The 144,179-nt window shown below is 39.4% G+C and overlaps 1 protein-coding gene across 4 annotated transcripts; it reads left to right on the plus strand.

The window, feature by feature from the left end:
* Positions 1-5,298: 5,298 nt before the first annotated feature.
* bcor (BCL6 corepressor) lies at positions 5,299-65,248 on the plus strand. Of its 4 annotated transcripts, none has more exons than XM_051926102.1 (14): positions 5,299-6,220; positions 24,132-24,263; positions 30,250-30,328; positions 30,931-33,816; positions 35,282-35,456; positions 36,367-36,645; positions 37,769-38,146; positions 41,015-41,283; positions 42,373-42,642; positions 54,080-54,246; positions 55,522-55,667; positions 60,903-60,980; positions 62,125-62,275; positions 62,897-63,938. In XM_051926102.1, exons 2-14 carry the CDS (start codon positions 24,178-24,180, stop codon positions 62,952-62,954), a joined length of 5,022 nt encoding a protein of 1,673 aa, XP_051782062.1. In that variant the 5' UTR covers positions 5,299-6,220; positions 24,132-24,177; the 3' UTR covers positions 62,955-63,938. The 4 variants fall into 4 exon arrangements, with proteins under 4 accessions (XP_051782062.1, XP_051782060.1, XP_051782061.1 ...); XM_051926100.1 differs by lacking the exon at positions 62,897-63,938 and adding an exon at positions 64,037-65,248 and having other exon boundaries at positions 5,300-6,220; XM_051926101.1 differs by lacking the exon at positions 62,897-63,938 and adding an exon at positions 64,037-65,248 and having other exon boundaries at positions 5,300-6,220; positions 35,318-35,456.
* The last annotated feature ends 78,931 nt before the right edge of the window (positions 65,249-144,179 follow it).

Below are 144,179 nucleotides of genomic sequence, written 5' to 3' on the forward strand. Positions count from 1 at the left end.
AATTCATTAGTCCTACTTCATATCTTCCAGTAACTTCTGCAGTATACTTTTTCAAACACAAGTAATGCAATTTTATCTCTGATAAAGCATACTTCAAAAAGAAGTAGACAACATCTCAGCAACCTTTTTTTCATTTACTTGATTGTATCAGTGGTCACTATGCTATTAAAGGCATAGAAGCTCTTGATGCTGTACAGAGATGAGTAACCTGGTGCATCTCAGGACTTGAGGACATATCGTGCTCTGTCAGACTCAGAGAATTAAATCTGTTTAGTCTCAAGAAGAGGATACTGTGTGGGGACTTAATCCAGGTCTTCAAAACCCTCAAAGGCATTTTTAAAGTAGATCCAACAGAATTCTTTCATTTTAAGAGTGAATCATGTACTCGAAGACAACAGTGGAAATTAGGGGGGAGTGTATTTAAGATTGAAGCTAGAAAGCACTTCTCTACAGAGTTGAGGGAAGCTGGAACAAACTACCGAGACATGTACTTGAAGCAAAAACACTTGATAATCTTTAAAAAAAAAATCCATGTGAGATATTGGGAGAGCTCAACTATTAACTTAAACAAGAGTTTGATAAACTGAATGGTCACCTTTTGTTTGTCAGATTTTTTTTTATGTTTTTATGGTCTAATACCTTTTTTCCATTGTATGCCAGTATAGACTGGAGACCCTGCTGCATGGTGTAATTGCACTGTCTTTCCTTTATTGTCCATCCATCCATCCATCAAACCCACATTATCCTGATCAGGTTCATGGGGAGGTTGGAGCCTAGCCAGCAAGAATGGAGCACAAGGCAGAAACAATCCCTAGACAAGGTGCCAATCTAGCATCACCAACCACCTAACCTGCATGTCTTTGGACTGTGATAGTACAATGGAGCACAAGGAGGAAACCCATGCAGACATGAGCCCTGGGCTTCCTTGTTGTGAGGCAGTCGCACTACCACTGTGCCACCATGCCATCCCCTTTATTGTTTGACCTATTCATTCAATTATGCATTATTTTGAAAGCTCCTTCTATAAATTATCAGCTGCACTTCTAATTTATTTCTGGTGTCAGCCATGTGTTTGAATTTTAATAGCTGCTGCTTTGTTTTTACCTTATTAATGAGTATTTATATTTATATAATCCTGTTTCCCACATAGCAACTTTTGTTGTGTTGCTATATCATGGTATTATAATACAGTATTTTCTTTTGATTTTTTTAATTCAGGGTGTCCCCTAATAAGACTAATTAATTGATGGATTCAAAGTTCTATAAAGAACATGTGCGATGGTGTTATATTTTATGACTTTCACTGTGTACTCAAATAACATTTAACAATTTTATGTTCGGTAAAAAGCTAGGAGAGACCAGAATATGTTAAAATTTTACTAAAAATAAAAAGATATTTTATAGTTTCACTACTTGTTATAGCTTTTTTTTTTTTAACACAGGTAGCCTTTCACTATCAATTATTTTGATAAGATTTGCTTTTTGTCTAACATAAGTTCTTACCAGTGTGTGTTCTTTATGGGAAGAGGCATAAATTGAGAACATAACTGATGGAACATGTAATAAATGTAAAAGTTAACCATTTAATTTTTATTTTTTTTAATGTAGAACACAAAAGCACCAGCTACATGCATTCAACTTTTAGAACAAAAAAAAGGGCCTGGCTCCCTGGTGCATTTATCACTGAGATGACAGCTGCAGTCTCTTTACGCTGCTCGGCATCTTCTGCTCATTTCGCAGACTTCCGTTTGCGGTATTAATAGAGCTGGATTGGCACTCACGTGTAGATGAGAACGGCACAGACCTACTGCTATGATCAGGAGGCCAATGGGAATTTGAGTGCAATCTTCTTAGATGTTTATTGCCTTCATCCTTCTTGCACTCTTCAGGAAGTAAGACTTAAAAAGGTTTAGTTTTACCCATCAGTGTTTTGACCTGCTTAATTCAATGCAGAATTGCAGGAGCCAGAGACTATCCCAAGAACATTGGCCTCAAGGCAGGAACTAAACCTAGATTGGACAGGAGTATGTCTAAGGACACATTCACTCATAAACAAGCCAATTTAGAGTGACCAATTAACCTAATAAGCATGTCTTTGAAATGTGGAAGCAAAATCGAAGTTCACAGAGAAAACCACATGTAAATACAAGGAGAATGTGTCAATATCACACATACAGTATGTAAAATGTGTGACCAAGCATTGCGAGTCTATTCAGCCACCTTTCTTCACCATAATTCAGAATTTGCTTGATGTAAAAAGCAATGGAGAATTATACAGAATTAAGGCTTAATGGTGTGCATTCCACAAGATACTACTTTGATTCGTGCATAACTTCAAGTGTGTTTCAAACCTCCATTATTGAACCTCAATAATTTAGTTTAGGGTTATTGGAGTGAGACTACATTCTAGCAGCACTGAGCACAAAGCAGGAACCAACCCTGAACATGACATCAGTCTGTCGCAAGGGACACTCATGCACACAGTCCTACCAGAGCATATGAGAGTTGCCAAATGATCTAACCCACAAACCTTTGGGATGTAGGAATAAAAAAAGGATGACATGGAGAAGAACTCACACAAACACTGGTAGAACCTTCAAACTATACAGTATATGACAAATTTGCTAGACTAAAGTTTACACGTAATTTTACCTCTAAAGCAAATGTTCAGGGAATTATACATAACAATTGTATTAGATATTTCACAAATAAAATTTTGATACTTAGGCAGTTGCACATTGGCACTGGGGTTTAGCAATGCTGCCTCACAGATCTGCTTAGTAATTGTCAGAGGAGATTAGGAATTCTAACATTGTTGATGTGGAGTATTCCAGTGTCCTTCCAATATCCAGATGACGAGCATGTTACATCAAGATGAATCTAAGCTGGCAACATGTAAGCTTAAATGTGGGTTTTAGTTTTTGTTTTCAGCAATTTTAAAGATTTAATGTATAAATACGCCAATAGGTATTATTAAATACATGTGTGCAAAGTAAACGTTGCGATATATATACATATTTGTCAGGTTTTTGTGGGACTTAGTTTTGTAATATTGCAGTATTCACCTTTCTTATATTTGATGTACTGCATTTTCTCAGTTTAAAGAAAAGATTACACATCTATGAAAACTGGAACATCCCAATAAGTAAAAATTAATTCAACAATTTGGCCGATACAACCCATTATTATTTGTTACTATCAATGTCTTTTAAAGTCTGCGGATACAAATTTTGAGTTTTGAAATTCAAGATCTTGTTTTCATTGCATGTATTTACAAGATACTGTTCGCTGTGTTCAGCATCTTGCGTTATCTATCCGTTCTCAAAGAAGGGTAAACAAAAAAAGTGAAGAAGGCCGATCGCTGGTGTTTCGCTTGTATTTACGAGACGCTCATTCTGTCTCTCGCTTCTCGCTCGCTCGCTAGCTCGTTCTGTCTCTCTCTCTCTCGCTCTCTCTGTGAAAGCTCTTCCCGCGCTGAGCACTGTGCACAGCGGTCTGACCTTCAGGTCACGTCCCGGAGGGGCTGCAGGAAGGAGGGAGGGGGAGGAGGCAGGCAAGCAGGCAGGGAGGGAGGGCTGCTTGTCAGACTATACTGGCAATCCTATTACAGCAGGAGCGTGCGTGATTATTTCGCTTCCTGCTGATCCGGCCAGCACACACTGTGGCCCTTTCTGTTCGTTTTCTTTATTGTACGTTGTAGGAGCTTGTTACAAAAACAAGAAGAGTCCACAAAAAAGTGTCTGAATGTTTGTTTAAAAGGTATAACAGACAAATATTTAGGACCGTATTGTATATTAAAATTGATGACATTGACACGTACGCTGATTCAAGGTAGGAAAAGATTAAGCCGCGAAGAAAATGGTATAACGACATAATCTAAGCGAAATGCGAAGAGGTCCTTATAGATACAAACATATGTACTATTATTTAATCTCCTGAATTCGAACGTCCCGAGTTATGTTATTTCGTCCATACCTTTACTGCGAAGCAATAGACGGCATCCTGTTGTGCCCACTTATAGCGCTGCATGTATTGAGGAATGACCAAACACTAGAGGCGCAGTTCCGTCTTCTGGTGACAGGCCGGCGAACTCGCAAATAGCTTGGAAAGCCGAGCACGCGAAGGTCTAAGTGTTTCACGCAGTAGGGCACATATCTCATACCCCAATCTGACACAGTCAGCTCGATCACAGCTCCACCCTTTTCCGCCTCTACAAGGCAAGCCTAAAGACCGTGGTCCGCTTCTGGAGATGCAGTCAGAAAAGTAGCTGGCAAAATTAATTACGATAGGGAGTAATAGCATTGTAGTTCCGAGGTCCGAACCAAGGGCCCCATGTTACTGGATACCTGGCAGTTCTTTGTCGCACACAGTAGGATGCAGAAGAAGGTCCGGACTTCTCACGCTCTGTTTGTATACACATATTTAATAACTACTATGTCCACTTTTACACCCATCATTAAACTCGTTTAACCCTGACCATAATCGCGGAGGACGCAGCCCTCTCTGGAATCACTAGGGGAAGGCAGGAACCAATCCTGGGCGTTGTGTCAGTATTGCGATATTCTTGACTTACAGTATATAAATCTCAGAAAATTTCTATTTCTGAGTTGTAGAGATGTGTTGTGTAACGTATTCAAGTAATTGGTTATTGAAATTTTAAGTTTAAATTAATACCACCCTTTACAGACGGCATTGTTCGCAATACTTAGTAAAAACAAAAAAAGTAATATCGGATTTGTCTGTTACAATTTAAATTGTTAAAAATATAAAAATTTAATAACCATATAATTAGGAAAATGGAGGAATAATTCAGGTAAACTAAAGAAACATGTGGACCCTTTAACAGACAAAAGTATATTGCTTAAATAGTTATTGGAGAAATTGTGTTTTAGTAAATCATTTGGGCTACGTTAAATAACTGTATATGCTTTCATGGGGATGCAAGTTTTTGGGGTATCCCACGACAGCTCCTAGAATCAGATCGGCTGCTACAAAGCTTAAAATTAAAACAATCGTTTTAATACTTGTCTAATAAAACCTGTAAATGTGATCGGTTATTTAGTGTACACACCTACAAATGCGACTTTAATTTATAGTATTCATTAGAACCTAATGAATTAATGGTTAAAAAATTAAATATATTAAGGACGGATCAGAAATACACGTCGTTTTCTTATTATTATTGTTATTAACAGCCGTCTTTAAAACGTCTCCGAAGTGAATTAAGTTCGCCGGAGGTTTATGGTAATTGCGGTTTCCCGACTGGCCTTCTGGGTAGTCTGTATGTGAGTGGGAGCGAGTTACTCTCATCTCCCAGTCTCCGCTTCAGACACGGAGATAGCAGCAGCTGTATTTGTTGTCTGGCGCTGCCGAAGCTTGCGAGATAGTAAAGCGCAGCAAAGAAATACACAGAGTGAGAAAAGAGAGAAGAAGCTTATTGCTTTACTTTTGTATCAGAAGTGAAGAAAACGAGCGTCAGGGGGAAAAACCAAAAACTACAGGATGTTTATAACCCTGGAAAGAAGAGCGCTGTTGTTTAAAAGGCGTGGGTGAGTGCGCTTAGTCGGCTTGTTAAAGCTCTCGCACGGCGGCAGCGATAAGCCAACATGGCGCTGCGAGGCATTACGGGACTGCAGTAATCGCAGGAGTCTGCGACCCACTGCCACCTGTACTCAAGAATCGTATTCAGGAGAAATTAATTGTATACGAACAAGAAGGTTGATTGTTATACCAGGAATACCTCGATTGGGATCTTGTACAAACTTGGTTATCCATCTGCGAGGATGTGTGGAGTTTTTAACGTTTTTATCGCACCTTTTCCTCCCCATTGGAAATGTATTGTGACTCTTGGGATCGTTACTGAAAAAGTACCTATGCTTCGACTTCGTTAATTTGTATATTTGTTTCACAGAAAGCACAAGTACATAATTAAAGTGTCGATATTCTGGATTCTTGAAAACATTTTCCAAAACTCAAAAGAGTTGCTGTGGATAAGGCAAATCTTACGGTCCCTAACGTAAACGAAACTTTCCTTGATATTGGTATCAAACCGTCTCGGTGGCAATTTTGGATTTTGTCTGTCCGTTGATTTCATCTATTCAGAGAAAGGACCTGTTTTACATTCGCTGCTGGTTTTAATGCACAGACTTTAAAACCAACGAGGAAAGTTGACAAGGAACCGGAGACACTAACATATATCCAGGACTTGACATCGTTGCAGGTAAGGTATTGGTTTAATTTATTACATAAGTGTCTCGAAGTACACCTCTGATGTGTTGTGTTAAAGTAACGATTGTGGTTTATTGAACAGTGGGCAGTTTGTTGATCGAGTTGCCGCCGATGACAACGAACTAAGTCTGTTTAAGGTGCCACTTGCAGGTGCCCTTCTTTGTAATTGTTGGACTGGACGTTTGATACCGAGAATTGAATTCAGCTATACTGGTACTTAAATAAAAAATAGTAGACGATCTTACAGCAAGTTAGTCTGACCATGGTCCGGGGAGTTGAACCTAGGCGCATGACGCCAGAGATGTTTAACATCAAAATATTAATAGAGAAAAGGACTGAAGCGAATGAGTTTGGCTGAAACATTTCTCTAAGGCTCATATAAGCAATTGCAACGTACACAGAATCGGTTTAAGATATTTTGCACTGGAAAATGCGCAAACATTTTTCAATAATGACTCAGTGCCTTGTCTGATCGGGGCTTCCCGCGAGGGGAACGACTTCGAGCTAGTGGCTCCGATTAGACTGAACTTTTTTCTCATTTTTTTTTAAAAGCGAATTGTAAGCTGGACAGAACACGAACTGCCAGCACGTATGAGGAAGCTACCTTGGTTAGGTTCCGTGTGGACCTTGGTACTGATTCGAAACCCTACTAGTTTTCGGGCGTACGATTGATCACTTACTGTTTATGCCCTTCGTATGCACCCCCACAATGCCTATGAAAGCGTATGTGATAGCGGAAGGGATGGCTTTGGGCAAACTTAGTTGGATTTATGTATGCACGTAGAATGAAAAATGCGACAGTGGAGACACGAACCAAAACTCTTAGTGCAAGACCCCTTTTTTATAGGTCTGTCCACATAAACGGCTTATATAGGAGTTCGAGTACAGAATTGAATCGAGGCACTTAATCTGACTGCAGCTTTTAACGGCTAACGAAACGCCGTGGCGATCGGTATTTCGCCATGCAGTAAAATGAATCGAACTTGTCTCGTAACATTTTTAAGTTTTTGGTAAAATAACGATCGTTTGCTTCGTGTAGTACGAATTATAAAAAAAGCCCGATTGTGTTCATTCGCGGGAGTTTTTGCACTGTCCCAGGCAGCGCATTAATTAAGGAGTATTCTTCGGATCAATGCAATTTACAGCTCATTAGTTATCCAGCACCTTTTAGCAGAATCGAGGTCTGTTTACCTTTACACAAGTCAGACAGTTCACGGACGAAGGAAAAAGAAAAGATTAGCAGTATCTAAATATCTCGGCGAGCTACCAGTTTATCTTAAGTTAAACTAATGTACCTCTAAAGTAACACAAATGGAGCTCTGTTTTAGAATGATTTGCAGACGGGGCGTATCGGGGTAATTGTAAACTTTTGTAGCTGATATATGAGGTTTAAGGTTTGTTTTTGTATCCGTTTGGTTTTTATGCCAAGCGACCAAGGGCGTAGAGATGAGAGGAATTTGTGGTCTGCTCGATTGGTAGTTGACGAGAGTCCTGGATTCTCTGTGAGGTTCGCGTCTTAGAGGGCATTAGCAAAGCGTCGGGGAGGGTCTGGTGCGTTAATTCGACACTTTCAGCGAAGTGTGTGTGTGTGTGTGTGTGTGTGCACGCGCGCACCAGGGGAGGTGTGTGTGTGTGGGTGCGCGTGCTCGTGCGCTCGCGCTCGTGAGTCCTGTCAGAGCTGCCACAGATAGTTCAAAGTATACGCATTGCTTCGCGTCGGTAGCGACTGAAGACGCATTTTAACCCATTTAAGGCAAATGGGTTGAAAGTCATTAAACTGTGTTTATACTTTTAGAAAGAGATGTCCACTGCGAGAACAGATGTACTGTATTTAAAAAGAAATAGTTCCTGTAATCGGGGGTATTTGTTTTTAAGCATTATATGAATATATTAGGAATCAACGATCTTCATGTAGTTTTCTTAAGATTTCTTCTTAAATGCATTTGTATTTATTTCTGTTTAGCAGTGCGTACGTGGGTAACGTATCTCAGTGTTCATGATTAAACAGACGCGGCTCGAGTCTAATCCCTAGTGTTTCGCGGAGTCTTTGTCTCTGGAGCCTCAAGTGTGCGCGCCACGAAAGTGACACTGGCAGATATGCTTGAACAGAAGTGCTGGAGCCGTGTCAATTAATACGTTTAGTGCTGTCTGTCTCTTGTCTCAAGAGATACTTTCAGGCAGGGTGCAATGCTCTGTCGAAAACCTGCAGCTACACCGAACGCTGATTTATTTGAAGGCGGGCAAAGAAGTTGAGGTTGTGGGACTTTTCGTCTACGTACATGAAGGAATGGCACTCTTGCTCCCTGGGGTTTGGTGTAGCCAAATTAACTTTTTTTTCCAGACCACCTAGTGCACAAGCAGCTTAACGGCTGGTTAATTTTTAGAACAGTTGCTCAATTTTTGTCACTTGCTCAGTAAATCGAACGTTTCAGCGGTTAAAGTGCAGCATTTCATTTCAAAAGGGCGAGATTTTTTCTGGGAGATAAGCTTGCTCTTGTAACTAGTCAGAGCTGACCATTTTGCCGTCGGGCTTTTCAAATTTTGCATATTTTCTTAATGAATGTACAACTTTTTATTCTATATACCAATGAAATGTTTTGTTTATCTGAAAGCGATATGAAATGCAAATTATTTAATTGGTCAGTGTTTATAATTCTTATTTAATGCTGTAATAACCTGAGAACCCAGGTTGGAAATTACCTGAAATAACAAAGTGACGGTAACTCGGGGGCTAGTGGGAAAGGGGGTATTACTGTAGACTGTTATCCATTTTTAACCCTTCGGGGCACTATCTATTATGTGAATCCTTTTTCCTCCAGCACAATGACGAGAGTAGTTGTGTGTAACCGGTAAATTAGGCAGTATCGAGACAAGCTGTCCCGCACGTACATATCCAGACAATTTAAAGAGTGCTCTCAGCCGAAGTGCAAGCTTAAAATTGTTCAGAACCCTATGAGGCGATCTTTTAGCGAATACGTTAGGTTAACAAGAGCAGGGAAATCGATTAGGATTTAGTGGAACTGAAGTCGTCCTTCTTTTCTACCAGGCGGTACTATTAACCTGTTCAGTAATAGCAATGTTTGAATCTAGCCGCTTTCTTTTATTTCATTTTACATAAACATTTGTAACCCTTTAAGATACACGAAGTCAAAGTTTTCGATGCATGTTAACTCCAGTTCCCCAAACCGAATTAACGTTCAAAAAGATGCTGCTTGCACTGAAAATAAAAATCTCGATAGTGGGTGTGTGCTTTGAAAGTTTCTCAGCAGAAGTTAATAGGACTGCTGGCAGTTCGTTTTCATTATTGAACAGTGGGGTATTAAGAATTCATCACCTACCTGGCATTGACTTTACTGCTGTGTTTAAAATATGCATGTAGTTTATACTGTTTTGGACCTTTCATATTACCCGCTACAAAGCACGAACCTATCAGGCATGACTGTGGTTACACAGAGTATGCCTTGAGGTACTGTATTAAGAACGTTTTCAGAGGACTTCTGTTCACATAGAGTGCAATCTCATGACCATAATGCAGAGTAAATTTTGTAAAGTGAGTTGCGCTACTTATTCACTAACGGGTGTCACCTATCCTTGGCAATGGATATTTGTTAGTTTTTTCATAATTATTAATGTATTCAGTATTAAGGAAATGTGATTTTATTACTTAAATATATGTGCCATTATCTCTGTACTTTAAATCTACATCATATAGTGCCTTTCACCAGTTAGGCAAAGCCAGTAAGAATACTTAGGACGATGTATGCGGATACACGCTCCGAACGCTGTCTGTGAAGATTCTTCCCTAAAACCCCATGTATTAATATATGAAAAACTTTTAAAGTGACAGTTGCCTTACACTGATTAGCCTGGACTGGCAGTGCTTACAGTCCGCACAAAGGAGTGGCGCCGGCTACATTATCAAAATAAGTGTTGTATCGAAAATCATCACGTTAACGTTAATATAACCATATGATCATGTATAACAAAAACGAAGTTTATATATAAGTACATGAGTTCAGAGTCATATAAAATGACTGCACGTGGCATTTGTTGCACTTTTAATCTCTAGTAAAGGAAGGTGCATTAGCCCCTGCGTGGATGGATGGATGGATGAATGGATGAATGGATGGAGTGCCACATTTGTTGTCAAATCCTGTCGCACTCTTGACGTTTAAAGTATGTTCACAGCAAATGATCTTAAGATTTGAAGAGTTATACATCTAATACGGGTCTCAATTCGTCTTGCTGTCGTGTTGTTGTGTCCATTATAAATAAAAAGGTGATAAAAATGAAAAACTGAAACACAGAGGAAGTACTAGTACATGTGCACGTTTCTGTGCTGTGAGTTTTAAGTGGTTTTATTTGTTTGTTTGTTTGCCAATAGTTCTGTGATTTTGTTTTTTTCGTGAAAGAACGGTTTTCGGAGAGCATTTGCAGATCCTTAAGCAGAAGGTGCACTGTTTAGTTACCTCAGTTTTCACGAGACGGTTGAATGCATGGAACTTTTGTTCATGAGCACATTAGGTACACTACCTTTTGAGTGTGCTGCTGTCGGATTATTTGCATCTTAGGTTTCAAGGTTTTCAGATCATGGTCCTCAAGACCCCTTATCAAGGTCACCTTAGAGCAGTTAAATAGAAGCAAGTAATTCGTCATGGCTAGGTTATCCAATGCTTGCGTTACAGATTCATTCAATTAAAGGGCTTTTTTTTCTTTCTACTTGAGTGTATTTAACATCATTAAATTATAAATAGTGTAACTGCAGACAAGAGGGATCTCTAGTGTAAGCCTGGCTGTTTGTTTTTAATTGCTTTCTGATAACTTTAATTTTCGAATAACTTTTCATGAGTCACTTCCTTTTATTTGTTTTTTAGTGATTCTGTTAAAGTAAACAAATTATTTTGTTTGTGAGGTACTGGGACTACCGTCAAATATGTAGTACAGTATATTCAAAGAGATTAAGTGATTAGGACTTGGCAAAAAACTCGAACCGATGGCTCTTTGAGACTGTAAAATTTAAAGTTGAAAAGGTTTTGGTTTAACATAACATATACCACGGAACTAATTGTCCCCAACTTTACAAACATGAGGGCATGTGTTTACATTTAAGGATAATTGTTCATTTAATCGAAGAGCCCGCTTATTTCGTGTGAGAAAATAATAAGGTTGCGCATAAGTGTTTTTACCTATTCTGTGCCTCTGTCACTGGATTTGGGTGGGCAGAATTATGGTACAAGGCAGGACTCTAATCCATCACCGAGAACACTTGCTCATACACCCCTTCGCCATTACAGGGCCACATAAGGACAGCCAATCAATCTAATATGTACTGTTTTGGGGATGTGGAAGGAAAGATATTTTTGGTGGATAACATATGTGAGTAGAAGCTTCAAAATGCACAAACTGCAAGAATCTACCCAAACTTACTCTGTAGCTGAGAGGATTTTTTTAAATTGACTACATATTGACATCTGGTCTTTAACAGAGTGGAGTCTGAATCCTTTTTTCATTTGTCTTTTTTTTTCTTTTCACTTCTGAGAAGTCGAGGTTTCCTTCCATGTACCAAAGCTGACCATGTTAGGGTAATGAACAATTCTAAATTGGCCCAATTACGGACTTGCACCTAATATAAGATTGATTGACATAGAGGGTAGTGCTGCAGTCTCCTGACTCCAGAGCTTCATTAATACATATCTCTGTTTACCTTTGATATATTTCAACGTTGCCAGAGCCATTCACTCTGCCTTCCTAAAATAAATGTAAAAACCAGGGACTCGACTTTTTATGCCAAAATATGATATTCTTTTGTAAACAGATACTACTATGAACTAATTAAAGTTGGCAGAATGGGAAGGATAAATGTCTAAAATGAGAAATATAAGGACGCTTTGTGTGTATGGACAGTATGTGCTTGCATTTTCGTTAAGATCAAAACAAGGTTGTCGGTTGCAGATTAGGTGTTAAACCTATAGATGTGTAGTTGAAGTACAGATTTCTTAGCCCGTATCCCAAAACTAAATGTATGGCGGTTAGCTGGCCAGATCGTATTTCACAGTTGGCTCCCATAAGTGAAGTCATGGCTTGATTGAAGTTGCACTCTGTCTCAGCCCCCAGGGAATGGATTGCTGCCCCTGAAACAGGAGAGCTCTTTTCATGCCCTGTTTTTGGTTGCAGAATCTTTTGTGCAGCCGGTTTTCGGAAAGGGCACGGATCGCTGCTCTCCTACAACAATCTGAGATTATGCTTCCACTGTTTCTTTAGCAGAGGGTGATGCCACATATTTATTTGTTTATATCTCGAGTACACTTCGGTTACAGGCATGTTCCTGTCCCAAACAGGCCACATTGTTTTCTCTTCACGTCATATTTGCACAACTCTACATGGCAGTGGCAGCTTTATTGAAAGTTTAGCATTTTTAAATAACCGACTCATAACTAGATGGCATTAGTGAAAACTAAAGCAACATTGTTACAATGATTTAACAGGCAGTATACATGAATATGTGTATTTCAATCCTAGAATTATGATTTAAGGCTAAAATTCCTAGATTTTAGCATTTTGTATTCCAAAGATTTCAATTTAGCATAATTTAGCAATTCACTCCGTTATCAAATTCTGTTATGTGATTGCTTTTACCATTTACTGCTTGTGACGAGTCGCTTGTTGTTTTTTTTTTTAAATACTGTACTTCTATTGAGGTGAAATGTAGGACAGGTGCACTTCTATCCAAAAGGATTCTGGGTTAGGCCCTACTTGAAGACGTGGCTTCAATCATATGAGTATATTCTGTGCTTCATAGAGAATGAAAAAATATTTAGGAAAACGTAAGGGCAAACTTTGAAAGTTAATGTAGCCGATCTCAGTAATTGATGCTCATTTTAACGGCTACCAGACGGATGTGTTGTTAAGTTCTAGTACTTTTGTAAAGTTGGCTACGGTACATAAACGCTTTAAAGAAACAGTCAACGATATTTTAAAGTGTAAATGTGTGCTATATTAATAGTCGAGTAAGCACCTTACAGGCAGTGGAGTACTTTTGAAAGAAATTAATATTTGCAAAATAAATAACAGGCACTTGTCGATATAACAGATCTTTATTCCGGATACCTAAACGCTAATTACGCTATGAAAAAGGTGATAATCTGGGATTTTGTCAGATGTAAAGTTGTATTCAAAATGTCTGTCAATAAGCATTTTTTTTCCTTTAGGTGTTCTTTATTATAAGTTCGAGTTAAATCTATGGGATGTAAAATAGTCCGCCTTTCATTTGGAGTCTGGATCTGGCCAAGATTGTCATAACATACTAGTTTTGGCCTTTTCAAAAGGAAAGTAGGGAAAAGTTTTACTCCTCTAACGTGTCTATACAAGGGTATTGCATGTATGCTCTGTGGGAACTTTTGGTTCTTTGGCTGTGTGTGTCCAGATAATGTCTATTTGCAGGCGCCTCTAATCGTAGGTGGTGCTCTTAATTTTTCGAAGTTGGTTTGTTTTCATTCATGTGGCAAACAACTGGAGAAATAGCAGGAATCGGAATTAATGTGATGTGTGTACAAAATAAACACTTAATTTAAATCACTGAACTTTTGTGGATATTTTCCCTTGTTCACAAAAGTATCGTAAAACGTTGAAAGATTTAACCTTAACCTTTTAACCTGGCCTTTTCCTAGTTCCGATTAGGTGCACAAATAGATGGAATTAACACGAAATAGCAAGAGGCTATAAAAGTGTGGCCGTTTAAACTACTGGGAACACGTGCCTTGTACATGGATTGGCTTCATATTGGATACCTCTTTAGTTGTAAAGAACTTTAATTTTGCGTAAGAGCTGGCCCCTCTTTTTGAGGGACAGCTTTTATTTTGTTGCGCGTCTTTGCAGATTTGGAACTCCTCCCGCGAGCCCAGCTGCATTAGTAGATCTGTCTCACAATACTACTGTTGTTGGTCATGGGTTTTCGTCCTTCAAGATTGTGCGCCCATCTCCGCTGCGTTGGGTGGTGATAGGAGAATGTGAGGCCTGTTTACAGGCAGCGCAAATAATGCGACAGCTGTTGGGGAGAAGGGCTGTCTGCGGCGCCCTCGTTCCCCTCCCTCTCGCTGGCTGCACAAAGCTCTCATTATAGGGCTGCCTCTTCACCTATAGGGCACGAGGCACAGACAGCACTCCCAGTGTTAATTTGAATTGATTTTCTTCCTTTTCATTTTTAGACGCAGCATGCTCCAGTCGCTGCGCAGCTAGTCGATCTTTCTAGTGAAAAACTTGAATCGGGTATTTTTTGGCGATGCGACAGTTTATCTGTTTTCACAAGATGGGGACTCTTTCTCACATCTCTACCATAGTTGAATGCGAAACTACTAACAAGTTTTTTTTTCGGAGATAAAACGGGACATTACCGTTTTAAAATGCGCTTTTAATTAGACAATCTAAATACTTGTTTTTTGTGACAGTAGGATGTAGGTCTTTTTATATCAGGTAATATAGTCTCACTAATAGTTGGACTCCCCTTTATAAAACCCTAGACAGCAAATTTAAAGATCGCAGAAAAGCATTAGTATACCATTAAGCGGACAGCAACTTCTATAGTTTGACCTCCTTATTTTTTTTTATCCCAGGTTTATTTCAAAGCGAAAGCATGTTTTTCCTTTCCGCCTACTATACATTTCTTCACGCCTTCCCCAGTCGTTCCTTCCATAGTTCTGTAGAGTACGCATTCATTCAGCGGTGAAAGTGTATTCATTTGTTCTTAGTGAAGTATCGGCACATATCAATCCTCCCATCCATCTAGTGCTTTTGTGTTCTCTATAACTGCAACATTAGGTCGCAAAACAAAACCAGCACAGGACGTGACTCCAGAGACATACAACAAGTATTTTTGTTAAGTTTCCATCAATATTCCAAAGTTGAATGGCAGCGGAGAATCCACTCCCCGGCAGTGCCTGGCCCAGAACTCAAACCTACCGTCGTCGAGTTGCGAGCCAGACGATCTCGTCCCCCACTAGAGTTCGGTTTCATCTAAGTTCTTTTTCCTATGGAATTATAATTTTTGATGCATAAAACGATTGCTTCAGTGGGAAATAACCATAAAAACAGAACATGTAAAAAGATAGATGGTTACTTGGTTTTTAAATGTGTGCTATCTGTTGCATATGCACGTGTCCTCTTTTCAGTAAGCTTATTGTATTTTGCCTTAGGCAAAGGCGGTAACCTTGACAGGACGCCGTCTTTGCTTCGTTTAATTTGCGGCAAAAAGGAACGTCTGCTATACACCGAGCCCTTTTTTCCAAAAAATAGAAAAACGCTGTGGATGTCGCATGTGCTCGTCTTTTTAATAATCATACTGTACATCAGTCGCACATATGTGGTCTAAATCCTAAGCAGGGTCTTTAATAAAATAGCGCAGTCATCTGCCTTTGTGGTCACGGAAGGATTTTCAAGCCACGAGTGTAGGCGACACATGCCAAATTTTATTTATTTTTGTTTTCCAGCTGCCCAACTGTTCATATCTCTTTAGTGGATCCGAGTGCCTTTGCAAAATTGCATCGTGCTTCACCCCAGATCTTCAGAACGGAATATCAAGCGATTAAATTTACTCAGAATTAAGTTACTTTCATTGCGTTGCACCGTAGTTCATATAAATCCCAGGGGTGTTTTTTTTTTTTTTTTTTTTTTAAGACGCTAACATTGCAAGAGCTAGGGAAGCACAGAGATTGATGTTTTTATCTACTGTTCAGGAATACCGAAGAATTATCCCCAGTAATTTAATATGGCCAACATAAAGCAAACATGCGGGATTTGAGATGGTATGCGCAGGCTGGATGCATAACGGAGTCTGATTCTTGGTTAATTCTCAAGATTTCAAAAACCTCCATAATACCCCGTTACCCCGCCTTTTACATTCTTTTTGTATTTGAAAACGCATTACGATTAGGATCGTTCACACTTCTATACCCTATAGGAAATAACAATGCTTACTACGGCAAAGCCCAGGACGCTGCCTTGTTGTGTGTGTGGTAGAGAGAGGGAGAGAGAGAGAGAGAGAGAGTGTGTGTGTGTGTGTGTGTCAGGGGTGGGGGTGTTGCTGGGTTAGAAGCACCGTTGCAGTGCGTCCATTTGCTTTCTAATGAGCGCTGCTGTGGTCTCCCCGGGGGTCGCTTCCATTCAGGTACTGTACGAAGTGAAATTGAAAGGAGAGGGGGAGGGCTCAGCGCTGCCAGCAAATCGATCAACCCCCTCAAAGCTGTTGCGCCGTCAATGTGGGAAACACAGTCCCTGTCAGCCACAATTATGCAAAGTCAACTCTTCTGCGATCGATATCTACTAACGTCCTTTCTGAATAGTCCCGTCTCTCTCCGCTTTAGATGACAATTGTTTGCTGGCATTTGCCTCTCCTCCTTTGCTTATAAGTCGACCACCTTATCACAGTTAGACTCTTGCGTTTTAATGAGCTGTGCGCTGGGAAAACGTAAGGGTACACATGCAGTCTCTTGATGGCTATCAAATGCAACTTTTAAAAAAACATTAAGAGAATGTATTCAGCAGTCCAAGAGTAAAATGCATATAAACAAATGAACTAACTTGAATATGTCTTTAAAACAGGCAGGAGATGTGAAAATCTGGAACTTTTCTTGTTAACCGCACGTTAACGTGTGGAGGCGCTACGTTTGAGATAAGCTTCGCGGACCCTGGCAGTCCCCCCAGTGTCCGGGATGTTTTCCAGATGGTATTTACTTTATTTACGGGGAAGGGGGTGGATAGTGAAGTCTGATGCTTCTATTCGTTCATTTTAGCTTTGTATTTTGACAGGGCATAAAGCTACATCATCTACCATTTTTAACCGATGTTGATAATGAGCTCGGGACTCCTCCTGGTTTATAAGAAAATAGGCAACTTCACAACGCACCATTCATATGCAGTTTAATTCGTTGCCTTGCCGTCTTGTATCGAATGACTGAGAAATTTCTCGACCAATGTGTCCGAAGTGGAGAATATTGTTGTAAAAGATGAAAACGGGCGAAGAGTTTCTCAAATACAGCAGAAAGAACCACGCTGAAAGCAATACTTTCAGATTCGTCCTCCTTCCTTTAATAGGCGACTCGCAAAATGTACACGCTGTAAGCTTCACAGCGAAAGGGTAACTCCGAGTCTTCTGTCACCGTTGTGACGTCCTTTCAGTAGAAAGCATTTTTAGCTGTAATCGCTCTTTGCTTCAGGAATGCTTCGAAATGTGTCCTATTTTAGCGAATATGTAAATGGCGAAATAGGCAAAAGCCGAGATGAGACGAGTTCGGCAAGCAACTGCCTCCTTGCGGAAGTGCTACGAGCCAGAATTGCAGAGTGCAAGACCCGCTTTAAAGCTTAATCGACGTGCTCACGAAAGTGTGCAAGATGATTCAAGGGGAATTCCTGACCATCATTTTACCCATCTGGTGTCATTAACCCTAGAATTCGTCTGAAGTAAATTGGTTTTTAATTTTGATTTATTGCAATCATTAAGACTAGGCATGAATCAATGGAGTAACGAGGTGCGCGATCCTTGCGGTGGTTTGCAGAATAGAACCCGGTAATGAAAACACACTTAAAGGAAACAAGGTGCAGTTAAAAAACACTCATAGAATATTCCTTTCGCCCATACCATCCTACTTTTAGTCTATCCTGCAGTTCATGAAGTTGATTTTAATATATATTTTAAAGATCATAATGGCGTACTTTTCACACTCCACCCTCCGCAGCATTTTAAGCGATTAATGTATATCCCTAGAGAATTGTGTGCTGCCGAGTCATACGCAACTAGATGTTAAACGTGCGTTTTTTTTCTCTGAGGAATTATGTATTGATATTACTGATGGGGATCTCGTAACGTCTTTCGATTACTGGATAAATCGAAGAAAACTTATATATTGCATTGCCCGAGCATCTTGTACGCCTGTGTCTTTTCTACTTTCTTCAAAAGTCAATCGAGTATCCTAGCCACAATGGATCAGAGTTACAGCCTCTCTTTTGACCAGTGTTGCCGTAATTGGCTCCTGCATGGTCTCTATTGAGCGGGTTCAAAAATGGAAGGATATAGCAAAACTTATTAAAAGAAAATAGCATTCACTTTTAAGGTGGGTAAAATATGACCTTTATCATCTATTTGTGATTAGTTTACTTTCACCCTTTTTAAATCAACATATGCCAAGACAAAGACTGGATATGTCATAAACAGGACGGTGTGGTGATAACACTCCCGAGTACTTCTAGCTGGTACGCGGCCAGTGTACAGCCACTAATTAGAATATCGTGCACATATTTGGGATTGAGAGTAAACCCCACCAGATGCACTCCACGAAGAAACGGCTTGAACCCAGCAGTCGGATGACTGAGCAAGGCAACGCACAGTCAAGTCCGTGATGTTTTGAATAATTTGGTTAAAGCGAAGAAATATCGGAACAACTAACTATATACGTTCGAATATCGTCAAGGTTTTAAAAACCTTCCTAATTCGACGCATCAAGTTTGAAAATCGATCATTATAACAGAAAGCGTAGATTTAAAGGACGAATCGCTTTTTAACATCAAGTGTAATAAAATAACTATATAAGAAACGGAGCTGCCATTGTATCAACTGCTTTCACTTAACCCTTTGGATACCGCTACACAACAGTATACCCAAACTGCAGATAATAATCCCTTTAGAGAAGAATGGGCCTATTATTTGTATTTTCTTGCACATGACCTTAACTGCTAATGTAACTGTAAATACAGGTCACGGTTTCGACACCTAAACATATCAGGGATTAAATGTGGCCTAGTAGATGGGATAATGGACTGAGAACACCATAGTTGCTAGCTTAGTCATCTCTTTTTTGCCTTTAATTATATATCTATCTATCTTGTATTCTGTTTATCCATATCAGCTTGCCACGACGAACTAGATATAGAGTATACAATTATAGCTCTGTATACATAAAGTAGTGCGTATGTAGATTTTTAAGACACTGGATTGAGCTTTCTTGTGGAAAGGCGCTATAAATCTTACTTTTCGAGCACTTTATGTTGTTGTGGTGACTTTCAAATTGGATTAAAAGTGTCAATAGAATAACACACTAAAAGTACACCAAACCTTCTCTTTAAAAGCTCAATCCGGACATTTTCTAACCGAAGCGTTGCCATTATTACCCTGGATACATAGTTGAATTAATGTGAGCACAGAGGAATAGCGACGGGGGATTCTTAGTTTAGGCTTTGTTGTTGCATTGGTTTAAGAACAGAAAGAACTGTAATAATCAACCAGGTAGGAATGGATTTTGTAGGTGCCCTGCACCTTTAAAAGATCCCGCGGTAGATAGCGCTGGCCAGAGGCCAAACGCTGAAAGCGAGAGGGCGCCAAAGCTGAGCTCCTGCGCTGATACCGCTGATTTATCTCTCTCTCTCTTTCTCTCTCTGCCCTTTTCGCTCTCTTCGTAGATCCAACATTATAAGGTCTCGTTGCCAAGTCCCACACCTTCGGAGAGCAGCGCTGATTACCGTTGTTTACAAGCTTGTCATTTTACTTCTGGACTCCAAGACAACAGTCCATGTATAATGAATTTAAATGATAAAAATGGGTTGCGCTATTACCGCATCGCCCCCAGGTCCTTAAATCTCCCTCGTGGTGCATTGACCTTGCCTACGAAGCAGCTGCAACCAAGTGTAATGTTAACTCTTTAAGAAGGCGAGCGAGTGATAGAAGGAATACGTTATTCGAGATAATCAATGTATCACCCGGCTACTAATGCGTTGTTATGAATTGAATCTGACTTGGAGATATGTATATTCAGTGCTAACTCTAGCGGACATAATAAACGTTTAAGAGCATACCCCTCTCCTCTACCCCCATCTTATTTTGTTTGTAATTCATTGGTCGTGGTGTTGATTTGTTTTTATTGACTTAATTTCCATGCATGACGCTTACGGTAACAATGACTTCGTCTATGTATTCTTTATAAGTCTCTTTCAAAAATATGTTCAGTGGTACATAAAGACATACTTAAACAACCGAGGAATATGTTAACGCATAGGATGATACATCCATTGGTAACGAAAGAATCCGTCGAATTTGAGGGTCCTTGTCCAAAGCCTTAATGACCCTCCTTTGTGGCTTGCGGTTTACACCTTGACGCTTGCTCGTTACAAACACTTTTCCCGGTTGTATAAATGAGTGGGATAAAGGAATGTACACACTCCGTGATTCCTCCTTTACTCTTAATACCATTCGCTGACCTTTTTTTTATAGAAACTGAGCTGGTTGACCATATTCGTACAGTACTTTGCTGTAATTAAACCAACCAACAGTTTCATTACTGTTTTAAGTAGAAATACAAATTTAAACATTTTTGAAGGAATGGCTGCAGTCGATCCAACAAATACGTTTACAGGTATTAAACGAGTACGAGTATGTTTAGCCCACCACTTCCTGTTGACATGAACGTTTTCATAAATAATACCTTGCATAGTATGTTTCAAAACATGAACGGGTTAAGCCCTAGACTTATGTGAATTGCGAACTGTGTCATTTACTAGGATTCTGATCCACCCCCTGCCCTGCCCTGTTCAAGTTGTCTCTTGGTCCAGTCCTCCCCAGAGACAACAGCGAAAGCTATGCGAGGAGGCTCTTAGTCTGCCTGCCTGCCTGCCTCCCTCCGCGGAGTCAGGTTTCCTGTTCTGCGTCTTTACATGCATGCCTGGCGCTTTTTATTCACCGCCGTGTGTTTTTGTTCATTAAGAACCCAATTAATGAATTAATAAACCCACGCTCATGCATTTGTTTTCTTCGACTTGTCCTTCTACAAAGACTTTTAACAATCTTCGTCGCTGCCGACCACAAAGAAAGATAGATACATAGAGGTCAGCGAGTTAACGTCGGCTGCTTGTTACAGGGAAATTATCGCTGGCGCCGCTGTTTGTACTGCAGACCTCTGCTTTGAAACAGTTCAGATGAAGTTCATCTGGGCGATAAAGAGCCGACCAAGTTAGCGATCTGGATGTAGAATTGGGTTTCAGCGAGCGAGCTGTGAGGTCCAGATACCTAAGTGTTCCCGAAAGGGGATAAGTTGTGCTGGAACTTACAAGTAAATGTGCATTCTTGCACGTTACTCAAAAAACAATGCAAATTTAAACGTATAAATGAATCGTCATTTAGATAATTAAATTACTGACAACAGTTAATACTGTAATGAGACTTCATATATAGCCACGTGCAATGTAATACTTAATGTTTTTCTCAAACTAGAACAGAAACGCCTTCGTTAAAGCAAAAAATGCACGTGCAGTCTTAACTTTTGTAAATATCGCGTTTACACGAATGATTAACAACTGGCACTGCCTGAACTGGTCGCACTTTTTCACAATAACTGGGACATTGTTGTGTAAGTTATTTGCTCCGAGACGTCTATTGAGGTAGTGTTGGAGATGAAACCAGAAAACATGCAGTCCAAAACGTCTTTCTCACTATAGGTCACAACTATCTGGCAGTGCACAGTCCGATACGTGTTCGTAAACGAAAAACCTTTCGCAGTTCTAAAACCAGACTACGCTGTTTAGTTGAATGTAGATAATTATAGGCTGCAGTTCCATTTCACCCAAACAATGTGGCGTGTCAAACTAGGCGCTAGCATCGCTACCTACTTACTGCACAAGCTGTGCCAAAACTTGCGTGATGGAGAACCATTTATTTTGTTTGTTGTGCAAAGTGGTTTTAACAGGCTGGGCGTAGAGTTCTTTAACTCCTTACCCCAATCCGTCAGCTGCGTACGCTCTTCTTAGGAGGAAATCATTTGACAAATTTCTTGCTGGCAACTGCTGGAGAAAACTGGTTGCTTGGTTGCGTTTGTAGTTCGAGTCCCATCTGTTCCGAGGTCTCCGTTCTTGAACGGGTGTGCCCACAGTGGGGCCATCTTAAAGTTTGAGTAGGCCCATGAGCAGAAATGAGGGTTTTGAAAATGTTGTGAAGCCACTGCAAAAAAATGTTCAAGGATTTGAAGTCGGGTAAAACTGGGGCAATATACGCCCCCTTCCCAAATTGTGCGTTTGGGCAAAACATATAGATGTATTTATTCAGTATTTTATTGCCAGATCTGCACTGTACTATAAAGGAAAAAAGTTGAATCACCAGAATTAATGTAAAGATGCCTTTTAAAAGTACGTGGGTGTGCAACGGTTTAATCGTATGCTGGCAACACATAGGTTTTTGCCCTGGGCAATATGAGCTTCACGATCCATATGTGAAACAGTTGGCTCGGAATGTGGATTAGAAACTCCGTTCGTTTTGTCGCAACTTGGTACGGCTATTGAGGTTTGACGCTATGCATGTCTTGGTTATTGCATGTATTTTATGAAGCGCACTTATATGCCATCCATTCAACGTTCCGTTTATGTTATTGTTTTATTGATGGTGGTCTACATTTTTTCTTTTCCATGGCATCTTCTTTGAAAATCGTCGAGCTAACATGTATAAACGTGTAATGAAAGTGAGATACACGAAACCAAAGTCAGGTGTGACTTGCCGTAGTATGCAGCTGAATTTTCATGCAAGTGAAATTAATCGAAGTGTGTTCTTCTTTGAAAACTGGCTATCATACAAACTAGAAAGATTTTCAGTTTAATCGCATATGAGCAGGTGACGCTGATTATGTTCAGTTTAAAGTCCCCCGCCCGCTGGTAGTCAGGGCAGGATAATGGGAAATCTCCACCCTCAGTTCAAGAATGGCTGTTGATCCCCGGCAGCAGGGAGGTAATATCGCCATGGGAAGGGAATTGGCCGCTGCGTCTTGTAGGTGAGCGATCTGCCTGTCAGGAGGATTGATGTGCCGGAGGTGCCGCTCTGTCGCTGAGGCGCTCGATGCGGGCGTCCGCGTCTTTCTGCTCTGATAAACCAAAGACGTCTGCGGAGTGGCAGGCAGATTGCATTTCGCTGTCCAATTTGCCCTGTAGATAGCTTCACCTCAGCGACTCCACATCTATTGCTGCCTTCGACCGTGTTAATCATTCAAAAGCTCCCACAGCTATTAGTGAATACGGCGCTGGGAACCAGAATGTGCTTGACTTCGACCGCGACAAAAGGCTGCACGTTTAAATTAAAATCACATTCAGGCAGCTATGCCCTGCCCAGCTCCAGCATTCCCTCTTCCTCAACTCTTTCAAAAACTTGTCTGCTTATCTTGTTTATGTGCTGCATTTAATTGACAATAATTTGTTATAGGCTATCAAGATTTAACTGTCAGTGATGCCTTTCTTTTCTTTTTCCATCGTATCTGTTTGTTTAGAAGGTTATTTAAAGACCTTCACTTAGTGGATTTTTTTTATCCTTGGTGTCAAATAAAGAACGTTCGTTTACACTTAACGTTACGAAGCCGATGTTGTCTTAAGTAGTATTTCTGTTTCCAGTTTGTAGTTTCTTTGTTGAATTCGTGGATTCCAGGTTGAATTTTTAACTGTTTTGCACAACGCATCAGAGCTTCGCGAAAGGCTTCGCTTGCAAGTGATTATGCTAATCAGAGTCACAGCGACTTTCTCGCGCTCGGTTCCTCTCAGGATTTTAATTCAAAGAAGAAATGCACGATCAGGCAGATTATGTTTCGCACACGTTTTACCAACCAGGTGACCACTTGATCTATGGCAAAATAAACTTAATTGTGCTAGCTTGCCCCAAGGGTGAGGGGGCGGGGGCTTGATTAGATCGGCTCACGTGGCCTGTAAATGATTTAATTCACTGCCGTTCGACTCAAGCGTTTACACATAAGCAGAATGAGACGCTTCTGCTGTTCCAAACGACTGTTCTTACAATTGACTTTCAAGTGGTCACATGCCTACTGTGATCACACTTAGAATAAATGATGCTATTGTAAATATTTCAACAATTTGTTTTTTTTTTTCTGGTTGTTGTTCAGGAGTTGCCAGCGTACCGAAGATTTTGCTTCAGAAGAAATCGCAGTCATGCTCTCCGCAACACCGCTGTACGGCACGGTTCACAGCTGGATGAACAATGAGCGTGTGCGCATGTGTGGGATTACCGACGATAGGTAAGGCCTGCTTTTATCAAGTTTTTGCTATTATGTCATGGTGGTACATTTTTACTTATAAAACTTTTTTGGGTTCATCACTCTCCATTTATTTACAGTATTACGAGCTCTTTTGTATCTGAGCCAAGGAAAGGTCTACCTAAGATACTCTAGTAATGAAATGTGGTGATGGTATCTTATTTTACACTTTCGCCCCTCCAGATGTGAAGATGGACGTATTACTTTGTTGTGTTATAGAGAATTGAGATATTCAGCTTTGAATCCATGCTATATGTGCTTTATTAAAACTAATAGTATGACGCCTAGTTTAATATGTTTCCTTTGATGGAGTTGAGCATTGACAGATTTACCTTTTATCTGACTTTCCAGCATAAGTGGCTCAAAAAAGCATATGATGCAAGTAGTTCAATTTTCAGGTGAAGTGTTAAAGAGTATTTAGCAGAATATAAATTAACCTTTTGCAAATTAACTCTTATTTTTGCAATTAAGAATTTAGTTGTGTTAATGTGTGGTTTCTGGAGTTGTCACAAGCTTTTTTATGACCCTCTTGCTGAATTCAAAAACTTTTAATTTGTCTAGTATGACATATATAAGAGAACTGGGGAGGTCCAAAGAAGGACTTCTTTCAGGAAAGCTGTATTCCTCAGCAGTGTTTTTTTTTTAAAAAAGGGAACCTGCCTGGAATTTAACTTGATTTTATTCTTATGAGTGCTGTTAATTGACAAATCATGGCAGTATCGTTTTTACACTTTCCTGAACTTTGAAATAAGAGGGCAAGTGTAGAAATATATATATTAGTTCAAAATATTGTCTCTTATTTTAAATCCATATAACAGAGACTTTATTATCCCCAGCTACATGTACACGTATACTTCCAATACAATTAAGAATACTAGTGGCTTATCAGACAGAGAGCCAAAAACATACATTTGTCTCTGGTAGTAGTGTTTGTTTGTTTGTTTTTTGTTTTTTTTTGCTATGCTTGCAAATGTAGGTAACGGGAAACCTTTCTAAATTTCACACTTTGATTATTAATATACTGTATAGGCAATATTTAGTCCCTATAAGGTTTAGTGCTGTGTACATTTTAAGGCTATACTTCCTTTCACTCCAAATTTGCTCAAGAAATGTCTGAACCATGGCTGGCTGCCTGATATGAAGTGGAGGAAATGCCTGGATTCACAAAGTACATTTCTGCACTGTGCTGGCAGCCAAAGCTGGCGCCCAGCAGGGCATCCAGTCGGCAACAGCTGCCTCTTCTTTGTGCCTCCTGGGTCAACAACATGTGGCACTGACTTAACCATTTAACAGTCTTATCAAAGATTGTCCATTCAGCACAGTACTTGTGTTGCTGTAAATCTGTGCTCGTTGTGCTGTGTCAGACTTTGATGAAAGGCATTTCCACCATAAGTTAACTGTGCAGTAAGATATTAAAATATGCAATTATGTGCTTTATAATGGTTTACTAGAAAAAGTCTGGTCAAGCTAAATCGCCAACACCTTAATTTGTAATTGTGAATTTGGTCGAGTCTACTCTTGTATGAGTTTTCTATAACACTAATTTAAAAGTAAAGTTTTATGTTTCACGTTATAATAGATTAGTGCCTAGAAGAGAGAAATACTGGAACAGTGGTATTTCTCTCGGTATTTCATTCTTTATTAACAGTTTATTTTAGCAAGATATGTTAGAGCAAATATGTGTCCACAATTATTTCTTACAACACTTACTCTTTACAATCAACATTTTTCCCAAGTGATACAGTTTACTTCAGTTCAAAGTGGCTGCTGATCACGGTGTCTGAGAGTGTTGATGTGTTGCATATTGATTAGCACATTCAAGTAAGAATTTTACTGTAATATATCAAAATACTAACCCTACAAATGTACAAACCATTCCTATGTCAGTGGCAGGAAAAACATCATTCATCCATCCACACTTTCATGTTTGAATTTGGTTATTCATTTGGAATGACAAGATATAGATTTCCATTCAAACCGCTAGCTCTTTAAAAGACCAATGACTTGATTCTCACAGTTAGTTGCAAACAATTTAACATATGGCCACTATTTTTGCACCTCAATTTTATGATTATATTCAAAGTTTTGCCTCCTTATGAATTTATTTGGTATTGGTTTTCATGATTAATATGGTTGATTTACAAAAGTCACTTATGTTATACCACTATTTAATGCATTTTTTTTTTTAAACATAAAGTGTCTTAAGTATATATTTGTGCTTGGTAATAAAATTGAAAGTTTAAGAGGAAGCATAGTAAGCAAAATTTTAAATTTGCTTAAATTAAGCTTTGTGTTATAGTTAATGTTTAGACTATTTTAAAATAGATTTGCTGTGATTTTGAAGAGAAAAGGATGGATGTTGAGAATCGGGCAATGGAAAACATAATTAGATCAATTAGTTTTAATTGAGAACTTAAATTAAAACGAAATGTAGCACATAGTACAGTTGTCAAGGTTAGCTGTTTGCGATACTGATTCAAATATTGATGAGCATAGTATTAAATCTTAAACTTTTGAGTGTGTCACATTTTTACAGCTCGCAAAGTGGTGCATTGCACAAGTAAAGTTCTGCAATAGGATGAAAAAGATCAGAAACTAGGTGAACAGTTTATTTGAAAGACAGAAAGATGTGTCCTCATATTGAGATGTCTTCAGTGGTGCTTGTTATGTTCTTTCAGAGGATTGCAGACTGCATTTGCAACCTATGTTACCTATAGTAAGAAATCGGTCATTTAAAAGAAAAGTAATCTGTCACTTTTCTTTTGTTTAGAGGGGTGGAGATGTATTACTGACATAGTCTGGAGGAATCCCATTGGTTTGTAACCTCTCTAACAAGCATAAAGTAAATGCTTTCATTGTACATAAACTGGTCACAACTAGGGAACTATCATTTGCAGAGAGTGCTATGTCACAAAAATAGATTCATTGTCACGGAACAGAATCTTCAACCAAAATTTTTCATCGGTGGTAGATTTGAAGTTCACATGATATTTCTTTCTTCACCCATAAGAACAGGAGCCTGTGATGAACTTTTATCATTTGTATAAATGCACCAGCGGAATTTAACTTCCTAATGGTTTCTTTTCTTTTTGCAATATTCTATCAGTTTGTAAGACTGGCTATAGTTCACAACAAAAGTTAACCTTAAACATTTGACATGCTTAAATTCCTGTGTTTTCCCATTTATGAGAGAGAGACGTTCAGTTTTGCATTGAATCCTTTCATAAGCCATCCACTGCAGGTCTGCTCAGTGTTGTCATGTCTAGAACAATGAAAAACTTTTGCTTCCGTCTGGGATGTCCAACATACAGTATGATGCAGGTGATGGAGCCCACCTTTGGAGTATGGATGGCACTTCAGATTGGCTGCTAATCCACTACTGTGGTTCTGCCTCATTGAGAGGCTTATTAAGAGCAAGTAACATTCCATACAAGCAAGTCAAACTTGACAAAACTAAGTTCAAATGTTTTCAGTTTAGATTCATTATGTAAATAAAGTGGTTATCTGCTAAACACCTCTGAGTATATTTTCACCTTCAGTCATTTTGGATTTAAAACATTCTGTTCCCTTTCAGGTGAAATCTTAGAAATAGTAAGATGAACCTTTTGTCACTAAAAATTATTAAGTGTGAGAATTTAAATCTTCTGCTTTTCATATTGTGCTTTTTATCTATTATACTGTTACAATAACTGAGCTTTGAAGACCTCCCAAGTACAGTTTTACATTTTTATAAAGAACCCACTTGTCTCTTTCCTCCGAAAAATCAATTGCACACTATTACATTTTTTGGGTATTAACTTTGAGTTTTACATAGAGGAAAAATACTCAAGTTATGTACATAAATCTATACATGCAATCAGCTAAGTCATGGACTGTCTTTCGTATATGACAGAACAAATTGTGAAATGTTAATGTTGCATGTTTTTAAAGTTCTTTTCCTTGTCTCAGTCAGATTTATGATGTTTGACTCTAATATGATGCAATTAGTCCTACTTTGGTATTTAGATAGATAGATAGATAGATAGATAGATAGATAGATAGATAGATACTTTATTAATCCCAATGGGAAATTCACATTTAGTTTAACCCTCCATAATGGTGAGGGTTTTAATAACACCTTTAACATCCACTCGTTATGGTTTGTACTTTTCACTTGTTTTTACAACTGATTCCAAAATTTGAAAATTTCATTTCCTAGTAACATACAAATATGCAAAACTTCAAATTTTAGCATTTGTTTTTTTGCCGTCTGTTTTTTGTTTTAAGTGAGTTACCTGACAGTGCTTTCTAACTCTGTCATAAGTATTAAGTACTTTGCCATAGGAATTGCTCTTTAATTGCAGTATCTACCTGTTTGTAACTTGGCATACACACGGGCCACCTGTATTTGCTTTTCATTCTCTAATAGATATTTTAATAATTTGTAACTTTCACACATTTTCTTTGTATTGAATTATTGCTTAAGGCAGCCAATTCATTGAATCATATTGTGAGTGAATATAAAGACTGAAATTTCACCAAATGTCTAAGTTCTAACACTGGTCTAACATTGAAATAATGGTATATTTATACTTAATGTGCATTTGAGAATGTTGCAATAAAATCTGGTGCATTTTCCTGAAAAGTTGACCCATTTGGATAGGTGGAAGGAGAGTAATTTGTAGAGTAAGATGATATCTTAGGTAATGAATGTGGTTAAGTAGTTTGCAGGTATGAGGAAGTGACATTGCCCAGTGACTTTAATGTTTCTTTCTAGCATTGTTCCTCAATGGGTTAGCTACCATGTGAATTTATAAAGTTTTGACTGCATTAGTGATATCGAACTGTAAACATGTCAATGATGGGGCATGAGGGGGATTAAAATGAGTATTGTATAGGAGCCCAATGACAGTTTCAATTATGTCATTTCCCAGCTGTGAGTTTGGAAGGAAGTGCTAGGTGATTTCATCTGGCTCATGTGTAATGATGAAAATTTCCTTCTGGCAGATGACAGCCCTTTTAGCCTTAGGATTATGAGATCTGCCACTGAGCTATTTCTTATCAGCACATTTGCTGTGCGATAGCAGGTCTTAGAGCCTGGCACTGCAAATGTGACGTTTCCGCACCAGAATTTAGCTACCAGCCAGTGCTTGTGTAATGATCAGTTTTAGAAAGCAGCTGCCAAGTTGCTTCTTAAACAACAAATAAATAAAATAAAATATTAACACTACTTGGGCAGCAATATAAAAAATACTTTAATATTTGGGAAGCCTGTTCATCCTGCAAAACAGTACAACATTTAATTCAAATTGCAAAATCTTTTCTTCCAGTTTGCTGTCGATGTATAAAGCTTTAGCAGTTCTTGCCCAGGGATCATTTCCATGCCCAAGTTCAGATTTATTAAAGTCAATACCTGTTTATTTTATGGACTGTTTGAGTTGCAGCCATTTATCACTGGTTAGTGGTTCATGCTGGACAGCAGGTTTCTTGTTTCTGTGTCTAAATGTTGAAGGTGTGTAGTACTGCACCTGTAAAGAATGTGCATATAGTCTTGAGTCTTGTTGGGATATTCTGCTCACTAAAATGTTTTTGTTGTTGTTGGGTTTTTTGGCACTTCTTCAAAAGTATGTACTCTCCTCTGAGTGTGCAGTGTAGTCTGGGTCAGCAGCTTGAGGAGTTTTATTGTTCTTAGGAAATGTTTGGCTTAAGAAACATGTATTTTTAAATTTGATGCTTTGAAAATTGATAGGTGTCTCTTTATCTTAAAGCATCAAAGAGGCTAAATGTTATTAATTTACTATCTTTTGGCAGATGTAATCAATCTGCTTTGCTAAAATTAAATGCAATTCTGTAATATTGTACCTTTTAGGAACTGCTGTGTCAGTTGACACTAAATAGCTCATAAGTGCAACTTTATCTTATTTTTAATATACTGTAAATCAGTTAATTTAGTTAAAATATAAATTATATATATTATTATTTTAAACAGAAAAATCCCGACAACGGATGGTGAATCACAGAAAAATAGACTGGAGTTAAGAGAAGATGCTCACCTCATTCCAAGTGTGGTAAGATTTTATTCTCCCATTCATTACAGACGGTTTCAAATGCAAATATGATGTGCAAGCTGCATATTTCTGATAGACACAGTTGTTTAATTATTGGCATTAAAATTGTACAGTTAACTAGGAAAAATACTTAATTATGTTTAAGAAAAATCTTGATTTGTCCTGTTGGTTTGCAAATTTAAAAAAGTTAATCTTTTACTGTGCGGTTTTGGCTGTTTTACTCTGGTGGGGGTAGTGTGGTTCACAACTTACGGCAAGCTACAGAGAATTTTAATTTCATGTTAAGCAGAAGTGTGTCTCTGTTTTTTTGTTTTGTTTTTTTGATCATATACTTTATTAAGGAGACCATAGCACTAATAGCTATCGCCACATTTTCACTGTTTTGACCTTATATAGTCACAAAAGACTTCTCAGCAGAGTTAGAAAGTATTAGGTAATTTAATTCATGTGGCAAAATAGATTAACCTTTTTGCTGTATTTTCTAAATAAACAGGATTTGATCCTGTAAACAAAGCATTAATTATATCAATGCATAAATTACTTCATTCTCAAACTAGCAAACTTAACAGATCCTTTCACTTTTCTGATTCACCGTGTTCCAGGTTGATGCTAATGCAGTTCGCCGGATGAATACCCTGGCAGCACTTAGCATGGATAGGAGCAGTCTAATGAGGGAAGGGCTGCGCATCCAAAGTGGAATGGTTTATCCAGGCATTCAGCCACTTTCTACTGCAGAAGACAAAGGCAGAGATGAGAGCAGTATTCCATTGGGTTACGTAGGTGATCGCATATCAGAACTATGCTATAAACCACCTTCAGTGCCTCCAGAGTCATCACTGGACAATACAAAACCTCCAAATGGGTTTGGAGGACTATACAAAAGCTCTCCACCAGGACTACAGAAACCAGTAATAGTTCCCAATGGTGGAGGTGATGGACTAGTTTTAGACAGAAGAGTGGCTTCTGAAAAACCATCTGAACTTGGCCTAAATGGTACAACTGGTAGCTACCTTCGTCTCCCTTGGGTTAGTCCTTATATTGAGACTGGAGTGTACCCTTTCTTAGACTCTGCAAACAAATATGCACTTAATATGTACAAAGCATCTTTCTTATCACAGCATTCCCACTATTTGCCTCAGCCCTTGGCTTATTCTCCTGTCTGTGCTGGCAGTGGAGGTGCAGCTGGGAGTGAACGCTTTCTGTACCTACCTCCCTACCCACCAGCACCTATTCCGTCTTCATTGGCTTCTCCCATAAGGATTCCTACTGCCACCACTGCACCTACTCTTTCTCCATTAGTTCATTGTCAAGAGAAAGGTCTGACAGGTATCGGTCCAAGAATGCATCATGAACCTTCTGCATTTGGGCATCATCAGCAACAGTTGCATCAGCAGCCACACAGTGAAAGACAACATAGTAGTAAGCAGAGTCGAACTCCTTCAAGTAAAGGAACTACAAGTAGCAGTAGCAGTCTGCCTGTGGACTCGAATGTTTTACTGATGCCAGCTCCATGTGCAGCTCCACACATCCATCAACCGTCTGTTCCACCTCCACCTCCAACACTTGGTGATAGTGCTTCAGACTTTCAAAAGCCTCTCCCCAGGGGGCCAGCTGCTTCTTCTCCTTCATTGTCTCTTCCTTTTCCCTACATAAGCACCTTGGTCTCTGAGAATCCTTCTCCTGCTCGACCTAGTCATAAACCAAAAAATCGAGAAGCCTCAACAGCTGAACCTCGAAGTAGTGGACAAGAAAGAAAGGCCAATAAATCTCCATCATCTGTAGGAGTAATAGAAAAAAACCAGCAGGAACAGAAGACCCCTACCAAAGATCCAGCAGACAAACCCTTGGATTTGTCAGCCAAAATAGTGGGATATGGAGGCACACCAAATGGGTACTCTATTAAGTCGGAGAGCAGTGCCAAAGTAGAGCAATCACTAGCCAATCGCTATGGACTGTCTCCTCGAGAACTTCTTGGGGACACCTTGTCTCCTCCATCTGTTGTGAGTGGGGGATCAACCAGTGTACCAGACAAGCCTGAGATGATTAGCTCCTTACACTCCTCCTGGGTTGTGCCAGGTCCAAGTCCACCACTATCTGAGGGTTCCCACACCAAAAGTCCAGTAGTGCTTAAAAACAAAACACTAGAGCGTGTAATGCCTCAGCAACGCAGTTCTTCCTGCCCCAGAATTGGAGAATCCAACAGTAGCCCAACTGTTAATCCAGCTCCTAGTGTGGTATCTGGGTTAGGCCGACCAGCTTCAGCCTCACCTTCACCTAATGCTGGTCCACCAGAAAAGGTTTGCTCAGTCAGTAACAGTAGTAACCAAGCACCCTCAGTTAAGCAAAACAAAACCTCAAAAAGGAGTGAGAGTCAAGAGTCTAGTCATAGACCCACCAAACAACCACAACAACATCTTGAAAATGGACTTGCACCAAGCTCCCTTTTCTTACCACAGAGTGAGCCCTTTCTCCCTCCTGCATTGGCATATGCCAATAGATTCCTACACTACCCTGTTCCAGAAACCTTACCCCTGACTCACTTAGGAAAAGGCCCAGTGTATCCTCATCCAATTATGTTAGGCAGCAGTAACCTCTTTCAAGCTCGCTTTCCTCCAAAGCAGGGCCTACCTTATGGACTACCCAGCAGCAGGGAATTTTTGACTTACCAGGACACTCAAGAAATGGTTCATCCTTTGATGTCTCCCCACTTGACACTTGATGCCAAACCCAGTGAAAGATTGGAGAGAAGGTCACGATCACAAGACCGATCTAGACATAATGAGGAACCTGCTCCCAAAAACCGACCTCCAGTAGATACATTTGAATTATTGCTCAGGCCTGAAAATGAACCTCATATTGATAAGGCACATTCTCAAGATGCTAAAATGTCCCAAGAAAAAGCAAAGTCTGTACCCTCCAGTCTTGGCCAAGATGATCGAGAGCGAGAAAGTCAAATGGCTAAACATAAAAGCCATCAAGAAAAGAAAATAGAGATTCCCAAGCCAAGCAGCACTGAGAGGAAAGAGTCAGAACTAGTGGGCTATAAGAACAGTTCACTGATATTGCCTGGACCTGAGAAGCCAGGCGTTATTTCTAGCCCCTCTAAATATCAGGAGCAGAGCTGCACCACTCCACTCCAGTGTAAAGAAACATTTATTCCCCAGCAACCAAACCAAGCACAGGAATGTGTAGCACAGAATGTCATGATCAATGACTATTCAGAAGACCAGACTTCCCAATGTGCAAGGACATCTGGAGAACGGGGATCTGAAGACCGAAAGCCGCGGCAACACCAGGATATTGACAAGGAAAGCCTAGATGATTGTGATGGACATGATGATGATCACAGTTTTTCTAGACCTAGGAAGTCTAAACTGGCAAAGAGAATTGCCAACTCTGCAGGTTATGTTGGTGACCGCTTCAAATGTGTTACCACTGAACTGTATGCGGACTCCAGCAAATTGAGCCGAGAGCAGAGGGCATTACAGGTGAGTGTTCTTGGGGTGACACTTTCTAGAAGACTCCACTTCAACTTTCCTGCTTTTTCTTTGTTTTTCATTCTTAACACTTCAAACCATCACCCTGAAACAACAGAAATAACTTATTTGTTTTGTAACAGAATATTGTGTGTGCATGTATTTTAGATGTACAATTTAAGTTCACATATTGACAGAGTATGCATTGTTTAAATACTGTAGATAAATATTGTAGAAGTTTGTACATATAATAGCATATAAGTGAAAACCACTGAGAAACAAACTATGAAAATGGTCTGTGTAATGCACCAGTGATTTTTAACCTAGTCACGGTAAACACACATTTTAATATAATTTGTATATAGGAATTATTTAACTTGGAAACCCTGAAATTAGAATACTATGTTTCCTCAGTGATATGATTTAGAATGAGGAATATTCATATATTTTTGTATACATAGGCCGGTGGTTTTAAGTGCATATAGCAGAAATGAGAGGGAAGTTGTACAGCTCCACAGGCTCTGTGTCTGCTTAAGTAGTTTAGCAGTGTATGTTGAGCATCTGTCTGCCATAGTCCTATGGGCCTTTATTGTGGGAGTTAGCATACAACCCAAAGTTATGCTGTGGTGCTGTATTCCTTGAGGGTTCTCAAGGGGAGGTAGTTTCCCTTTAGGCAAGTACTACGTACATATAAATATAGTGTTTTTTTTTTTTTTTCTCCCCAATCCTTTTCATTTAATTGCATTATACAGCAGACCTAAACTTGCTTTTAGAATATAAAAGGTTGTTTTTACTAATAAAACAATCAACAAAGATTAGTACTGTAACTGTTAAAACAGTTTGTTTTTGAATGTGCGTTAGAGAACCCTAATTTTAGAAAGTATTCTTAATTAGAACTGTGGAACACATCTATTTCTCCAACAGAGCATTTCATCTGTGGAATATTGAAGTTTTCAGTTGGCATGGAAGTCTGATGTGAAAACTAAATTGGAGCATATTGAACATTGTAGCATCCTTTGCCATAATTCCCCAGATTTACTTAATCTCAGACTTATTTTTTAAAATGTGCTCGTGAAAATGTTGATATCCACACACAAGATATTCTGTATGTGTTGGCATGCCCAGTACACCAACACTCTATTGGTCATTTCTGTCATTTTTTTGGATTTTGGTTTACTTGAAATCAGCCAGCTTTCTACTTGCCTGTTACTGTATTTTGTTGTCTAAAAGAAAAGGACTTGTCTAAATTATATTCTTCTCACTAGTTTTGGTCTCTGAACCTCTTGAAATTGGGAAGTTTTGAAGTTGTTGAAATTAATGGTAGTTGGCATAAATTCCATGATAGAAAAAAGATTGACATTTTCTTATTTATATTTGTCTCCCTTAATAATGCATTCTGAAATTCTGTTTTAGTAGGGGTGAGGTATGTACTATGTTTTTCATGGCTTTTCTATGTGTATATATATGTATTTTTTAGCGTGCTATGATACGCTTCTCTGAACTTGAACTTAAGGAGAAAGAAGTCCTTGGCACAGCTGTACGAGATTCTGTGGACATCCAGCAGACTGAAGAGAGATGGGTAGAGCAGAAAGTTAAAATGCTGAAGTTGTCTAAGACCGAAGATCATGGGATCCAGGACAAAAGTGGTGAAGGTATGTCTGTCATCTGTTCAGGGATATTTCATGAGGTGAGATCTCAAATTTCACCTCTTGTTAGCCTACAAGCATAGGACTTACCAACTGAATACTCATCAATGATTTGTTAAATGCTAGATTGTTATGGGGAAAATGGCCAGATTAGCCTTAACAGTCTATTACAGGGGTCACCATTGCACATACTGTATGTGCTGGCCTTGGCAATGATTCTTCTCCATCTCTATGAGATGACATGATGACCCAAGGCTGAGAAGAACATGTTCACTAAACAGGTGTTTAGCTGTCTGCCGTTATTGGTTTTTAATCTGTGTAATTCTTCCTGTATATGTAGCACACAAATCAAGTGTAGAACATTTTAATTTTAGTTACTTTATTTCCAAATTCCACAAAAACAATGGATTTTTTTTCCCGTATTTGCCTAAGTAACTTCTACATTTAATTAGATCGAAATTTAGATTAAAAAACAGTTTTTAGTTTTTGGCACGCTCGCATTTATTTTTCTTCATTTCTAAATACAAACTTGAACTGTAGTAATTTGATTTATTGGCTTAGGGATTTCCTCTTTCACAAGAAATTCCATGACTAGAAATTGTCAGAATGATAGTTCAATGCGAGAAAATGTCTTTGAACATGTAACTGAGGCAGGGGATGTCATTATTGACTCGGGTGTGAGATTATTAATGTGGCTACAAATTACGTTATTGTGCATTTTAGTATTGTCAGACATGTCATAGTATACTCTTTGCTTTTAATATAACGCTCATAATTTGTGAATAGTTAGCAAAACATTTAATTTACAACACTAACTTCATAAATTAATATATACTGTACATATGTAGTAATTTTTATGGCAGCTGACCAGAACTTGGGAGAATGCTTAATTTGTTTTATTTGATTTCTCATCTAGATACATTGTTAGTCTCTGGGGATCAGGAAACTGTGGGTTTCCTATGTCCTACAAGGGAGGCAAATTTGCAGGAGCAGCTAGCATGCACTCTAACCGAAAGGCAACAGAACCAGCTGAGGGAGGATATCAGTCTGTGTGTTCCACCAGCACTGGCCAGGAAGCGCAAACACAGCAAAGAAAGGCTCCAGCAGGATGAAGAGAGCTCTTGTGACACTGCCCCAGAGGAGACAAGGGAGGGTGGGGATGTTTTCAAGGGGAAAAAGAAGAGGCTTCTGGCGGGTAAGAAATATAATCAATGTTTAATTTGTACCTTCTGATATGACACTGCCTTTCAGATTCACTTTACTATTCTTTGATTTAATTGTGAAATGATACATGCAATATGCTATACTGAAAAGTAATAATCAGAAATTGTAATCATCAAAAGCTGATGTACAGTAAATATCATTGTGCACTTTGGCATATATAAGAAACTGTTTCTAATTATTTTGTTTGTGTATTAATCGAAGTTATTATAACCAACCTGTTCAAGAGATGCTAGACCAAAACATTACCTCTTCATCCAGTTGTTTAAAACACATTTGTTGGCTATGGCCTGGTCATCTTCTTGTCCTTTTTATAAAATAGATCAGAGGTGCAATTTTCATAGTTATTTCTTCTGTTTGTATTAAAATTTTAAGAAAATAATCTTAATATAGCAAAAAATTACAAATTGATTTCTACAGTCATATCATGCCATGTCCAGATTTCACTGTTGTTTAGTTTTTTGGTGGCTTCTGTCTCATCTTACGGAATCTGCATTTATTTTTACTTAACTGTTTTAAGTGACAAAATTAGTTAAGTCTTACTCTAGGCCTTTTCTAGAGTGTGTGAGCCTGCTTAAAATACTTTCCTCGTACTTCATCTTGCCCCACTTTAGGTTTGGAGATGATTGTTCATTTTTAATCAGACTGTTCACTGGATGTGCCTATACCTTGATTTGGATTTATATGGCTCCAGAATTAAAAGGCTTCATGCTGCCTGTTGTATGGCTAATCACATTCTATAAACTGTATTTGGATTGGTACCAAGGACATACCATGCTGGAGTTTGAATAAGTGTGCTAAAGAGTGTGTTGTGATATTAAACTTAGCTCACTTAGTAGCCACACAGCAAGCAAAGCTGGAGTTTCTTCCTTGTTCAGAGAGGTTCTGTCCTTCTTAAGATACGTGATCTTGGGTGTTGTCATTTAGTGATGGTCCATAGACAGAGCTAAATGCTTTCTTAAAACAACATGAAATATGTAATTTTCCATATTCTTAAACATACATGAGTTAAGAAAGGAAATGTTCAGCACCTAGAGTATTGTGGAAGTATCTCAATTGTAAGGTCTGCTTTTGATTAATTTTAGTTATCTCTCTAGATATCTGGCCTGAGAGGGAGCTTACCACGCATTCCTCAGATCACCTTTTAGAAGAGTCCCGTTGTAATGAAGTGAAAAACCTGAAAGTGTGCATTGAGCTAGCAGGGCTTCACCCCCACAAGCAGCGACACCTGCAAAATCTCAGGGATCTGCCCTCTGAAAGACTGGCTACTTCCCAAGCAAACACAACACCATCACCTTCACCCACATCTCACAGCAGGAAGCATCAGGCCAAGCCTTGCCTATCAGATGTTACAGAGAATGAGAGAGAGGTCAAAAGAGACCTGGTAGAGGAAAGACCCACCAGAAAAAGGTCAGAGGGCAAAGACAGTAGAAGCTGGTCAGAAGAGAATCTCTGTAGAAGTAACATTGAACAAGGTATGCTAGCTATGGCCACTACTGGTGAGGTAAAAGTTGTAAATTCTTTTATCTTAGAGTATAAAGTCCAATGAAGGTTTTGCTAGAGTTGCTTTTCTCTAAATGGAGTAGAAAGAAGGAATTTCAGTATACAAGAGAAGTAACTGTGTGGCAACCAGTTGGTTGCAATGTGAACAGCTTTTGTCGTCCCTGAAATGGCTTTCAAATAAGTAATTGAGTCCAGATCTGTATTGCGAGACTATGTAATTACTTGTGGAATTTTTAAAATTCTGTGTAGATATGACTGCAGAGAAATTTATTAACCAGCATAAAAGTATTGTCGGCATATAGACCGTTGGCAGCTACAATGATATAACAGCTTGCACAAAAAGTTTTAAGAATCAAGCAGGTCAGACTAAAAAATATTTTGGTATAAAAACTGCCTGAATGGCAGTCAAGAGTAAGAGCTTAAATCTAAACAATTGTGAGCCTGCCTTGGTTCAGTCTGCCTTTTGATGTATAGTGTTTTGTAAATGTTGGGAAACGGCTGCACTGCACAGTCTCATTTGCTGCTGTGTAGTCACGAACAACAAAAAGTAAAGTTTTTCCTCTTTAGGCTGGTGCATATCTAACATGAACAGGCTGGATCAGAAAGAAAAAGCTAATTGTATTTTGAGCTGATGACGTTGTTTATAAAAGAGAGAATGGGAAAATACTATCCATTTGTTTCCTTCCTGTCAGATAAATAAACATTTTTGGCGGTTGTAGTGGCATTTGGAACTTTGACTTGGCATGGGCAATGCAGATAGAATAATACAGTGACATCTTTTTGTGGTGGCTTTCATGAAAAGTAGTAATATAGTAAGTAATTGAAGATTTGTAGTCATGTTGTACATTATATAGTATGTCTCTTACTCAAACTGTACACTGAGGAAAAAGAAGCACTTGCACATACATGCAAGCATGAACACACTCACACTCCCAAAAGCATCAAGTGTGACAAGCTGATGTTTGGGAAGCTAAGTGTTGGAAAAGCTTTAAATAGCATCAGACATATTGTTCTGAATGTAGCTTTGATGTGCTCGTTGACTATTGGGCCCTCTTAAAGAACAGCAAGGAGATGCTTTGGTGTATTCCAAATCTTTAATTAAGAAATTTAAAATGGCAGAAATGTGATTTATTGGACTATACTACAGATTGGCAGTTCCTGTTTTGCATTGAAGATGAAATGACTAATACACATATAGTGAACACCAGTCTTGTTTTACATGACATGGTAAGGGCCATCACAAATCGTAGGCAAAAGTCACTAGAGAAAACCACTTTAACCAAACACCGTTCTGTTGTTGAGAAGTGTTTCATTGAAAATAATGTTTTTCTTAATAAAAATGTTAAATTATCTGGAGGTTTAATTATTAGGTCTTGCTGAGTGTTTCCATACATAGTAAACAAGTGTAAGTACTAGACTGCTTAAATGTTGGTGATCCTGTCATCCTCGTCATTGAAATCATGTGTGACTCTGTGTTGAGTACCAATGAACATAGCCCAACCTACACAAACTTAGTTGATGTTGTTTAATTGCATTCCATCTGTTTCCTTTTCATGCATTTTTTTTTTTTAATCCAGGGAAGTGGCAATTTTGTTGTAAACTTTGTTAAATATTGTAAAGCTTGAAAATAACAAACCAAACAGAGCTAAATTTCACTTTGGACCAGTCAATCAATTAGTCATTCTGTCTCTCTGAATTAGTTTTGTCTGCTAATGGTGTGTTAATGGTAGTTTTTCTTTAGAGACTAATATCTGCTTCTTTCACTGACTTCTCTATTTGTGTATACTTTAGTTTTCTTAGAAAAAATATTGGTATACTTGTATCCAGCTGTCGTGGCCTGCCTTTTCACTCTGTGGGTAGAAGTTTTTATTGGACTTCCAACAATACTTCTCCATTCTGTGTGCATCAGTGTTGGCCTCAAACATCTCCAGCTGCTTTATTTAATTTTTTTTTATTTTTTTTTTGCCAATATTGTTTGGACATTGTCAAGCATTTAATGACTGACAGTCTCTGGTGAACATGCATTTAATATCTGTCATTCACATAATTTCAAAGTTTTCCATTTTAGAGTTGCGGGAAGACTGGAATCCATCCAACACAGCACTGTGCACAAGCCAGGAAACATACAAATGCATGCACTGCTATCAGGCAGATTAGGAGTCACCAGTTAACCAAATATGCAGATATCTAAAATGATAGGGGAAACTGAACAAAACAAAGAATTTGCAAGCTTCTAGGAACTAAATGGACCCAGCTGACTGAAACCATAAGACAACACTAAAATCCACTATGCTGCTCTGTTCTCCCAACATTTGCCAGTGTTTTAAATCAAGTATGGCTTAATTTGTCTGCTTGTTAATTCTAAAAGTTGAATTTTTATGTTGTATTGTAACCTTATCACTGACTTTAGATTCTCCATTACGTTTGCAAGTTACAGAAACCATGAAATATAATAGTTCAGTATCACAAAGTGGGCTCGATTTGTATATATTCGCATTCAAGAAATACAGTATTTGATTTCAAGTAGAAGCTTGGAAGAACTTTGACTGATATGCTTTGCCCATTTCTAGTCTCTGCAACATCCCAAGAATGGTAAATAGAGTTCCAAAAACAGCTCTCAAAAGGCAGTCCTGTAACCTGGCACAAATGAAGTAACTGCAGGACCATACTTTCTTAGGCAAATTATTAGTTGTCTTTTAAGATATTTTACTTTGAACCTATCTGTCTTAAACTCGTCTTTATTCTGACATGCAGGTTGGTGTTCTTGCCATTAACCTTTAGAAAGCAGCCAGCCCTGATGTGTAGTAAAGTTTTTTTTTCTTCTTTCCATCTCATTCCAGATGTTTCTCCTCCTCCTCCTTCTTCAATGCCCGTGCCATTGCGGGTAGAGAAGAAATCTACCTATCCTACAGCGCAGTCCCATGATAAGCGACAAAGACTCAAAGATGTGCGTAAAGAGGGAGAAACACCCCGCCTTCGTAAATACATTGATTTGGAGAAGCCAAAAGGCAAACGACAATGTAAAACCAAACACATTTGCCTCAGGGAACACAGGAGAGCCTCCCTGACTGGTGACGAAAGCACAGATGTGGAAAATTCTGAGGACAAGGTGTGAACTTTTTTTTTTTTTAATTTCTTTCATGAACTGTATTATTATGTACGAGTAGACAGTAACGTTTATGCCATCATACTGAGTGGGCCAGAGAGAAAGGACATGTGTTAAATTCCATTTTGAATGGGCAAAGTCGAGTTCAATAAGAACACGGAGCCAAAAAAAGAGAAAGAACTGTTTCTCCAGTGTAGCTGCCTCCTCCTATGGTTAAGGGCTTGTAGACACGTGTCAGGAAGGCTGACGCACGGCCAAATTAAAACTGGGAAGAGGCATTGTCTGTATGCAAAAGCCTTTGGAGAGAGCGAGGGCCAGGCAGTGTCAGGTGGTGGGCCTTAGGCATGTTTTTGAAGTAATGGCTGAATATATAGAAGTACGACACAATTAAAGGGATTGTTTAAAACATGCACGAAGAGCTAGCGTCCTGGGGGTTGGGGCACTGTATGCAGGGTATTTATTAATGCTCGTTTTCTAGTCGCACAAGGCCCTATTCAGTTGACAAGGCACAAGGCACACATGCTTTTGCCATTTCCACACTGCGCTGTGAGCGCCTTTAGTTCCTGCTCTCTTTCACTCGGGCGCGTTCTCGTTCCTTTTCCTTCGCAGAAAGACGCGGCGACGCGTGACTGCTACCGCTAATGCATCAGGTTTCATTAATAATTTAACGGGCAGCAACCTAATATTCCTGTCGCCTTTTTTTCCTTTCCATAAATCGGATCATCCCAGCCAACTGTGACGCGAAAAGAACTGTTATTTGTTTGTTTTACTTTTACTGTGATGATAAAACACGCGAAGCTTTTAAAGTACCGCCCTGTGCAAATACAGTTCTGGTAGTTGTCCGTCTGAAAGAAAAAAACCTGTTGGATTCGGGGCAGCAGTGCGGTATGGGGAGTGAGGGTGTGACCCAAACCTTGCGATTGCTTCCTTAAACTTAAGTGTAAAGTTATTTCTTGATGGCACTTTTAAAAAAAAAAAAAAAAAAAACATATTGACGATTGTTGTTTTTAGTAACTTACTTCGTATGGGTGAGAGGAGAATCGAGCGCAATTGTCCGCTAATGCAACAAATCCCATTTGTTTCTTCTGACAGATCACACCAAAGAGATCATCCAGGAAGCGCTCAGCCTCTGTTTCGGACTCCCCACCGTCTAAGCCTTGCAGCCCTAAACCCAGTGAGAACCTGCCCGAGCCTCCCAGTCCCATAACGCCGGCCCCGTCATTGCCGACCTTTCCGCCCGTCGGAAACCCCCCTATGGAGACCCCCACCAGCCGCCCTATGCCACCTGAAGCGCGGAGGCTGATTGTAAATAAAAATGCAGGCGAGACGCTGCTGCAGAGGGCCGCCCGTCTGGGTTACGAGGTAAGCAGCTTTTCTGTCTCTCTCTCTCTCCCGCACTCACTCACTCCCCCCGCCCGTCTCTCTTTCTTTTTTTCTCTCTCTCTCACACACACACACACACACATCTGCGCTTCCTGTTTCTTTGTGACTCAGCCCTGCCATAGGTCGCACCCACTTCCCTTCTTTCTCGGAGATGATGCCGCTTGCGCACTCCCTCACACTTCGTATGTGTCAGATGGTGACAGCTCGGCGCCGCTCAGGACGAAACCGCGGCTCCAGGGAGCCGAGTCGGCGGGGGTGGCTGAGTGGTGCTTCTGGTGTGAAACGATCTTTTTCGGTCGTACACAGAACGAGACAAGACATCCGTTTTCAGATCAAGACTCAAAAGAGTCATACTCAAGCATGCACAGCAAGCTTGGCTTTCGGTTAAAAGGTGACCGCCTCATTTAGATAAGTACCCCCCCCCCACACACACACTTCTTTTTATCTGGCGGTGACGTGGCGACGAAGGCGAGAGCGGTCGGTCAGTCACGCGGTTCTTTTGTGCGGTTTTAAACGTGGTTGGGGGTGGAGGGTTGCTATTTTATACTGTTGCCCTTAGTTAAAAAAACAAAAAAAAACCACTTGCATTCAGAATGTTTCATTAAGCACAGTGCAAAGTTATTATTTCCCAGCAACAAGAAAATTTCGTTGCTTTACTTGGAGAAATCTGCTTGCAGAATTTCAAAAACATCTAAAGATTTCCGTTCAGTTTTTCCTTTGATTTGATGTGTAACGGCACGTATAACTGTAGCTCTTACCAAATGCATGTTTCCCTTTTTCATAATTCCATTTATAACTTTTCCGTGTAAAGAGCAATCACACCCCTAATGTCCAACCGAAACTGATTAGCCATGCACTTCTTGTGCCAATACTTGTTCAAGTGCATAAGTATGTATGTAATATATTATAATTGGCATTATCAATGAAATTATAGAAGGGGTTTGAAGTGGCATAGAGTTGTACTTTTTCTTTTTTGGGGTCATCCCTATTTTGAGATATGACCACTCAACACCAATGCTATGGACAGCTGCTACTGCCGGACACCCAAGCAGCTGCTGTCCATCAGCTTTCTGGGCACTCTGCTCCTACAGCAGGGTTTTCTCTTTCTCGGCTAACAAAGCAGATAGACATCCATCTGCCTGTTTCGGTAGCCTGTACGTCATCGCCCGTTTTTTTTCCATGTAAGTAATGTAAATATATAAAAATTTCGCTTTCGGGTCTGTTGGGGGGGGGGGGGGGGGGGGTGTTGAAGAAAAGACGAAACAAGACAACGCTCTCCATCACACAGAAAATGAACGCCCTTTTCCCCGCCCTCCTGACTGCAACTGACTTGGCTCATTAGCGCACACCGCTTTTTGCGACAAAGAGTGATTTTTAAATTAACCCTTGAAACTTCAGCTCAAAAGGCATTCCATACTCTTACCATACTCGCTTTTTAATAACACACATCACACAGCCGTTTAAATAACGAATAAATGGTCCAGTGTAACTCTATTCAGGGTTTAATTTATAGAGCTATGGTTCTGCGATTTCAATGTGTGACGTTGCTTTATGCCATTAAAGCTCAATCAGTTATCTGACAAGTGCACTCCTGCATCCAGGGTTTAATTAATCCTCTTGGCGACAGTGCTTTGTGTGAAAGGTGCTAAATAGGTGCTCTTTTAGACCATTAACTGCCTGCATCTCCTGGGATTCCTTTTCTTTCTGTCTTTCCTTCACTCTCCCTCTCCCTCCATCTCTGTCTGTCTTAGTCAGACAGTCCTAATTGGACTTCCATGCTGGAAGAAAAAAGGTTTCCAAATGGTTTTTTTTTTTCTTTTTTTTTCATCCTGACCCCGAAAGCACCAATTGGATTGTTTGTGTATATTTTATTAAGAAAAAGAAATTGCTCATTATTTGTATATAAAGGGTCTCTAACAGACTCCCATATCCACCATTGTATATTATATTTTGACTTAAAATGTAAAGTCATTCTAAATAGAAAACATTAATGAGCATAGATTGGTGGAAAGGTGTGATCTTGCATTAACTTTTCTATTTAAAAACACTTTAAAGCATTGGGTGAAAACCACCATAACCAAAAACAAACCTTTAAAATGTAGTCATTTGACTTATGAGTGAATCCCCCCCCTCCCCCCCCCCCCCCCCCCCCCCTTCATTTAGCAATTCTGCCTAAACAAGTTCAAATTTCCTTTTTTCAACACATCCCCAGTTTCTGTTGGCTGTTGCATGCTGCCAGGACTGTTCTGCTAATTTAAATGTGGAGTGTCTGAATGATCAGGGGATTTTACACTTTTAGATGCAAGTGTGTAAACAACAGGGAGTTTGTTCATCGTTTGACTAACTCATTTTAGCAGAATGTCTTATACTTGTGCTGTTGCATTTTCAAGTCTAAGACCTTTAATGAAGCACTTCTTGCATCATTTTTAAGTAAATGGAAATATTGTAATTATGGTAGGTGGTGTGCAGTTTTTATTGCACAGTTTGCTAGTCAATATTAGACTATCCCTTTTAAGAATGTGTTAGCAAATAGAAAACTTTAGTTTTAAGCTTCCACCGTTATGTTAATTCAGAAATAAGTTCACACACACACAAAAAGCAACTCTACTGTTGAGATATAGTGGGTAGAAAAGGTTTTGGGTATATCGGCTTTGCTTGTGCTGAAAATGTTGACACATGTAGGTGACATATGCATTCAATGTAATGTATTCCGATGAATTTTAAAGGTTGTAAATTTGTCTTATTATGCCCATTTCCTCATGGCTGAACTGGATAACTTGCATAATTTAAAGATTACAAACATGAATGTGTTGAGTTGTTGTACAGCAGCTTTGCATATAATGTGAAAGACCTTTCTAATCAGGTGCTCTTTTATGAAGATAAAAAAATAAATGCAGGGAGAAGCCTTTCTTAATTGAAGACTCCTAATGCTGTGACATTAGCTGGGCGAAATCTGGGCAACCAAAACAAAACACGGTTCACATTCAATTTCTGGTAGGTCAGTTTTTCCTCCGCCTGCTTGCTCCCTGGGTTATTAGAATAAACAGTTGCATGGCATCCAGTTTTAGCAGAGGGCAGTGTGTTGGTGTGTTTAAGGCTTTGGACTTTAAACCCTGAGATTGTGGATTCAAGCAGGGTATTGACATTGTATGACCATGAGCAAGTTACTTCACCTGCCTCTGCTCTAACTGAAAACAACAACAAAAAAAAAGTAACCAATTGTATCTCAAATGCTGTATTACCCATTAGATAAAGGGGTCTGACTAATAAGAAACAATAGGTACAAAGTTCAATCTGAGAACATTTTGAAAATGCTTCCTTAGACGGTGGCAACAGGCCTTTTCAAACATTTATGGACCTCTTGAAATGTCAATGCATCCATCCATGGTCGTCTCAAAAAGCTGATCAACTTTGCGGTCCTCGTCATTTTACACAGGTTTCAAACTCCACATTTGTATCGATTTCTTCACCTTTTATTGCAAAATAAATAGCAAATGATTCGCCCCTGTTAGGCTGGGCTGGCGGCAAGTATGTCTGGTGGGGTTGTTGCAAGGCGCGCACTTGGCAGCCGCTGCCGAGCCGGAATTAATAACGTATTTCTGGCAGGATCCCAAAAGACTTGAGCGTCGGTCGATATATCCTCGCAGAGTCTGTCAGGAGCCTTTACGTGGGGGACCTTTTGCCTTCTGCTGATCCTGCTTTATATTACAGACCAAGCGTATGGCCTTTTATAATCGGCTGAGCCTCTGCTTTTCAGAGGGTCTTTTAGCGGCGCTCCCGGGTGGGAGGATTGGAGGTAGTGTCGATGCTTCTAATTTATCAAAGGATTTTCGATAGTGTCAGATTCTATTTGATTAGAAAGCAGACTTTGTTTGAAGGCTTGGTTTATTATAAAGAATAATTCTACGAATTCCAAACCATACAGGTATTAGAGTGATTAGCCGAAAAGATTTTCGCCCATATTGGAGCCTTCTTAGGTTTTCAAGGCCGACAGCGCACTTTGCACGCTACAAATTCAGATGCCTTTTCACAACCGTTATGTTATTTTTTACTATCGTTCACAATGTTCGTTTGAAAAGGTAGATGCTTAGTCGAAATGCTAAAGAACCAAGTCGGGAATGCCGATTTCACGGTAAGCGTCTGCTTTCAATGTTACCTGCTGTGGTTACTGGCAGCCGTGTTAATAATCCAGAAGCGCATGAGCTGCCAAACCAATAAGTCTTTGACTGCTCTCGCTCGCTCGCTCGCGCTCTCTCTCTCGCTCGCACACACGCGCTTTGCCATCGCCTGACATTCGATCAGACAGCAAGCAGCGTCTTGGCAGCTCGGTGCACAGCTTCGCGTGTTGTCGCGTAAACACCCCCCAGATAGAGGCGGCTTGGCTGCTCCTCCCAGGGTGCGCCAGCGCCTTGGAGCAGCAACAGCACCAGAAGCAGCAGTCGATGCCGCCTCCTCTGCTTCTCGGCTTATTTATACAAGCCCAGTGGTAGTCCGGGTGCGCCTCCGGAAGATTTTTAGATCACCAGCCATATAGGGCTCGTGAATATTGCGAGTGGCAAACAAGTTCTACAGCATAGGCAAATTACAAGGTATAACTGTCATAATATTGTAGAATTACGTAAAAGCGATATGTTAAAAAGCAGAAATCAAATCATTCATTAGCCTATTAAATGACCAATAACCAATTCCAATCTGGAGGAATCATCCACAGTAGAAACTGAAGCACAAAGGTTCTTACTCGTTTTGGTCCTCGATATCAAAACGTTTATGTCCGCACTACACTGGCTCCCACGAAGAGCTTTATTATTGTAATGACAGCAGATTCATTCACGAACAAAAACCATGAACATATAATAAAGTAATATGGTTTTGTTTACATTCAAGAATATATCTCACACAGATAATAAAGTGGAAAGCAAATATATTAAAATACTCATTCAACTCAATGGATTATGAAGGTGTATTACTGTCTGTATAAATGCTTAGAGTAAACTTTTTTTTTAAATAATGCTTTCAAATGAGAAACATTCTTTAAATGAGTTCACAGATTGTTCAGAATATCCCTGTTATTTTGTGGAGAACAAAAGTTGAGTCATGTGGCTATTCCAAAAAAATTTAATGTGTGATGTAAAGGCAAACATGCACTGTTGCCACTAAAACTGCATTTAGCATGCAATGCTGGCATGGCACTATATCATCGCCAGTCTGACTCACCCCCACAGCACCTCCAAAATCATCCTATTCTTGTGCTGTATCTATTATATTATTTTGACATTTGAAACTAGTGCCATGATGCCTTCAGTTCTCTCACATGTCTGTCTCCTTTTTTTCTTTTATGTGCGTTCTCAGTTTGATTGTTACATGGGTTGTGTGAACGGTGGTGTTGTCATAGGGAATATTAATTAGATGTTGTTTGCATAGAAATGAAGCTCTCTGTTATGTGTCACGATACTATATAGACTAAGTCTCGGATTGCAAACAACCGCAGTAAATAGTACTGTAAACAGAGGGTGGTGTATCGCTCATCGCAGAATTTGCATTTGGACAGACTTTGTCAATTTTATTACACAATCATGTGGACACCGATCACAAATAAGTCTACAACCCAAAGTTCAAGAAATACTCCTGGATTGAGCAGTGGAGGGAAGCACATGGCAAAAGAAATGTAAGCAGTGATACTGCGGCCAATGCCTGAAGTTCTGCCTCAGTCAGTTTGTCAGACATTTTAAAGAGTGCAAACTGTAGTGGTTCGTGGGGTAGCCAGTAGTTTTTGTATGGTGGCTATGGCTTCCCTTTGCCACCACTTAGAGGTGCCATTGGTGGCCATCTTCAGGTTTTAGGGAAATTAGCAGTATACATATTTATTTTAGGCAGTAAGGTCAAAAGACAAAAATATGCTCAAAGCATATCTAACTACTTTTGCACATTCTCATTATCTCGTTGCTTGCAGTACGTTTGCTATGACAAGAGTGATTTCTGTAGTTCCCTAAAATCTAGGAAAAAAATCTATGGATTTTGAACATGCAAAGTTTAAAAAGTCAATCAGTATTTTTAAAATGTATAACTTGACGTTAAAAATTAAATGAAAATTTATGGAAACATGTTGCTTAACTGGGGCTGCTCAATACTTTGTCCAGTGTTGATTTTTGCCTTGCATCCAATGGTGTCTGGATCAGTTCAGCCTGCCTGTGGCCCTGAATTAGGTTTGAAAATGTTGCGTTTGTATTACTTTTATTTTTTTATTTTATTTTTTTTTTACTGTTAGCTAGTTTAGAAATTATTTGTCAACTTGTTTACATTAATATGAATTTCTGTGTGTCTAATCCTGGTGACAAAAACATTAAGAATGCAGTTAATAATGGTTACACAAATTGATTGTTTAAACAAAAAAAAAAATAAAAAGATGGCCAGACTCCACACTTATCAACCCTTGATCAGTGTTGTGCCCAGTTGTCCCCTCTAATCCACTTGCACACTCTCCCGTCAACAAGCATTAAGTGGCTGTTGTGTCGTACACATGATCCTTGCGGTCATGTGGCTCAGGTTATTTTCATGTCTTGGACAGACATCTCATTACCTTCAGCTGCTCTCCATGCTAGCCTGGTTAGTGCATGCATAGTAACAAAGCAGCTTCATGCTGTATCCTAGAGACCAAACTGAGTCCGTGAAAAGGGAGGAAGCAGGCATCTCAAATGTGAGGTTGCACCTTGTACCTGAAGGACAAGGTGCCTTAAAATTCAGACTCTGCTTCCTGTCGCATGCCATAATTTGTTGTTGGGGTTTTTTTTTTTTTTGGTTCCTCCCCCCACCCCACCCCCAGAAAAAAAACATTGATTAGATCTAAGGTATTGTCACTAATAAAACCTAAATGCATGTGCCAAAATTAATTTTACTTACCCGTTTTGCTTCTGGTCAATGTGTATAGATACAAAAACATAGTGACTGGTAGAAATAAAAGGTATTTGTGGTTTCATATTCAGAGTTAGGTGAAACTTATTTTTCTGTTGTTGTTCATATTACATATCATCTAGATGAGGATATTGCCCTAGAGCACTCCAGTTCAGGAAAATTAATTTTTTTCCAGTTGTTGCCTAAAATATGAAAGGTTCAGACACTTGTGTTTTTTTTTTTTTTTTTTTTTATATATATATAAAAGTTCAGCAAAATAATAATTTGATGCATTTTCTGCAAAGAAACTAGTTGGACTCTCATAGCAACAGAATGTTACTTAGTCTCAGTGCTGCAATCATGAACGCTTGGTATTCAAATCGTAACTAAAATGTGTCTTGCTTCTCATTTAAACTCTTGTGACCTTGCAGGTGTAAAGTAAAATTATTTGTTCTTACTGTATGCAAATGATTGTTCCTTTGAAAATGCCCTATATTTGGTATATTTATTTCCAATTATCTCAATCAAAGTTAGTGTTAGTTGCTTAATAGGAAAACAATCTATAAGTCAACATGGTGTATAGTTACTATTGTCTGGTCCTTGGGTTAAGACTTCAAAACATTTGAATGTGTCCTTTTTTGCGATGGACTTGCACTGCATTTTGATGAGTCCAAAAGCCCTGCGACATTACACGATTTTTAGGGTGATTTTCAGTCAGACACTTCATTTACATAATCTTACAAAAGCAAGTAGGAGGGAGCCGTGGTACACTTCCATGATAGGCAGTCGTGTAGCTTGGCATCCCCAGTGACTTGGTCTGATACTACTTAGTTCTAGTAATGATTTTTACAGCAACACTCTAACCGAAGGCTATAAATAGAATAATTTGAGCAGGCTTTGAATAACGCATGAGAGTAGTGTAGGGTTGTGTGGCATAGTGGTTAAGACTGTGGACTTCAAACACTGAAGTTATGGGTTGAAATCCTACTACTGACACTGTTTGACTAAGATCAAGTCACTTCACCTGCCTATGCTCCAATTTGAAAACAAAAGAAATGTAAACAATTGTATCTCAGATGTTGTAAGCTACCTTGGATAAAGGCACCAGGCAAATTAAGTAAAATATAAATGTAGTCCATTCTACTACAAATAATGCATGAATTAACTTCTCTTTATTCTCCATAGATGATTTAATATATTTTAGCAAGTTTTTAGGTGGTGGTTTAATGTATGAGGTAAACAATAGAATAGTGTCTAACACCTAGGCTGCATGCTTTTTGAGTTCCTTCAGTACCTTTTAAAAAGGCCATGTCACTGGAAAGGCATCTCCTCTTGTAAAGGTTTATCCTGGGACTGCGTGCAGGTCTTTGTGTGCATGAAAGTCTTTTAATCTCTGTCAAGCTATCCATATTCCCTCTCTGTCCCTCTCTGTAAGGAGGGCAGGCATTCCTAGCTTATTATGGTCTGCCATCTCTCTAACATATTGCAGGAAAATTACACACTTCTACCCAGGCCTGTATCATCTTCTCCATTTCCCTGGTGTTTCTGCCTGACACTTTCTCAGGTCATCTTCTGCAGTTAAATGGATTACTGCCCTTTGGTGGTCCCTTTTCTCCCCCACTGGTACATCGTCATTCTATTAGAATGTTTTCTCTTCTCTGCTAGGGTCTTTCGGAGCCTTGTCTTTGGTCTGTGCCACACATTCTTAAATAGATATCCATCAGGTCATCCATTGCCTATGGTGTAAAATGTCAAAATTACTTGATGAATGTTTAAATCTATAATTCTAAACAAAGTAAAGTTGTCCCAATAGAATTTGCACACATTGTAAATTTAGCCTCATTTAGGGGGACAACTGGTCTGATGCGTGCTTTTTAAAATAATATTCTTCTACATAAAATGTGTACCACTGGTATTTCCTCAACCCCCAACCCTAGCAGTGCTATGTGGAAACAGATGATGCAGAAATACAAAGTCCATTGAATTCTTTCAAAAATAATTTAGAGGAAATGGTGGATGTATTACCTATTAAACTGGAAAAGGATTTTCTTTTTGAATGTCCAAGGAATTAAAAAAAAAAAAAAACTGTTGTGGACAGATGGGATGAGCTATTCTAGGGTTGCCAATCTGCAAAGAAGGAAAGAAATTATGAAAGCTCGGGTCGAGACTGGCAAATTTGCATAGAAATGGGAATTTTTTAAAAGATTGTGGAAGTTCAAAATGAGATGTTTTTGGCTCCAGAGTCTTAACAGTAACAGAAATACTGAGCAGGGCTACATTAAAGTCAAAGAAGGGAATGAGTCTGACCCTAGAACTCTGTGTTTGTTCAAATCTGGTGCAAAGACTGCTGAATTCGTCTAATTAGAAGGTTTAATAGTTGTCTCAAAATACAGTGTATATAAAATTGTCAAGGCCGTAATTTACAAGTTGGTTGTATGGGACAGTTCTTCAGATATAGGCATCTTCTGACTTAAAATAAGTAGAAACAGACAAGCAAGTAGACAGAACATAAAATTTTCACTTGTGTTGTGTAAGGAGTGCAAAGTTCAGCATTCCATTTCATTAACACAAAAGTAGTACAATTCAGGTTTCTAGTACTTCTAACCATAAAACTGGCAGAATATGTTTATATATAAAACTTGGTATACAATATCCTATTTCCAAATGTCTTTGAAATAAAGATTCACTGTTTTTTTTTTTTTTTTGTGATGCACACAGTTTAAAGACATCATGCAGTCTATCCAGATACATACCAGCCAGATATAAATGGTTTTATAGAAAATTAAATCTATATAAATTGAGGTTTTCATTTTCACTGTCTGTGAAAATCACATGCTCACTCTCTTCTTCCAAATCTATTGGCAGAAAGTGCTGGCCTTCAGCCTGTCCATTTCATGGCTGTTCATGAGCATGGTGTGTTGAACTACAGGGGGGCGGGGGGCACATTCTGTGATAAGCTGAAAATTACTTTTTGCAAACTACAAATCTGGATAGCTGAATTTACAAATGGGAGTACACATGTATAGTTTCAAGTGGGAGGATGATGCTATATTAACTTCTTTTGTTAACCAAGTACTAGCATGAAGACAAAACACATCTCTTGTTAGTGAAGTGTTAAAGGGGGGGGGGGGGGGGGGGGGGGGGGGGGGGCATACAGAGACAAGTATCAACAAGCAGTAGAATAGTAAAGTGCTTATGGATATATTACTTATAAACCTCAAGAGATTAACTGGTTTGGGAAGGGAAAGTCTTGGATGAACTGTAATTTATGAGAAGACAAAAACCCCTGTACAGTATGTGAAAATAAGATGTTTTGTATTTTTGTCATATTGCAATTGCTGTTATAATTTAAACACACAATGACAAAAGACCAAGAATAGCAATGGAAAAAGATGCATCCAGTACATGCTTCTTTGAATTACATAAATAAACAGGTGCCACTTGCTTTCAAATAAATGATTGTAAAGTATATTTTAAGGTATCTATTAATGCTATGAAAAAAAATTTTATACTTTGTAATTATAGTATAAAAACAATGGCAAAGCTACTGAGTAGTTTATTTGAATGGTGAACATGAAGTTCTTGACTTTATTTAAGAAAGCCGGTCTTTCTTTTTTTCTTTTTGCTTATATAAATGTAACGGCATTAATTCTGAGAAAAGCTCATACTTTCAGTTTTCTTTTTTTAATTCAAGACCTTTTATTATTTATAATCATTAGCCAGGATGAGACTGGTGCCACGGTATGACTGTTTGGATGGCTGCAGCAAACCTACTGAGGTTCTTTTTGTGTGCCCTCATTTTTCTTGTTTACTGTCAGGTTGATCCCCAGTGTTTGTGTCAGTGCTCCATGAAATACTGGCATTCCTGCACAGTTGGCTCCTTCTATTTTCTGTCTTCTCTCATCTCCTGCGCTTTGCAAATATGAATAATTAGACATTGTTTATCTGGATACAAGGCACTTAAGAGGAAACTGAAAAAGCGTAATAAGCTATACTGAGATGTTTAAATTACATCAAACATATGTGTTTGATATGTTAAGAATGTAAAATTAAATGGGTCATAACTGAACTGTCCGCTATATATGTTACACAGCTTTTTAAACATTTTAAAAATTAATACGTAAGGAATTTTCATTTAGTCCAGGTTAGGCTGTTCTTAGTATTAGGTGACAGAAGAGAAAGCAATACTCAAACCCATTAACTGAGGAGTTGGTTCTGTAGTCTGTCAAATATGGTATCTGGGGTGATCATTTGTACGGTGCCCATCATATTGAATTAAGTTTTTCATTGTGAGTTTGTCATAGTATCCTAGGTTTTTACCATCCATTTATTTTTTTTTTTTTTTTAAAAAAAGGTGGCAGCAAGTACTTTTTGTTTAACTATGAAATGAAACACACAAAATTAACATTTAGTTGAAATTATTATTTTGAGTCAGGGAATTGCATTTCACACAGTGATATTAGTGGAGTCAGGTGTGTCGTTATGACACTTATTAATGATCCTTTTCTGTCTTTTTGTTCTTTTCTAGGAAGTTGTCTTGTACTGTTTAGAGAACAAGGTGTGTGATGTAAATCACCGAGACAATGCTGGATACTGTGCACTCCATGAGGCTTGTGCCAGGGGATGGCTGACAATTGCACAGCACCTACTGGAGTATGGGGCTGATGTGAACTGTAGCGCACAGGATGGGACCAGGTAAAATTATTTTGTACTGCTTTTGTAATACAGTAATAACAATGTTTCCATAGTTGCATAAATTCCAAAGTGTGTGACACGGTGTTGAATAATGAAAACTTATTCATACAATGCACTCTCCTTGTACAAAACAATAAGAAAAAATGTCAAACTGAATAATAAACTGAAAAGATCTATGTAAAAAGGATTCTTTGCTGATTTAAGCTGTGGCTTTTAATACTGATACATAAAGATTAAGGAGTCCTTCCTCTCAGGTTTTGTATACGCAGATAAACTTTTAAGAACAAAATTTGAATAAGGTTACAAACATAATGAGGTTAAATTTGCAATTAATTATAATTATGATATATAGAACATTTGTATAATTTAATTGAAACGATTATGCTAGTGTGGTATTACTGTATATTAATAGCTACTTAATAATGTACTCCTTGGAAAATGTAAATTTTTTCCCTACATCTGCTGAAAGCATCACATCAGGAGTAAAGGGTTTTGTAATTTGTTTTTGACACTTTGCAGTCTTTAGGTGAATCATGATATTAAAAAATGCATCTTGTATGCCCAGTGACACAAAACTACAGAGCCTGAACAAAGGCTTTGGAAGTTAAATAAATAAATAATAAAGGGTTAAATCTTCTCTGAAGCACACAGAGAAAAATAAGGCCTCGGGCATAGCAATCAAGAATCAAAATCTCTCTGTGAGGAAGAAAGGAAATGCATCCTCTATTAGTTCATTTTTCACTCCAGCTAAGTCCTGTAATTCAACAACCTATGGGCACTCACTTTATGGCAATTTCTCAAAAAGAGCATTGCGCAGACTTGTTTCAAGAAGTGAAAGGAAAAAAAAAATGGAAAATGTGTTGGTTACTTGTATCTGGCAATAAGACAAACACCTTTAGTGTGCAATGTATTTACACATTTGAAAATATCATAAGTTTAAATGTAGAAATGCAAGGCAGATTTTTTGAGTGGAATATCTCAAAAAGTGCCTCAATAATTCTGATTTAGAGAATTTCTAAAAGATCTGTCTGGTCAAGCTGACATTTAGTTAATATCAGTCCTTGTGCAATATAAGGAAGCTAAAATGGATCCGTGGGCCTAGCCATAGTAGGCTGTCACAGCTGGCCTAAATCTATAGGAGATCTTTTGATTCATTTAGAAAGGCAGGTCTGTAATTTTAAGAGCCTAATGTTATGATTTGCCATGTATCACCTGAAACTCTGCTTTGTCAAGAATCAGCATCCACCTTGTTTTCCCCTTCCTCTTTGTGTTCAGACCTCTGCATGATGCTGTGGAAAATGATCATTTAGACATTGTTCGTCTACTGCTATCCTATGGGGCTGATCCCACACTTGCAACCTACTCTGGACGTAGTATCTTAAAGATGACTCACAGTGAGCTGATGGAAAAGTTTCTTACAGGTAAGAATCTCACTGGAATTTTGTTTTGTATTTTCAATACTTATTAACCTCAGTTTAGCATTGTCCCACATTGAATGGTGATAGAAGCGGTCTTTGCTTAAGATTGTCTACTTTAAACTCTTTAGATGCGCATTAATATGCTTTAGGCTTTTTCTGTAGCTTAGCCAACTTTTATGATATTTGGAGGAGTAACTTTTTTCTTTTTGACAGATTATTGCATTTTTTTTAATCTTAGAAATCCAATGTTTGTCCTAATTGTTGTTACTTAGTAAAATAGGAGAGACATGGTTTTTGAAAATCTTTTCAAAATTTCACTACAGTTCACTTTGAATTTCCCAATTCAGGAGTTAAAACTGTTTGACTAGTTTGCTAGTTAATGTCTGTTTTAAACTGTAGTCCTTCTCTAGTCTAATAAAGTATAAAAAATGTGAGCAGGATTGGCAGCCATGGTTGGCAAGGCATAAGACTGGATGTGACTTAGTATGTATGCTTCTAGAGACAGGAGTTGACCTCTCTGTGCTTTTCCTCTCAACCAGCTCTTTTGTGTCTTAATCAGGATACGCTTCATTGAGCTAATGCTGTCAGTAGCTTCCATCTCCTCATGTCTCAACAAGTAGCTCTCTGTTTTTTCTATAAAAATAGGCAGGCCATTAGCCTACATGTCTTGATCCTTGGACATAATCTACAACTGGTTTAGTCACAAGTAGTGTCAGCTATGTACTTATTTCACAAGCCGATACTTACACTCTATGGTGGGCTGGCACCCTGCCCGGGGTTTGTTTCCTGTCTTGCGCCCTGTGTTGGCTGGGATTGGCTCCAGCAGACCCCCCGTGACCATGTAGTTAGGATGTAGCGGGTTGGATAATGGATGGATGGATACTTACACTGCTGTCTCTTTCACAGCTTTGAATGTGATGAGTCCTATGAGCAACTTGCATTTCAGTATGCAGTAGTGTTTAAATTATGTAGCCTCTCATGAGTTACACTGTAGTCTTTTTAAAAAGTTATGGGCACTTCTAGCATTGGAAATGTGGCCATCTGGAAATAACTTTTTAGTTTCTCTTGAACTGCGTTCTTCATTATGTTAACTGCTATCCCAAAAACACTGATTAGAGTATAGACATCATTTTGATAGTTGCGTTCTAAATTCAGGCTGTTAAAATGATCATTCTGTTCTTATAACATCACTTAACTGTTCATCTCCATTGTTTTTGCTTACTAAAATTTGGAAGTATAAAAGTATTCAGATCCATATCCCTTTCTTTTCTGCTGCTGGTAGTGTGTGAAACAAAAATTTAGCTCTCTTCAGAAGAGCTTCCAGTTTCTTCCTTCCATCTAATAAAAGTGACCTAAAGAGAGAGTGAGACAGACCTTCTGACACAAAAGCGCCTGACAGGATCACGGTCTCTGGTGCTCCAAGGCTAACATCGTGCTGCTAAAATGACATTTGTGTGTGCCTGCCGAAAAGATCGCTGGGTTGCTTGCGTGACCTACATTAGATAATGAGAAAGCAAGCAATCATGTTCAGGCAGCAAGAGAGCAGGCAGCAAAGTGCTAACGTTTGGCACCATGAGAGCCCATTCCCTGCGTCTACAATTAGGCCCCTCGTGCCATTCATTCCTTAATCATTATTTGCTATTTAGCATTTAAAATGCTAGCTTCCTGCTCTCTGGTTGCCTTAGTAACAGAGAACAACAGGATACGCGTGTGGTGCTTTTCCCCCCTCGCTTTCTTTTTTTCTTTACTACACTACTGCCAGGGAACATCATTATTTCTCATAGGTTTGAATCCGGCAACATACGTTAAAAAATTAATATACTTTGTAAATTGAGAAAAGAATAAGCAGCATCTGGAGAATGTGTGAATAAACAGTTATACAAAGTTGAAGAAATTAATCCTTTATCTGTATAGTTTTTCATGCCTTTTAAATGCATTCAATAGTTAGGTTTTTGTTTTTGAAACTGAGTGTATTAGTTTTGGTATAGGAATTTTAGTGTTTTGCTATTCATGGTGTTAACTTTCATATTCCAGAGCTGGTTTTTAAACATACAATGCCCATTGTTTTTCATGATGCCTTTCATATGGGACTCTAACAGTACCCTGAAGAGTCCTGAATTGATGTTCTAAGCTGTAACGCTGCCTATATACAAACACGAATGACTTTAAAGCTGTGCATTGTAGGTGTTCAAGAGTGCAGGCAGGGTGGAATGGGTGGAGAAGAATGTCAGGAGTAATTTGTGACAGCTGGGTATCCGCAAGTGTGAAAGGCATGGTCTACAGGACGGTAGTGAGACCAGCTATGTTATATGGGTTGGAGATGGTGGCATTGACCAGAAAGCAGGAGACAGAGCTGGAGGTGGCAGAGTTGAAAATGGTAAGGTTTGCATTGGGTGTGACGAGGATGAACAGGATTAGAAATGAGTACATTAGAGGGTCGGGTCAGGTTGGACGGTTGGGAGACAAAGTCAGAGAGGTGAGATTGCATTGGTTTGGACATGTGCAGAGGAGAGATGCTGGGTATATTGGAAGAAGGATGCTAAGGATAGAGCTGCTAGGGAAGAGGAAAACAGGAAGGCCTAAGCAAAGGATTATGGATGCGGTGAGAGAGGACATGCAGGTGATGGGTATAACAGAACTAGTTACAGAGGACAGAAAGATATGGAAGAAGATGATCTGCTGTGACAACCCCTAACGGGAGCACCCGAAAGAAGATGATTCACTATAGGGGCCTAGTCCTCAGTTTTTCCACTTATTTGAGGCATGAAAGTGACGTTTATTCTACATTTATATTAAGTGATATCTAATTTGATCTATATGTGCAGCATGCATTAGTTCTTTAAAACCCAGCTTAGGAGTACATAGAATCCACATTGAGGCATGCCCAAATTAATTGTCAGTTTCTTTGATGCTGTTCGAAACTGCTGTCCAGCAACTGTGATTATGCGGTGCTATAGATAAGACCCAATGTCACAGTACTGGAGGAAAAATTAATTTATTCATTTTGCAAACCTTTATATTCCAATACAGAGTCATAGGGGAAACATGAAAACAAAGACTGCTTTTTGTTGTCTGATTAGATGAGTGTAGCCCATTTCTGCATAATCTACATGAAAACTAGAAGATAGGGGAATTTCCTAACTGCACCACAGAGAATCATTGTTTTACACTTCCCTTGCTTTATGCTATGCATAATATGTATTCTTCAACTTTGCTCTTTCTGCGAACGTATTTAATACATGAGAAGAAAAGTTCACAATATTATATAGCCCTCCACTACCTTTTCTGAAGCACCCTAATAACAGCCATTACGCTGCCTTCTGCTTCTGTGTTAATTAGTCCGCTCCCCACTGTGAGCTTGAACTCTGTGGTGTTCCTCATTTATATCTTTCTTGAGAGTGGTTATGAACGCTTTTGCATCTGCTTTTTTGAAAGCATTGTTTCCATATTGGAAGCTTTCTCCCTGTGTCCTCTCTGCATGCTTTCGCCTAAGCTCACAGTATGTCCTACCTTTGCACCTTTACTTGGCCAGCTTCCATCCCACTGCAAAGGTTGATTGCTCGTCTTTTGTTCCTTCTCTTTTGTGTATACACTTTTTTCCTGCATATATTGCATTCTTCTTCTCTTTTCATCTGAATTGCTTTATCAATATTCTCTTTGTGTTTATATCTATTCTCTATGGTCCTGCTGTTTCCTGTTCTGCTCACTGGTTATATATGTAGACCCTGTACTTTATGAATTTGCGTGTGGTTTTCAAACATGGTGTATTTTGTTTATACATGTATGTGGACCTGTGAGTGTGCGTTGCATGCAAGCACTGCAGTGGTCTCCAATTTAAACCAGTCCTTTTGCTTAAATACAAATTGCAAAACCTATTCCATCATACATGTTTACCCTATTTGCGATTTATTTACCAACTATATATTTGATATAGCATATTGTGACTGAGTGTATGTTTGTGTGTGTGTGTGCTTAAGTTCAAGGCTGGTAGATATGCACTGGCTAGTGATGAGCAAAACAGTTTGCACAGTATTGAATTTGCAGCAAAACTTAGTTTTTCTTAATTCATGAAACTAATTGTGGTTTGTGACAGATGAAATTTCTGTACATTTTTGTCATCTGCAACCTTCCAAAAGCATGGGAAAACATTTTATTCTGATAGTGTGGAAAGAGTAGCACAGCTAAACAGCCCTTACTTAATCACTTTGAACATGTTTCTTCTTTGCTAAAATCCATTTGGTATGGGTCAATGGCCACCTCCACCAAGTCACAGGTAGAGTCCACACTTGCATTGGCTTGCAGACGTTGGGGAAACTTGAGTATCAATGGTGTTACTTCAGAAACAAAGTGAGCTGTGTGAGGTGGAACGGACTACATGAATATGCTGGCAGTCCATGTAACTGATTAGCCATGGGGAAGGAGCCCTGGCAGATGGAGGTGGCAATGGTGGTAGCAGCAGCATTAGAGGGCAGCTAAGTAGCAAGACAGTGATTCTGGCAGCAGAATAACCTTCCAGAAACAATATTCCTTGCTTTCTATTGCAAAAAATGTAGAACAAAAATTTCTAGTGATTTGCGCACTTTAGGAACAATTTTGTGAAACTGCGTGGAAAACCAGTCTTGCCATTTTTACTCATTGCTGGGCCCCATGATGCTGAACTATAATTAGTAGACTTCAGAATGTTATCTTGCATAGTGGATATTCTCTCCAATCCCTCTACAAAGCAGCAGTTAACAGTACATTGAAAGTTGAACGATGTCTAGATGATCTTTTTATATGTATATAAAAAAGAAAAGTTTGTGTACATGTCAGCATATATGGAAAGATATTTTGAAGATGAATACAAGTTATTTTTCTGTAACATTTGTAACAACTGCACCCAGTTTTGTATCTTGTATGGCCTCTGCTTTCTGTTCAGATTAATTAAATACTATTCTCCTCCAGGACCATTGCCTCAATAAGCTTGGTGAAGATTTCTAGCATTTGATTTAACTATTGTGTAACCCTACATTCTGCATCTATATCATATGAGTTTGGCCTTTTGAAACAACATTCTTGCACATCTTTAATAAGGTGCTCGGAATTGATTATTTTCGCAATTTATGCCGAGTATATATCATGAATTATGAAGAGTGTCTTTTCATGTTTCAGTGAAAAATGATTGATTTGGGAAACCAACCTTGATGTGAAAGTTTACAAAGAGACTTTACCTTCTGCTTTCCTGTTCATTTTTTGCAGAGTACTTTGCTGACTTGCAGGGCCGTTCTGATGATGATCCAGGTCTATACTGGGATTTCTATGGCAGCTGTGTTTGTGGTGAGTAAGGCTTAAACTTTTAGTAAACAATTCTAAACCGCTGTACTCCACCAATGTGTGTGTGTGTTTTTTTTTTTTTTTTTTTTTTTCAAATTTTTCTATAAAATATCTTTTTATTGAACTATTGTTTGGGGGTATCTTCATTGAACACTTTATGGAAAAGGGCATTATTCTTAAAATTCTGAATGTTTTCAACAGACATATGAGTAAGTTTTTCCACAATGACATCTATAACTATTCAAAATTGTTAAAGATATCTCATGCTTAAGAATTGTACCATGCCGTTTTCTAAGCGCACTTCCTCCTGAGCAAGGTTGTGGGGGCAGGAGGCTATCCCAACAAGCATAACGCACAAGACAGGAACAAGCCCCTGTCCATTAGATGAAATTCACTATATAAAAAAATTGCAAGCTGTCCAGTGCAGGAGAGGGATAGGGTTAAATAAGTTAAAAATTCCCTCTAATGATTCAGATTCATGAGAGACCATGTTTCTTTAATTTGATAGACTCTGACAAAGCAAAAAAGGACTCCTTCCTTGAGGAAAATATTTTCAAATGTTGAAGAATAAAAGGCTGTTTGTTTAGTGGATGATGTATACATAACGTAATATTCTTGGATATATTTGAAAGGCAGTTTACAGTTTTGGCACTCAAAAATGCCTATGTGGTTGCATTCCCTTTAATAATTCATAGTAAACTACTGTATGTTCTGAATAGAGGAGGAATGTTTTTGAAATATGCACTAGTTGCATAAAATCTGTAGTATCTAGTCTAACAATAGATATGGGAATACCTAGATCTCATTCTGCGGACATGTAATAAACCGTTTTCATTTCTACTGTGAGCTTTGTTAGAATAAATGTTTTTAGGGATAGGCACATACAGTTTCTGCTGCGGGCATAAACAATAAATGAAGATATTAGTATATTAAGAATAAGGTATTTTATTGTATTATGAAAAAGGGATTGCACTGCCATGTTTTCTAATGGTAATAAATGTTTTCATAAATTGTTTTTCCAGTAGAGTGTCAATGGAAGATGGAGCTTATCTCGACAGCAAGCTGCCTAAGTAACTAGCTGTGTTTTGATACATGAGTTCATTTTAGGATCTAGAATAAAACAGATTGTTGTTCTTTCTTTTTACAGAGCCATCTGATGATGCTTCTGCTTTTGATATTTTGGCTGACCCACCAGGCCCCAGTGATGATGAAGACAACTTAAAAGATGTCTTTGAATTTGAGTTTTCAGATCGGCCACTTTTGCCATGCTACAACATCCAGGTGTCCCTTTCACAAGGGTAAGATGCTGTTTTTATATTTCATCTAACTGTACAAAAATGACAACTGCCTCCTAATACCTGTCCTTGCTGTCACCCCAGATGGTGTGGCCATATGTAAATATTGTAGGTTTAAGAAGGAAATCCAACCCACTGCTCTAAAATGTGTATACTTCAAACTGTCCTACCTTCTAGACAGAGTATATAAAATGTAAATTATTTAGGTAATAGCTGCAGTATTTTTGTAGAATGCCGTTTGATTGAATGAATCTTTTGTAAGAAATACTTTTTATTTTTTTTATTTTTTTTTTTGCATCATAAAGTTTGTGTTGAGAGTTTTAAGGTGTAGGATATGCAAGAAGCAATGAAAGGCACTAAAGAATGCAACTGGTTCACAATATACATTGAATTCGATTGTTGGTTTGACAACAAATTATCCCTTTGAGTAATAATCAGATAATTTTTGTCTTCTTTGATGGGATTAACATTTCACCCTCATTATGGATCTGTTTTCTAAAGTTACATTTGCTGACTAGGCCCTTTTTTTAATGAATATAAAGTATATGTTTTGCTTTACTTAATTTTTATTGGAGGGTGGAGATAGAAGGATGCCAACTCTGTTTCTACTCCTTAACTTTACAGAGTTGACATCCCAAGGGAGCTGACGGTATATGCAGTTCATAGTGGGAATAGAAGCTAGAAGTTTTGCTTTTTAGAACAATGTGAGACAAGCAATGAGGACTTCAAAATACAAGGAAAGTGTTGTTTTTGGGCATATACCTCATAAATCTATTCTGTATAAAAATTCATGAACTTTGCTCTTTTTGTTTTTTGCCTATCTTCAAATATATGTAATAATTATTCATTTGTATTGCACATGTGTTTGCATTGGTTAATATGTGTCTGGTAATACAAACCATAGTGAATAGCAATCCAGCTCAGCTTTTGCCATGCTCTAAGGTATTGCATTTTTGACCAGCAAGACTTGAGCCATTTATCACCAAAATGCCATGCTTCCATTCCCATCATTTTCACCATGCTGCTAAGGCATAGCGCTACCTACTATGCAGAGTTGAAGTGTCATATTGCTTGGCTGTCATTGCTTAGTGGCAGTGCTCATTTAGACATTGGTGTCAGGTACTATTGTCGACATGAGTGAAGTAATTTTAAGACGAGAGGAAGACACTTGTTGTTACTGAGAAGTATTTGAAAAGTTTAATTCTAAACCTGTTGTGGTCTGTGCAGGATTATGCTTGCTTCTAACTACCTTGTTTTGGACAGTAATGAACTAGACATTCCTTTCTAGTTGCTAAGTTTCATTGTTTTAGTTTTGCATACTAAATGTGCACATTGCTTTCTCGAATCCTTTCATAGATGTAAATCTGTCTTTTGCTAAGATAAGCATAACCCTAAATGCAAAACAATAAAATTTCCATATAAAGAAATTTGGTACAGTGGGAGATGATAGCACTTTTGCGCACAAAGCGTTAGCTACGTCACATTATAGATATGTGAATAAGTTATTCAAATGCAAAATGGCATATTTACAAAATGTGATGTATACTTCTATATTATGATGATTTAGAAATAGGTTTAAGTTGAGGTTTCTCACAGGATTAGGATCATATTTTTGTAATAATGGGGACATTTCATAATGGCTGTTGCTGGAGAATAAACAAGTGGGTGGGGGAGAAAATCCTTAGTGATGGGAAGGGAAAATGTTCTGATGTGCAGAATTCGGAAGTTATCATTCTTATATGTATTTTTGTTTCCCTTTTACAGGCCCCGGAACTGGTTGCTGCTGTCGGATGTTTTGAAGCGGCTTAAGATGACTCCACGTGCATTCCGCTCAAGTTTCTCGCATATTGAGGTGGCAACAATTTCGGAAGCAGAATTCTACAAACAAGCTTCTCTCAGTCAGCTTTTCTCTTGTACGGAGGATCTGGAGCCATTTGTGCCTGACAGCAAAGAACTTTTAGATTTGGTGGAATTTTCATCTGAGCTCAGTGGACTGCTTGGATCAACACTGGAGTGTTTGGACAATAAATGGGAGTGTATGCGGGTGAAACGGTTGTGACCTTCAAGAGACTTATTGTCATGAACTCTTATAAGAAAATGGAGCTTTTATTGTTATAAAGATTGCACATAGTGTATATAAATGTTACATATTGGAGAAAAATGAATTGGCAGATAAAATCCTGCTATTTGGACAATTGAGATATTAGAAATGACATTTCATTTTATTTTTGGTGTTATTTTTTTTAATCTGTTTATAGATTTATTTCTTTTGTACTGGGTATTTCATAATCTTTTTTTTTTCCTTTAAAAATCTACACTATCTGGGGAGAGTTTTATGAACTTTTAAAATTTTATTTAAAAAGGAAAAACACAAAATAGGCACTAATTTTCGAAGGTGGTGCCCACAAAGGTTGTGTGATCTTAGTTCACTGTTCTGTGGTGTGTGCTTTACTGTGTTTGTTTACAGACTTACCTGCCTTTAGGCAGCTTGAAATCAGAATATTTTTAATATGGAGTTATTTTCCATACTAACCAGATTACCCTTCCTTTTTTGTTTTGCTGTTTATTTTTGTTTGTCTCTCAAAACTCTGCCTTCAAAATAATTCTTTTATACCTGTGTTTTAGAATTTGTTTTTACTTTAACTCTTATTTAAAGATGAAAATTTTAAATATTTTTTCATGTGTTTTTTTGTAAGATATTAAAAGTTTAAAAAAAAAAAAAAAAAAAAAAGGATTACTAATGAAAGCAGTTATACTGAAAAAAACTTGCTTCAGTTTGTAAATAGAAAAACAAAACACAGGAAGGTAATTACATTAAATGTTTCTGACTAGTGTGTGTCTTGTTTTTGAAAATGTGATCAGACTTTGTAATTAAAAAAAAAAAAATCCCCCTTCATTTGTATTTATATTTTACAAAAAATTTCCTTTAAAAATTTAAAATGGCAATAAAACATTTAAAGAGAATTTCAAACAGTATTGGAGAACTTGTATTTCACTTTGTTAAACCTCATTAAATGAAATCACATTATTATCTTCAAATGTGAATTGTTTTATGATGCAGTGTATAGTGACTTAAACTTTTTAAGTTTAATATTGAGTTAGCTCTAAGGAAAGAGAAACATTTTGATTACATTTGCTCAAATACTGTTCAAAGATGCATTTTAACAAGAGTTCGGGCAGATTTTTTTTTTAAAGTAGATTGGCATGGAAAAATTTATTTTGCATAAAAACACTGAGCACTAACTTTTTCCAGAGTATATATTCATTTAGATATTTAACAATGTAACATTGTGTTGAATTTTAGTGGCCACATACTAAAAAGCTTCCTGAAAGGGTAAGCATCTCTCTATATAAATCTTCAGAAAAATGTGTTGGTAGAAGCCTTGCCTTTCAAACATTGTGTTTGTTTATTGCTGCAATAATTTTTCATTCTTTTATGACTTAAACAGCCTACAGGCATCATTAAGAAATTAGAAGTGAATTCACTTGTTAGAGAAAATTTTAATTTCCGAATTGCTGTGCATTCTGCCAAGCTTAGGCAGTCTCATACTTCAGGCCATTAATTGTTCAGCCATGCAAGATGTGCATGCACTAGTTTGTGTTTCAGTGTCTAACAAGTAATAATAATAATAAAAGAAATTCAAGACTGAATTGGACTTGCAACTATCTATAACACAGGATCCTGGGTCCTCAGATTGAACTATTGCCATCTTTTCAGTCTGAGACTTCCCTCGAGGACAACCTCATCTTTGTGTCATCATCACAAATACCATTTCAGTAATAATTTTCTTTACTGTGAACACACTGAACAAACCTGCGGAGGCAACTTGGTGAGAGGACAAAGTCTTGCATCCAATCACTCCATTAGAGCTTCCATCATTGGCTATACGGTGATATTTCAGCATTAAGACTCTTCATGACCTGGAAGAGCTCATGACCTCAGCAAGGATTTGCTTCAGGCCATCTCAATCCCAGTCCCATGTGTTGAGGAGAGATTTCTCCCTTGTATGGACACTGATTCTTGGCTTCACACAGCAACTGACAACACCTCTGTACCATTTGACTAAAACTCTAAAAGATGCAGCATCCATTAATTTAGAAGCTATGAGTTTGGCTTGAATTAGTGTATAACATCTGGGCTGCCATGAAAATTCCAAGCATGGATTAACCAGCATAGATTTGTGGCAGAATGCCATGTCCCATATTGGTTTGTGAAGCCTCTTGGTCCACTGCTGAGACCTTAGTGAGAAAGATTAAAAATCATTTATACACAGGGCAGGGCTTACCACAAAGTTTAAACTAGGAGGGGGAGTCAAGCTGAAAGTTAGAAAATGGAACCTTTTATTCTGCTGGAGTCCAGGCACTTCCAAGCAGGTGGCACAAGTGCATTAAGAAGGGAGAAGACTGCATTCAGAAATGACGTCAGTTTTGTTAAGGTTCCATTTTCCAATTTTAGCTTGACTCCCCCTCGTACATTGCTTTTTTTTTTTATTGGGTGAGCAACAGGCCAAAGCTCCAGCCTAATTACGTAAATCAGCATTACATAGATTCAAGACTTCTTGCTGAAAAGAGATTCCAAACATCCACATTTCTCCGTCTGATACTGGAAGAAAGAATAGGAGTGAAACGCAAGCTGAGGAATAGCTGCGATACCAGGATAGGCAAATCTTGGCAGTTTCAGAACAATATGCTATGAGAGATGGGGTATGATCAGGGAGAGAAGAGGGGGAGTGCATCAGTAGGATGGTACAAGAGTAGCAACTGGGTGCATGGATGGGATGAGAATAGGCTATGTTCAATTAAATGTGATGGCCTGATCTCTGGTAGGCCAGACCTCATATTTTCATGATATGGTTAAGTATATAACATTCACCAAAATCCACAAACTCTGTTCTGTTAAAATGAGGCAGACCCATCATGTCTCAATGGAGGAATGCTACTACTGGTACCTTAAACAGGTGCTGAATATGTTAGCTGGTACATCCATGCAAGAAGACAAAAAGTTGTTTTCATCAGAATGGGGAAGAAGTTCCAGTCCATACCCCAGTTAGGAGGAGTTCTTGGAGCAGCAACAGACTGGCAGCTGAGGTAACTCCTTTGGTCAACCTTCATGTTTCCAGATACTGCTATTGAGACCTCCCTCCTGTGGAACCTGAGACATCAATGCAGTTGATCATGGTCAAGTTGACTTTTACCTGAGGAGAATCAATGGAGAAGGCCACAAGAGAAAAAAAAGGGACAACTATGTGGTCAATATGTATCATAGTGGTATCATGCATGGTGTGTACCAATCAGGTTGGCTACAGCAGTTTCTCAGGCCACTGTCTGTGCAATAGCTCTCTGCACGTCCGTGATTTTCTTGCTATTATAGGAGACACAGAAGCTAAGTCAATGAATCAGCTGTGAACTTGAACACAAGATCTAGGACACGTTGTCTGATGCTAAAAGGCTCAAAACATCCAGTGACCCCACGTTATATCACTCATGATATGTCCAAATGAATAAGATGTACTGTATGTCTTTAACCTATTAAAAGAAGGCCTACTCTCTTTTAGACATTCCTTCTGATGAATGTGCAGTAATACTGCTTTTATATGTGATGTAAAAACCGTGCTGCCATTTGCATGAAAACTACCATAGGAGATTGCAGTGGTCATCTGTGCATCCCTTTAATATCAGCCATTAGCATATCTGGTCAACTGTCTAATAATGATATCCGCACAGTACTGGACTGCGGTGACCTTGGAAAGATTATACTGCTCTGATAGCACATCAAGAATGCCATAATAAGGTTTTTGTCTTCCATGTGAACAACTAAATATCATATAGGATAAATGGTTGATCTTTACAAGGCTGTCTGCTGTATCACAGATTATACTGCTTGTATAGATATAGCAGTGATATGATGCTAGCAATAATGGCTACAGGAAGTTTGTCAGGCTTGCTAGAGCGGTTCTGGAACACACCAAAGAACATTTTGATAGGATGACTAATGAATTATGCAAAAGGCTGTGGCAGGCCCAATGCAAATACATTCCATCAATAACACTGATGTGGTACCATCTATAGAATGCCAGGAAATGCCTAAGACATGGGCCGATGACTTCTAAACATGGAACTCCATTATGATGCCTACTTCTGTTACCATGCCTGTTCTGGTGCTGGTTTGAACAGCTTTCATGGCCATTAGCTATCATCAGTTAATATTTGTCAATGCGGTGTCTTTCTCTAATGAAGCAGAAAACTAATGGCTTATCATGTGGAGATTTAGTCAATAGTGTAATATGAACGACATTCTTTAGCTGCACATCACTGTTTGTCTCTTCAATTTTTGGGGCACACTAAAGTTTGTCATGTGCACTTAGTACAATAAAAATTCTTATATTCATATCTCCAAAATACTAGTGGCAATAGAACAATACCATCAATGCACAAAAGACAACAACATCATATGTAAAATATATACACAAAAAGAAGAAACTGTACACTTCATTGAGCATAAATGGAGATATGCAGGCTTCACTCCAGCATTTAAAGAAAGAAAGGTATTGGTGACCGTTCTTGACTTCAGCTAAAAGGAGATTTGTTCGCTTAGGTCATCAGTGATGGACACTCCAAGAAAGTTAAAGCTCCTGACCCACTCAACACAGAAACCACACTACCATCTTCAGAAGAGGATAAAGTGCTATTTCTTAATTTATATGACCATCTCCTTGGTTTTGTGGACTTTAACAGAAGGTTTATCTTCCTGGCACCAGTGTACCTCTGTAAGTTGTTCTTCCAGTATATCCCAGCAATGGTGGCACAACATAACAAAAAATGAGATTACCATTGTGTCTGAGTATTGATTCAAACACGACACAAAGTACATTTCATTAAAGGACTGTTTTGAATGTTTTCTTTATAAAACACATTTCATTCCCATCCTTTAAGCACAAACAATAAAAAAAGAAATGTAGAAGGGCCTAGTGTACTCGCCTGTGTATTCTATTTTATTTGTGTATGAACCCATCAGTTTATCCTGAATTAATACTCAAACTGTTAAATAGTGTCTTTTCATGGGTGAAAACAACCCTAACATTGCCTAAGAATACAGTATTTCAATTTTAAACCAAAGCATATGTCTGTGATGCAATTGATCAGGCACACACCACTAGTCAGTGGTGGGAACTGACCCAACAGCCGCATGGAATAAAGGCTATTGCCAATTACCTACAGGCATACTCACTTCTTTTCCTATACTGTTGTGTAGTGCACTTTTTATGATAAATAATAAAACTGCTTAACTGGTCATTTACAAAAATGTAGCAGGAGTCCCAATACAAATTCGTTGCCTAAGCTGAAGAGGTTTTCAAATATTCTTTGTCTCATCAGGGTCAGCAGTTGGTTAAATGGTATTTACTTGCTAAAGAAAGACCTTAAACCCAATTTATCCTAGTCATTATTTTCAGTCTCATTTTCCATAGCGACAATGCAGTATATGTGACAGTACAAGATGGAAAAAAAATGTTCTAAAGCATACAAAAGAGCAGCAGAAGGTTAGCATCCCCGCAAGCCTCTGCTAATTTTTGTTGTAATATCAAGTAATTCCACCCAAATTAAGAAATTTGCTTGAGGATGACTCTGCAAATTTGATTAAAAATTCCTGTGATTTGAAGCAGTCTGCTTTAGAGTGATTTTTTAAAAAAAAAAAAAAAAGTTTGATTTTTCTCAGAAAGCTCTCTTGTTCAATGTAGAATTCATAGTGGATTCTATGATAGTGAGCTGACAAGGCCCTTTTGGAGCAAAGCAGCCCCAAATCATAACATTTTCTCCAGCATGGTTTACAGTGGGTATCAGGTCAAATGCTATCTTTGGTTTTCTCCAAACACATCTTTTGGTATTACAGCCAAACAAGTCTATCTAGGCCTTGCCTGTTCACAGCACATTGTTCCAGAAGACCTCACCTTTGCAAAAACTACAAAATCCCAGAAAGAAAGAGAGGAACCACCAAACCCTTTACACAATCATAGCAAACCTTGAATCTTTAATTCAATTGTATTGAAATAGAGCTGAATTCTTCAAAAATAAAAACAAACAAACTAAAATACTCAATACAAAAATTAACAAAAGTAATCAAAAAGTTATAAACCAAATCCAGATGATGAAAAGAATTAAAAAAAAAATAAAAAATGGGCCAACAAAATCAATGGGAAAAGGAGGGAAGCACAAAAAGTGTAATCAAACAAAAACAGCAAAGAAAAACTATTTCCTCAGCAAAGACTGGAGACAGTCACATGGAATAAATATGCATAATAATAGGGAATAGGACGAAAGTATGGGGGGAAATTACAAATGCAAAAACATGAACAGAGAACCAGTAAGGACGCTGGGAATAATATGGTTTTACAGTAAACAAAACACACCAAAACAAAGACAATCCTAAAAATGAGTAACACTGTTGCAATTCAAGAACTGCCAATGCATATATTTCTAAACCCGTGTTTTCTGAGATTTTTAAAAATATCAAACACAAAACATATCTATCCATCTTCAAAGCTGCTTAACCTTACCTAAAGCCAACATCAAGTGCCAGGCCATAATTGAATGTAAAGGGAGTATAAAAACATTGGACAAAATTGTGTGCCAACTAACTAGATAATTGCTTTTGATATTACTATTTTTCTTCTCATTTTTTTAAAGCAGTGTCATCCATTACAGAACCATGAGGTCAAAGCTATCCTAGGTATAAAGGCAATGCATGGTGTAGGGAACAGATATGGGTAAATAGGGCAGGTCGTTTTGAGGGGCACAGATTGTTCAAGTGGTCAGCCAAGCAGCAACTTTACTGTGACTGGTTACGATGGAGCGGGAGAAAAGACAGTGAATCAAAACATGAAACACAGAAGTTTTAAATGATTTATTCAGCAGCAGCAACTGCACTGATGTAAAGCGAGTTAAAACTTTAGGAAATTGGTGTTAACATCCACGGTTTAATAAAACAATGTCATAGTTGACAAACTTCTCTGTGATTTTATTTGAAAATAGGCAATATTCTCAGTTTTTTCAGTCTTTATTTTACAATATGTCAATTTTGAAATACATATGAATTTGAGTAAATATTAGCCATCCACAAACAAAAGTTTACTTATGGTTACAACGGAAGTTTGCAATGGTTTTAAGCCCCCGCATATTCTTAATTTTGTGTCAAAGTTCACTTCTGTGCAGGATCAGCAGCACACAGCTTGTGAGAGGCAGGATGACAACAGAGATGCAGGAGGTTCAGAGTCATGAGAAATTTGTGTTATGATTTGGAGCCTCTGAAGCAAAATGGTGTGAGGTCTCAACAATGCTACACAAAGGCTTCAGTGACCAGGCCAGGCCTTCATTGCCTGCCTGAAATAGACGACACCCTGTTGGGCCAATCCCTATTCAAATATCCTGCCTCAAGCCTTGCAGCCCTAAAAAGGAGGTTAGCCCCAAAATATCCTTACATGTCTTAAAAATCTCTAAAACCTCACAAGAGTAGGGTAAGTATACAATTTGGCTTGTGCACAGATGGGCCAACTAAAGAATCTTTATTTAAAAAAAAAAAAAGATTCATTTTCAAAATACCCAAAAAATACAGCAAAAGTTCCACAGAGCAAACAGAGGCATTAAAGGAGTCACATAAAAACCCACCATGAACAAGACCCAAAAAATACAATCCAGTAATCACAATACTTACACAAAACAAAAGTAATCAGAATTGAAGAAAATCCACCAACAAACAATAATACTCACAACTCCAATGAATGATTCCCATTGACCTGCCTGTCTCTGCAGCATTTAAAAGGCAGATGGACAGATGGCCCCACCTCTTGGGGTTCCACAAACATAGATCATGGAACATACTCACATTTAAAGAAACATTACACCAATACATAATAATATATGAAGTTAATACAGATATAGACATGAAAAAAAACACAAAACGAGCAAAAACAAAATACACATATAACTTAATCTGAATACATGGCAATGTGCAACATTAAAAATATTAGAAAAATTGACAAAATAGGCCATCAGCCTAACAAAACTTGCCAATCCTATCCACCTAATTCCTCCAAAATAACATCAAGTCAAGCTTTAAAGGTCTGAAGTCCTACTCTCTACCACACTATGTAGTAATTTATTCCTCGTGTCTATGGTTTTCTGTGTGAAGAAAAACTGTTTGTGTGAAATAACCCTGCACAAGTTTCGAACGGTGTCATTTCTGTTCTTGTTCAAATTATTTTAAAAGTAACAGACTTGATCTACTGGGCTAACTTCTTTTACAATTTTCATCATTTCAGTCATGTCACCTCTTACTCTTTGATTTAAACTGAAATGGCTCGGCTCTTTTAATTTTTCCTCATAACTCATCCCTTGTAGTCCTGGAATCAGCCTACTTGCTCTTCCCTAGACTTTTTCTAGCGCTGCTATGTCCTTTTTGTAGCTCCTAGACCAAAACTGAACACAGTACCCCAGATGCAGCCTAACTAGTGCATTATAAACCTTAAGTACATCCTAGGAGTTGTGCTCAACACATTGTATAACCTAACATTCTCTGAACACCATCTGGAAGTTGATAGCAAGGAGTCCACTAGGACTCCTAAAACCTTCTCATAAAGGTATACTTTTCAATTTTCAGACCTCTCACTGTGTAGTTAAATCTAACATTTTTATTTCCTACATGTAATATCTTACATTTACTTAGATTAAATTACATCTGCCACAAACTTGTATTTGTGAATTTCCCCTTGGGATTAATAAAGTATCTATCTATCTATCTATCTATCCATCTGTCCAACTACAACTGTAATGAATCAATGGAGGTTAGCATATCTGCCAGTCCACCTAGCTTAATATCATATGGAAACTTAACCAGCTTGTTTTTTATATTCCTATCCAAATCATTTACAAATTTTAAAACTAACATCGAATCCTAGCACCAGTCCCTGAGGGACACCACTCTTTACATCACCCAATTCTGATAAGATTCCCTGCACCATCACCCTTTGCTTCCTGTGTTTTAGCCAATTTCACACCCACCTGCATTCTATACACTGAAGTCACAATTCTTTTAGTTTAATGCCTAACCTCTCATTTGGGATCTTATGAAATGCTCTCTGAAAATCAAGATAAAATTATATCATAGGCACCACCCCTATTCTGTCCTTTTGTTGAAAGAATTCCAGCATGTTTATAAAACATGACCTCCCCATCTGAAACCATATGGTCTGTTGCGTAAACCTTCCATTCTTCTCCTGGAATCTTCACACCCTGAGCTTTACATCGATCAGGATAATGAACATATGGTAATGTGCAAGGATGATTAGATGCCTGCCAATTTTGGTGGGCCAGTCAGAGTCATCACCTCCATTAAGGAGAATTAGGAATTCACTTAGGGCGCAGGTCATAAATTGGGGGGCTTGACCAGCCACACGTATTAGCTACCAAGGAGTCAGCTGGCACACTAATAAGCATGGTCTAGGGTATAAAAGTACCAGCACTGAGGGCAGTCTTGACTGAAGTCCTTTTTAGTCCTTGTGCATACCCAGCTCATTTCTGTCTTAACACTTCCACTCCTTAGGTAGAATGTCCTGACCTCTCTTCCGGAACAAGATGTCAGCCCACTGAACTACTTCAGAACACAAAATGATTCAAATGTAACATTCACAAATCTGTATAATACAGTTCAGGAAAGGTCTGGTGCATGGCAGGAACCAACTCTAAAGGGTCCAGCCGTTTACCAATTCTAAATAAAAGTAAGTAAATTGAGGAAAAGTACCTGTTTGAAGAAGCTCATTCACAAAACACTTTTGCGCCAAGGGCTCGTGACTAGGTGGCGACATTCATAATTATAGGATGACTAAAGTGTATTTTGTAAGATGCTTCGCTATATGGGATCCAAACCGGGAGGGAGACACATCTGTCTGGAAGGACACACACGCACGCACGCACGCACACACACACACACACGAGCAGAACGCAATCACAAGTCCCATTGACTAAAGCAAATAAAAGCGTCTTGAGTGCACACACGTGAGAAGTCATAGTCTTTGCAGACGCGCGAACTAAACAGCACACACGTGCAGAACGAGGATCATCTGCCGGCAAGCGCTAATCAGCTTACACGTGCGACAAGCAGCCAAGTGAGGCTAAGGCGTTCAGACACACGTGTCACAGGTATCACCTTAAATAAGGGGCGCATACTCGCTGGAACCGGTTAAAAGCGACCCTCTCGTGATCTTGCTGGTTTGGTAAAGAGAAACGGGCTTCTGGTGCCCTTAACATGTAGCAAACGATAAATCAATGCAGGCGGTCCGGCTGGCTAGTCTCTTCGTATTTCTGTCACCCAACCCCCACGAGGGTGAAAATGTGAGAACGCTGTCTAAGTGGCCTTGAAATCGGAACCTCAAAATTGCTAGCCCGTGTTCTACCAGCCCGCACCGATGCTCTCATTCCCATATGCAACTCGTTCTGTTTTTTTCCCCTCCTCCTTTTCTTGTGCGATCTCAAGTTCTGTCTCGCCCAGATGGTTATGCCGGGGCACAGCTGGGAGGATTTTATGCTGCCGTCTGCCATACTGACCTCAAGTAATCTGGCGAAAGAAAAAAAAAAAGGAAGCTTGGACATTTTCGGATTGCTGGTAGCAGTTTCCAAGCTCTGACACACAGGCTGCGAGCGACTTGAAAACGCTGCAGTTTCGTATGAGGCGTACTTGACGCATGTTATCCTTATTTGGACCATACAAGATATGATCAGCCGCTAAATTCTATTTTGCCTGAACATTCCTAAAGAAACCCCCGAGCCTGCAAGCCGCCAAAACGGCGGAAACAACTCTACTCCACGGAGTCCCCTGAGCTGCATTGCTGACAGTAGGACCACACGGGCCTTATTAGCCAAATCATACAATGACGACATTTCGCAGCCTATTCCCCAGTGGCCCTGCTTAAGTCAAGACCTACCTGGCACTGGAAGCTTTTACTAAAATAGTGCTTGCACTACCTACCCTGCCATATATCCTCGGGCCCCTTCGTAATGGGTGGGATGGAAGACGAGCGGCAGTTATGGTTGAACAGCGCCTTCAGGGTCAGGCTAGGCCCTGACTGTTGGCAGTGTTTGTGGATGACATACCAACTGCGTAGGTTGAGCAATTTCTTAAACATTTGTTTTTTTTAATTAGACATTCTAAGAAATGCTAACAGGAATGTTCCAGGAGTACCTTGTTATGTGTGTTCCTTTGTAAAAGTGGAATTTCTTTTGTGGTTGTGTACAAGCGAGTTTCCAAAATGAAATGGTTGGTCCGATAACAGACCTTTTCCAGTCTACTTATACAGAAACTGTCATATTTACAGTGTCACATATAAATTACAAAAAACGTATACTGTTGCTGCATTTACTTTCTGTGGAATTTGTCGGGTTGTTGTACATTTATCAACCATTTCTTGTGGTAGCATCCAGTAATTAGTGGACCGAAGGCAGGGTAGCCAGGCCTGCAGAAATTCCCTACATAAAGAAGGCTCAAAACCCAGCTAATGGCTCTAGAATCCAGCCCAATAAATGGACATAACATTGAAGAAAAGGAGCAGTTGTGTTTACCTCTTGTTTCAGGAGAGATAGATGTGGCTGAGGATAAATACACAACTATTTACCACCACGTTCTAGAACTGTATGTGGCTTTGTAGCAGATGTATTCTTTTTTTGCACTTACTGGTCTAAAACTATATGAAAATTGAGCTTAGCACAATTGTACAGATGTTATGTTTTCTTTTAAAAAATAGCCAAAAAACCTGTGTTTCTTCTTGAAAGAAGCCCAACAAATTGCAGCTAACAAAAACCCATTTTTTCCTGAAGAAACCAATCAAAAATTTCCTATCTGAGTGGGAAAAAACCACAGACCCAGAAATGGTGGCCAAAGTGACTCTACAAAATTCATAAAATTAGTGATTTACTAACAGTTGAGGTGATAGCTCATTGTGTATAGGCTTGTACCATGATGTCATAGATTCCACAAATATTCATTAGCCTTATCTAGTAACTCATTAGGACCAATGTCACCGTTTTATGTGTACGACATTAACAGTATCTGTGAATACTGGTAGTGAGAGGCATTGCCTTAGGATTCCATTTGAGCAGAAAATTTCAGTGTTTAGTGTGAAAGAAATCGAGTAACAGTTATTTCCCATTTTTCTACTGTTTAGGTATCACATGGCATGGAGGTTGCCTCATTTCCCAGGACGATTTGCCAAGTTTCATTTGTCGAATGGGCTATATAGAGGAAATTATTGTGGTCATGGATCTGATTCTTCAAATCTAGCTGAATCCTATCATTCCCAACTTGTGAATCATCTAGACAACTTTGTCGATCCTGTTTTCACATGACAGGAGTAGACACTAACCAGTAACTGGGATTTGAATGGGACTTGTGAAAGGGTGCAAATGCTCAGTCAAATTTCAGGTGTGGTTCTAAGATCCTCATGAAGTGAAAAGTTTTGACATTTCCAGGTATGCAAATGGATGGAAGAAACATTGCCAACCAAAGAGTTCCATTTCATAAACTGAAGAGTTGTCCACTTTTCTAGACAGAATAGGAAGTTGCTTTGGTGTGCTTGTGAGAATTGATTGAGATGTGGCAGACTGTGCAGGAGTTGTGGCAAGCAGGTTTGAAGCTGATGCACTGGAGTAAGGAACATGTTACTGGACTGGACAGGTAGACTTTAGTTATCATAGTCTTTATGGTGACTGCTGAAAATTCCAGGTGCTTTATCTCAAACCCATAATTTTACTGTGACCTTTTAGTAACAATGTCAGATTGACACCTGGTATACAAAAATGTGTTAATAGTTGTTGGCAGAGTAAACCTGCCAGGCCACACCTGGAGGATGTGGCAGAGATCTGGAACTTGGTATTCCCATTGTGTGCATGCGTGCTGTGTTAACTGGTCTTCAAAGGGCAAGGATACCAAAGAATATCTTACCACAGAGTAACTGCAAACCAGACTGCCACAGGTTCAGTCTCCATGACTCAACTACTGTGTGACCCTAGCAAGTCATTTCACATGCCTAAGTGTAGCACTTTAGAAGTTTTGTCAATTGTGTTCAAAAGAGTTACTTATTTTATATACAGATGTTTATATTTTTGATATTTCAGGTTTTTTACCAGTAGTCCTAGCCTTCGAAGAGCCACTCTCAGAAGGTTAAAAAATACATTTTAAACATAAGTAGCTGTGTTAAGGTTAGCTGGTGCGTACTGTAAAGAACCATGGGATGGACTTAATTTTGAAAGAAATAAGTTTACATTTGTACATGTTCCATCATAATTATTTGACTGCATTTGTTTTTATCATAGTTGTTTAGGTCATAAGAGAAAAAAAAAAGGCACCTCACCACAGGACTTCCTAAGGATTATGGATCACTGTGGCACTTCAGCATAATTAGCCAACATATCTGAAATCCTCTTTGCACTGGGTCATTTGACTTCACTAGCAGCTGGGCAGTCTCTTTTTGTTATGACTGTAACCTCCTGCTCATCTTGTGTTCTTCTTGTTTCTCCAATGCATTTATCTTAGTCTCTGATCAAAAAAAAAAAACTATTGTGGGAAATGCAGCTTTGTGGTTAAGATGGGCTAAGTACAGCTGAAAAAGCCTCAGGCATTAAAACACATCTTATTATCCTTTTGGAGAAGGGATCATTATACGTTTTGCTCAGGAGAGGAGACTAAAAATCTTCTGTGCTACACTTTTCCGCAGTGTATTGTAGCTGTACTGGATTTGATTGGCCATGAAGTCCTGTATGCAGATGCATCCTTCAAAGTTTGGCTTCCCTCTATTAATACACATTTGGTCAGTGGATTCATTTTTAGACATCCTTCATCACTATTCCAGTCTGGAATATTAGAGACTGACTCCAGCACCCAACCCAGTTTCCATCTGTTCTTTTTCTCATTATAGCTTCCTCCTCTTGGTGATGAATTCAGACACACCCTATTGCAGGTTAGCCACTTGGCACAAGGAAATCTACTACCCCAGCTGAGAGGTTATCAGTCATGTTGATTGGATAACTGAAACACCTTGCCATCTAACGTTGAATAGTCTAAATTTTTAGGGTTAGCAATAGTCAAAGTTTTGTTTCTAGATGCCTATTCCTGTAGAATTATGGAAGAACTTGAGTCATGATAGAAACCGCTGCTCTATTTGATATGTCACCCAGAAAACCTTAGATGGCAGTCCTGCATGCTAAACAAGTTTTCTGTTACTTAAGTAATGGCCACTTGAAGTATAATTATATATGGGATAACTGCTGTGAGTGGTTTTTGGGGAGCTATAGGTAGGGAGCCAGCACACTGCATTTTTATCTGTTCAGTAGTGAGATGCTTTGCATTTTGGTGACTTGACCTTTGCAGACCCCATTCTCTTAAAATCTGTTAAAAAACATTTTCAAAGTTGAATGAGTTAAATAACTCCACTTATTCTGTATAATTAGTGCCTGATGTATGCTCTTTCACACTTTTAAGAAGTTGTGTTAATGAGGAAGCTAATTGGACCAGCAGCACTATGACCTCCACTTGACCCCTGAAAGGTCAGACTAAACATGTCCCAGATAACAACATGTTAGCTATCAGGAGGGCGGATTTACCAAGTGCTTGTCCAGATATTTGAAAGCATGATTGCTTTTGGCTTTTTAATCTAAGGGGGTCTTTTTCCTTACTTTATTTACCTTTGCATCTTTAGAAACATTCTTTAATGCAGGGGGAGCATTGCTACCTGTTAGAGGCAGCCAACAAGCAGGGGATCTTTGATCTGTGCAATCTTAGATCTTATTACTATGCTTATTGAAAGAATGTAGGCTGTCAGGTTCATAGAACTGGTTGTTTTCCTCTAGCATTCAAAGTGTTTTGTTAATATAACTGAGCATTTGGAGCAAATCTGAATCACTGTAAAATCTTGAATGCTTGGGTAAGATTCACCGTTGCATTCTTTCCCCCAGAGTTCTTGTTTAAACCAGTTAATTGTTATTAAAGGGTATCTTGGTGGCGCAATGCTTAATGTTGATACTACGAGCCTATTCATTTTCTTCTTGGAGACAATCTTTTTGCGTATGTATAGATTTTCAACCCATATGCTAAAGTGCTATTAGGTGATTTGACAACTCTAACCCATTGAGAATGACTGTGGGTGTGTGAGTAAGTGTGCAATGTAATATACTGAAGTGCTGGATTTTGACATTATTTATTTAAGGCACCTGTGGTACATTATTTTTCATATCATATGCCCGTCTGACTCATGAGAAGCCTACATGCAGTTTCCCATTTCCAAGCATGGAAGCCTACAAAAAAGGTCTACTTTTATAAGCAATGTCCTAGAGACTTGTTCATAGTCGTGGAAAATATAGGTTTCACAGGAAACATTCTACATCTTAATCTGGAAGGTAGATCTGTATCAGAAGGTGGCAAATCAATTTTGGTTATTAAGACATACTGCAATCATCATTTTCATTTGGATCATAATTTACGCTGCTGTTTCACTTTCACTTTTGCTCCATGCTTCTTCATCAGTTACATTTGTTCTCCTTGTATGGTTTGCTACAGCTTTTCTTTTTAAACTTGCCTTTCACTCCTTTTTGGCAATTCATGTTCTCTCTCAGCAGTACTTTTACATATCTTTTTGTTCTTATTGTACATCATTGACTGTTTAAATATACTCAACAATGCATTAAGAGTATTAATGTGAAAGGTCTTTTCCTTGAATTTCAGATAAACAATAAACTGCATTCACCTGCAAGTGAGCATCCTGTAATTGTAGCTGCCAGATGGACAGAAATTGGCTTATATTGTATAGGCAGTGGGACGAAAGATGGCTTCCTTACTATTTGCTTCTATAAACTTTGCTAACAATAATGGTACTAAATGAGTTGAAAAAATTTTATAAACATCTACAAGAGAGCAATCCACACCTGCAGACTCTTCTGCACAAAGAATTTAACCATATTTGTATTTTATATTAAAAAAAATCCTTAATTTGACAAAAATCTTCTTTACAAAGTGAGAAATACAAGGATTTGTAAGATTTCTTAAATTTGTCAATTGTGTTCATAAGAATGACTTATTTTATGTATTTATATTTTTGATATTTGATTCTTTACCAGTAGTCCTAGCCTTCTAAGAGCTACTCCCAGAAGTTAAAAAAGACCAATTTTAAACATAAACGTGGGGAATTTTTTAGTTTATTTCAAGGTCAATGATTGCCAGTATGGTGGTATTTTTGATTGCTGATGTTTTACTTGGGATCCAGGCCTCTATGGACCACTTACAACCTAGTGACATAATTTTCTTGCTTATTATGTAATTCAATCTCATTAAGTAAATCATTACATTTTTATGAACACCCCCAACTTAGGACAGCTTACTCTATTATGGACTTTTTATTTCTTTGTGCTTCCTAATTTTGTTTCCTGCTACATTTGTAATCTTGATTATTGCAATACAAATGTTCTGTTTTTGTGTTTGATAGGTTGAATTTTATCTTTTCTCCATGTGCTTAATATTCATGGTGTGGCTTGAATATTTCATTGACAGCACAAGTGCTGACATCAGGTTTCTGGAAGAGTTGCCCATGGCAGCGAGTTCATTGTGGAAATTACAGCACCGAGTGAAATGAAAGAGCACCCAGTGGCAAAAGATGGTTTCCTTACTATTTCATGTTGCTTTGATTGATGCATGAACAGGCATTACATATTAGTGGCTTCCAAACTAGAATCAACTGATAAAATTCCCCTTTCTTTGTACAACTTTCTTGTATGAGTTGTTTTATGAAGTTTGTCCTGGAATTACGACTGTTAAGCAAGTGACTAGAAATCCCCAGTACACATGGTGTCCTTCAATGTGAATAAGAAGTCCTTAGCTTTGTTCCATGTTATTTTGACTATATATATTCATTTAAATTGTTGTTTTGTTTTTTTATGAGAAATGTATATGTTGTACAGCAAGCACATTCATTATAGATGTTGCTTCACAACCCTTGGCGACTCAGTTCAGATCCAAACCTATTTCATTGTCAGTGTGGAGTCTGCATATTCTCATGTGAGTCCATGCCATATACTCTATTTTTTGTACACTCATAAATATTTTAAACTCCTCAAATAGTAGGTCTAACCTTGACCAACTGTGAGTGCAAAGGTTGGTCACTGCCTTGCTACTGGAATAGTTACTGCTCTATTCACATCTGCATTAAATGATTCATAAATATAACAAATATGTATAACTAGTAGTAAACCTAGATACCCATTGCAAAAAAATAATTCAGTAGACAGATCTCCAAAATCTGCAATACATTTTTTGGTGCTGTGAGGGAAAGTAGGCCTAGATATCAAAACATTAAATAAGAAATGGCACTATGATCAAGGGATATCTAGAAGAGGTGATGGTAGGATGCTACTGGGAAAGTGGTGGAACTGGTTAACTGATTGAATGGACCATTAGTTGAATTTGTGATTTATGTGTGCATTGGTGACCATACACACATTTTATATTCATGTAAAATATCATGTTTATAACAAAAAATTAAAAAGTAATGTAACTAGTGTTTCCTCTAATTGTATTTGCTGAAGACTGGATGTGAATAATATACTGTATGAACTGGTACTGACCATACAGCAGAGCAAAGCATCCTTGGGGATTCTTTCATGGAACACTGAGTGTTGCAAATCACTAACACATGAACAACAAGCTATGAACCCCATGGAATACTGATCCTCGTGAATCGGCAGCACAAGAATGATGACCCTTTGGGTCCCCCATGGAATTTCAGGAGTGGTGACTGCTTACAAACTGCTGCTTGGGAGGGGCAGTGAGCAGCTGTGCAGCAGTTCAAAATTGGCACCCAGAGAAAATCCATGCGACTGTGCAGTTTAGAAGGAATATAGAATGCAACCTTTGGGTTTTAGAAGAGAGGCAAGGTATAAGGCAGCAATTACTTGTTGCTGGAACACCAATCAATACAGGCATAGCTTGAAGATGCTAAATAACCAAACACATACATCTTTGGAATGAGGGAGTGTCCTGGAGTGCATGAAGGAAAGTCTGTGAAATACAAAGGAGAACATGCAATGTGCACACAGTGCGAAATGATATGAGGCAAAAGTGCAAAGCTGGGGCGCCATTGGACTAGTTTTGTTTTGGAAAAGCTTTTTTAAATTATGCTGCCTTCTCATTCTCTATTTTGTAAGGGGTTTGTTTAATGGTCTGCAGCCAATAACACTTTTGGCTTTTAATATAAAGTGCATTGATTTCATATCTCTTTTCTCATTAAGTAACAGTTATAGGTTGCCTCCTAATTGCCTAAGATGTTGACTAAAATGTTTGACAAGCTGAAATTACAAACATTTGATATTTGTAACTGCAGTGCACTTAAGAATTCTTCTTAAAAAAGAATATTATTACAGAATTCAGAGATTCTCTGCGGCAATCCAACTTAGATAAGTGATTTTCTCAAAAACAATACACAAACTTAAACTACAAGTCAGCAGACTTGGACACCTCATGACATTACTCAATAGGGTGAACCCTTAACAAGGCATTATACCCATGAGAACTGATCATCTCTGCAACCTGTTCTCTTCCATCCACTTACTTGGCAATGCATAAAAGCAGCTGTGCCCAATTATCAACGCCACTCTTGAAGAGTCTGAAACATACTTCAGTTGCAGCATTCAAAAGACTCAAGAGAAAAGGTTTTCCATAAAGAGTGGAACCTTGTGACATTTTTATGAACCTCCTCCACCCACGCTCAGTAATATGTAGCATTCATAGTCCAGTGCTGGCACAGCTAATCAGCACAGCTATACAAGCAATCCTTGTAATAACCATGGCCTGGTGCCTATTGAGTCGAAACTAGATGCTAATGGATTATTCAGATCCCTCTCATCCCATCTATGTTCTGCTACTGGTGCTCATTTTATTTGATTACCCATTTGTTTGGGGGTATCATGGTGGTGAAGCATTTAGTTCTGTTCCTAATTTCTTCCCAAAAAAGTGTATGTTAATTAAATAGCAACTTCAAATTGGCATTATATGAATGAGTGCTACCAGTGATGATGGACTTGCACCCTTAGCAACTTCAAAAATGGACAAATGTTTGATCAACATAAGACAGCATATAAAATAAAGATAGATTGTTGCATATCTTCACAGTCTCATAATTATTGTGGGCAAAGTAAGCTAGATAGTGCTATGAACCTTTTGATGACACCCTGGTACAGGATCCAACATTCTATCACATCTCCATATACCTGGTTTGATCTTACTCTTCATGTTCAGTTTCATTCAATTTTTGTTCCATAAGCTAGTCATATTTTTAACCTGACATTACTGAAAATGAAGGCAGGAAAAAAAGGAAATGTTGATACCAAGCACAGGGAAACTGAATGAGACTAGACATTTAGAAGCACAAGAAGGAAAAACTAATGTGCTTTACCCCAGGTTTCAGCTGCTCCCAGTTGGATGTCACCTGAATAACTAATAGGCACAGGTCCTTGATTGTGCCTGAGGCCATCTGTCTAGTCAATAAAACACTAAAGGATGTGTTTAGGCTCCTATGGAAATAGCTCAGCTGGGATAGCCTATTTGAATGATGCTCACTTTATGCAGACCATCCATTCAACTGTTTACTGAACCAACTTATCCAGTTCAGAGTTGTGGAGAACAACAGTCTAAACCAAAAGCAACCAAGTGAAAGGTAGAAAATAATGCTTACATATTATACCAATTTAGATTCACCAATAAATCTAAACCTAAATGTTTTTAAGATGTGAGAGGGGCATCAGAGTAGCTGGAGAATTGAAGATGCAAGGAAAATTTCACATAGACAAGTCAAGCATTAACCACTGCACCACTGTTTAGAATGGAGTTATATACAACAAAGGTTACTATTTTTAAGGGTGATTTATTGTTATTTATTTTTTGCATGCATGTTTTAGCATTTTGTCCGGTTAGAAATATTTTGCACTGCTCTGATCTCAGCCCAAGAGGACAGAGTATTGCATTGTAATGATTATGAAACAAAGAAAATGCCTGGCAAGAAAAATGTGTAACATAGCAAACTAGTGCATTGGTTCTGGACAGTGTGTCCATGTAGAGGGACCTGTGCTTTCATTTATTTTTTTACATTCATTGACATCTTCACTGCAGACACTGAACTTATAGCAAAATCAGGGGAGCAAGGTAGCATCAAAAGGACCCAAAAAGGCATTATTTCACACCTATTGGAAAAATATTTTGACAAAGCAAAATGTTAGCCATAGAGATTCATGTGAATCTTGTGTCTGCCAAATGGAAATCATCCCATTCCAGCCCATCTACCACTATTGCCTGTCTACATAATAAGTTGCTTCAGCATATATTGAAGAAAAGGAAAACAAGATGTTAATCCTGTCAAAAGTGACATCTTCTTGAAACAATTTAAATGAAGAATTACTTTAAATGAGAGGGCAAAAAAGAAACGAGAGCATGTTTCTTAAATTAAAAGTGGATGGGGGAGGGGTATAGCCTGTCCCTGTGAAACCATTACTCACGCCAGCCTGGGTCAAAGAGCAAGCCACAGGTAATTGCATTGGCAATCTACTGCTGAGGAAGCATCCATTTGTTCCTTCACAGTTTTTGGTGGATGGATTTTCCTGGTGCTTGCAATAACAGAATGAAATAGTGAAGATGAGAGAATTGCACGTGTGTGAAAGGCTTCAGGTAACTAGAGTTGAAAGAGCCTACACAAGATAAAAAAGACGAGGAGCTCAACAACATTATTATATCCATTATCTGGAGGGCAGTAATTCGGTTTGATATTTTATCATTAGCTCTAGCAGGAGGATGCCTTGGTAGAAACTCCTGTCTTCTCTACGTAAAGCCTGTGTGATTTATAGGCTCCAGATTATTCATAGCAGATGCACATCTGTAAGGAAATGATGCATCCATTTTTCTTTACCTTTTGAGAGTTGGTGTTATGCTGTTTTTTTAATGTTAACTGAATATGCAGAGCACTTTTTGATACAGAGGTAAAAATTATTTCAGGTGAAAGACAGAGGCCAATCCCTCATTTACTTAAAACCAGTTTAGCATGTTCAGGTCCATCAGCATTACCCACATTCCTGGTAGGCAGAACCAAGAATAAACAATCTTAGTATAATATGGTGGTGATCAGCCCACCCTAAAGTGTTTTGAAAACACTGTACAGGACATTGTTTTCAATGTTTAAAAAAGTTGATTAAATTAGATATATTAACATTCTCTCAATTCTTCCTTAAGACAATGTTAGTTTCAGAACTTGCACTCATCCTGTTATATCGCATGTAAACCCCACCAACTCCCCTAGCCTCCCCCAAACCCCCACCCCAAATCTATCAAGAATCAAAGGAACTAATATATTTTTATTCTAAAGCCAATGAATTTGAGGGCATTAATAAATTCTGGTAACAAATTAAATTGCTTGATAAGTGTATTTTAAGTTAGTAATGTTTTTAGTATGGGCTGGTGCATTGGTACTGCTGACCCACATCTCACAATATCTTGAATATTGGCACAGGTATTTCCAGAATGGACTTTGCATGTTCTCTCAGTGTCAATTCTGTTTATCCTATAGACTTTCTAGTTTTTCACCCCATCCCAAAAAAAATGAATTAAATTGTTGACACAAATTTGGATGTGTGCAGATAAGAAGGAGTTTGTGTGCAAGCGTGTGTGTGTGTGTGTGTGTGTGTGTGTGTGTGTGGTATGCAATGACCCTGTTCCTAATCTACGGCTGTTTCCTATCATGTGCTCCATGTCACTACCACACTGAACTCAATACAGCAGATAAGATAAAGGATAGATGGATGATTGGACATCATTAGATTAGGAAACTTATTAATTTGGTTCTTGGAACTTGGGCTTTCCTGGAAAACAAATGTTTTGTCACTGGAAGTCTGCTAAATGTTTTAGAACATCGGCCTCAGTGACTAGTAATAGTATTGTCATTGTGTAGGTATGACAGGGAATAGAATGAATCTGAGTTACAGTCAACATCGTAAACATTAGGACTTGTTTAAGTTCATAAAATATTCCAAGGCTTATTTGGATGAACACCTTTTGAGTCCAAATCCCAGTTTGGGAGTCACTTGCAGGCCTGCCTGCAAACAATCTACTGGCAGCAACAACCCTGTTGCCTGCCTGCTGGTAAAATGGAACAAGTGCCACAAAATCTTAGTGGAAGATATCGCAGATAATTTGTTTCTGTGGTGTTATAGCTTATTAACTAGCACTTACAGAGTAATTTATGCGTGATGCATATTGTCTAGTTCTTGCCTGTTCAACTTGGTCCATAGAGTGCAATATTAGAGAAAGGTTTTCATTTCTGCCAGTGTCTTCCTGATCTGTTAAATCAGGCATTTTGTGTAACAATTCACACTGAGGATTCTTAATAAGCTCTCCATTTGAGTTTTGTCTTGGATTGCTTTTATATTTTGCAAACAGGAATTCTATATGAGTTTTATTTCAGTCTAATTGAATTACCAGTTGAATTGAATATGGCTTCATAGCTTTTCTTTTTTTAATAGTTCTGTTTAGAAAGTATACAAGATAACAAACAGTACTTTGAAAAGGGTTTTAGAGGTTACATTCCTGTAAAACATTAACAAATATACTACACCATTAAGAAGAATTGACTTCTCTTTAAAAGAATGTGCAAAAATTCAATCCTGTGCTAACCATCCATTTTTATTGCATCTTTCTGATCAAGTATCTTCACGTCTTTTCTTTACAAAGCAAATACTTCAATACAATAATCGTCTACATTACATGTTCAATTTTAAGATTGCATACATAATGTCTTTACAATTATGGAATGTGTTTGAGGAAGGGGAGGAGGAAGTGGAGATCTATAAAAAGACAGAAATGATTGAAGGGGCCCAGACCACCCTCACAGCATTACTTATGTGCCCATGCAGAGAAGATCCTTGCAACCCTGCCACGCTTTGTTGACAGAAGTGGTTGAGGAATTTGCACAGAATAGTGTTGTCTCTCACATGCCTCAATTCTTAGGACTGAGAGGAGAAGAAACCACACATTTCAGAGGAAAGTCAGGATATTCACAACTAGGTGAGAGTGCAGAGCAATAAATCAACTGAGTTAATGTCTTTGAAGCCTTGTCCCAATGACTTTCAATGTCTAGGTCAGTTATTATGTACATCACATATTATTTAAATTGTCTTGTACAGTGCATGAATAGTCTGAAGCAAGGGTCTATAGGTCTTCTCCTAGATGACCACAAGCTCAGCATCCAGCCACATTATTAAAATGAAGCCATTTTTCACCTTAAATAACTTTTTGCCTCATTAGACTTCTTAGTTCTGTATTTAAATGGTTGATAAAGTGCTTCATCTCCTTCAAAAAGCTGTATAACATAGCTTTATGACTTAATTTACCTGTACGTTAAATATTTTATGCTTTTTAAAAGCTTATTAAGAAATTGTTAAAATTTGAAATAATGAAACAAACAGATGGCATTTTTCCCAAACTATAATCCCATTAGTTCATGCATATTTTTGATAAACTTCTATACATACATACCAAATCTGTACATGTGTAAACAGGTAGAGCCAGACAAAGTACTTTATGGCAATGTTCATTAACAGATGTGCTATAATCACTGAAGGTTTAGAAACATTTCTGGTATATTACAAATGTCTAGTAATACAACCCAAAATATAAGTGAATGCAGGAGAAATATATTCCAAAAAAAATATTGAGAGAGCAGTTTGGATGCGATGCTCTTCTTTCACAAGCTCAGTTGGATTTCCATCTGTATTGGGGAAATGAAAGACAACAGAAGGACTACCCAGTGTGACCAAGCACTTTGCAACATATGGGACAGTACAAGTAGAGTCAATGTAACAGAAACAAAAAGAACAAACAGAACATATGAAAATTGTTGTATGATTTAATATGTTGTATATTCCTCTTTATATTTTACCCTTGTTTAAATATCAGGATCATTGCAATAGGCTTTTCCAATTTGGTTATTTTTTTTTGTGATAAGGTATTTGGAAAAAGTGGTTTTGTGCCCATCAGGAGGCACTTACCTCATGGTCTGTGTGTGGATTTCAAAGCCCCAGCACAGCGATGGTGCATAAAAGACCATGTCATCTTTCAGATGAAACCTAAAACCGAGTTCCTAACTCTCTGTGATAATAAAAGATCACTGGGAATCTATTGAAAAGCACAGAGTGTTTTCCAATGTCCTGGCTAAATTCCACCAACATGGCCCCTAGTCATCCTTTGTCTGTTACTGGCTAACTACCTAACTCACTTTTTCTCTACCTTATAGCTAATACAGTATGTAGTGAGTATAATGGTGAATAAATGACTGCTGTTGATACAGCCATGTGGATTTGTGACAGTTGAAGTTGTTCCCCACAGTTTATGTAAAACTCTTTGAGTAGGTTAGAAAACTGCTATAAAAGTGACTAAATTGTTTATTCAATTAATTATTATTATTATTATATTACTGGGTTTAAATCTGGAGCCTGACCAGTGTTTATGTGGAGTTTGCATGTTCTCTCAATGTTTATGAGTGTATGTGTGTGTGTCTTTGGGCATGGTACCTCTAGGTAATTCATCATTTTCCCCAGCCCCCCCAAACGTGTTAATTGCAAATTATACACTGGCTCTGAGGGTGAGTGGGCCCTGCAAAGGATGCTACCCAGTTCAGGGTTATTTCATGCCTTGTGCCCAATGCTGATAGAAAAAGCTCCATCCACATCCACCACCTCCAGCTAAATTGGACTGGATTAAAGTAATGGAACAATGCTTTCCTGGATTACATCAATTGGTTAATTTTTGGAACATGCTGGCTGTAAAGCATATCATGCCAATAACTCAAACTTGAACCTGAATGATGGGATTGTTTGGTAGTGTATTTTATAAAATAGTACACTCTTAAAATAACAGTTCTTTAATAGCACTTTACTGGATTGTATGGTTCCTTGTAGAACCATTTCTTGACAAAGAATTATTTCTGTGAAGACTTTTTTGCATTAAAAATGTTTCTTTGGACTTTGAAAAGATCTCTAATACAGTATGTGGACAAATCAGAAGTCTTTAATGTATAGTAGGCTACCAAGCAGGATACAACAGATCAAGAAAACCTGAATGTAGCCTGTGTTATTGTATGTAGCAGTCCTTTTAAAATCAAGAATTCATTGGGATTTCACAAACCTGTTATAATCACTTCTTTGTTATTAATGGTGTCTGTCATGGATCTACATAAATAAAGGTTCTTCCTGGGACCTGCATGTGGATGATTCTTTTTTGAACTAAAAATGGCATAGTTCTGAAGAACCGTGTTAGCATCTTTATATTTAAGAGTGTAGATTCTGTTGCAGAGGACACCATTGCATTGCACTTGTTATAGCACTCAACAGTTAAATGCAAAGCTGAGCAAGCTATTAGGGGAGAGTAAAAATTAATCTCCAAAGCGTGATTCTGTGACTTTGTAGCACAGGGGGAAAGCAAAATTCTCAGCATATTATTTTTTCCTCCCACGGTTTCAAAAGGCGAATCAGAGAATTAACTGTAGTCCTTACAATCAGATGTAAAGTAAAAGTAATCAGAGGAAGAACATGAAGACAAAAAAAAAAAAAAAAACACTTGGAAACACTTCACTTGATTGTATAAATACCAAACATCACATACAGTACTGTGAACAAGGACACATGACTACTAGCTTTCTTGTTCCTAATTGACGGTTAATTACTGGTTATAACGAACACCTTGTTCAGTTAGGCCTCTTGGTTTAATGCTCCCATTTTCAGTCCACACCATCAGAATGAAAATCTAAGAAACTGAAGATTCTCTATCATTGTCATGACTTTAATGTATATCCATCCATCCATTTTCCAACCCGCTGAATCCGAACACAGGGTCACAGGGGTCCGCTGGAGCCAATCCCAGCCAACACAGGGCATAAGGCAGGAACCAATCCCAGGCAGGGTGCCAACCCATCGCAGGACACACACAAACACCCCCACACACCAAGCACACACTACGGCCAATTTAGAATCGCCAATCCACCTAACCAGCAAGTCTTTGGACTGTGGGAGGAAACCGGAGCGCCCGGAGGAAACCCACCCAGACACTGGGAGAACATGCAAACTCCACGCAGGGAGGACCAGGGAAGCAAACCCAGGTCCCCCAACTGCAAGGCAGCAGCACTACCCACTGCGCCACCGTGCCACCCTTTAATGTATATATTGTTTATTATTTATTACAGGAGAAAGAGTGGCGAAATGTTTAGGGAGTTTCAGATGGTTTCAGATCCCTGCCTATGTGAAGTCTGCACGATCTCCCCTTCACTATTCTGTTCTCCTAACATGCCTTCTTTCTTCTGTATTAAGTTTATGCGTTTGGCACAGCGTACTCATGTGGATATCCTGCTCTGGACTGATTCGATGCTTTTTGCTAGGGTTAAATTGGCACTGCTCACATTTGACCTAACCAGCAACTCCCCTTCCAAAAGCCGACCATATACATGTTAAACTAGATTTAAAGAAAGAATTATTTTTATACAGCCTACATAAAGGCACACATTGCTGTAGAGTGGGAACGGGAAGAGAATACAGGTAAAGTACTTATCTGCATTGATATCAAATTTTGCCTCATACGAAGTTCAATACACAAGCGAAGGGTGTTGGACTCAAAGAAAACTACGTGTTTCTTCTTCGTCATTTAAGTAAAGCCCACTGTTTTAATGAACCTAATGATTTGATTAATTACATGCGTTTAGCGTTTACGCAAAGTACTTCGCGCATGGCTCTGCACGGTTCATTTCATCAAACGTGGTGCCAAATGATCATCCGTTAAAAGTCCACAAAAATGATTAAATGCGGACAAACACACGATCAATTAAATTATTCGAAAACCGCCGGTTGCCCTGAAGTTCAAGACCCTCCAGGGGCGTAGGGTTTCTTTATTCTCTTGAAGCACCTCCCAGGCACACTTTAAACGAGTCCATGCTGTTTGCGATGCGATTCTTAATATTCTAGCACCTGCAAATGGGCCCTCGCGATCGGAGGATAAGAGGCTGCACGCTGTCCCCGGCACGTCGAGCCTGCCGAAGGGACTGACTGGACACGACAGCTGCCAGATTTGGTTCAGCGCGCTGACGAACACGCAGAAAGACTGGGATTACAGTGTCCGAAAATTAACCTTGTTTTTCTCTCGGAAAAGACAGTGCTCCCTCCTCCCTCGGGGCTCCTTCAGAGCCGATTAGTCCCCAAACCAGCACAGCGGCGCTTTATGGTTTGTTCTAGGTATTTTTTCTTAACGCTATCAATAACCTTTATAACACTTATAAAATCAGCCATCGTTTAATTTTGATTCTTCTTTTCTTAGACGGACGGCAGCGCTTTCGTCATTCTCCCAGCTATTAAATCTCCAAGAGTAAGATCATTTTTAAACGACAGACCATCCCACGTATGAGTATATAGCGCAATCGTACACAGCCTGATATTAGCATTTTAAATTCTTATTGTCCATCTGCTCTTTCCCCTAATTGATTCTGAGCTTTACAATATTAGCTCCTATGCTAGACCGCGCTGTCTTATGCTGCTAATGAGGAGCACGTGTTTTGCCTATTTAAAGCGCAGCCAATTAATAACTAACGGCTGTTATTAGACTGATTGATCTTCGGGAATTCTCCGCACGCTCGGCTACGTAAGAAGGGGCTGCATTTAAGCAGATCACACATGGAAGCGTGAGTGTGCACTGCGACGCATTGTCCAGAGTTAGCTTAGTCTTCTGTCCTATGATACATGGTTAGTCTCCGACTTCTCGACACCCGGATTTGGCATAAGCATGTCTTTAAAATGAATGACAACTCGATGTATCCATTAATTGGTGAACGTGAGATCATTTGGGTATGTTGATCATGTCAAGTGTTAATATCCTAAACCGAGTGCAGACTTCTACTACTCCTTCAGATGAAAATTACCATTATATCTTTATCCATTAGTCGAGACAATATTTTTACATTGCAAAGACGGCAGCTGTGTTTCTTAAACTATGGGTCGCGACTCGCGTGATGTCGGACATTGTGTAGCGCTGGTTCGTGAATTACAATAGTACTGAAAGAAGAAAAGGGTTGCGAACGGTTCGCGGAATGCCTTTCAATAATGGTTCGCCACTTGCAAGGGGGGAAAGAATCTCTTCAGACGACGATCGTTGACGATTACCCAAGGGGGGTGGACCCCCTAGATGACGCTCCACGGCGATTGTGGACCATGAAGACGAGCAAAAGGCAAAATTGGGTCGAGAAGAAAAAAAAAAGTTTAAGAACTGCTAGAATAGAGCAAGTGTCCGCAAGGGGACACAAACCAACACTGGAGCTATTCGCAAGGCACAGTTGTAATTGTAAATTTTAACCTAATATGCATTTTAAAATACCGAATGCGTGTAAAGTATCATAGAGGACAATTACATGATTTATTGTATGGATAAATATTTCGAACAAAATAAATAAAATATATACACAAATTGTGAAATGTGACACTAAATAAAAGCAACATTACATTAAATATGAGTACAAATAACTGAATGTTTTACTAAATATTTTTTTTTGGTAATTTTTCTGACTTGCCATTTCATTTGAATTATTTATTCAATTATTTATTTCAGTGACACCGCATGCAACACGAAGTAAGTCCTGAAATTAAAACTTTCCCTCGCCAAAGCTGAGAGAGCAGGTTCTAGCGACTGCTATGTTTTTTGATTGGTAAATCGCCGGTACGACTGACGTAAACCTTCGGCCATCATGTACCAGCTGACATTTCAGATGCAAAATCTTAATGATGGATTCGGAGCTTTATGAATTAACGTTTTCGCTTCGCATAGTCAGTTTGGGCAACGTTTTCTTGCACGAATGTCCGAGGCGCACAGTCACAACTTTGAGCATGCGCAGGACTCCCTGGATTCACCAGTCCAGCAAAGCAATGCGTCCAGTCTGCGAGGGATACGCCAGTCAAAAAAAACAGTACAGGATACAGCTGAGCCAGCTTGTGTGTATGTAACTGCTGACAATCAAGGAGCATTGACTGCCATTCCAGGGAAAGAAGGAACACAGGCGTTTTGGATCTCCCAAACAGAACAGACACTTGTCTGTCCTATGTCTTTTGAATCAAGATAAAATTGAAAAAGGAAAGTAATAGGTTGTAGACTGCAGGCTGACATTCCGTACCTGTAAAGCCCTCCTACAAACACAGGCACTGCCAGGCAGAAGACTATTGGCTGTCAAGGCAAGCTTGCAATATTTTGGAAATGTGAAACTACTGAAAAGGGGCGGCACATGGTAGCGTTGCTGCCTCACAGTTAGGAGACCTGGGTTTGCTTCCCGGGTCATCCCTGCGTGGAGTTTGCATGTTCTCCCCGTGTCTGCGTGGGTTTCCTCTGGGCGCTCTGGTTTCCTCCCACAGTCCAAAGACATGCAGGTTAGGTGCATTGGCGATCCTAAATTGTCCCTAGTGTGTGCTTGGTGCGTGGGTGTGTGTGTGTGCCCTGCGGTGGGCTGGTGCCCTGCCCGGGGTTTGTTTCCTGCCTTGTGCCCTGTGTTGCTGGGATTGGCTCCAGCAGACCCCCGTGACCCTGTGTTAGGATATAGCGGGTTGGATAATGGATGAATGGATGAAAACTACTGAAAAGTTGTTACGGAGTGGTGTAATTTGTCATCCCATATGTTAATTAGTCGTGTAATCTGACAACCTTAAGACAAGGAGACCAAGCAGCAGGAGTTGTTAAGTTAGACAGCCAGGTATTTGATGGTATTGGGGTCTTAATCCCCTTTTATGGGTATCTAGGGGCATACTTCTTTGAGCTCCCACTCTCATTTAACTTTAAAGCATATCTTAATCACTAGTTGAACTGGAACCAAATTACTTCCAGGACAATTTTCGGCACCTTCTTCCTCATTCCAAAGCATTTTAAAGTAACACATAAACTTCTTTAAACTTCTTCTTCGAGCACCTGCCTCCTTTAGTTTTAAGCATGTAGATATACAAATTTAATATGGTATGGGCCTGGTTTTGCCCCAATTTTGGTTTTAGAGCTTGCTGATCAGCATATTTTTGTGATGAAAAAGTGGGGTGGAGGGAAGGATGATTTTTTTCCCTGTGGTTCTTCGACAGTGGTTAAAATAAATGTACTCTTTTGGATAGTGGGTTGGGGGTTGGTCTGGGGATTTGTCCACTTTGGGGTTTCGGGTTCTCTGATATTCATATATTGTTCAGGTTAGTGACTTTGCTCAATATGTCAGGAGATTAAGCCTCTGACGTCCCCATCTGAAAATCTCCTCCAATTAGAAGTATTGTAAAATTACCTCTGGTATTGCGTATAACCCTAAGGTAAAATATTAGTATGAAAGCCCGACACAAACAAGTAGCCACTTTAAAGACGATGGTTTTTAACGTTCAATATAGCGTCTTTTTCAACAGTTTCTATCTGCCATTTATACGTGGTGGTCTGCAGGTGATCTTCAAAGTGCTAAAGTAAAATATCTTAATTGTGGCATGTAGTGGTCACTGAGCTGTTGTTCCAAAAATATTTTCATTCTTTGACGCATAGGTTACTGTTTCATCATTTCAATCTGCAGAGCATACATAAGGAATTTTATAACTTCTTGCCTGCAATTACCGAGATCACGGTCTCTCTAAAGTTATATTTTGAAAAGCAGCAGATGCTTGTTCAGCTCATAGCAGTACAAATGACACTGAATTGGCCGTTCCTCGTTAGGATGCTTTGATATTTTTAACCGATGTCTGTATTCTGCGACCTTTTAGCACTGTAATAAGGAAACTATCAATAAGAAAATAAAGAAATAGAGAAAGTACTGCAGTACTCAAAGACAGGGTATAACGCTTTCTGTGTTTCCACACTAAATCGCACACTACAGTAATGGAGCAGATTATTAGCCATCAAATCCAAAGTGCGCAATTAAAAAGCCTTCGTTAGCTTTTAAACAGGATGGCTCTGCTGCTACCTGACAATTTAGGAACCCGATCTCGATTTCCAGCCTGGTAATTGTCTGGGCTGCGGTGGGCTGGCGCCCTTCCCGGGGTTTGTTTCCTGCCTTGCGCCCTGTGTTGGCTGGGATTAGCCCCAGCAGACCCCCGTGACCCTATAGTTAGGATATAACGGGTTGGATAATGGATGGATGGATAATTGTCTGGGTAGAGTCTTCGCAGTCGTATTGACTTTTTAACTTCTGCTTTATAAAAGTGCCCGGGTGTGCGAACCCAGTAATCAGTTGTCATCCCACCCAGGACTCGTTCTTGCATTGTATGCGACATCCACGCCACCAAGTAATTGACAAAGTAAGTTAGTAAAAGAAATAGATGACTGATTGCGCAGGTTCCTAGCTCTGTATTATGCGTTCTAAATTTAGAAGCTCGTATTTGTTCGAGCGCGATTCTTACTGCGATGCATTTCACCCTGCACTGGTACTTGGAAGCCTTGTAATTTCTGTTCAGTTCGCAGCCTTGTTCATTTGCCTTTTACTCTGATCGTTTCGTTCAAGATTCTTCACTGAAAGCACACGAGGAGCTGCCTATTTATCTTTGTTTATTCTCCATTTTCATATGTCCACTGCATCCTTTCATGATAATTCCTTTTATTGGATCATTAATTTATAGATCTACTTCTGTGTGTACGTTGGGTAAAGAGGCCTTCCTAGTTTAGACACAAAAAGTTTCGTGGTTTTCTCAACTGTTAAGAGTCGGTATCTATAAATCACGGTGCATTTGCTTGCCTTGTGAAACGTAACGTGAGCAGTGTAATAAACGATAATTTATCGAAAAGGCCAGGATTATCACAGTCTGCAGTCCTCTCCCCCAAAATCGAGAATCAAAGAAGGAAAATCTGTGTAAACAAGTGCGAAACGCCGCTCTCGCACGTCGGAAATGCGCCAGGGTTTGATTTGCAGAACACCTCCGCCCGCTCCAGACGTGACTTCCCATTGCGCTCCTGCTACTGGAGAACAGTCGGCTCAGGAGATTGATATTTAGCCGGATAATGCTCATCGCAGCATCTGGGCTTAATGGGATACAGATTCGCCGCGGAGATTAGTTTACCTTGAGAGAAAAAAAATGAGGCGGAATTTCGATCTAGCTTGTTAGGTGTATCTCTAGAGAGACAGAGAGGGAGAGAGACGCACACAGAAAAAAGAGTACGTTGCAAATGAATGCACAGAAGCGCCGACAAAACGGGTCTGGGTTCAAGATCGGGAATCTGCAGCAATCCGTCAAACAGCGGGGATTAGCAACTCCAAAAGATTATCGCCCCGGAGAATACTCGGGGAGGTAAAGACAGCAACCATGAGATACGGCTGAGACAGCGCGTCTGACACAAACACAATCAGAAAAGGCAGGCCTAATCAGAGCAAAGTGCTGAATGCAGAGGTCGGGGAATTCTAGCCAGCGTAAGGGGAATAAAAGGAGCACGAAAATTCAGATTGATTTCATTGTGGCTCTCTCCTGCTGCACGGCTTACTCACACGCACGCCAGGGTTGACAGCTACTTCATTATCCGCATTTCAGGTCCCGCGTCTACTGCGCTTCCAATTGAGCGCTGGCAGCACGTTGTCTCGCGCCGAAAAAAGGTCGGAATCGGTGAAGAGGCATTTTAAAGAGCCGTTACGCTCGACACCAAGGCTCCCTTGGATACATTTCGGATTGGTCGGACTTATTATTCGCATTCAACCTCCCCTGCACCCCAGGGCTCGTGATGACAACTCGGCCATTCATTTGAGTCTTTGATTGATTTATTTATTTGTATACAGTCGCTGTGTCATACCGGGAATACTCGAATTCAGGGGACGGCTGCAGTAGTCGCAGGTTTTCGTTCCAGCTACTCGTTAGTAAGCAGTTAATGGTATATAGCACAACAGAGTGTCCCTAATGTTAGTTAAATTGCTTTCAAAACCCAGAACTCCTCTTTATTCCCTTTTTTCTTTATCCAGCAGTCAAACAATAATGAGATGCACAGTGAGCCAGTAGATGACTTGATCTTTTTTTTCACCTGTATGTCCATCATATAATATGTTTCTATAAAATATTCAAAAAGAAAAAAGTGAAAGTTTGAAAAATAATAAAAAAAGAAGATACAAATAAAATGTTTTGAAAATGTAGTGATAGAAGTAGAGTACTAAGGGAGCCATAGAATTACACAAACCAGACCCTGTGTTAGGATATAGCGGGTTGGACAATGACTGACTGACTGACTGATTGATCCATTAACAGTAAGCATTCAATTCTAATTAAGAAACTGGTTGGAGTGAAATGGTGGCTCTCCAGAAATGGAATCTAAGACCTTGGAGTTAGCTGGTCGTCTTTTGGCCTGTTTTACATCTATTTTTTTTTTTTTTTTTTTTTGACAGCTTGTTAAGAAAACAGGAAAATAATTAAGGGTCACTGAATCTTAAGAATCAAGTCAAAATCAAGTCACTTCAAATCAAGGCAGAATAAGTATATTACATTAGAAGATGTAATTAGCTACTAATGAAGAAAGTGGCTCAGCAGAAAACCTGCATTCACTGCCACCCTCCAGGATGCGAGTTTGGCACCCTTGCTCTAATTAAAAATTTAGTTTTTCCACTTAATTTTGCCTAATGTTTCCATACCAAATGATACTCACTTCATATAAAGTATTAAGCATGTGCACGCAGTTACAACGTAGGGGGGTATGAATGCATATTTATAATCTATATATATCCACACATTCAAAGTGGAGTCAAGTTGTGGCATGTTTGTAGGGAGATGGTACTCCAGTGCCAAATAGTGCTTTGAGCATTGAAAGGTGCTATATGAATATGTGTTATTGTTATTATTACAAAGCAAATCAGTAAAAGCTAGAAAGTATGGAAAAATGCAAATAAAATTTTGGTGTTCCACCCTCAACAGCGAATACTATAATTAAAAGATTCAAGGAATCTGGAGATATTTCAGAGAGTAATGGGCAAGGGCACAATTCTAAGCTGACTGCCTGAGATCTCTGATCCTTCTTTCAGCACTACATCAAGAACCGCCATTCATCAATAAGTGATATAACCACATGGGCTCAGGAGTACTTCAGCAGGTCTTTATCAAGTAACATTATACATAGTTACATTCACAAATGCCAGTTACAACTGCACTGTGCAAAAAGAAAACTGTATATTAACAGAGTCCAGAAATGCCATTGACTTCTCTGGGATGGACCATCACACAGGGGAAACATGTATTTCATTTGGACAAATCAATATTTCAGGTCTTTTCAGGAAGAACGACATGTCGTATCACTTAAACCAAAGGCGAAAAGTATCATTCTGTACTTTTATCAGCTATATGTCCGAAAGCCAGCATCTGTGATGGTGTGGGGTTGTGTCAGTGCCATGGTCATGGGTAACTTACTCATCTGTGAAGACAGTATTAATTCCAAAAAGTACGTAAAGATTTTGGAGCAACATTTGTTGCCTCCAAGATGATATCTCATCCTTGGATGCCCATGCATATTTAATAAAGATAATAGAAAACCACATTCTGAACAAATTACAAAGGCATGGCTGCATAAATAAAGGTGCCAAAGTGATTCTTCAGAGCGATGCCATAGGAGAACCATTTTTGGTTCCCAAAAGAACCATCTATATGAAGGTGGACGAAAGAACCTTTATTTATTTAGATCCATAACAGGTAAAAAATGATGATAACAAGATTTGTCAAATACCAATGAGCTGCTGATTTTTAACAACCTGTGTTATTATTTGGAGAATCAGGTTTCTTTATCGATTAGTTTTCTTCTACATAACCCACTCCACATTAAAGATTTCTGTTTTGTCTATATATTAGGAACTTATTCAAAGCCCAAAGAACTAATTTTACACACAAAGAACCATTCCCAGATTTAAATAGCTCTTTGTTAAGAAATGGCTCTACAAAAAACCACACAGCTTAATAAAATGACATTATTTTTAAGAGTGTAGGAAGAGGGTGTGGGTGCCCAACTGAACTGCCTGCAGTCCTGACCTGACCCCAAATGAAAGGGTGTGGCAGATTTTGAAATGCAAAAGGTGGCAATGAAGTCTCCATACTGTTGCACACCTTAAGACTTGTATGCAGTAAGAGCTGGACAAAAATACACACGAAACACTCAATAAATTCATAACTTAAGTACTTGAATGTTTATTAAGGGTTGTGAGAAGGATAGGCAATGTTACAAAGTAGTAAATTCTTTACTGTCGAAACATTTTTTTGGAATATGTTGAATCAAAATTAATATAAGTTTTTATATCTGAAAAAAAATACAATTAATTAGTGGTAACATTAAATGACGGGCTATTATGTTGTTTTCAGGTCAAATATCATTTGCTAATCACTGTGTTTTGTTTTTATTTGCATTTTCCATACTGTGCCAAGTTTTTCCAAGTTGAAGTTGTACTTTTATTACAGATACTTTGCAAAAATGTGAAACTGTCATGGACACCTATACATCCATTTAACCCACTATCAGAAAAGCTTAATAAAAGACCGTAAAACTAATAGAATCCGTTTATTATTCAAAACTGGGGTGGCACAGATGGTAACCTTACTGCTTCACAGCTCCAGGAGAAAAGTTTTTACTTTCTGCCAGATGTCTGTGTGGAAAATTTTCCAGGGAATTTCTTTTCCTCCCACATCCCAAAGACATTCATGCTAAGTTAACTAGACACTCAAAAGTGATGAAGTGTAAGTGTGCCTGGTGAGGGGCTGCCATCCTGTCCTGGGTTTGTTCCTGCCTAACTGCCATTGCATTTAGGAATTTCTCCCCTCTCATCATGACTCTTGAAATGGTTTAATGGATGGATATTTAGAATTAATTATTTAAAGGCCCACAAGTAACATTATATAACAGTACAATTCTGCCAACCTCATCCTATGACTGGACAATTAGCATCTTCTCAGTTTTAGTATGCTTTATATGTGAGATAGCTAGATAGGCTTTTAAAACACATTTATTCCAGTTAGTGCTACCATCCTTGGGGGCTGAAAACTCAACAGCAGCTATTAGGCTTCTCAAAAGCATCTTTTATATATGAGTAGAAACCCCAGTTATCTGATGAAATATATGAAGGAGGTGTAGACACTGTTGACAGTATAGTCCTTTTTTGGCTATGAGAGCAAGGACTGTCTGGTAGCATTGCTACTTGTCACCAGGGCATCAGATTTAAGAACAAGATGAAACATGTGGCACCAGGTAGAGCAATTAACCTTACTTTAGGGAGACCAAACTGACAAAGGTTAAGAGTCTGTTTTCAGGACAAGTCTGTTGTAGCCCCTGCATCATTCAAAATCCTGCTGCTACCAAGACTGTAGAAGGAGTGAAGTAGAGATGTAAAAAATGCAAATGAATAAGGGAAGAGTTTCATCCATCCATCCATCCATTTTCCAACCCGCTGAATCCGAACACAGGGTCACGGGGGTCTGCTGGAGCCAATCCCAGCCAACACAGGGCACAGGGCAGGAACCAATCCCGGGCAGGGTGCCAACCCACCGCAGGGAAGAGTTTCAATAGATTTCAATATAACAGACATTAGAAGGTGATCACTTTAATCTTGAATAGAGATTACTACTTGGGGACCTATTTTGGTCTTGAAAATTCTAAATGACATGTAGTTCCTCTAGCAGAATGCATTTCCTGAACCTGCTTACATAAGATAGTGTGGGGGGCCCTGTACCTGTCCATTAGTATAGGTAAAAAACATTGTAGGATAGAATGGTAGGCACCAACAGTCACAGGGCCCACACAATCCCATTCACTCTGGGCCATCTCATATCTTTGAGGAATCAGCTAAATAGTAAATCCAAACTCAAAGACGCCAGTGGGAATTAAAAGGAAACGAGTTCAAGACATAAGAATGTCTTTACATAAATGGGTCATGGGAATCTGCAACAGACTATAAGGTCACATGGTTGAAGATTGAAGTAAAACCCCACTCTCTATTGCCAAATGTCCATGGGTTATTGAGACCGTTTGTATATAAGCTTACCAAATGATCTTGATGAACTGAGGAGCCTCTTACCTGTAAAATTCCCTAAGTTTCAGTATATTTAAATGTGTTTTGCCACTCATCTTAAAGCATGTTGCTGCTCAAAATACAGCTGTCTTGGGGCTCTCTTGTGGGGAACAAAATGCTGAGAGCCAGATGTGGTTTACAGAAATATCAGGTCAGAGAACTACTGTACCTGATAATGTCAAATAAGGCCACAATCCTACCTAGAGACCACGTATGCAACTAACAGCCCAAATTCAGATGATGGAACCTTTGTGAATTTTCTTTAGTTAAACAAAAGCAAAAGGTCAGAACATCAGAAGATTCCAAGTGCCAAAGTAACATCACTGCTTCCTCTGTGGTGTTGAGATTTACTGGAAAAGAAGAGGAGCTCACCAGAGAATTTGAGTACTTTTATTTTCATTAGAGAAAACAGACTTCCATGGTGGTGCTAATGGTTTCTAACCGTAGGTTAGTTGTCTCCTGGAATAATTAGGAAACCGTGTGGTGCTTAGTTAAGCTCATTGGGGCAGCTGAGGGGTATGTGTGCATGTGCTATATACTTTGTTTTCACTCATCTATGTCTTCCCAGATATGCCAGATATACACTATAAAAATAAGCATGATTTCATGCCTTTGGTTTGCATTAGACAATAAGGATTTGTGATGACACCGAGAGGCCAATAAAGTTGCAGTTTTTCTCAATACCTGATGGCTCATATTTTTGCTTGTTTTTGAGATTGCTTAGTCAATATGGGGACTTAATTGCTGGTTGTCGATAATAAAACAAAAAAGAGACAGTCAAGCCTCTGTGCTGTGATTGTGTTATAAAAGACTTATTGAACAAAAAAATGACTAATGACAGACAGATCTAGATATCCTTTAATGTTTTATCTGTATGACCATTGGTCTGGAGTGTTCTTCCTCATATACACCATAAGTCAATCTAGTGCTGAGTAAAGACTATTATGTCATCCATATGGAAATTCAGGCTTTAGGACATAGTGTCAAGTGCTGTCAAACAAAGTAGTTTGGCATGAGCTCCTGTCAATATGGAGACAACTATCTTGTGCAATCGGGAGAGGTTTTATTCATTTATGACTAACAGTGCTTTGAAATCAATGCAGACAATCATGGAAAGCTTGGTTTATTTTCAGTATAGATGGCCTTTCCACTGCAAATGCTTGCTGTCAGCAGGAAGCCAGACATACTTTTGATGTTTTAGACTGTGACAGTGGGGGAAACTTGTAGCAAGCATTTGTCCCTCACCCCACCCCCCCAAAAAGCCAAAAAATAAACTATGAAAATGGTGTATTTTGTAATGCACATCTAGAAAACAGCAGGTGACTAAGATTGTAGTAGAGCCCAGAAATGGATTAACATTTGTAGAAGCAGGCTGAAATTGTAGTAAGGAGGCATGTTAGAATTAAACTAACCCAAAAATAGTTATCAGAACCACATACTGAAACACAAAACTAAGAGTACAGCTATATATATGTAATCTAAATAACTGTTGTAAAGATCATAGCATTAAAGAAACGTGGTTGGAAAATTTTAAAAAGAGATTCCTTACTCAGATGCACATTTCTGGGTGGTGCCATTTTTTATACATGGAATAGCATAAGATATATGTGTTGCGTGATCTCTGAAGGCATGTGACCAACAACAGGCACAATTGCCATAAACAACATGGCTGTGGGTAATAGTGGTGGCCATTCAAAAAGCAAACACAAAACGGCGTCACCAGAAAAATCATATAGTATAGAAACACATAACAATAAAAATATGAATATGTTTAAAAAATGAGCTAACAAGCTTAGGGATGTCTGCAAAACCATTTCACAACACATTCATTATAGAAAATCATAGATACCGATGACCGAATGGAGAGTACAAATGGAAAAGACAATTACTGCTACCTTTCTGAATCTACCTCTACAAGAGTTAACCCTCCAGTCAACTGTTGGAGTGGCTCAGCTATATTGCCCACCATAATATCTCTCCCTTTTCACATGTCCAACTTCGTTCTCTCTCAAAACTGCCCTCTTTTTTATCTTCCAGTAAGGCTTTGCCCCAACTCACCTGCTGACTCAATGTACCTTCTGGCAGAAGAAACAGTAGCTTCAAACTTATTCCCAGTGCCATTCCCAATGAAACATTAAAATTACTTCCACAGTTAGGGATGGAAGTGAGGAAACTTGGCTATAACTCTCCATTACAGTTCATGCACTCCTTGCTTCCTCTGGTCTACTGTAATCCTGAGGATCAGATCTATAAAGAATCTCCTTAGCTGCGTGCTCTAAACAGGCAATACAGTCTAACTCATTTAAATCTATGAATGTGTGATCAGTTTTTGGTTTCCTAATCACTCTGCAAGCCCTCAGTTTCTTTCACTTTCTCTTGCACTTTCTCTGTGGAAGAAGTGGATTGCATGTACCCAAGAGATACTGGCCCTCTTGCCCCTCAGAGTAATCGATAAACATTACAAATTTCTCCATGAGTTGCATTTCTCTCTCCCCCTCTTTCACTCTCTCTCTGCCTCTCATTCCCTCATTCTGCTTAGTTTTTGTATAAATTTCCCTACATTGTCTTTCCAGGATACCCACTACACTTATACCCTCTTAACAGTGCCTTTCTTCCTACAATGACAAGTTTTTTGACCACCATTTATGACATTGCAGGTTTTTTCCTATCTCATAGGGCATGGCAGTGCCCTGTCTCCATCCTGTGACACCCAATTATATATAATATACAGTGTATCGTTACAGAATGTCAGGCTGACAAGGTGGTGTCATTGTAAATAGGGACAGAAAACAGAAGGAAACTGGACACAGATGAGGAATTATCTGTACTTTATTAAATGTACCCAGGTTAGTAGTGATGTAGGTAAGTTGCCCTTAGAAAGATGTACACCCCGTAAGTCACTATTCCATGGGCACTAATCTAACTGGAAGAATATGGGAGATGGATAGAAGACCACAACAGTTCCCCCAAAACTGAGAGCACAGAGTGCATATTTGGAACAGGTGAGGCCCGTGCCCTGTTAAATGGAACAGTCAAGGCCAGAAATGGTAAAAAAGTAACAGGGCTCAGTAAAGACAGAAGGCCGTGGCTATCATTGGGAATGTGTCCAGCTATCCAGTGCTTTTAATCCTTAGTCTTTTGCAAGTGCATCTTTTTTTCTCATAACAGTGCTATAACACATTTCTGATAAGATCAAATTGTGTCATCTGATGTATTTCATTTATCACTACTTTTGTACTTGGTTAGTAGATGACCACAGTATCTGTTACTCTGTACAAGGTGTGTGTGTGTTTTTCTTCAGTGCTGTTTTTGTGACAGCAGAACCTCCAAAAATTTGATTTTGTTTGAGTGTTAGCCCAAGATGATATAGTACATGAAAGTCCCAAGAGGGTTTATGTTCCTAATAGAGGTATTCCATGGCATGTGGCAGTAACAGTTCCACTTAAATCTTTAGTTTTGCTTTATCCTCCTTGAAGTAGGGTTACGGTTAGACACCCAAACTATTGTTTGTATGTGGCTACCTGTTTTAAATAGCCTTATCTGCAGATATATTGTCCATGACCAGGAAGACAATAATGTGGTAAGTGGAGATGGACCTAATAAAATGGACACTGAGCACACGCACACACTTACCAGTATGTGTACTGTCAAATTATCTCTCTCAGTTGTATTGATATGCATATTTTTGCAGATGCCACGTGAACTAAATCACCGGATGCTAAGAAACAAAGGAGATACAGAAAGCAGCAGGAAGACTATTTAATTGACAACAATGTTACTGAGCAGGTTAGATTACTGACTTACTATTATTAAATGCCTAGGAAAAATATTACATTTTTTCAGATATAACAGTATTTTTCTTTTGCTTGATTTCTTATTTTAATTGCAAATGATCTGTTATTTGTTATTGTACCAGCTGCATGGTATATCATTTCCTTATTGTGTCTACAAATTCTATGCTGTTTAAAATATTTTGCCCCTTTCTGGATTTCAGGATTAATAAATATTTTCCATAGTGAATTTGCCAGATTTTTTTTGGGGTGTATTAACACAAAGAGAACAGTCTGAAAGAAAACGAAACAAAACACAATGTGGTGCGTCTTTATTTTGTTCAGTGTGCAAAGCTATGAATATGTACTATCTACCCAATTAAGTCACGCTAATAAAAAGAAGCATTAGGTTCAGCTCCATGAATACTTTAGATGGGAAATGTAAGGAATCTTCTGGCTCAAGAAAGCATAGTTGTGGTACTACACCCTATTTGATTGTAGCAGCTGGGAAACCCAGACAACATATGTGGCCCTAGCAAGTCACATGCACACGTGCCCTGTATGCCTCGCCAGGGAAAGCTAATGAGTGCCGTACAAAGTGACCAACAAGAATAGCTGTTCCCAAGTGTGGGTGACTGCTTGGGGCCCTAACTCATTTAGAACAGGGTTAGGAGTATTATGGGGGTTTGGGTTATGGGAGGGATCCTAAACAGTCATACTGCTTAGTGCCACAAAAAGATCAGTAATGGATTTGCTCACAAGGGTCTTCTTCACTTACTCAGCACTTATGAAGCCAGAGTTGGACCTCATACTATCTTGCTCTAAGATGTAGACAGACATCATGTATAAATAAATCAGGACAAAAATGGAAAGGATAAAATGTGAGGTAATGCCCCGAGTAAATGACAAGCAGGAGAAACAAGTTAGAATGCAGTAATCTTTAAGAAAAGTCAGCAAGGAAAGTCTTGCATGGTGTCTAGGAGTTTCTGGAAAGATCAGGGAAAAGATGACATCTCCTCAGTCACAGATCTGACTCTTTTAAACATTCATTGCTGCAATGGTACACACAGAGTATATTTCATCTGTGTGTACATGATCTCAGAAACTATAATAAGCCTTGAAACAAACCAACAATTACTGCAGTGATGCTAAGCAAATACAAGGGTCAGCAGATAAAACAAAAATATAGATAGATAGATAGATAGATAGATAGATAGATAGATAGATAGATAGATAGATAGATAGATAGATAGATAGTGTCACACATGTTCGACTAGGAAGGAGCTGAGTGGACCAAGTGCAGGTAATTACCTGCCAGGCCAAGGGGTGGTGGGGTGTACTAAACCTACCTCTGTTATCTCTGCAGGACAAATACAGGAAAATCTGCCTGATTTAAAATGACTTCCGGTTCCAGCGCGCCAGACTAACGTCATTTCTGGTTCAGGTGCACAGACTGATGTCACTTCTGGTTCCGGTGCGCCAGACCAACATCACTTCCAGTTCAGGTGCACAGACAGACCGACATCACTTCCAGTTCAGGTGCACAGACAGACTGATATCACTTCCAGTTCCGGCCAGATGACAGGCTTATAAAACCACCATCTTTCAAAACCTCATCAGCTCAGTCCTGGAATTCAATCTAAACACAGCAACTTTGTTTTCTTTACTATTTAGCAGCCAGGTTCAATATACGGGTGGCTACCCCAAACCTTTATCGTGTGATGAGACTACTTCTTTCATGATAGAAAGATAGATAGATTTGGGAAATGTAACTAACTGTAAAATCATACAGTAACCAGGCCTGATACTGATTACCTTTCCCGAATTTAAATTTGGCCTTGCCATCAGAGTGAAGTTTTCAATACACAGGTTCAAAAGCCACAATGCACCATGATCAAAAGACATTTCTGAAAAACATTGGGAGAAATTGCTATCTTCCATTCTGGAAAGGGTTACAAAGCCATTTCTAATGGACAGGGACCTCATGATATCCAACACAGAGCTATTGTCTAAAGTCTGGAAAAAAGTCAGTTTCCCCAGGTGTGACCATCCTGCACAATTGTTTTCAAGATCAATGTGACAAATGTACATAAAATGGCATCCAGGTTAAGGCATCAATGCTCAAAAATAAGGTCATGAGAACTCCTCTCAGGTTTACCAAAATGCAACTTAATGTTCCTCAAGATCTCTAGAGCAATGTGTTATGGACAGATAAGTCAAAAGCTTAACTTTGTTGACAACCTCTATGATTCGTGTGTACAATTTCACTCATCATAATTGTTTGCATAAGGTGTGAGGGGATTTTTTTGGTTGTTAATGTATTCTGAGTTTTATATTTATACTCTTTGTATCGCACTTCAGCTTAATGAACATTTTATCATCCTCCTCACAAAAAATAAAGAAATCTTTTGCCAGGCATGATGGTGGTAATACCATGACTTGGGGATGTTTTACTACATTAGGACCTGGATGACTCATCATAATATAAGGAAATTTAATTTGTGTTCTGTATTAGAAGATGCTAAAGGAGAATGTCACTGTATTAATCCTTTAATACATGAGCTGAAGCACATACTATATGATATATGATGCAAAACAATGATCTGAAAAAGTACTAAAACATTTTAGAATGATCTCATCAATATCCAGATCTAAACTTAATTTCAAAGCTGTAGGAGGACCAGAAATTAGAAGTTTCTGGCTCAAAAATCCTAATCACATCACTTGGCTGAAGCAACGTTGCAAACAGAAGTTACAGAAAATGTTTGGTGAAAGCCAGTCAATCTATTAGGTGACATAGGTGGCTGCTTCAGGTGGCGTCACCCAAGGGGTGCCATTTATGTAACTCAAGGGGTGCATATTCTGGACTCCCCTTCCTCATGGAATTCAAGTGGTGTGCATCCCCTCCCTAAGGCACCTAATGGGATTAAACCGCCATTGTGTTCGGTAACAGTTATTGCCACAAAAATAACCAGTTCTTGAATCCAATGGCAACATTACTTTTTATTAGTCTGGACTTTGGGTGTTGCCAACTTTCTTTATGTAATAAGTGGTCTAAGAATCACATTTCTGGTTATTTGTTCAGTAAGAGTTCTTTTTAGCTAACATTAACTTTTGGTTAAAGGCATTGTAGTATCCACTTTGAAAAAGGGGGCAAATACTTTTTACTATTACTGTACACACGTGAAGTTTTGCGCCATAGGATGTTTTGTCATACAAGAGATTCTCAGGTTAATGGACATATTTAAAAAATGCTATATTCATTGCATCTTCAGTTAGCAGTCATGCCATTGTAAGCTACTTTGACCCTTTCAAAGATGCTTGTAATGTTCTAGTTTTATTTTGTACTTTCTTATAGTGTCACTACACTTTCCACTACACTCCCAAATATTTAGTGAAATTTTGAGCAATTTTGTGATAAACTCTTTACCATGACAGCAAGAAAACATGAAAAGAAGACATTGAATATGTAAAGCATAAGTATGTGAATTGCAGCTCTTTAACCCTTTAGTCAACACTGACATTGTTCTCAGACTAACCATCACAGAATTTCAGCTCTCCATGAGTTCAGTGATTCTTTTTCAGTATGGTAATTCAGCATTAAATTATGTGTATGAGTCAAAGAATGTGAAAAATAATTTTTATGCATTACAACATTTGTTATGAAATCTACCTAATCTAGTTCAGGGTTTTGGAGGAAGGAGCCTATCACAAAAGCACTGGGTGAGTTGTATAAACTAGCCCTGAATGGGACACTAGTGTATTGCAGTGCACACTCACACACAAATACACTCACATTGAGCAATTTTAAAGTCACCTAATAACCTTACATAACTGGAATATTTGCAGACAAATTCATGTAGATGTGGGCAAATAGTGCAAATAATACAGAAATAGTGAGCAGCCTCTGGATTTGAACCCAGAGCACTTAAGCTTTGAGACAGCTACGGTTTCTACTACTCTATAGTGCTACACCAATTTTAATAATGCAAAATTTTAAAAAAATAAAGGAATTTCATAATATGAAAAACCTAAATGCTGAATATGCACCTCATGTAACTCTACATGTCATTGCATTTTTAGATCTGCGTCATACCAGGTTACAGAGCAGAAGCTGTTGGTCTTCCTTCAACTTTTTTGTGAGGAAGATGTATTTTTTTTAATGTTGTGGGATTTTATATTATTTTGACATCAATGCATACTTGGATATGTGGGCAGAGAGCTGACTGAACATTGCCTTACTCACAAGTCTGCTTGCATGGAATGCAACATTAATAACATCCTGAAATTGATAATACTCACCAAAAATAATACCATTGCTTGCCAGAAGTGAGAATTATTAATTTTTGTATGAAATTAAGCAACAAATGTCTCAAATATACTAATACATTAACCACCAAAATCCCAGTAAACGTTATTGATAATTGATCTGGTACTACTCTTTTTAGGTCAAAATGAACCCTTTGCCATTAGATGTTAGCTCAGAGAGTAAAAAAGAAGTCCTTCTACCTTGTTTGGTTAGCAAATTGCTAATTTGACATGTTATCTCATCCAATTATCTCCTAAAAACTGCTGTCTGATGTGAAGTGAGCAGGTGGTAAATCAAGTAAATAATAAGTAAACTACTCATTCCTGGATAAGTGCCATCAGCTATGCCAAAATAATTTCAAGGTTTCTTGATGACCTTTCACTATTATTCCATGTCTCATTATTTTACCAATTTGTATTTATAAGGAAATTTATTTAATGGGTAATCTATATAGAAAGTGTTAGTAAAGTATATTTCAAGAATCCCAGTACATTTTTCTTATTAGCATTTATCAATAAAAGTTCCTGAGCCCTTTCTGTAGATGTATATGTCCCATTCATGATCATTTAAATACTTGAGCCGCCTTGCATGACACAACATTTCTAGGTAAGTTTCTATGCTTATTTACAGAAACATTGCCTTGTATTGGATCAAAGGCCCTGTTTCTGTGTTTTATGCATATGCTGTGCTGTTTATGGTACAAACCTTCCACAACTGTGCAGGCTCCTTTGTCATTCATAATGTAGCAACAAAAACCATTCATCACATTCTTTTATGAATAATTTCTTTATTATAATAAATAAAAAAGATGGACATGATTCCAAAATATGCTTTCTTGTCAAAATATGGAACAAAGCAACATTATTACTGATAGAAAATACTTTAATTTAAAAATGTCATACTTTAATGGGTGTTGTTTTTCAGTTCTGATGCCCAAAAGAGATTTAGTTTTGCATTTTATGGAGCGAAAATTGCCTTGGTGTTGTAGGTTTTGGGAATTTGTCATAATTCTTGTTTTAAGTCATTTTTTAAGGTGAAATGGTTACCATTAAAGCATGACCGTGTTACAGTTTAAATTACCAGTTTCACAAAGGATGTTCTTTTATGCTTACAACGTGTTAAGGAGAAAGGGTCCCTTGATCATCTAGTGCATTGCAATATTAGCATAAAGTAATGCACAACTGAAGAATGAGGAGATGGCTGCCTCTCAAGTTATTTTCTTCAGTGCTAAGTATTGTGAGCAGTTTGATCTTTGGGATCTTTTAATTCGACAGGTTAACACTCCAAGGTATGATTCTATGAAAAGCAAGGCAATGACACTGAGTTTTCATTGTAGAATGTAATCTTTATTATTTGTACACAATGATCATTTGGGCATGGAGAAAATTGCTCTACTGATCTAAAGCATTTCATAACAACACTAATACAGTATCTAAACACATGCACCATAAGTTTAATGGCAGTAGGGATGACTTAACCAAAATGTGCATTAGTTTTAGGCAAATGATGAAAAAAAATCATCTAAAAATGTGTTTTCATAATCGATTGCAGTATAAGAATGTCGTGCTTGCTGCTGCTGTATTAGATTACTATATACTCTGCCACTCTTTACTGTATAAGTGGCTCCAGGAAATAATGAATGAATGGACAGATATTAAGAAATAATATGATTTCTCTGTCTTCTCTTGTTTCTCAGCTCCAGTGGACTGAACTCAAACAACTCACCCTGTTACTCCTGCTGCTGTCCATACTTTGCATCCCCTTATTTTTTGAGAGGCTTTTCATGCTATCATCTCTTCAGCTGTCCTTGTGATTTATGCTTTTTAATCTCAGCTGATTTTTCCTTTATACTTTGTTTCTTCCTTTTTTTGCAAAAGCATCACCAGCCACCTCAAGAGACTATTCTTTGCTCCATGTAATTCTACCCTCATATCATGTCATTCACTAATCTTCTCCTTATCATCTACTGCTGGGGAAGCTGTCTAAATGTACAAATCCACTTTGACACTTACCACCAATCTGGCTGTCCTAGTCTAAACTAGATTACTTTCAAGTAATGACTTGTGTCACTGGTGGCCTGAAGAACAAGTGTTCAAGTCTCTTATTTGAAGACTGAGATGTAACTGGAGATTGACCTCGGTGTCCATAAAGAAGTCTCCAACATTATATAAATACATCCATCGCAGCCATATTAAACTTCTTCTGTCAGGTGATTAATAAGAAGCAACACAATAAATTATGTCCTCTGTACTAAACAAAAATGGTTTGTTATGAATTATCAATTGCCACAATTTCACCTCCTTCTTATAAGTAAAGAGTAATACTTTTCAGGAGAAAGACTATGGAGAATCGATTCATCACTAAACACCAACAGATTGTATGTATGTACAGGTAGAAGGATGGCAACACATCCTGTTTCGGTAATTCCAGAATTAGTTCTTCTGGTATTGCTGTAAACTGGTATGGTCAAAAATATCAAGCAATGAGAAGAGAAAAGGTAGTGCACAGGGAGATTCAGCATCAGTACTAAAGTGGCAGTAATTCAAAATGTGTACAACAACTGTTTGAAGGACATAGTGAGGCTGAAATCCTGACTGGAAAATTCAGACAGGTACAGTAGATGTCAAACAGGTGACGAAAAGATTAAATACTGGGCATAAGTTAGGCTTGTCTCTGCTGGAACACAAGATATTTGCATGCCTATATGTTGCACAGGCGGAACCAGGCTGAAGGGACAGATTAATTATGTGTGTGATGAATGGAGTGACATTTATAAGACGTGAGCAGAGATGTGGGCAGATTATCCAGAGAGCAGGTGGACAGTCTGGAATATACGAGAAGGTCAGATTCATCAGATTTAGAAACAAGTGAGAAAGTAGAAAGGGGAGTTGCTGAGGGATGGGGGGGGGGGGGTTCGGGATTAAATGATAAGATAGTTGATAGTGAGAAGTGGCCAGTCAGTATATGAAAATAATTAATATCTAGGAGATGTGACAAACTCACTGAATGCCAATATAAAATCAGCACATCACAATGCTAAATTTTTCCTAGCTGTGTGTGAACATAACTGAACTGCTTTTTATGGGCTAAGAGCAATGTTTGCTGTTATATACTTCAGGGTGCTAAGATCCAGTGAGAGGTTCTGAAAGGAGGAATGTGCACAGGGAGAATTAATTAAGCTGTTCCACTGATGAGGTGCTTAGTTATGTTATGTAGTGCGTTGGTAAGAGCATGAAAAGTTGTAGGTTTATAGGGTCATTATTTTCACATATATAGAGTGCAGTGAAGTTCTCAATTGCATCTGCCCAACATGCTGCTGCTCTCCAGCACTATCTCAGATTTTCTGTACCCCTTTCCATAAATAGCTACAATACCTCAAAACGTTTCTCTTCCTTACCTGTTGACATCTAAATAAGGTTGTTCCCCCAGTCTTCAGGGTGAAATGTTTTAACACTAAATGACTAAAATAATAAATGATTTCTCATTTAATTTGTCTCCTTGATTTGCAAGAATTTCCGATATTGTGGTAAATGAGATAGCGATTTGCAGTTTTTCAAATTCTGGTGCTAATTAAGTTCACATACAGATAAGATAGCGCGTGTGAGTGTATTTGCATGTGAGTGTGTGTGCGCACGTGCCTGTGTGTGTATGAGTGTGTTCACCCTGCAATGTCCTTGCACCCCATGCTTTCTAGGATAGGCTCCAGTTTCCCTGTGATCCCGTGGGTTAAGAAAATGGATGGATGGATGGATGGATAGGTGAATTCAAACTTAAGAAAGACTGAAAAACATAATCCACAATCCAACTTGTTTCCACATTACAAATCATATACTATTTATCATGAACATTTTACCTTCAAGTGCTATATAAATAATGGTCTACTAGGGTTAAGTTTAAAAATAGATGGTCAGTAATTAGTATTTATAATTGATAATTGGCCAATAGTTCATATTTATTACTTAAGTAGTTCCATGATTTCACAACATGTATCTTTCACAGAATACAGTACATACAATGGAACTGCTAGCATCTGCTTTGTTTGATTTTATGCATTTAACATGTTTTAATTAGTTAATAATAATTAAAGATAAAATCTTATAGAAAAAATAAAATTATTCACTTTACCTTTTTTAAATAATTCATGCATATCCTGATATCAAGTTTAAAAAAGGTTACGTGTCACTGACACATAATATACTGGAACCAAAAATTGGAATTTTCATAATATGACTATTTTTTGTAATATCTGGGACGTACACCCTTGCTAATTCATGCATAATTTAGAAGTGGCCTTTCCACAAACGGGCACAAGGAGAAATAAGGATAGTAATCATACAAACACGTTTTTCTGAGGAACTATGGTAGTCGGAAGTAAGAAGTCTGTCACCATGGAAACACAACTACCGTTGGAACCTTTCTGAAAGTATTTGTGCACTTTCCACAAAAAGCTGATATTTTAAAAGGCTCTTTTAAACAGCATCCTGATGGGGACAGCATCGAAGGAGTCATTATTACAAAGTACCCCTTTGGAGGTGCTCAAATGAACACAGAGAAAGACAGCATTGTGACAAAGCAGAGCAAGCTGGATTTTGATGTTCAGGACCTAACAAGTGCCAGCACTGTTTTAAAAGCTGATACAAACAGCAAAATGAAAACTGGAAATATCGCCATGTGCATGGTTGTGGGGCCAGTGGCCTAATCATTTTGGTCACTGAGGAACACTGGGGACAGTGGAAGCCTGAGCTGCACCCTGTAAGCAGATTAAAAAGGCATTCCAACTAAAACGCACAGATATCTATCCACAAAAGTCCAAAAACACTTATCCCGTTCTAGATCAAAGGGAGCCTAATGGGGCCTCTGTAAGCAGATCACAAAAATCAAAACAAAAAGTGTTCAGCTGTTAAGCAAGGCCCACAGAAAGGACACTGGGTCAGGGATTACAACAATATGAGGAAGTCAGACTTCCGCTCCCAAGCTAGTCTGTAGGGTCGTGAAGGATTTGCAAAGTGTTAGCTGTATAATTGCTTCACCTTTCCATTAGAGAATCCAGTTTCAAAACCAACAGAAATGCTGTATAATGGACAGCTTTGGTTCTGACAGGCTTCCATAGCTGTACAGATTAATTGACATCACTTTCTTAATGGTCAGTGTATTCCCAAGGTCAACTCTAGGATTCTTGTCTGTTTATTTTTACATTCAAAAGAAGAAGATAGCGTGTTTTTTTCTTTTCTGCTTTCTATAAAATAATTGTATTGCTTTTCCAGAGGAATAAATGAATTAATGAATAAATGAATGAATACATTAAAAGAAGTCATATTGCAAATGATAGTACATTTTTCCATCACCCAACAGCCAAAACTGACATTCTTATCTGTGCCTTACCTTCAGACACTGATGACTTTGAACTAAAAAGTTCAAATCAAGTACAGTATTTGAAATATACTGAACAATGGAATACGACTCTGCCACCAAATATGCCAAAGAATAACAAAAGTGCCACTATTTTCAAGAAAACACCATAGTATTTCCCCTTTAAATGTACTGTAAATATTGGCTGAGATGGAGCCATCTTTAGTCCCATATTTATTTAGGTCATAATAGGAGAATGCATTAATGTAACAAGCCTCCACTTGTTTGGTCTCCATTTAGGAGACCAAATCTGTCATAAATGGTGTATTTATCAAATATAAATGACACAAGGCATGTAAATGAAATGATACAAAAGGGAAAACAAAAACTAAAAAAACTACAAACTAAAGCTTCCTAAACAGGTGTTTATCTTTTACCTGGTGGATCAACTCATCTGCTTCCCACCTTTAAAGTACTCCCTTTCTCATCTCACATCTCTCTCTCTTTCTCAGTCTTATAAGCATCACCTCCTCCCACCAGTATGTCATTGCCACGAGCTCTCCTCTTGGTTTCAGCAGGTTTTCTAAAGGTGTTCTGCCTTAAAGAGACTTTTAACTCTCTGCCAAGGTAACCTTCAGGTTTATGGCCTCCTTGTTGTTGCTGCAAGGATGCAAGGCTGGATCTACACATTGTGACCCCTAGTGCTCCTGCATCCTGAATAACTCAATTGTAATTAAAGGTGCTAGTCTCCAAGGTAATGTCCCTATCTATACCCTAAATATCGGGAACACAGTCCTTTTTCTTTAAGTTAGGACTGTGTGATATATCCAAATGGTTAAACACAACCTTAATAGCCTCCTGTTAACCCTTTTCTGAGCTTACCTTTGAATGGGCAACATGACTAATCTTCCCCAGTTAATGGGCACATACTATCAACTGTCGGCCAGGAAGTCTAATAGCCTTTTGACTGCTCTATTTGGCCACATTCTCTCCATCCCCTTCCTCCATCTCCTCCTTCTCAGGCCATCTAGATGGATGTCAGGGCACCTGATACGTTGCTTCCAACCAGGTGACACTTCATGATGGGCTGCTCTTTCTGGCTCTCTCTGTTGTGGAAATTATTCACACAAAAAAGAAGAAACTCCACAAAATAAAGTTTTGGGGACGGTCCCCGTATATTGTCCTGCGGACAAAAGGATGCAAAAGTGATCAAAAGTGCTGAAAAAACGAATAACAATTGACAACATGGTTGTTACAAAATGGCGTTTATATATGAAATGGATGATGGGAACAGGAACTGGTTGGCAGGAAATGATGAAGTGATAGGAACCGGAAACAGCGTCATTATGGATGAAGCAGAAGTGATGTCCATGGGGTTAGCCAGAAGTGATGCCAAATGGAGTCGCTGGAAGTGACATTGTGGCGGCCATTTTGAAACCCGGAAATGACCGTGATTATCTTTCTTCTGTTTTCCTGTTGGGAGAAGAGGTTTAGGTAAGTACCACGTGATAATCCTTCATCTCGCAATGTTTCACTCACCTTTGGCCTTTTTGACTGCCTCCCAATTGCACATGTGTGACACTGTCTAAACTGTTTCAGGTTCTGTCAACTCCTCATAGCTCCTGATTTCCTGATTTCTCTCTCTCTCTCTCTCTCTCTCTCTTCTTGGGTGGTATCATGTAGGATCCTGACAATTCTGTACAATTCCAGTGCTGACCTTGTCCACAACAACCATTATATAAAACTTGAACAAGGTGATTAAGAGACTGACACCACCAAAGCTGCCCACCCCTGTGGAATATTACTTGCTGTGTTTGTTTTCAATGCAAAGGAGTAACATTTTAGTTTTACATCTGTTACACAGTATCTATCATCTATTTCACGGAAATGTTTTCTCTTTATGATGTGTGGTTAGAGATTGCTGCTGGTTGTCAAACTCAGCTTACTCTTTCAAATTTTTTTTCCCTTATATTCATGAACAACTACTTTGAGCAGTTGTTCAAAGCTGATCCTCCGGCTAGGACATTGGATATCGGTTCTTGAAGCTGATCCTCCAATTAGCTGTGATCCACCCAATCTCACTGAGATTGCACAGGTGGTGGACCAGCTGAGGGGAGGAAAGGCTGCAGGGATCTGTGGTATCCGGGGTGAACTTTTCCAGGCTGGTGGTAAGGCTATCCTCCTGGCATTGCAAGCAATCTTTGCTTCCATTGGGGGCATCATCCCAACTGACTGGAAAACGGGACTTGTTGTCCATATCTGGAAAGGGAAGGGTGATCGCCTGGATTTCTGCAACTACAGGAGGATAACACTGCTCTAGGTGCCGGGTAAGGTCCTCGCTAGGGTTGTCCTCAACAGGATCTGTGATCACTTGCTCACCTACCAGTGACTGGAACAGTCTGGTTTTACACCTAAGTAGTCTACCATCGACCACACCCAGGCACTGGCACTGAGGGTTGTCATGGAGCGCAATTGTGAATATTGGCAGAGTTTCTTTGCAGCCTTTGTCGATTTCCGTAAAGCGTTCGACTCAGTTGATCGAGCTGCTCTGTGGGAAATCTAGAGGGTTTGCGGGATCCCCTCAATGTTGCTGGATATCATGACCGACCTATACACTGGTACTGTGAGTGCTGTGCAGAGTGGAGGCAGAACCTCTGTGTTTTTCCCAGTTGATTCTGGGATGTGTTCTTGCTCCTACTCTGTTCAATGCTTGTATGGACTTGGTTTTTGGGCAAGGTCTTGGGGTTCAGCAGCTGTGGGGCATATGTTGATGAAGAAAGATTCACAGATCTTGACTTTGCTGACGATGCTGTGATCTTCACGGAGTCAATGGAGACTCTGATCAGGGCGCTTAAGAGACTGAGCGAGGAGTCTGAGTGTCTGGGCTTGTGAGTGTCCTGGATAAAAACCAAGATCCAGGCCTTTAATGACCTCTTGGGCACAGCCATCAGCAATGTGTCTGTCTGCGAAGAGTGTGTCGACCTTGTCGAGAGGTTTACTTACCTTGGCAGTGACCTTCATGTCTCTGGTGACTCTTCCTTTGAAGTCAGTAGATGGATTAGGAGAGCATGGGGGTCATCAGGTCGCTGAAAAGGGGTGTGTGGCGCTCCCGATATCTATGCAAAAGGACAAAGGTCCAAATCTATAGAGTCCTGGTGCTTCCTGTCTTGCTATATGGTTGCAAGACATGGACACTATCCAGTGACCTGAGATGAAGACTGGACTCCTTTGGTACTGTGTCTCTCCAGAAAATCCTTGGGTACCGTTGGTTTGACTTTGTGTCATGGAGTCCCGAATGAGGTACATTACCTGCATTGTGAGGGAGCGTCAGTTACGGCACTATGGCCATGTGGTGCGTTTCCCCAAGGGTGATCCAGCTCGTAAGATCCTCATTGTTGGGGACCCGAGTGGCTGGACCAGGCCAAGGGGTCACCCATGTAACACCTGGCTGTGGCAGATAGAGGGTCATTTCCGGAGGGTGGGACTGGACCACGTGTCTGCCTGGGGGGGTTGCCAACTGGGATCCCGAGTTGTTTTGTTGTGTAGTGGGTGCGGCAATGCACTGTACCAGTGCATGCTCCCCAACTTGACTTGACTTGACTTATATTCATATTCTAACTCTCTGTAGTGTAGTAGGAAGGTAGTGTACTAGTCTAACCACTATTGTCCATTCATATTCTATCTCTGTGATACTGTTCAAATCCTCACTAAGTAGGTCTCGGTCTACAAGAAAACAGCCTTTTTCCTTGAAATATCTTGCATGTGCTGTAACGTATTGGACATTTCACCATGCAAAATGCTCTTAGAAATATTTTTTGGCTATTCAGAGAAGCCACAATGATGAAGCAAAGGTTATCTTGCCAGCAAATAGATAAGAAATTGGGTTTAGTATTTTAAATACTGTTGCCATTTACATATCACACTGCATGAACCATTCATATTCAAGCATACAGTAGTTTTAACTGGCTAGGCTACACTGCTTCATTACAACATGTTTCAAGACTTCCGATGGGAAACAATTTAGATAAATACCACTGTACAACACTACTAAAAATATCTGTCAGTGTTTCGCTAGGATGATGAACATTTGGACGATATTAGGTAACAATTTGTTTTATTTTTGGCTGAAAACCCATTTTAATTTCTGGCAAACCTGTATACAATACAAGTGTAAGCAGAAAAAAGGGCATTTCAGTTTCGCTCCTAAAATCAATTGAGCAAAACAAAAACACAATTTCAATCTTGCTTATGAAATCAGTTGACAAAAACACAAGTTAGGCAAAATGTTTTTTAAGAAATATAAAATCAGTGTTCAAACAGAGAGGTGTCCAGTAGAGTGGGTTTACATCTCAGTTTAAATCTGCAGTTTGCCTTTTCTCCCCATTTGTCTGCATCAGTTATTCTCCTACAGACATAACGTGCAAATTTGTTAACTGGTCACTAGACATTGGTCTGTATGTGCATAAACATATCCTGTGACAGACTTGTGGGGTGACTAGAGCTGTTTTCTGCCTTTTCTTTGATTCTGCCAGTATAGGCTCTTACCCACATTCTACTGTGTATTGGAAAAATCAGGTTTGGTTTATATTGAGACAGAGATAGAGACCCACAGCGACAAAAACAAATGTTGAGATGCCAGCTGGGTCACCCCTTTTAATAAGTTCTTATTAAATTATAATGAGAACAGTGCTGAGGGCACAAAGGAAAAGGGCTCTTGTAAGCTGAACTCTGAAATCACAAAAATAATGTTTCTTTGGCAGCTTTTCCCACGGTGATGCAAGGTCCAGATCCTTTGGGTCTTGTCCGTCTTTATGCCATCTACACCTAAAGAAACATGGACACTCCATGCAAAGCAAAGGTGTTAGGTCACCTTTTTGGACTTTGGATCTAGACTTGGGTAAAAAAGAAGACATTGTTAGAGACTGCACCCTGAGGAGGTATGGCTTACCTCATCAGAGCCAAAAAGATGGTCTCCTATTTTCCTTCCGGTTAAGATTGCAGTGACTCTTTTTCTCCTCAAACTTCCTCAGTCACAATGCCATTCCCCTTCAGCCAGTCAACTTTCAAGTTAAACTGTGAAATCATAAAGGAGGGACTTAATGCTCAACAAGAGAAACCTGAGCAAATCAGTCCAACCCCCCAGCATTGCAAGCTGTATTGTACCAGAGTTGATCTCCAGAATTCATGAAAATATGATTAAGCCTTGTTTAAACTGATGCTAGAAGACATATATAAAAGTACATACATAAGTATACAATAAGTCAACTGTATCATGTACAGTATATATAGATGTGTTTAAACATTGCCTATATGTTATTTCAATAGTCCACTGTAAATGGGATATATTATTACTTTGTTATGAGATTTGACACAGCTATGGGTTATGGCCACAGATTAGCAGAATTCAGCTTCAAATACAAGAGACCTTTTCCCTCATTGGCCCAATTGCCCCTTTTCTCCCGTTAAGGGTGCATGCCTTTTTTGTTGTAAGAAATGGAAAAAAGCAATGTTAAGCAATGTGTTCATGCATAGCATTTAAGTCATAGTGATGTGCTATGATTTGAACACTTATTGTTAAGGTCCCAGGTCCATAGTAACTACAATCTTAAAAATAATGGTTCTAAAATGGCACTACTGGGTTGAGTGGTTCCTCGTTGAACCATTTGTTGAGAAATAATCACTGCATTCTGGGAAACTTCTATGCATATTGTGGCAAATGCGCTATATAGGTGTCGACCCAACACAGACTGACAGCAGAGGCACGTTTAAAAATTAACAAAAAGATTTATTTTCTTCACTTCTGGGGCATGTCTTCCCCATGTCCCACAGGCACAACACAGTCCCCAAAACCACCAATGAAAAGAAAAACCACATCACAAAACACTCTTCTTTCTCCTCCAAGGCAGCTTTATCTTTGTCATTGTCTTTGTTGTCGTCATCGCTGTCGTCGTTGCCGTCATTGTTGTTGTCGTCGTCCTCCTCCTCCTCCTCCCAACTCTGGCACGCGGGGTGGTGACTGTCAGCCCCTTTTATAGCCCATCCGGAAGTGCTGAAGGTGCTTGTTGACCTACTTCCGGCTGCACCTCTGGGTGTGGATGCATTCCCGCCCAGATGGGCTTGTTAGGCCGTGCAGCTCCCCCTGGCGGTGGCCACAGAGCCCAACAGGAATGAGCTCTGGTGTTCCAAACTATTGGCCCCAATGCAACCCAGGGGGCCTTCCAACAAGTGTTCAGGGGGACGTAGTGTGCATCCCATGACTGCTCCCCTGGATCCAGTGTCAAAGAAGCATCCCAACCGGGCATGGGTCCAGGCCATCTGCCACAATATGAAATTTTTTTGGGGGGTTTTGAAAAGGTTCCTAATATGTGGTGAAAAAAATCTTTGATGCATACTAGGCTAAATAACAGAATACTAACAGATTAAGAAAGCCTCGACTTAGCCTGTGTTATTGTATGCAGCAAGAATTCTTTTAAAATCAGGAACCCACTGATATTTTACAAGTCTGTTTTTATATATTAATTTATCCTTATTCTTCCATTACTTTTATCCTTCTTACTAATTCCAACATTCCCCCTGCCCCTTTTAATGTTTTTAAAGGAGTCAGATAGGGCTGACCTCCTTCCGCGCTTTTTGTTATTCTCTCATTAGAGTCCCTGGAAGTAACTCTCCATAACTTAGACAATATCAGTTCCATATTGATTAAAAATATACCCAAAACCTTTCGTTGTATGTTGATGATGTTTTACTCTTCTTTGGTAATGCCCCTACTGATCTTCTCCATGTCCTTGACCTGTGGAACATCTATGAAGCCCTGTATGGTAATAAGATTAACTGGTGTAAATCTGATCGTTTTCCTGTGAATTATTTCTGTTGTTTCTCTACATTTCACTTCTTCATTCCTTGGATGGTGTCTTGTAGAAACCTGGATGTGTACATCTATGCCACAGTCCAGGAGCTTGTAGATGACAACTTTCACCTCATTATGAAGGGTTTCAGAGACTCCATTTTCTCTTAGTCATACCTTCCTCTTTCATTCCGGTCCAGACTGGCAATTATTAAAATGAATTTCCTCCCTAGAATTAACTTTGTAAGCTCAATGTTTCCTCTTTCTCCACTGCCTAATTTCTGGCAATATGTTTAGTCTCTGGTGTCTTCATTCCTTTGAAATCATAAAAGACCATCTAGTAAACACTTCACACTGATTTGTGACAGGTTGGATGGAGGTGTCCTCCTCCCAGATTTATACCACCTTGCTTTTATTCTAAGGTCAGTCTGGAGCTGGGTCTGCCTTCTCTACCATTCTCCTTCCTGGTTTCCGATAAAAACAAAATATATTTTTCTCCAAATACTCAAGTTCATATCAATTTATTTCTAATAAAATATAATCCCTTTCTCATACTGTTTATGTCATTGTAGCTTAGTCCCTTCAGATGTGGAGAAGTGCTGAAAAATTGATAGGTCTGCTGCCAAGATGACACCTCCACACTCCTTTATTCTACAATTCTGCCCTAAATATCAGAGGCTGTCCAATATTCCTCCTCCCCTTGGTGTCAGTCTGCTATATCTGTGCTAGGAGACACATTTAATGAGTCAACGCTGGAAATGTTTCTTTCTCATCAATCTAGGCATCCTATCTCTGCCACTTCCTACTTTTTTCAATTTGCAGCTGAGGACTTGTGGAACACATGCACTCTTCTCCACTTCCAATGTACCCCCTGTACTAATTTGTATCAACCCTTTCTCCTAAGTTCAAACCAGAGTGTAGTCTCTACTACCTCCTCTGCATCTCAAAACTCTCAGAATCATGTTTATGGTGATCGACTAACTGACCTTTCCCCACCCTCTGTGTTTTGTTGGCAAACAATGTTTCTAAATATCACAAATTGCTCACTAGCACTCACAATTTAAATTTGCCCACCGACCGTACCCTACCCCTGGTGACATTATCTTAGAACTAGATCCCCTATGTTATCTTTTCCCTCTTGAAATCCCTGGCACCTTCCTCCACATTTTTTGATAAGGTGCCACATGAGAGGTTGGGCATCAAATTAAAAGATGTGGGAGTTCAGGGTGATTTTTTTAGATGGGTGCAGAATTGACTCAGACACAGGAAGCAGAGGGTGATGGTGCGAGGAACCTCTTCAGAATTGGCCGCTGTTAAGAGTGATGTTCCACAGGTGTCAGTGCTAGGGCCGCTGCTATTTTTAATATATATAAATGATTTAGATGGGAATATAAGTAACAAGCTGGTTAAGTTTGCAGATGATACCAAGATAGGTGGATTAGCAGATAATTTGGAATCTGTTATATCATTACAGAAGGACTTGGATAGCATACAGGCTTGGGCAGATTTGTGGCAGATTAAATTTAATGTCAGTAAATGTAAAGTATTACACATAGAAAGTAAAAATGTTAGGTTTGAATACACAATGGGTGGTCGGAAAATCGAGAGTACATCTATTGAGAAGGATTTAGAAGTCATAGTGGACTCTAAGCTATCGACTTCCCGACAGTGTTCAGAAGCCATTAAGAAGGCTAACAGAATGTTAGGCTATATAACACATTGTGTGGAGTACAAGTCCAAGGAGGTTATGCTCAACCTTTATAATGCACTGGTGAGGCCTCATCTTGAGTACTGTGTGCAGTTTGGGCCTCCAGGCTACAAAAAGGACATAGCAGCACTAGAAAAGGTCCAGAGAAGAGCAACTAGGCTGATTCCAGGGCTACAGGGGTTGAATTATGAGGAAAGATTAAAAGAGCTGAGCCTATACAGTTTAAGCAAAAGAAGATTAAGAGGTGACATGACTGAAGTGTTTCAAATTATGAAGGGAATTAGTACAGTGGATCGAGACTGGTATTTTAAAAAGAGTTCATCAAGAACACAGGGACACAGTTGTAAACTTATTAAGGGTAAATTTCACACAAACATTAGGAAGTTTTTCTTTACACAAAGAACGATTGATACTTGGAATAAGCTACCAAGTAGTGCGGTAGACAGTAAGACGTTAGGGACTTTCAAAACACGACTTGATGTTTTTTTGGAAGAAATAAGTGGATAGGACTGGCGAGCTTTGTTGGGCTGAATGGCCTGTTCTCGTCTAGAGTGTTCTAATGTTCTAATGTTCCACATGTTCTGGGAATGTCCACTGGCTGCAGCTCTCTGGTGCAATGTAGCTAAATCCCTCAACATAATTATTTCCTTCCCCATTACCTTGTCCCCTCCAGTTCTTCTCCAGGACGTTTGTTCCCTTTCCTCATTTTCCTTTTCTCTCTCTCAGCAGAGACTTTAAATGACTGCAAGCACTGCAGTTAAGTTGATTTTAGGCTGTTGTTGGAAATCACCTGCAATCTGAAAGTCTTCATTTTACAGTTTTACTGCTCTTGAGCTTTCCCCATCTCAGACCAACAACTCTTCCAACTCTAATATCCACAACTGGCTTCAAGGTGTTCAGTTGGTAAAGAAGTGGTTGGGGTTACTCTATGAGGCAGTTCATCCGGTCCACATTTCCTTATTCTATTTTTCCATTCTTCGCCACACACTCCTGCATAGGGTGTGTGTGTGTGTGCCAGTTTATCTGTTGATTTTTTTAAATTGTATTTCTATTTATATAGCCATCTCAGGTGGAGTATGGATTTGCCATTACTCTTTTTTCATTAAAAAATGCTATTGGAACCTGTTATGGATTTGAATAAATAAAGATTATTTCTGGAATCTTCATGCGGATGGTTCTTTAGAAAACCAAAAAATGGTTCCTTTATGGCATTGCTCTGAAGAACCACTGTAACACCTTTAAGTGTGCAGATGGGCATTCCTTTATTTGCTTGTTTGTCTTAAGATGTGCTATGTTAGGAAAATGAAGTATATGCACAGTAGAGGGGGTCTTTTATGATAATCTGAAGTAATCATGAATTAGGACAAACTTTTTTTGCCAAGTTCCTAAATATTGCAGCAAGCGCAACGTCCAGACCTGACAGGGACCAACTCCTCAGGAGGTCAGGAATACTTGGAGAAGCCGGCTGTAAAGCAGCTACATGAGTAATAGGTGTGTGCAGCTACATAACTTGCAGAGCATTTCAATCGCATTTCTCAACTGCTAAAGCCCATCGGCCTGAATGCACAGTGGCCAGCGAGACTTGGATTTGGACTCTGGGCTTTGGTCGGCTCAGATTCGGGGATAGTGCGGCATACGGGCTGCCTCTTACCTCCAGTGAGTGAGTGAATGAGTGAAGCGACATCGGACAGCGTCTGTGTCGCCGCAGAAAATAAGGGTGGTGCGGTGAATGGGCGGTGAACAAACCAATGGCCCTTTTCAAGTGCCACTGACCAGCAATCGGAGTAAAGAGGTAAATTCAATTTCACTGTCTTTCACGCCCCTGGGTTGTTGCAATGTTATAGTGCCGCTGAACTGACATTCAAATGTCCCATGGAATTAACATCTAAGAAATAAATTTGGCACAAGTTTGTGCCCAGGATTAAAATGTTACCCCTCCTTTAATCGCCACCTTATTGTGGTAGAAGGGTTTGCGTGTCCCAGTGATCCTAGGAGCTCTGTTGTCCGGGGCTTTATGCCCCTGGTAGAGCCAACCAAGGCAAAGTGGTCCTAGGTGAGGGATGAGACAAAGAGCGGTTAAACAAACCTTCTATGATAAATGAAAACTTTGGACGGCGTTTTCCCTTGCCCGGACGCGGGTCACCGGGGCCCCCCTCTGCAGCCAGGCCTGGAGGTGGGGCTCGATGGCGAGCACCTGGTGGCCGGGCCTGCACCCATGGGGCTCGGCCGGGCACAGCCCGAAGAGGCAACGTGGGTCCCCCTTCCCATGGGCTCACCACCTATGGGAGGGGCCAAGGAGGTCGGGGGCAGTGTGAGTTGTGTGGTGGCCAAAGGCGGGGACCTTGGCGGTCCGATCCTCGGCTACAGAAGCTGGCTCTTGGGACATGGAATGTCACCTCTCTGAAGGGGAAGGAGCCTGAGCTAGTGCGTGAGGTTGAGAGGTTCCGGCTAGATATAGTCAGACTCACCTCGACGCACAGCTTGGACTCTGCAACCAATCTCCTTGAGAGGGGCTGGACTCTCTACCACTCTGGAGTTGCTCCCGGTGAGAGGTGCCGAGCGGGTGTGGGTATACTTATTGCCCCCCAACTTGGAGCCTGTTCATTGAGGTTTACACCCGGTGGACGAGAGGGTAGCCTCCCTCCGCCTTCGGGTGGGGGGACGGGTCCTAACTGTTGTTTATGCGTATGCACCGAACAGCAGTTGGAAGTACCCACCCTTTTTGGAGTCCCTGGAGGGGGTGCTAGAGGGCATACCTTCTGGGGACTCCCTCATTCTGCTGGGAGACTTCAATGCTCACGTGGGCAATGACAGTGAGACCTGGAAGGGCGTGATTGGGAGGAATGGCCCCCCCCCCGATCTGAACCCGAGCGGTATTTTGTTATTGGACTTCTGTGCTTGTCACAGATTGTCCATAACGAACACCATGTTCAAGCATAGGGGTGTTCATATGTGCACTTGGCACCAGGACACCCTAGGCCTCAGTTCGATGATCGACTTTGTGGTCATGTCATCGGACTTGTGGCCACATGTCTTGGACACTCGGGTGAAGAGAGGGGCGGAGCTGTCAACTGATCACCACCTGGTGGTGAGTTGGCTTCGATGGTGGGGGAGGATGCCGGTCAGCCCTGGTAGGCCCAAACGTGTTGTGAGGGTCTGCTGGGAATGTCTGGCAGAGCCCCCTGTCAGAAGTAGCTTCAACTCCCACCTCCGGCAGAACTTCGACCACATCCCGAGGGAGGTGGGGGACATTGAGTCCGAATGGGCCATGTTCCGTGCCTCTATTGTTGAGGCAGGTGCCCGGAGCTGTGGCCGTAAGGTGGTTGGTGCCTGTCACGACGGCAATTCCCGAACCCGTTGGTGGACACCGGTGGTGAGGGATGCCGTCAAGCTGAAGAAGGAGTCCTACAGGACCCTTTTGTCCTGTGGGACTCAGGAGGCAGCTGATAGGTACCGGCAGGCCAAGTGGAATGCGGCTTTGGTGGTTGCTGAGGCAAAAACTCGGGTGTGGGAGGAGTTTGGGGAGGCCATGGAGAACGACTTTCGGATGGCTTTGAGGAGATTCTGGTCCACCATCTGGAGTCTCAGGAAGGGGAAGCAGTGCAGTGTCAACACTGTATATGGTGGGGATAGTGCGCTGCTGACCTCGACTTGGGACATTGTGGGTCGGTGGGGGGGAGTACTTCGAAGACCTCCTCAATCCCACTAACATGCCTTCCAATGAGGAAGCAGAGCCTGGGGACTCAGAGGTGGGTTCCTCCATCTCTGGGACTGGTGGCAGGGCCCCGGGGGTGGATGAAATACGCCTGGAGTTCCTCAAGGCTCTGGATGTTGTAGGACTGTCTTGGTTGACACACCTCTGTAACATTGCATGGACATCAGGGACAGTGCCTCTGGATTGGCAGACCGGGGTGGTGGGCCCCCTCTTTAAGAAAAGGGACCAGAGGGTGTGTTCCAACTACAGAGGGATCACACTCCTCAGCCTCCCTGGAAAAGTCTATTCGGGGGTCCTGGTGACGAGGGTCCGTCGGATAGTCGAGCCTCGGATTCAGAAGGAACAGTGTGGTTTTCGTCCTGGTCGCGGAACAGTGGACCAGCTCTACACCCTTAGCAGGGTCCTGGAGGGTGCATGGGAGTTTGCCCAACCAGTCTACATGTGTTTTGTGGACTTGGAAAAGGCATTCGACCGTGTCCCTCGGGGAATCCTGTGGTGGGTACTCCGAGAGTATGGGGTACCGGACCCCCTGATAAGGGCTGTTCGGTCCCTGTACGATCAGTGCCAGAGCTTGGTCTGCATTGCCGGCAGTAAGTCCAACCCATTTCCAGTTGGACTCCGCCAGGGCTGCCCTTTGTCACCGATTCTGTTCATAACTTTTATGGACAGAATTTCTAGGCGCAGCCAGGGTGTTGAGGGGGTCCAGTTTGGTGGACTCAGGATTGGGTCACTGCTTTTTGCAGATGATGTTGTCCTGTTTGCTTCATCAGGCCGTGATCTTCAGCTCTCTCTGGATTGGTTCGCAGCCGAGTGTGAAGCGGCTGGGATGGGAATCAGCACCTCCAAATCCGAGACCATGGTCCTCAGCCGGAAAAGGGTGACATTGAGTCCGAATGGGCCATGTTCCGTGCTCTCTCAGGGCCCTCTCAGTGCCCCAAGTGGAGGAGTTCAAGTATCTCGGGGTCTTGTTCACAAGTGAGGGAAGAATGGAGCGTAAGATCGACAGGCGGATTGGTGCGGCATCCGCTGTAATGCGGGCTCTGCATCGGTCTGTCGTGGTGAAAAAGGAGCTGAGCCGCAAGGCAAAGCTCTCAATTTACCAGTCGATCTATGTTCCTACCCTCACCTATGGTCATGAGCTATGGGTAGTGACCGAAAGAACGAGATCGCAAATACAAGCGGCTGAAATGAGTTTCCTCCGCAGGGTGTCTGGGCTTTCCCTTAAAGATAGGGTGAGAAGCTCAGTCATCCGGGAGGGGCTCAGAGTAGAGCCGCTGCTCCTCCGCATCGAGAGGAGTCAGATGAGGTGGCTCGGGCATCTGATCAGGATTCCTCCTGAACGCCTCCCCGGTGAGGTGTTCCAGGCACGTCTAACCGGGAGGAGGCCCCAGGGAAGACCCAGGACACGCTGGAGGGACTATGTCTCTCGGCTGGCCTGGGAACGCCTTGGGATTCTCCCGGAAGAGCTAGAAGAAGTGGCCGGGGAGAGGGAAGTCTGGGCATCTCTGCTCAAGCTGCTGCCCCCGCGACCCGACCTCGGATAAGCGGAAGGGGATGGATGGATGGATGGATGGATGGATTAAAATGTTAAGAAATTCTGCTGCATAAACTACCCCTTCTATTCTTATGGCGTTACTGATAACGATAAAGAGTGGTGACGTGTTGCTAGTTTATCAGCTTCTTATTTTCACATATGCACGTGACAATAAAGATCCTATAATGACCATAAAAAACGCAATGAAGACCTGTTCTTTGTTGATTTAAGTCCCAGGTACCTTTACAGAGTTTTGAAAACAGCAAATGAATATAAAGTTTCAAAAAATTTTTTTGGCTCAAGTTAAAACAGAGCACAGCTTCCTGGTTTGTTCTAAGATCTTTAAAAATAACTTAAAAAACAAAAATCGTTCTGCTTACTAGTTGCAAACACTGATGGTCTTTTATTAATTAGCATAAGTTTTCAGCCTCAATTGTGCAGATTGGCATATCACGAGACGTTAGGGGGTCACAAAGGACACGCCCACCTCTCCTCCAAAGGCGCCCGTACAACAGATTAAAAAAAGGCGAGACGGATCGGCTCCATTTATCTAATCACGAAGCTGGCTAGCGCTCAAAAGAAGTTGGGCAGGCCATTTCCAAAGAGCGAGTGTGCCGCGCGAATCAGACAAATGCGTTCTGTTCGTTCTTTTTCTGCGGAGCGAGCGGGCTTTGGGTTTCGTTTACGCACACACGCGAGCCCTCAGATTGTGTGGCTGGAGCCTTTCCAGGGCCCCTCGGGTAATGAGGCATAGGCCTTACAGTGCGGTTGCTTAACCTTTCATCAAGCAAGCACGCACTTGAGCAGCGGCTGGTGAGCTGCAAATGAGCTGTGACGACATGGCGCTAATAATGCTAAAGGGTTAATATTCGTTTAGGTTTTTTTTCTATTTAACAACAGCATTTACTGAAATCCGCAATGCAAAACCGGGTGCGACGCACTACAGTCGCTGCTTCCTTCTTCTATTTGTTTAAACAAATAAGCCTGAGCTTTCCGGGAGGACGCGCTTTGTTGTGGAGCGTGCGCTTGAATGGGAGGGGTGGAAGGCGAGACCCCGGGCCGATCTGACTCCGGGCGCTGGGCAGCCGGCCGCTCAATGGCGCCCCGTGACGCGATCAGAAAGGCAGACGAAGCTGCCTGCCCGCGGTTCACGCTCAGTCGGGCGGATGGTTCGAGCCAACTCAAGTCTTTTTTTTTTTTTCTCAGGCCAGGGAAGTCTGGACGGAGGCCAAAGCAAACCTTTACAGTCTAAAACAAAAAAAGCACTTTGTTTACCGTGATCGCCATTCAGACGGCGCACTGTTTGGTGTAAACTGCAGGGCGGATAAAAGCCAAGGGCACACTCGATTGGAGACGGCCCAAGGGGGGGAGGGGGGGGGGATTGCTGTGGGATCAAATAAACACACCCGTGTCAAAACTAACATTTGAAAGAAACCACGAAGGTTCCTGGTGTGACAGACGCTGTTTTCAAAGCCTCAACGGGAGGTTTCGCATGGATCGCCAAGCTGATGTTATCGAGCCTGTTTTTTTTTTTTTTTGGGTGGGGTCACTAACAGGTCATAGGATTTAAAGCCCCACCCTGTCTCTACCACCTGCAATTAGTTCCCATTTTTGCTGTGTGTTCTCATCCGGCAAGCCTTTTCTTGGCTTTATCTGGCACTGTTACCACAACCTGTTTTTTTTTTTTTTGTTGTCTGGTTTAACAGCACAAAACCGCTGCACCACTGACGCCCTGGAGGCAGCAGACAAGGGATGTAAAGAAGTGTGATGGACAGTCGACACCCCATGAGCTGTTGCTGTGGGAAAACAGTGAAGTTATAGATGGGCATGCTAAATGTTAGTAGCTGCTGTTTCATCATCCTTTAGAATGTCACACTTGATTTTCTTGTCTGGCATTTCATTACATTAAACCTTTTTTCTAATGTATGTTTCATTGTAACCATTTGGCCTTTCTCTTCTACCTGTAGTTGCTTCTTTTCCCAATTGAGCGTGTTCACATGTGCTTTAATAATCCGGTTATTTACAGAAATTCTGTTTCAAAAATGCCATGTGTACCATTATTCCCATTGGAGAAACTGGGATATTGGTGTTTGATAAGCTGGGTTAACACACAGATTTTTCAAGGAGAAACTCTGGTATGTGGTCTTATAAACCCTTAACTGAGTTGTGGTTAATGATTTCATAGTCTGTGCATGTCCATTGCACTCTGTTAGCCCGTGCAAGTCTTTTCTCCACACACACTTCAATTTGACACATGTATAAACAGTGAAAGTGTCCACAAAGGCAAGTTTCCTGAAATACTGTAAATGCTTGGGCAATCACATTATTTCTTCTTCTGGTTGACATGTGTCTCATTATTTTGGAAATTGTTGAATTTCTGCTGATGATCTCAGCAGCACAATCTTGGTAGTTTACACACTTGTTTTCAGGTTCATTGTGGCCATTGATGGTGTTCAGTTTTTTAGCTTAGTTATCTGGGTGGTGCATTGTGTGGTGGGTGTGACCCTCCTCCTCGTTTATGACATCAGAGGATTTTGCCAAAGGAGAATGCCACATGAAAATCTGGGTTTTTAAGAAATCAGGTTTATTCCTTAAACAGGTTACTCACCTTATCCCAGTTTTGTTTGTGCATGTAAACAGACTCCTTTTCTGAGTATGCTTTACCTATACTATATCAGTACTTATTACAGAAGATTATGACACAAGATGTAAGTCCGCTCTGGCAGGGATGACATTCCAGACACATACTGGTTTGTTAATTCAGTCAGCAGTTTGTCAACACATTATTTTGTTGGACTGTGTGAGGAAACACAAATGGAAATTTCACAAACAGGGCCGGAAATTTAGGTAAGTTCCAGGCATTAAATTTACAAAAGTGCCATATGCACAAAATGAGGTCTGAAATGTGCATTCGCTGCTTTCCATGCAAAAGTCAGGATTTATAAAAGACAACATGATGGGAAAAGTTGTGTATATTTATGGCAACTCTGATTCATCCGTGCAGAACATTCTGAAGAAAGTGGGAAATTAAAACACCCTTGATCAAATAGGGAAATGCAGCCAAACCAGCTAATTAACTACTCATGCATATAATAATTCATATCACCAAGCAGTTCTTATAATGTGTGTTAATGTGACCAAACATCTTAAACCACTAAAGTGATGAATATGATGTATAGACTAAATTTTAGTTCCCTGTTAAGGGTGCCAGTGCTGCAAATTTTGCACTGAAGAACTTTTTTTGTTTTTTCTTTAGTTTATGTTGTCAAATCTCAGGATTATAAACCAGTACAATCGCTTGTTGTCTATAATTGCATTAAGTAAGAACCCAGGTCTGAATCACTACCTGTGTACAAAAGCTATAAAACTCCTGCCCTATAGCCTATTCATAGCCTAATGGTTTGACACGACATGGCCTGTTTGGCGCTGCTTCAAGACTATCCAAGTGGTCATATGTGATGGGAATAATTTCTGAGGAACTGGCAGGATTTTTTTTTGCCCCTGGTGATGACTGGCTTATGTGCTGATTTAGGCTTCCAGGAGGCGTTGTCTGGGAACTTTGCGTCTAGTTGGCCCAACATTAGAAAGGCAGACTGCCCAAAATCGGCTACACCTGTTCATATTCAGGTTTTAATAATGGTTGGCTTTCTGGCAACAGATACATGACAGAGGGAACAGGCAGGTCAGGAATATCTCAGCCAAGGTTCATCTCCATCATGCCTGCTGTGCCGGAAGCCATAATCTGAGTGACGAGGCGCTACATTCATTTTCCATGTGATTGGGTTGTACAGGCCAACATAAACAGGCAATTTGCAGCAATGTCTGTTTTTCCTAACGTCACCTTGGCAATTGATGGTACTGGTATTGAAATAAGGACACTTGCCAAGAATGAAGCTGCTGTTGTTAACCATAAGCAGTATCGCTCGATTAACATGCAAGTCATCTGTGATGTTAAAATGAGACTAACACACATTGTGGCTCAGTGGGTCAGCCCACCATTTATTTATTTTGTGGCAAAATAACGTTTGCTTGCTGATGGTGCTGTACATTATGGCTGGATGCACCAGGTAGGAGGCTGCTCAACCAGTCAAAGAATGCCAGCAGAATCATGATTGTATATATAACAGGTTGATTACCGTGATCCACTTATGTATCAGGATAGCAACCGGACATTGTTTGAAATTCATTCATGTACGCACATTCACAAGATGACTGGAATTTTAAAAGTAAGATTTTATTAATGAACATTTTTTGGCATGCAGTCCTGTTTTTTGGTGTTCACATACTTTAACACTTGATTCAATGCAAAGTTTTACAAATGAGACCCTGAGAATTTAAAAGGTGGCTGCACTTTCCACATAAATTTGAAGTATTGTGATATTATTGCAAACCAATCTGGTATTATTATTTTTATTTCTCAGGTAAATATTGATAACAGGTGGTGCTGAGATCTTCATAGTGTTTGAATCTAAAGCTTAGTCCACAGAAACATGGTTACATTTGAAAATTCATTTTGTCCCTCTATCCACCACAACAACCTGAGAAGAAATCGTTTGGAAAATAAACTCCAATAAAAAATAAAACACCGGGTCTGAAGAAAATGTAGCTTTTTGAAAAGTGTGATGTATATGCATTCACTGCATTTATTTTGTAATAATGCCATTTCTGATCTCACCTTTACCGTGGGGGTAGTCCTTTACTAATGTCTTTGCATCAGCCATCATGTACTGTGCTTTGAAACACTCAAATATTTCCCCATATATATGTTATCAGAACTCCTAGTCTGTTTTTTCCATTCTGTTGGCTATATGATGTTTGTTTGTATCCTTTAAAATCAGTTATGCATTGTCTGTCCAGAGAGAGAGAGGTCTGGGTTGGTGTTTTCTTCAGGTGCCCTTTGTTTTCCCCATGCTTTTGACATCTTGATTTATTTTGCATTTGCTACATAAACGCAGATATTGATATTGGCTGACAAACTGCTCATGCCCAATACCAAAGATTAATGCTTTTTTGCTATTTCAGTGATGGTCTGAAAACACAATGCTTGAAATGAAAAGGGCATTTTGAAATTTATCTGTGTAATGCAAACTAAACCCTAGTTATTGCACCTTTAAATCCTCTTGTTTTCACTGGGTGTTCATTTTGGGCACTCTGGTTTACACCCACACCACAAAAACCTTACAACTCAACAGATAACTGTAAATTGTCCAGGCTTAACTGTGCTAGTGTGTGCCTTGCAGTAGACTGGTGTTGGACACCGAGTGGGTCCCTGCATTGTTCTATTGCTGCAGGGATATCCTGTGAATTTTTGAATTTCAGATTTAGGTTATAGACTTGAAAAATGGCTTTAATATTGACTGGAGTAAATGGCTGGGTTATGAACAAAGTTGCAAATCTTTTGTCACCAACTATTGCTTATAAATTGTGATTGTACCACTGGTAAATGTTAAGTGGAGTATGTTTCCAAATGTTAGTTTTACTTTAGATAGACTTGCCTGATGAGCAGTTTGTGCTTTGTTTTATATTTTCAGTCAGAAGAATAAAGCTGAGGCAGGTTTGTTAGGCAAGGAGGATTCATGCTGTACAGAACCTGAACTTGTGTTCCATATTACTTTTAAGAGTACATTTAAACTTAGTGTGCTTCTTACTTTGAAAGCACTATGAAGACATTGGCTGACCTCCCAGTCTTTTGCTCATCTTTCTTTATACAGGTATATCATTGATCAGCCAAATGCACTGGAAATTGCCTATAGAATGTAGGGAAACAAATTGGAAACCCAGCACAGATCTCCATATACTCTGCACATAAGGCCATAGTGACAACTTCAAAGAGTGTGAAGGAGTGGGATTTCTGTCCTGGATAGTGAGGCATGAGCCTAGGAAGGTTGAGCAGACTATGGACACACGTTTAAAAATATTGAATATTGGTACAGTTCAATTTATGGTAGTTCATCAAAGGTTCAGAACCTGTTCAGTTTAAGTTAAGGGTGCCCTGTTTTGTCTAGAGAAACTTTTATTTTTTATTCACACCTTTGTTTTCAATATGAGCAGAAACATTTTTAGATTTAAACATTCAGACAGGCTTAGTTTGCCTGAAGTAGAATGTGAAAGCAAAGGTTTTATTGATGGTAAAACACTGGGATTCTATAGCCAGCCCACTCAATCTCTTTTTTCCCCTCTGTAAATATATAGTGAAAATCATTCATCATATTGTACCTTGTATCTCTCAGCATAGAGGTAGTGGCCAAAACGGTGGAAACATTTGGATGGATGTTGATAGAGTTTAATGAAAATGGATGCTTCTACGGTAACTTCAGTCCCCAAGATAAGACAATGCCTCAAAGCTACATAGAAATGCTGGGCAGGCTTTGTAGCTTAAATGGCCTGCTTGGACAATGACAAGACTGTTGTGACTTTAAAAGAAGGATAGTTATTAGCACCCTTGGCAGGAATTTCAGTGAGTAAAATGGTACACCTGATGATATTTCATGAAGAACTTTGTGAAAGGTGGTTCTGATATGGAAATCAGCCTGGGGGGAAGGAGGGGGGTATTATTAAGACAAAAACTGGAAAGACAAGGAATGGATTGGCACATGCCAAAGGAAGCATACAGGCCAGAGAACATGACTGTATTAGTGAATGGTTCTGGCTATCCAGTAAAGGCAGTAGTTGTATTTTCCTGATCTGGTTTAGTTGTATTAGTTGCTGTGGAAGGACTGATGCAAAAACATTCTCCATTGGTAGATGAGCATGACAGTACAACTATCATGAAGCTATGGCCTCGTCAGTTATCAGACCTGAGCCTAAATAAGCATTTTTGGGAGGTTTTGAGACAAAGCAGAGTTTCCTGCCTCCCTCAAAAATGTATGAGTGGGCCAACTTTCTCATGGAAGAATTCTGCCACATCTCTCCTGCAGCATTCCAAATGCATTGTGCATACTAGCAGGTCTGGTGATAAGTAGTGCCATATTGCCCTATTATGATTGTATAATTTTGGTATTTCCACCTTTTATGGTTAAACAAGATATATAATTAGTGACTTCTGAGGGCCACAAATTGTGTCAGTAATAAAATGAAAGCCTACTTAGCTTACTTTAGGCTTTTAGCTTCAAACTCTCTTTTACATTTCTTTCAAGTGAGATATGTAGCTTTTACAGAGGCTCAATTTCATAATAAATGAATGAATAAATGCAGTCATATGAAAAAGTTTGGGAACCCCTCTTAATTCTTTGGATTTTTGTTTATCATTGGCTGAGCTTTCAAAGTAGCAACTTCCTTTTAATATATGACATGCCTTATGGAAATAGTAGTATTTCAGCAGTGACATTAAGTTTATTTTATTAACAGAAAATATGCAATATGCATCATAACAAAATTAGACAGGTGCATAAATTTGGGCGCCCTAACAGAGATATTACATCAATACTTAGTTGAGCCTCCTTTTACCAATATAACAGCCTCTGGACGCCTCCTATAACCTTTGATGAGTGTCTGGATTCTGGATGGAGGTATTTTTGACCATTCTTCCATACAAAATCTCTCCAGTTCAGTTAAATTTGATGGCTGCCGAGCATGGACAGCCTGCTTCAAATCATCCCATAGATTTTCGATGATATTCAAGTCAGGGGACTGTGACGGCCATTCCAGAACATTGTACTTCTCCCTCTGCATGAATGCCTTTGTAGATTTCAAACTGTGTTTCGATTCATTGTCTTGTTGGAATATCCAACCCCTGTGTAACTTCAACTTTGTGACTGATGCTTGAACATTAATCTAAAGAATTTGTTGATATTGGGTTGAATTCATTCGACCCTCGACTTTAACAAGGGCCCCAGTCCCTGAACTAGGCACAGAGCCCCACAGCATGATGGAATCTCCACCAAATATGACAGTAGGTAGCAGGTGTTTTTCTTGGAATGCGGTGTTCTTCTTCTGTCATGCAAAGTGCTTTTTGTTAAGACCAAGTAACTCAATTTTTGTCTCATCAGTCCAAAGCACTTTGTTCCAAAATGAATCTGGCTTGTCTAAATGAGCACTTGCATACAACAAGTGACTCTGTTTGTGACATGAGTGCAGAAAGGGCTTCTTTCTCATCACCCTGCCATACAGATGTTCTTTGTGCAAAGTGAGCTGAATTGTAGAACGATGTACAGATACACCATATGCAGCAAGATGTTCTTGCAGGTCTTTGGAGTTGATCTGTGGGTTGGTTGTCTGTAACCATTCTCACAATCCTGCGCATATGCCGCTCCAGTATTTTTCTTGACCTGCCACACCTGGTTTTAACAGCAGCTGTGCCTGTGGCCTTCCATTTCCTGATTCCATTCCTTACAGTTGAAACTGACAGTTTAAACCTCTGAGATAGCTTTTTGTAGCCTATCCCTAAACCATGATACTAAACAATCTTTGTTTTCAGATCTTTTGGGAGTTGCTTTGAGGATCCCATGCTGTCACTCTTCAGAGTAGAGTCAAAGAGAAGCACAACTTGCAGTTGACCACCTTAAATACATTTTCTCATGATTGGACACACCTGTCTATGAAGTTCAAGGCTTAACGAGCTAATCCAACCAATTAGCAAGTAGTCAGTATTGAGCAGTTACATGCATTCAAATCAGCAAAATTACAAGGATACCCAAATTTTTGCGCAGCCAGTTTTTCACATTTGATTTAATTTCATACAACTAAATACTGCTTCACTAAAAATCTTTGTTCGGAAAACACCCCAGTACTCAGATGTTCCTAAGAAATGAAAGACATACCACTGTTATCTTTTTTGTTGAAAGTAGAGTAAATTATTATGCAGGCTGAAAGGGGTTCCCAAACTTTTTCATATGACTGTAAATATAACAAACAACAACCTCCCTTAAATACATACCAGAAATACTAAAAAGAAAGGAAAACTCCTGCCTTGGCTAAAGATAAAAAGAGCTGTCACAATCGCAGTGAGATATTATGCAGGCATATGGCCAAAGGTATAAAGGAGCCTCAAAAGCATTTCTTCACACACTTCTGCTGAATAATCCATGAAATGAAAGTTCTCAGTGTTAGTGTGTCAGAGAGAAAATGTGCAACATAGTTCATATTGGCACTCAGTTTTGTTTTAACTCTCTTCTTTGCTGCTACCCTCAGGGGGTCCAACATGTACCCCATAACTGATTCAGTGGGCCTCTTTTGAAGTGATGTTAGCAGCCTAGCACACCACAGTGTAAATAAATCACACTAGCCATCACAGAGTTCTAAGACATGCAGAAGATGTCACTGCCGACATTAAAGGAATACAGTCCCCTAAAAAAAGATACTTCTCTGCCTCTTCGTGTTTACAGTAGTTTCTCTTTATTATTAGCGTAGGCCAGCCTATCATTGACATAGACTCTCAACTACTTGTAGCAGTGCACCATCTCTGTATCCACTGACCAGACATAGCTCTTTGGTGTAATAAAAGTCAATAAGCAGTTCCTTGGTTTTGTTGATGTTAAGTTGCTAACAATTTTTTCCACCACTGAACAAATTTCTCCATCTGTCTCCTATCCTCTTGTCCATACACCCCATTATTGCTGAAATAACAATTTCTGCAAGTGACATAATATGGTGCTACATCTACATCTGAGGTGTACAGAGTAAAGAGGAAAGGTGACCTGACTGTTCCCTGTGGTGTTCCAGTGTTGCACACATCCATATCAGAAACACAGTCTTTGAGTCTCACAAACTGCAGTTTGCCTGTTAGGATATGAAACTGTAGATGTTTACTACTACACAATTCTTTAGTGTGTGGTGGTGCTACTGACAGAATTGAGACCAAATAATATATGTACCCATGTCATGCCTTTCAAACTAATAGCACCCTAGATGAGGAACATGGGATTATTGGTTATGAGAGTATCACATCCCCAGTAAGAGTATGTATATAAGAAATTTATAGTTCTGTTATTCCTGAGCTTCAGGAAGTCTCGTGTTAGGTAACTTGCATAGCAGCATCACTGCACAGTTATAATTTGTTACTTCTAAGTAACTGGGGCTCCATCCATTCACTTTCTGAACCTTTGTAAAAAATATTTAGGATTTTGGACACAGATCCTATCCTAATGTTACCAAAAGTAAGAAAGACCAGCATTGAATGTAGCATCAGCCTCAGTCACTAACATACCAACTCCCAGTCAGTTTCAAGCTGATGTTCACCTAACATATACACACATTGTTGTAATGTGTGAGAAAAACACACACAAGCAGCTGTCAAGCTGACATTGAACCCAGTCTATTGGGACCTGTGGGCTTTATCACCAGCCACTTTCCCACCATACCTCCCATGCTTACACTTCTGCTGTATTCCTTAATAGCAATGATGATATAAGATCTATTTCTGTCTCCCTAAAAATGCAGTTAGCTGTAACTACTAAATGTCTTTGGGACCAATGTTTGTGGTGTGCAATGATTATTACTTATTACTGTCAGTGCCCCATTAGTCTGCCAAACCATCATTAAACAGATTGCTGTAGCCAGGCTGGTGAAGCCCATTAATGGACCTTGAACTGTCCTGGCTGTGCTGATGCAGAAGAAGGATGGTGGCCTCACTTTTGTGCAGAATAAAGGAAATTGAATGCGGTGACCCGTAAAAGATTCTCATTCTCTTGCACTCATCGATAAGGCATTGGAATACATTAAATGCTCACATTGCTTCAACTCCCTGGAATTAAACATTGGCTACCTGCAGGTCAAAATTGCTCCAGAGACTTGCCCCAAGACAGATTTCTTAATTGGGTATAGGCTTTAGCAGTTTAAAGTAACGTCCCTCAAACTGAATAATACATCCCTCATATTTCAATGGATTATGGACTGAACACCTTTCTACAGACCCTCCCAAAAAGCTGTTTTGTTTTAGAGTGTTTTGATGGCTTTTGTTTATATTTTAAAAAGTCTGCACTGAAAAATGCTGTTTGTGCAGTAGAAAAAAAAAAACATTTCATGATGCATTACTGCATGCCAGATTTTCACCTACCGTGCATGTTTAACCATTTCTGATTACCAGAATGACACTTGAGTACACTTCTCTTAATATTTAACCAAAATTTAAAGATGGATAGATTTTTATTTAAATTAAAATTAAGAAAGGATTTAGAATTAACTCTAGAATTAACTGGAGGGTAGTTTCTTTTCTAAGACTCTTCCTCTTTTCTCTGGTCAAGATCACAGAGGACAATATAAGCCTTTTTTCAAGTTCTCCTAAGCAACAATGCTTGCAGCTTTAAGCCCTGGACTTATTCCTTCATACTTATGTTGAAGGTTCTTTTCACCCTCTCCCTTTTCTTGGATGATATATGATGAACATTCATTTTTGCTTTCCTTGAAGTTAGAATGTTGAATCACTAAGCAAAAATTGAGATAACCTAAAAATTTGCAACCAACATAGACCAGAACCCATGCAGCTTAAGAAAAGAAATAATTTAATATTGTTGCATTTCTGATGTCAAGATCTCAAGATATATACTTAACAGAACATTTTTTTACAAGGTAAATACAAAGTATTTTTTGTTATTGTGATTTTTTAAAATCTAGTTGCTCTGGGGCGGCACGGTGGCGCAGTGGGTAGCGCTGCTGCCTCGCAGTTGGGAGATCTGGGGACCCGGGTTCGCTTCCCGGGTCCTCCCTACGTGGAGTTTGCATGTTCTCCCCATATCTGCGTGGGTTTCCTCCGGGCGCTCCGGTTTCCTCCCACAGTCCAAAGACATGCAGGTTAGGTGGATTGGTGTTTCTAAATTGGCCCTAGTGTGTGCTTGGTGTGTGTTTGTGTGTGTCCTGCGGTGGATTGGCACCCTGCCCGGGATTGGTTCCCTGCCTTGTGCCCTGTGTTGGCTGGGATTGGCTCCAGCAGACCCCCGTGACCCTGTGTTCGGATTCAGCGGGTTGGAAAATAGGTGGATGGATAGTTGCTCTGTGGTTTACTTTATAGACTGAGCACTGGCTCCTCTTGTGTCTAAAGGTCTGTTTACCAGGTGCTCAAGTTTTGTCCCACATCTCAAAACAGACATTTTAATTGGTCTTTCTTATTTGGACTAATGTAAGTGTGGGTTTGTGCAAGAGTTGGCCCTGCAGTAGCCCCCCCACCCCATCTACTGTAGGTTTCTGTCACTTACCTGATGCTGCTTTGATAGAGTCTGGCCTAATGTCACTCTGATCTGAAGTGATCTGTTCTGAGAATGTTAAGCACATTGTGATTCTATTGCAATCTTCCCTTACGTAGAGTCTGGCAGTTGGAGTTTGGAAAGTATCTTCTATTTCTTGTTTGTGAAATATGGACTCTTTCTGTTAGACAATTTATACAATTTATGTTTGAAGTTTGTTTTATGAAATGATGCATGATTTTATGTTTGTGTTTTAGACATATAAGGAGTTTAAATTGGATTAAATACACCAGACCATTAGATACCATAATGGGTGGTTTGTTTTTTTGCATTGTGAAAATAAATTTTTTGGAACATTAAAGTGATGATTTATTTGGGATTCGGATTATGTGTACCTCACCTACTAGTATAGAGAAAGAGAGAGGTTAGGAGCACATGCTGATACAGCACATTGCCACACCCACCACATGACAAACCCCCTCAGGATCCCAAATTAGGACCTGAGTGCAGCCATGCAACAGGTGACACCTCAGCATCACACTATTTCAGATAGAGTGGAACAGTGTGAGGTGCTTTATGGTGGCTGGAGTGCCAATTCTGCCACCAAACCCCAGGTTTTTCCCTGCAGGTTCGAGGGCCTACATGCAGGGCTGGATGCAGATTAACGTCATATCCAGGACGGAGCAATTGCAGATTAAGCTGAGCAGGCTCCTGTCAATCATGGAGAATCCACTGTATCCACTAAACAGTATCATCTCCAGACAAATGAGCAGCTTCAGTGAGAGACTGCTGTCACTGCCCTGCTCCACTGACAGACTGAGGAGATCTCAGTTTGGGATTAATAAAGTATCTATCTATCTATCTATCTATCTATCTATCTATCTATCTATCTATCTATCTATCTATCTATCTATCTATCTATCTATCTATCTATCTATCTATCTATCTATCTATCTATCTATCTATCTATCTATCTATCTAAGGGCCTTGCTCAAAGGCCCAACAAAGTAGAGTCACTTTTGGCGTTTACGGGATGTCACACACGTGCGCATGGGAAACAGCTGAAGGGCCTAGACACTTGTAATTCTACGCCAGGCCAGGGGGCGGCGGAGTGTACTGACTATCTCTCTCAGTCCCTTGCAGACCTGTCCCGGGAAATCCCGCCTCTGGACGGCCCCAAGGATGACGTCACTTCCGAACACCAGGATACCACTCCCACTTCCTGAGATGAAGACGTCACTTCCCTTCTGGGCCTTTAAAACTGCCATCTTGACTCAGTACAGGCAGTTCTGTTTTGGACTCCGAACGATTAACTTCGTGTATTTAAAAAGAGCGATTGCAGCCAAGCATAATATACGGGTGGATGCCCCAACCCTTTGTGATGTCTTCGACTCATTCTTATTACAGGGATTCAAACCAGCAATCTTCCAATTGCCAGTGCAAATCCCTAGCCTCAGAGCCACCACTCTGCCCAATTGCTGTACAGGTAGTATAGTTATACTTTTTTTCTGATTCATTTTTGCAGTTATGCAGCTTTTTTTTAATAAAATTACTAGCTACAGTACCTATCCAAAACAGGTAATAGAATAATAACGTCAGCGTCTTTCTACTGTATTTGTGTGTGCCAGAAACTCTCTTCACTACCGCTCTCTTTCTCGAGTGTGTTCCCGTAAAGCTTCTCAGACTCTGTCATTTGTTTTTGAGGTGCCTTTCTCACTTCCCGTCCAGTTTTATACTTCCTGTCTTTGAATGCAACTCTGTCAGCATGACTGTTACACCTTTTACTCCTCCTCATGTGTCTCTCACTCACATTTCCTCTTTCTTTGAATCACCAAAGCCAAACTGACCAGTCAGATTCCTTTGGGGGACTGGTCATACAGACCTTAGAGTTTCATTGTACAGTAGATTAACAATGTATAAGTTTAGTCTTCATATATATTTTGAGTAATGCATATTCAAATACTGGTGGTATATTATTAGTTTATTTTGGTTGTGTTATCTGACCAGCCAGCAGATGTACTCACTGAAAGCTCCCATGTAGTAGGCAATTATACATAAATGGGCTTCATAAATTGGAAAATGTGTTGTGTTTGGATTAGTGCTTTTGAATCTTCATAACACATTATGAAAGGTTTTGTATAATACCACAGATTTGTCATAGGTAAGTTTTCCAGCATTTGTATTTTTGTTTGCAATTAACGTAATTGTTGTATACATACAAGATTATTTTTTCTTGTTTTTGTAGAGTGAACAAGAAGAGCGGTGGCCATTTGGTAAATTGCCAGAGTTGATAAGTTATTGAAATAGGAATTTCCACCAGACTAAGTCTTTATCAGCATTAGGTAAATATTCATATATACAGATAACTGAACATCTGAATAGAAATCTACATGGAGTTGAAACAGCTCAATAGGAATCCCAGACAGCAAAGAAAAAGAAAACCTATATGGCTTAAACTTCTAATAAAGACACAAAAATAAAGCCTTGTTTTCACTTATGATATGATGAAAGTTTGTGATGAGGATAGGTAATTGGTTGCAGTTATCTAAAATTATCTATGAAAAGAATGCTCAACAAGGTTTGACCCTTCTGAAACATTTAGAAGGACATGTTACCACCGTACAAATATAGTCATGGTCTGACTCAAATATGCATTTATACAGATTTTCACAGAATAAGATAAAGAAAAAATTATTAAAGTTTTGTCATGTTATATAGGTTTTATCATGCAAGCTGGTGCTAATACACAATTTAACCAAAAGAAAGCTTGTCAAATCTTTTTGCATTTACCTGGTGCATAACCTGCTAAATAGTGAGAAATGTGCAGTGAGGTTTGAATATTCTGAAACTAGAAGGCGGTAATGGAGAAATTCAAATGAACAGATACTAGATTGAGCCATTTGAAATTACAGAAAGGAGAGAGAGAAAGGCAGGTCATTGTATTTGACTGCTGATAGGCACATAATGACAAACTGAAACACATTAACTTTCCCTGAATCCAGGTAAAAGCACTGACATGACCTTATCTTAAGGTAAACACTGCTGAAGGTGATCTGTTTTTGGGCTAAGACTTTTCAACAAAGCAATGAAAAATTTTTGTTTTTAACATTGTGAATTAAATATTCATATAATTTATTTCTGCTATACTCACATCAAGGCTTGCTTGTATCTAGAGTAATACTCCGGTGCTTCCAGAGAATGGACAGAGAGTCGGACACTTGGTGGATCATGGGTAACCATCAGTTTCAGTCACAGCTAGAATCATGATTCAAAGTATGACTGAGCTCAATCAGATCCACCTTGATGTTTGTCATAGTCCCTCATCTTCCCAAGAACACACCTCTCAATTACATCCCATTACCAACAGCTTGCTCTCCACCTCTTGTTCACTCAAGAGCAGCTAATTTAGCAGTTTGCCAGCTGCAGGCCAGACATCTGAAAACAGCTTGCCAACAGAAGCAATG

This window comes from Erpetoichthys calabaricus, chromosome 4 (genome assembly GCF_900747795.2).
Source record: "Erpetoichthys calabaricus chromosome 4, fErpCal1.3, whole genome shotgun sequence".
Classification (NCBI taxonomy): domain Eukaryota; kingdom Metazoa; phylum Chordata; class Cladistia; order Polypteriformes; family Polypteridae; genus Erpetoichthys; species Erpetoichthys calabaricus.

What these genes read in the sequence shown, in the direction of transcription:
- bcor (XM_051926100.1), top strand. Translation starts at nt 24,178, where the DNA reads ATGCTCTCCGCAACACCGCTGTACGGCACGGTTCACAGCTGGATGAAC. An exon ending in CCAGGACAAAAGTGGTGAAG is followed by an intron (nt 35,457 to 36,366) that starts GTATGTCTGTCA and finishes TTTCTCATCTAG; the next exon opens with ATACATTGTTAGTCTCTGGG. An exon ending in GATGGAAAAGTTTCTTACAG is followed by an intron (nt 55,668 to 60,902) that starts GTAAGAATCTCA and finishes CATTTTTTGCAG; the next exon opens with AGTACTTTGCTGACTTGCAG.